The 144,179-nt window shown below is 46.7% G+C and overlaps 4 protein-coding genes across 7 annotated transcripts; 3 read left to right on the top strand and 1 right to left on the bottom strand.

Moving 5' to 3' along the window:
* Positions 1–2,142: 2,142 nt before the first annotated feature.
* Positions 2,143–31,872, bottom strand: CHMP7 (charged multivesicular body protein 7). Of its 2 annotated transcripts, none has more exons than XM_040346182.1 (13): positions 31,742–31,872; positions 27,195–27,310; positions 23,973–24,248; positions 22,576–22,744; positions 20,602–20,787; positions 20,381–20,514; positions 16,032–16,080; positions 13,230–13,349; positions 13,042–13,140; positions 8,012–8,072; positions 6,968–7,108; positions 4,895–4,951; positions 2,143–3,182 (listed from the first exon to the last, which is right to left on the bottom strand). In XM_040346182.1, the coding sequence occupies exons 3-13, from the start codon at positions 24,224–24,226 to the stop codon at positions 3,145–3,147; spliced, it is 1,308 nt and encodes a 435-aa protein (XP_040202116.1). In that variant the 5' UTR covers positions 24,227–24,248; positions 27,195–27,310; positions 31,742–31,872; the 3' UTR covers positions 2,143–3,144. The 2 variants fall into 2 exon arrangements, with proteins under 2 accessions (XP_040202116.1, XP_040202115.1); XM_040346181.1 differs by having other exon boundaries at positions 4,895–4,987; positions 31,742–31,870.
* A 98-nt stretch (positions 31,873–31,970) lies between these two features.
* Positions 31,971–59,892, top strand: GINS4 (GINS complex subunit 4). Of its 3 annotated transcripts, none has more exons than XM_040346185.1 (8): positions 31,971–32,098; positions 41,834–41,941; positions 44,370–44,456; positions 44,532–44,645; positions 46,026–46,123; positions 54,200–54,288; positions 57,328–57,418; positions 58,982–59,892. In XM_040346185.1, the coding sequence occupies exons 2-8, from the start codon at positions 41,846–41,848 to the stop codon at positions 59,076–59,078; spliced, it is 672 nt and encodes a 223-aa protein (XP_040202119.1). In that variant the 5' UTR covers positions 31,971–32,098; positions 41,834–41,845; the 3' UTR covers positions 59,079–59,892. The 3 variants fall into 3 exon arrangements, with proteins under 3 accessions (XP_040202119.1, XP_040202118.1, XP_040202117.1); XM_040346184.1 differs by having other exon boundaries at positions 31,971–32,080; XM_040346183.1 differs by having other exon boundaries at positions 31,972–32,087.
* On the top strand, positions 35,634–38,814 carry LOC120933152. Its single transcript, XM_040346180.1, has 2 exons — positions 35,634–38,518; positions 38,688–38,814. The coding sequence occupies exon 1, from the start codon at positions 35,660–35,662 to the stop codon at positions 38,513–38,515; it is 2,856 nt and encodes a 951-aa protein (XP_040202114.1). The 5' UTR covers positions 35,634–35,659; the 3' UTR covers positions 38,516–38,518; positions 38,688–38,814.
* Positions 59,893–129,371: 69,479 nt separating the features above from the next.
* On the top strand, positions 129,372–138,693 carry LOC120933155 (protein phosphatase 1 regulatory subunit 3C-like). The gene is made up of 2 exons (XM_040346186.1): positions 129,372–129,597; positions 137,223–138,693. The coding sequence occupies exon 2, from the start codon at positions 137,247–137,249 to the stop codon at positions 137,919–137,921; it is 675 nt and encodes a 224-aa protein (XP_040202120.1). The 5' UTR covers positions 129,372–129,597; positions 137,223–137,246; the 3' UTR covers positions 137,922–138,693.
* Positions 138,694–144,179: the final 5,486 nt, after the last annotated feature.

The raw sequence follows: 144,179 nt of genomic DNA on the forward strand, positions 1-144,179 counted from the left end.
CATGTTTGGGTTTTGTTAATGGTTTTAGAAAATATGGACAGCCGCACTCCAAAAAAACCTTGATGGCTGTATTTAAAAAAGGAAAAATGCACTACAAGTCACAGCACACCACACAGGAGTAAAACAGCTGACGCGTTTCACACTATAAATTAGTGCTTAATCATAGCTGTTGATTAAGCTATGTACAGCTATGATTAAGCACCAATTTATAGTGAGAAACGCATCAGTTTTTTTATTCCCGCGTGGTGTGCTGTGACTTGTAGTGCATTTTTCCTTTTTTAAATAAAGACAACTACCAAGGTTTTGTGGAGTGCGGCTGTCCATATTTTCTTTTTCCATTTGTTGCCTTGTGCATTGCCAGCATCCTTGATCTCCTGAGACTACACTGATCATCCTAACACAATCCACCTGGAGCCGTATTTTTTTTTTTTTTTAATGGTTTGAATGAAATTAAATACTCTAATCCACAATCTCTGGACTTTAAGGCATTCCCCCAGATGTGGTACATTCCTGGAACCTTACACCCATCAAAGCAGAATGACAAAGCTGAGGGTGTAAATTTGGCTGTCCGCTCCCGGGGTCATATACCAGCAGAACAGTACTTCAATGGGAACCACAAAGAATATTTTGTGGCTTGGATTGTTGTGTGGGGAGGTTAAAGTGGTGTATAAAAAGGAAAATATATTTTGTTTTTTACCTAAAATTGTCAATAATATATTCCTAACACGCAATGTGGGCATACTTAGTATAATACCCCAAATCACATTCCGCTACTCTTCCTTAGTATGGGAATGCCACATATAAGACTTTTAGATCTTGGCCCGATTATCTACTGGACCTTGTGCATCACAAACATCAACCAATCTTATCAATAACAGTGAACTGTAATGCTCGCCTCTGTAGGAGTGGTCAGGGAATATAGCTTAAACCGGCCAGAAGTGGATCAAATCTCAACCGGTTCAGCAGGGACCGGCTGAGATCCGATTTATGGGCAGGCTACTATGGGCGGCTATTTGACTGTTGATGGGATAATCTATGGCCTGCCCTATTGTAGCATAATTTATAGCAGTCTCTGTTCCTATAAGCCAAGCAAGCCTAACCTACTGGTATGTGGCTGCCCCCAAGCATGCTATGTTCACTCCCCAGGAAGTACAGGAACCTAAAAAAGTTCCTGTTGTTTCAGGAGTGCAGGTGTCAGCATGGCATGGCGGAGACTGGCGTCCTGCAGGAAAGTAGTCAGTGTATTGTGTCAATTCAGGCAGCAGGAAGAGACTTGGTAAGCCAACAAGCAAAGGATCGGTCCAGCCAGCAGGTAGGAACAGAATCGGTTAGAATAGGCAAAGGCAACACTGCACTTGGCAGGGTGATAATCAGCAACACTGTTGCTGGCTGCACAGGCTCTGGTGACACTGTATTGATGTGGCTACTATCAGGAACACTTGCTGGCTGCACTAGTTTAGGTCATTGGGACTGGTGTGGTAGTGATCACGACTACTGCTGCTGGCTGCACTGATCTGGTTGCACTAGGACTGGTGTGGTTGAGATCAGGAACACTGTTGCTGGCTGCATTGGTCTGATGTGGCGGCAATCAGGAATGCTGTTGCTATCTGCAGTGGTCTAGCGACATTGTGACTGGTGTGGCAGTAAATCAGGGACACTGTGGCTGATTGCTCTGGTATGGTGAAACTGTACGGATGTGAAAATCATCAGGGACACTGTAGTTGTCTGTACTTGTATGGTGACACTGTACTGATGTGGAAGTCATCAGGGACACTGTAGTTGGCGGTTCTTGTATGGTGACACTGTACTGATGTGGAAGTCATCAGGGACACTGTAGTTGGCTGTACTTGTATGGTGACACTGTACTGATGTGGAAGTCATCAGGGACACTGTAGTTGGCTGTACTTGTATGGTGACACTGTACTGATGTGGAAGTCATCAGGGACACTGTAGTTGTCTGTACTTGTATGGTGACACTGTACTGATGTGGAAGTCATCAGGGACACTGTAGTTGGCGGTTCTTGTATGGTGACACTGTACTGATGTGAAAGTCATCAGGGACACTGTAGTTGGCTGTACTTGTATGGTGACACTGTACTGATGTGGAAGTCATCAGGGACACTGTAGTTGGCTGTACTTGTATGGTGACACTGTACTGATGTGGAAATCATCAGGGACACTGTAGTTGGCGGTACTTGTATGGCGACACTGTACGGACGTGGAAGTCATCAGGGACACTGTAGTTGGCTGTACTTGTATCTTGACACTGTACTGACGTGGAAGTCATCAGGGACATGCAGTGTCACCAGCACAGCCAGCGTCGCTAATCACTAGCCACCACAGTGATACTCTACTGGTGTGGCTAGTGATCTGGGACTTTGGCTGGCTGCTTTAGTGACACGATATACTAACAAAAGATCACAGAATATTTCTTACAGTGCAAATCATTGTAAGAAACAGAAAACACTGGCTGCAACATGACACTTGTTAACATACGTAATCACTGGGGGTGCTATACTAGCCGAGCGGCAAGTGGTCAAAAGTTATTTTCAATCCTTTTAAATCTACAGAATTATTTAAAATATTAGGCATTGATCCTGCTATGAAGGTATTTGTTCAGACACTTCTTGTTATGCGATAACGACATTTTCTACCCATGTCCCAGTTGGACTCTTGCATTGTCATTCTGTCACTTGAGCTTTAGGTTAAGACTATGAGCGGCTGTGCAGATGCTCAATGTACAGACAGACATAGGTTTTCTGATGGCAACAAAAGTGGACTATCCTGAGAAAATTCCTGCAGCCATCGTTGAGGAGCACATAGACAGGAAGTGACTGCAAAGAGGTTGCAGTAAGTCAGCAGTACTGAGATGCAAAATAAAAATAAATAGGTCAAAAACAGTGTTTTCGAAGAGGCAGAAAAAAAAATCTTTATGATTCACACTGCAACAGCAAAAATTGTCATGTAGTTTGGGCTTACATCAACTTTAAAGTTATAGTGCAAGGAAGGATAGCTTAAAGATTACTTGGTGGGCAGAGAACAGAACGGAATGACAGCGCCTGCATACAAATAAACCGCCAAGCTACTTCCTGTACAGGAACAGTCTACTTCATTATTGGGTGGATCATCAGGACTCTGAGGTGATCACTGGGGCAATAAATACGGTGTCCGGGGTGGAGCATCTGCAATCAAGAACAAGGCAAAAATAAGATAGTCTTCCTTTACATCGAGAAATCTTTAGGATTACATAGACCTGTCCTGATAAGAATGATCAACAATTGCTTTCCTGTATACAGCACTCTGTGAAACAGATTTCCTCTGTTAAAGCAGAACTAAAAACCCATCGATTTATCGATTCCCAAAATAGGCAACATTAAAGGCATGACAACTGTCACAGTTACTTGGGCTCTCAGCTGAACTGTCAGCCTAACAAAAAGCTGGTGTCAGAACCGATACATAACTGCATGTGCAACACCATAGACACTGCGGATCAAATAGAAGACAAGATGGCAGCTTCCCTGTAAAGGACAGACGGGTTCAGTTCTGCTTTAAAACAGAATGTAAAATAGTTTTCTACACATTTAACGATCCGGACTAAAATAAAGATTCCTTTAAAATATATATCATATTCAGATTATTATGAAATATTGCACATTTGGTGTATTTTGGCTGCAATTTCTGACCTCTCCCTATGACAGGGCTTGACAAATTTGCTTTGAACCTAGGAGCCAGCTAAATAAGTTTGGAGCCAGTTTTTTTTTTTTTTTTAAACCCCCACCTCGGTGCAGACACCCCCAGTAGTACAGACACCCCCCTCAGTGCAGACACCCCCAGCAGTACAGACACCCCCCCCCCTCAGTGCAGACACCCCCCTCGGTGCAGACACCACCAGCAGTACAGACCCCCCCCCCCCCTGCTGTACAGACACCCCCCCCCATCGGTGCTGAACCCCCAGCAGTGCATGCCCCCCCTTTACAGACCTGTGTGTCCCTAGAGCCCCTCCTCCTCTGTTGATGTAAACAGAGAGGAGGGGAGGCGGCTTCATTCCGCTCCGCTGAGGGACACAGCCGCGGCGTGAGGCACAGGGCAGTGAGCGGAGTTCGTGGTGCCGCTACCCACGGGTGTCACTCGTGTGCGGCCCGCACCCGCCTTGCAACACCACTGCTGACAGCCCGCTACACCCCGCACTGCCCAACTGACACAGAGCCGCCCAGCTCCACACAGGGCTTGCCCCAGACATCGGATCCGCCCCCCCTGGACAGGGGACCCACCAATCCCGCCCAATCAGCTACCCAGCTAGGCTCAGCACATGCCCCAGAGGATGGAAGGCCCAGCCCCTTTAGGACAAGAATCTCCACCGAGACCCGCTCAGCTTGGAGCGTGCGACCTGGTGTTAGCAGTAAATGGGCTGACAAAAGCTCAGGCGCCAGGATGCAATTTCTAGTCGCAATGGCGACCTGGCGCCTGGTATTTGTCGAGCCCTGCCCTATGAAAAGGTTAGTTGCCTGGCTGTCCTACGCAAAGTCTCTGACTCAATAGTTTTGCCGATCCCAAGTTCTGACATCACAATGACTTCACCTAGCATGTTCACTCATAGGAAGTATGGATGCCAGAAAACAGCCAGGCAACAAGCATTTTCTGCAGAAAGTTTAACAATGACATGACCCACAGGAAACAGGTACAAATGCTACTTATTACAGTCACAAACTTTATACAGAGATTATATATATATATATATATATATATATATATATATATATATATATATATATATATATATATATATTATATATATATATATATAGCGCCATTCGTCTTTGCAATAAGTGAAAGAATTACAATATAGATGTGTCTTGTATGCAACAACCTGTTGGTTACATGAAAAGAGACTCACCTCTATTTCTCTCAGGTGAGACAGCGATTGGAACCTTGGGAGCTGTGATGGGGACATCTGGAAGATTTACATCCAATTGACTCATGTCAAAAGCTGAAGTTAACAGAGAATTAATTGTATGAAAAAAAAAAAAAAAAAAAAAAAACAGACCTCCAATCTACAAAAGAGATTTACATATTTACATTAGAAAGTAGAAGGTGGGTTAGAACCCATGCCAGTTCTTTTTTGGTTTTCCCCATTTGTCCCACAGTCACAACAGGAAGTGAGAGGAAATCTCTCCAAAGTGATGGAAATCCCTGGTATACTCAGATACAGGTCAACTCTATGGACCCTGAGGTCACACCCGCACAATGCAGCATGGATACTGGGTATGACAAAAGTGAACCTGCGTTTTATATATATATAATCAGAGACTATAGGGAATAAAATTGTGGTCAATGCAACTTTTATGCCACAGTATTTGTGCAGCAATTTTTCAAACGTGTTTTTTTTTTTGGAAATAAAAACTTTCATGAAGAATAATAATAATAAAATACAAATAAAAAAACACTAACAAAAAACCCCCACTAAAGTCAGCTCAATTTTTTTGGTATAGTGTGAAAGATGATGTTATGCGGAGTAAATAGATACCCAAGATGTCACGCTTTAAAATTGCGCACACTCGTGGAATGGCACCAAAGTTCGTTACTTAAAAATCTCCATAGGCAACACTTAAATTTTTTTTGGTTTTACAGGTTACCTGTTTAGAGAGTTACAGAGGAGGTCTTGGGATATAATTGTAGCTTTCGCTCTAACATTCCTAACAATAACTCACATGTGTGGTTTGAATGGCGTTACATATGGGGGCACGATGTATGTATACGTATATAAAAAAGGTGCTAAACCAGTGAAAAAATTGGATATAAAATAGGATGAATGCGCTAAATCAACCCTTGCTATTGTACAGTACACATCGAGTGAGAATATATATATATATATATATATATATATATATATATATATTGTTTGTAAACACTCAGATGTTCAAACAAAATAGAAAAACAAAAAAAACAAAAAAATATATAAAGTGCACTTGTGCATCAGTGCAAACACTGTGAAGTGAAAAACACCAGGAAAAAGCAGCAAGAAACGATCCATTCACAGATCCAGCATGTAGACCGACTCAATGATATGGAGCACCTGCGATATGCTCAGCACTTCACCATACCTCCCATCCACAGTCCAATACTGCCATTTGCTGATTCAAAAAGCCAGCTCACAGAGAGGGGAGAGAAAAAAAACAACAAAGGAAAATGCTCATAGTGTAGTATGGCCGAGAAAAAAAACAGAGATTGTGGACTGATTAGAGAAAACACACTCACAAATCCTCTGCACATAGACAGCCTGTAGATACAAGCTCAGTGCGGCAATCTCCTCATGCGGATGTATTTTCGTAGATCGCATCACTTAGGCCGCGTACACGCGACCGGTCAAAACCGACGAGAATGGACCGTGGTTCAGTTTCATCGGTCCAAACCGACCGTGTGTACGGCCCATCGGTCTTTTGTCCTTCGGACCAAAATTTTAAAACTTGCTTTAAAATCGAACCGATGGACCGCTGACCAATCGGGCCAAGCCGATGGTTAATACACAAAAGCATCGGTTCAAAACCCCCACATGCTGAGAATCAAGTCGACGCTTGGAAGCATTGAACTTCGTTTTTTTCAGCACGTCGTGTGTTTTACGTCACCCCGTTCTGACCCGATCGGTTTTTGAACTGACGGTGTGTACACACATCAGACCACTTCAGCGGTGGACCAATGAAAACGGTCCGTCAGACCATTCTCATCGGATGAACCGGTCGTGTGTACAGGGCCTTAGGCTTCTCCCCCACTAGTATCGTCACTGGTCACCCATGAATAAGTCACGTGACCAGTGACGATACTAGTGGGGAGAAGCCCAAGTGACGCAAATGTGTGAATGGAAACCTAGAAAACGGGTGCAACATTTGCCATGTAATTTTATGTTTTCTTTTTAAACCAAGCTCAGAACAAAAATAAACAAAAAGTGTGTATGTATAAAGTGCATAGTCACCTCTATTATTCTGCAGAGTAGGAAGCCTTTGTGGGGAGATGCCCCCCACTCTGAGTGGTCCAGTAGGGACATCAGGAAGGTCTGCATGAACTTCTTGGAGAATCTCGTTCAGCTCTTTCTCCAGCTCGTCTGCATCCACATCTGCAGCAAGATAATAAGTCAAACATGAGAAGTGATAAAATGTTTACTTTCATATTGATTTTTTGCTAGCTACATGGACTTAACTCAAAGTGAACATTTAATTTAAAGCTTCAAACAGATTGCAAGCAGGCAGGCTATTGTCGTAGAAGAGACATGCAATATAATACACTGCCTGGATGCATAGCTCGGCTTACCTTGCTGGCATTGTCCCTGCACATGTGCAGAAGTTAGATCATCATGCGCCAGACAATAGAGCTGCCAGAATACCCACACCAGGGAAGAAGGTGCCTATGCCAGCAGGGACCCAGACTGTTAAGCAGGACATAGAGCAGGGGGTAGGCAACCTTGGCCCTCCAGTTGTGGGGAAAACTACAAATCCCAGCATGCCTCTGCCTCATGCCTGTGATTGTCAGGGTCTTGCAATGTCTCATGGTTTCACTACAGCTGGAGGGCCAAGGTTGTCTACCCCTGACAGAGTATGCAATCTTCTTTCCTGCAACCATGCGTTGCAGGAAAGAAAAAAATCGCTTGATTCCCCCCATCAATACAATAGATGGGGGAATATCACCTGCGGAGCTATTGTGTTCTCCTAGCAGGAAGGGGGGCATAGGGGTTGTCCCTGTCAGAACACTGTGGTTACTGCTAGCGGCTATACCAGCTAGTAATAATCGCATGCTAAAAATCTGACATGCTGGTTGTAAAATGTGGTCGATGGATTGACTTGGGTACGATCAGCCTGCTCATAGATGGATCGAACCCCAGTTGGTCCCTGCTGAACCGGCTGAGATTCAATCCATATATAGCTAGCTTTAGCAAGGAGGCAAGTCTATTGCCTTTAGTTCTGCTTTAAGTGTCACACTTGATTACAGTTCTCAAGTTGCACAAAAGGAGAACTCTACTTACCAATATCCCCAGGCACTGCTCCAGCCAAGGTCTCGCTAACATCATCCTGAAGGTCACAGAACTGCAAGAAACAGCAAAAGGCAGTCAAAGTGTTCTCAGTGATGCGCTGCATCCATAAAGAGCAAAACAAACATGGCAATCGTCTTCATCAGCCCTCCACCCCTTTTCTCATTACCATTTAGCAAATTTTAAAAACAAGATAAAACATAAAAAAAAGATAAAGAAAAATCTTCATAAGACCAAAAAGTCTCAAAGGGGGCTTTTACTACTTATAAGTGGTGTGAATCCTAAAAGGTTATATGTGGTGACCTAGGCCAGCGTTTCTCAACCTTTTTCCAGTCGGGGCGCCCTTAAAAAGTATTTTCAGTCTTGAGGCACCCCTGTCCAAGACTTGGTTCACGTCGCTGTGTGTTGCGGAACACGCGCAAAATCACGCTCGTCCTTGACACACAGACAAATGTTCTGCTCTTTAGGGGTGCCATTAATTCTTAATGGTGCCCCATCCATTGGCAAACATGGGTTGCTTTTGTTGTGGCACAATTAAAAAAAAAAAAAAGGGTACTGCGGGTAGGGAAATGAATGGGCTGCCCTACACGCAGCACGCATCCACACAGAACCAAGAGCTTGTTCACATGTCTGGCTGGAGGGGCAGTAAAACCACATGGTTGAGCTGTTTTTACCACCCCCAACTTTTGCCCCTTTAGCTGCAGAGGCAACAGCTGGGGGTGTAAACATGCTGTGGCTGCAGCTGGAGGTATACCCAGGGTGAATGGGGCTGCACTGCAACTACCCCGCAACTGTGTGCATTGCATTTTCGGGCTTAAAACAGGTGGTGAGGCGGCAAGATATGCCTCTTTACTGGCTGACAAATGCCCCTGAAAAGCGATATGAACACAAATTGCTTTTCAGAGGAGCAGCAGTCCTTGCTGCTATCTCGAACAAGCCCTACAAAAGTAGTTCTGATGGTACAGGAATGGGGGGTCAGAATTAAAAGTAACATACATACAGATGCGCACGCACACAAACAGACACATGTACAAACACACACAGTGTGTGTGTTTGTATGTGTGTCTGTGTGCATGCGCATCTGTCTGTATGTATGTTACTTTTAATCCTGACCCCCCTCAGCACTGCGGGCAATAATACCGGTGGTGGGAATGCGTAACACATTCTGAACTGCCAGCTCTGGGACAGTGCGTCCACCCCCAGTGCTCCCTCTCCTCTGTTTAGAGAGAAAAAAAAAAAAAAAAAAGAGGGCCTTTGCATTTTCTTTTGACGCGAAGAGGTCCACCTCTGGAGATCCCCATCTCTTGGCCAAGAGACTGAAGACCTCCTGATTGAGGACCTACTCGCTCTCTCTCAGTTGCTTTCGACTGAAAAAGTCTGCCAATACATTCTTCTCGCCTCTCAGAAAGACTGCTGAGAGTGAGAGAGTGTTGATCTCGGCCCAGCCCAGGATGTCTGTTGCTAGGGCCAACAGAACTCCGCTTCTCGTGCTGCCCTGCTTGTTTAGGTAGGCTACGGCAGAGGAAGTGTCCGACCTCACCTGAGTGTGGTGTCCCCGGAGTTCCTCTTGGAAAAACCTGAGGGCCAGCCCCACTTCCCACAGTTCCTTCCAATTGGATGATCTCTTTAGATCTTCGAACCCGATTACAAGAAAGTGGAAAGATCCCGATCCGCCTTCCCCTGATGACGCTATTGACCTCTTGGATTTGCATAATTCCTATGAAAGGATTTTAGCGTCATCCTTGGGCTCTCTTCATAAATACTCAATCCAATGGGACCTCTGGAACGTCTGGTTCAAAAACAGGACATAATTCTGTTTACCTTATTTCCTCCGACACGTTGTTTACTATTCAGATAGGAAATATGAGAGGAGATAGCTCTCGAACACTATGATTCCCATATGGGGTGTTCGGGAAAGCTACCGTATTTATTCGAGTATAACGCGCACCCGTGTATAACGCGCACCCCTAATTTTCAATTAAAAATCGGTATAAAATCATTGTAATTGCCAAAAATCATTTATGTCCAGCCGTGCCCCCTGTATGTGTCCAGCCGTGCCCCCTGTATGTGTCCAGCCGTGCCCCCTGTATGTGTCCAGCCGTGCCCCCTGTATGTGTCCAGCCGTGCCCCCTGTATGTGTCCAGCCGTGCCCCCTGTATGTGTCCAGCCGTGCCCCCTGTATGTGTCCAGCCGTGCCCCCTGTATGTGTCCAGCCGTGCCCCCTGTATGTGTCCAGCCGTGCCCCCTGTATGTGTCCAGCCGTGCCCCCTGTATGTGTCCAGCCGTGCCCCCTGTATGTGTCCAGCCGTGCCCCCTGTATGTGTCCAGCCGTGCCCCCTGTATGTGTCCAGCCGTGCCCCCTTACCTTTAATCACGCGGCGCGCGGGAACATTACAGACAGCGTTCGTTTGAACAGCTGTTTTCCCTGCCACGCATAGTCACTCCCCCTCGTTCGCGATTGGACAGATCCGTCCAAGGGGGAGTGTCTACGCGCGGCAGGGAAAACAGCTATTCAAACGAAAGCTGTCTAATGTTCCCCCGCGCCGCGTGATTAACGTTGTAGCGGCGTTTGTGGCTGCGGCGGCGGTAGCAGCGGCGTGTGCGGCGGCGGTAGCAGCGGCATGTGCGGCGGGGGGGAAAAAGTCCTCGAGTATAACGCGCACCCAAACTTTGAACTTTTTTTTGGGTATAAAATTTTGCGCGTTATACTCGAATAAATACGGTAGTTCCTTTATTTTATTTGTTTGCTAATGTATTTCTTTCTTTTTCCTTTGATATTGTGATTTGATCTCTTATTGACTTGATACTATTGAGAAAATATTCTACAGAAAATACTCTACAATTTTTCTTATGATGATTGGTAGTATTATATTGCTTAGCCAACACATATCTGTATGTTAGATAATGAGTATTACTTTGTCTCCTACTGTTACGATGCATTGTGTACTATATGCTATTGTAATGCATTATTTTGTTTGATTAAAAAATATCAATAAAAAACGATTGAAATAGATCTTCGAACCCCCAGGTGCCCTGAACTGGAAGGGACCCCAGGTGAGCACCCCAGCCCTTGCCACTTGCGTCTGTGGTTATTACACTTTTCAGATATTGATTTGTAAAAAAAATAAAAAAATAAAAATTTAAAACCATTTACAATTTTCCTTCCACTTCACAATTATGTGCCACTTTGTGTTGGTCTATCACAAAAAATCCCAATAAAATACGTTTAGGTTTTAGGTTGCAACATGACAAAATGTGGAAAATTTCGAGGGGTGTGAATACTTTTAAGGCACTGCATTAGAAAAGATGAGACCATTTGCAGGGGTGTTTATTAGTAAACAAAAAAAAAGGCTGCAACTCTCTCTCTGCTTTACCCACTTGCCGTCCAGGGCAATTTTGATTTTCTTCATATACATGTTAAAAAGCTGCATTTTTTTTTTCTAGCAAATTATTTACAACCCCCGAACATATTTTCTGAAAGCAGAGGGCCCAGAGAATAAAATGGTGGAGAATAAGATAGCGCTGCCTCAAGTAAATAGATACCAAACATACCAAGTTTTAAAATGCACGCATTTGTCTCTCGTGGAACCTACTTTCTTTACCCTATAAGTATAGGAAATTTGGTTAAATAAGGTAAAGAAAGTTCCAAGAGAGAGATAAACAAGTTCGAGAAGAGACGTCACTGGATTACAGATAGGAGCAGTTTAACATTATGGAAGGGTCTCTTGCATTTTGTTTTTTATGAGCAAATGGGAACCACACTTACGTATGTAGGGTGCTAGGCATTGGATGTGGCCCATTTACCTTGCTAAAGCGCTGTTAGACCTATCTGTCTTGCACAGGGGTCATTGCAATCTGGCAAGCAGCTGCAGTATACATTTTCACACTAGGTGTTTCTTATTGGTTGGAATCCTTAACCTCTTATCCACCGCCCGCCGTCAAATGACGGCGGGAGGCAGACACTATTGTTCTGGGTGGACATCATATGACGTCGCGCCTTTTTAATCCGCCGCGTCACTGGGGACCAGGTGCGTGTGCCCGGCGGCCGTCGGGCACCCGCGATTGCCCAGTAACCGAGCAGGACCGTAGATCTGTGTGTGTAAACACACAGATCCACATCCTGTCAGGGAGAGGGGACCGATGGTGTGTCCCTTGTACATAGGGAGAACCATCGGTCACCTCCCCCAGTCACTTCCCTCCCCCCACAGTAAGAATCACATTAACCCCTTAGTTGCCCCCTAGTGTTAACCCCTTCCCTGCCAGTCACATTTATACAGTAATTAATGCATTTTTATAGCAGGGATCGCTGTATAAGTGTGAATGGTCCCAAAAATGTGTCAAAAGTGTCCGATGCAATATCACAGTCACGAAAAAAAAAAAAAAAAAAAAAAACCGCTGATCGCCGCCATTACTAGTAAAAAAAATAATAATGAAAATGCTATAAATCTATCCCCTATTTTGTAGACGCTATAACTTTTGCGCAAACCAATCAATATACGCTCATTATGATTTTTTTTTTACCAAAAATATGTAGAAGAATACGTATCGGCCTAAACTGAGAAAAAATTTGTTTAAAAAAAAAAAAAATGGATATTTATTATAGCAAAAAGTAAAAAATATTGTGTTTTTTTCAAACTTGTCCCTTTTCTTTTGTTTATAGCGCAAGAAAATAAAACCGCAGAGGTGATCAAATATTACCAAAAGAAAGCTCTATTTGTGGAAAAAAATGATAAAAATGTCATTTGAGTACAGTGTTGCATGACCGCGCAATTGTCATTCAAAGTGTGACAGCACTGAAAGCTGAAAAATGGCCTGGGCAGGAAGGGGTTGAAAGTGCCCAGTAGGCAAGTGGTTAATCACATGAATTCTTTAAACACAGGATGGGGCTTTATTTATTGAAATAGGAAGAATTAATTTCTTGGCATGCTATTATTTACTATGGAATCCCGGTTTCCCTACTACGCCGAGCAAGATTAACCTGTTTTGTAAACACACATCGAAGAATCATCATCCTCTTTTGTTACCTCCTGAATCTGATCCACCAAGTTCTCTGTCTTCTCCAGACTGACATCCTTCAGTGAAGTGCGCAGGGCTGTTACCCCCACCTCATAAGCAGATACCACCTGTCATCGATAGAAAGGATGGATTTTAATGTATAACATATACAACAAATGACAGGAGGACAAGGCTCTGGGGTCACGTAAATGTTTACCATGCGGTCAGTTTCTGCTATTGATATTCTCTCCAGGATGCTCTGTATAGTGTCCAGCTTATTCTGCAGCTCTGACAACCGTCGTTCTGACAACTTCCTGCGTCTCATACATCGCAGAGCCTAGAAAATAAAGACGAAGAATCAGTAGAAGAGATAGAAGGTATATAGCTCAAAGCATGATTGGGTTTCCATCATATATTGAAGAGTCCTTACTTCATTATTAAGGTCTCTAACAATAGGCAATTTAGAAGGAACATTTATTTTTACAAGCTAGTTTCTCACTGCAGCACCAGTCGTTTTTGCAGTATTTTAGCTGTGCTTTTCGGGCGGATTTTTTAAAGTCATCTGACAACTTGACCTAAAAAAAAAAAAAGTCCAGTTTTTCAGCGCCGTAAAAGCACTTTTAAGGTGCTTTGGAAGCGCTGCCAATTCATTTTATTGGGCAGCAGTGTTTTGGGAGTGCCATTTATAGCGCTCCCAAGCCACCCCAAAGATGTTGCTTGAAGGACTTTCCCAACGTCCCAAAAGTGCACCGCCCGAATGTAAAAGCACTCATTACAAAGAATGGGAGGCAGTTTTCAGAGGCTATTTCTAGCGCTAAAACGCCTGAAAACTGCCTGTGTGTGAAAAGGGTCTTTTAGTCAGCCTAGTAAAGATGTGCAAAGGAATCCCTGAAAATTCACAATAATATTTCATGCATGTGATCCAAAATAAATAAATAAATTACTTGACCCCAAACTATTATAGTTTAATCCAATAACTGATCCGAAGGAATGAGATTCAATCACCAACAACATATACAGTACATACATTTGTTTATAACAAATAAACTGAACATATACTCCATTATAAGTGGTTCTAAATCCTGCCTAAGTAGAGACCATGATGCCTGCTACTGCCTTAATACTGGATGTCACTTTAAACAAGCTACTAGCAGGCTTCAGTAAGCTTGCAGTAGCACAGTAATCACGGCTTGAAACATATTCAAAGCCTTCTGAATCCCGCTAGCATCTTGTTCACAGTGACAGTCAGCACCTTTAGGCCCCTTTCACATTACAGTGGGAGCCGCGGTGGCGGTATATCGCCGCTAAAAATAGCGGCGCTATACCGCCGGGATTGCCGCTGGAATTAGCCGCTAGCGGTGCGGTATTAACCCCCGCTAGCGGCCGATAAAGGGTTAATACCGCCCGCAATGTGCCTCTATAGAGACGCATTGCGGGCGGTATTGCCGCGGTTTCCCATTGTTTTCAATGGGAAGGAGCGGTATACATGCCGCTCCTCTCACCGCTCCAAAGATGCTGCTGACAGGAGATTTTTTTTGTCTCCCGCCAGCGCATCGCCTCAGTGTGAAAGCCCTCTGGCATTCACATTGAGTCTGCAGTGAAGGAGTTTTTCAGGCGGGATAGCAGCGCTATTTTTAGCGCTGTACCGCCTGAAAAACTCCTCAATGTGAAAGGGGCCTAAGATCGGTCCATAACATTGTTAAAGTACAGTTCCACTATTGCAGCCAAATTTGAATCACACCTACTTTATATATATTGTACATGTTCTCATTCACATAGCATAACTTAAAATAAAAATTGCTGCTTACAAATTTACTTTTATAAAAACTGCTATGCAGAAGGGGGCTGGGAAGTTAGTGTTTACCATATTGAACTATGTCTGTTCTATGTTGGCAGATCTCAATATCATTTGTAAACTAGACTTGAACACGGTCTGTCCTAACAAAAGATTAATGATCTAGATCACATATAAGGCCTGCTGGCCAAATGTGGCCCTCCAGGCCTTGTCGTCATGTGGCCCTCAAACCCAGTTTTGCTCCATTCTGCCACCTCCGACTCTTACCCTCCATTTCCCACTGTCACGTGTAAACACACAAAGCTTCTGTGTTCACAATGGACAGCTTTGCCCTCAGCGGCTAACAGATTCCTGCAAGCACTCACGGTGGGGCACGGTGGGGACAGCTCTCCCGAATCAGAGAAAGATCTCCCTACAAATACATGGCACCTACACAGAGACATACTAAAGTCGGGCCAGGTAGGTGATAGAGATGCAAGGAAGCTTTGTGGGAGGGAGTTGGGGTTGAAAACTGCATAGCGCACCCCTAAACCCTGCACTTCGTACACGGCACAGCCCTGAACCCTGCATTCTGCACGTAATGCACTCCTAAACTCTGCATGTAGCGCACTCCTGAACTCTGCACGTAGCTCACCCCAGATACAACAGACTCTTTGAGGGCAACCATACTGCTAAATCCTGTGAAGAAATTGAGTTTGACACCCCTGATCTAGATGCTGGGCTTCTTCATTGTATGGTAATGAGGGGGGAAACTCAGTGTGTCCCTCTTTGTCAGTGGGGACAGGCTGAGCTTCCTCTCATTCCAAATTGTTCTGCCTGAGGCCTGCTTCTTCAAACACCTAAAAAGAAAATAAATTATATATACACACACACACACATTTTTTTTTATTATTATTTATTTAGGTATGCTGTGTTTATGGGAAAACAGAACAAGCACATAATGGGGTTTTCTCAAATTTGACTGCAATATTGGAAATATGGTTTACTTTGAATGCTTCAACAAAGCTGCTTTGCAAAGTCGTTGTAAAAGCTTGCTACTCACAGAGCTCTTATACAAGCTAAAGCCTTTGACAATGAGCCCAAAAGAGGGACATGAGAATTTTCTGGGATAAACTTGGGCTTCTTGTGGTGTCTGTTCTTTGATGGAACACATTTTTAAAGTTTAAAACAGAGTACAGGTTCACAATTAAGCCTGGAAAGTATGCATAAAAAGATGATCCATACCTGCTGCTTATTTCCAGCTCTTTTAAAGCTTATTGCTTCTTCCTTCAGCCTGTGAATAATGAACAAAAAGCCCATCCATTAGGAGAACAGTTCGATGTCTGCACAGTCAGAGGTTTTTTTATCATATTTTTTTTTTCTAATACAGGCACAAGGTAGCAGTCCACCTTCATTGTTGACAAAGCCGGTCATAGACAGATCAAAATTTCCTGCAATCCGTGGTCGCAGGATAGAAAATTGCTTAAAGCAGAAGCAAACCCATTCATTTAACAGTTTAAAAAAAACAGTTACCGTATTTATCGGCGTATAACACACACCCTAACTTTAATAGGGAAGTTTCAGGGAAAAAAAAACTTTCCACAGCCTCCTGCGTATAACACGCAGGCACAGTTTAACCTCTATTTTCAGGGTAAAAAAAGTGAGTGTTATACGCCAATAAATACAGTACATTTCCGTCACATGCCGGGAATGTAACACTCCCATTGGTTGCGCTCTCAACCAAACTGTTAAATCATCCAATGACTGGTGTCATAACTGATCACATGTGCAGCATCATGGCAGTTGTAGATCAAACCGAGGCCAAGATGGCCGCTTCCTTGGCTGTAAATTATGGGTGGGTTTACTTCCACTTTAATGTATAGTCTGCTTAGGAGCAGAAAGAGTACAGATCAGAATACTCTGCAGTCTCAGGTCATTGCTTTACAACACTACCCATCGGGAATTGAGCAATTCTTATAGAACACTCCAAGTAAAATGCCAAATACACAGTTGAAAAGGTTTTCGGTTTTACCTGCCAAAGGATTTATAATTCAGTACAGACAATCTGGGGATTTACATACAAATTTTTCTATACCAAACACCAGACAGCCGACAAATGATTTATCGATTCATCTATAATGGGTCAGGTAAACAAAATCATTGTTGTTGTCCTTACTGAGGCAAATTATATAAATCGACAGCACACCATCTTTGAAAAATATGTCCAAACGTTTATTCAGGTGATCACATCACAGTGGTAAAGTTCACTGTTTTGGGACCACGTAGGACCCCTTTGTCAGGCATATAATAAATGCATTATACAATGCAAGGAACAGTTATAGTCCCATCCACCAATTGAAAACCAGTAGACTTCTGACTTCATAAAACATAGCTACATAGTTAGTCAGGTTGAGAAAAGACACAAGTTCATCTAGTTTAACAAAAAAAAAAAAAAAAAAAAAAAATTATATATATATATATATATATATATATATATATATATATATATATATATATATATATATATATATATATATATATATATATATATATATATATATATATATATATATATATATATATATATATATATATATATATATATATATATATATAAAATATTATAATGAAAGCTAAAAATTAAATCTCATTAGAAGCCCAAATGAGGAAGATGTCATCAATGTAACACATGCAGATTTAACAATGCCTTATAATGTGATGGATGGGTGGATAGATGTCATGTTCCTCAAGGTGTTTTGCTTTTATCTTTTCGGTTGCTTTGCGGTAAAGCAAATAAATTAATATGCTATAGGGTTTTTAATGTGATTTTACTAAGCAAGAATGCTGCATATACAACGACTTTCAATTGCAGGAAAACAATACAAGACCTACAATATGCATAAAACACCCATGCACTCATTATCTAACCTTTCTAGCAAATGAGTATTGACAATCTGCATGCTAGAGGGATACACTAAAAAGTCACTTAGCTTGAGTTATAGCTGCTTCACCATAGACATCCTGGACTACAGGCTACTCATGCGATTACATGAAACCAGGTTCTCTTATAGTGTAGATGTATCACCCCAAGATGAGATCCCCTCTGGCTCAATCTTCTTTGGCCTTATAAAGTCCCTCTTGCGCACACCTTCATTAAAATCATGCAGTCCCTCTTTGAACTCATGCCGCTGACCTTTATTTAATTTTTTTTTTTTTTTTTAGAAAATATGGTTAGCCATTCCCACATGGGTGCGTCCCTTTTACTTTTTCCTTTCTACATCAATTTAGATGAGAAGCATAATTCCAAACTTTAGATGGCACTTCAGTATCACTCATGTCTTAGGTCAAATAATGTGGGGATTATTTACAAAACTGGAGAGTGCAAAATTTGCTTCCAGGTTTTATTGCTAAAGCTTAAAGGGTCACTAAAGGAAATTTTTTTTTTTTGCTAAAATGACTGTTTACAGGGTATAGAGACATAATAGTTAACGGATTCCTTTTAAAAATGATTAAAAATAGATAAAAACCAATCATATAATGTACCTACAGTTTAGTTTCGTTTTTGCTGTTGTTTCCTGGTTCTCTGATGTACAGAGTCAGAGAGCCAATAGAGGGCAGCGATGCTTTGTCTAAAACTCCTCAGCACCAATCCAGTTTCGTTTTACAAACAGTAATCACACCTCCTTGATTAGTCACCACAGTGAGAAATCTCCCAGTACTGTGGTGATCAGGAAACAGACAACCAGGAAGTGTCCAGAACAGAGAGGAATTACAGCAACATCAAAGCAAAAACAAACAATGAGGACATGAAACCAGGACTGCAGTAAGGTAAATGAAGCTATTTAGCTAAAAAAAAAAAAAAAAAAAAAAAAAATTCCTTTAGTGACCCTTTAACTGAATAAGCTGAAGTTAGAAGTGGCTTGGCTACAATGCACAGCTGTGCCAATTTCTCAGTGCACTAATTTTAGTAAAACATTCACTGTATGTCAAAAGGTCACACTATTGTTGACTTTTATTGATGTAGCCTGAGTGCAGAGTTTGACCCAAACTCATTTAAAACAAAATTGAGCAGCTAAAAATGTATACGTTCCCATTAAACTATTTACATTGTCCAATAGTATCTATTTTCCCATTGTGTTAAATGGACAGCATGTGCAAACATTGTTCCAATGGTACTTGTTCTTGTCTACAGTCTCCTGTTTTATTGACACACTGCACACTTCTCAGTGCATTTTATTACCCCCCCCCCCCTCTCTGCTACCATGCCCTGACAGCACTGTGTTGCGTTTGATAAACAATACGATTTTTTTTTATTAATCAGACATAACATTACATGGGACAGTCCGTTTAGTAGTTGGTTATAGAAACAGAAATCAGGCTACTGTTGAGTTTATTTGAAGATGCTTCTCAAACTAATGCCTTGGTAACAAGTACACAAGATGTCCTCAAACAAAGAACTGTTGACAGTTGGAACAGTCAGTTGTTATGGTAAACAACCTGACATATAAAAGGGTTGACAGGCATAAACTGGACAGGACTCTTGACCAAAGAGGAAAAAAAAGTCTGTACCAGCCAAGAAGAAGATACCCGATTTCCAGCAACTGCTTATAGAACCTTTGGGTCCTCGTTGCCAATGGAGAACAAAAACACACAGTAACCGGAGTCAAGTAACTTTTAAGCGTATTTCTACTGTTACAGACCATAGTTTCTGCTTATTTGCTAGATCTGCCAGCCTTGTACTGCATTCCCAATATTGTAATAGTTTTGTAAAATATAGCATTTTTGTTCAGTAAAAACACATTTATACACTGCAGAGGTCTAAACTTCCTTGCTTATACCGCAAAGTAACCTTGCTAGACAAACGCAAGCATACCAAACACACATTATACCTTTAGTTTTGACTGCTGTTGGTGCCTGGATACTTTGACATCATGTGTTTGTCAGCTAGCATCTCCAGTTGCTATGGTGCAGGCAGCATAGGCTGCATTCAGCTGCCGTGCACTGAACGGTCAATGACTGTCCGGTTGCCTGGCAATTGAGACACTGAAGCTAAAGTAGGATTTTGCATCTTCTTGATCGGGTGCATCTGACATATGTAATGTATTGTGAGGCAGGGCTATGTATACTGTTGTTTACATTACTACATTGTTTTATTTACGTCATGTGATGTTAGAGGTCAGGGAGTGGCTCTTCCTATACTGGTTTTAGATTGCTGGATGACACTTTAAATGTTCTTTGCTGTGCATTATGCACTTTGCATATGTCTGAAAACGGTGATGTAATCACCTGAAGATTTGTGGTGTGCTGGCGATATATACTTTGGCGTATGCTACTGGTAAATGGCTTTTTGCTGTCTCCTAGGCCTAAACAAGCATTAACCTTTTCAGTGGGGGAGCAGCCCCACTGCAAAGAAGCATTTTTCTTTCCCAGGAGTTATGCTTTAATCTCTGTTCAAGTCATTACAAAAAAAAATAAGAATGGCTTTCTTTCTGAAAGTGGAAAGCACTAGAGAAAATTTGATCTGAAGCTGCTGTGGGTTATTGCTCTCTCCACCTCTTGATGAAAGCACCAGGTAGACAGAGATCAGTACTTACCGGTCAGACTCCGCACTCGTCTTCTGCACTCTCAGTGAAAGCAGCTTCTGACTTTTTTGCAACTCATAAATGCCCAAATCAGATTCTCCTATTGGGGTCACCTGAGTCTTTCCACCCTGTACAAACTTCACAAGCTACAAGAGAACAAAACCATAAATGGGAAGGTAGAAGGGTACAATCACCTAGGCAAGATTTTACTGAATTGGGTACGCTGTTTTTACCTTCTCCCCATGTCTTTGCAAAACACAGATCTTCTTATCTCTCTGCAGCTGTAATAAAACAAGATTAAAGGCAGACCTTTCCGGAAACTGATCCTTGTAGAGGGTGTATACTTCATCATCTAACAACAAGGAAGTAGAACTCAGTGGGGAGGACTGGTATTTCTTTACCACCAGCTCTGCCTGCTCCTGTGAAGAGGAGAAGACAAAAAAAAAAAGTCTATTAAAAGCAAAAATGTTCACCCTTACACGCACATTTTATTAAAAGTACAACCATGGTTCCTGCAAGATCGTTTACACAAGTGCCAATTCCAGGCACTATAGGATGCATAAGATTGTAAGCGCTCGCTTAAATTGTAAGCTCTAAGGAGCAGGGCCCTCCGATTACCTACTGTATTAAAGTGTATTGTATTTGTACCGTCTACCCTCAATTTGTAGAGCGCTGCGTAAACTGTTGGCGCCATATAAATCCTGTAGAACATGAAAAAAAAATAAAAAAAAAAAATAAAAAAAAAAAAATCACTTTCTTCACCATCCCTAAGCCAAATACTCCATCATTTGTATCTCCCACACGCCCCCTCCCAGACACTGCAGCTGACAGCAGGAGGGCTTCAAAAGCACAATCAGTTCTGCCAATCCAGAAAACACTGGATAGGACTAGGTGTGGTCAGGTTGTGAAGAACAATCTACAGTCTTGTGAACCAGCAGTGACAATGCTGATAGCCTTGCCCCCACCCCCCTGCAACATTTTGTGCAATCAGGCACATGCTTCTGAGTGTGGCAACTCTGCTCTGAATCCAGGAGCAGTGCAGCATCATTGCCACACCATCACAGCAAGCTATAGGTGGACTTCAATGGAAGGATCAACAGGTATTTGTGGGACATTGCAGAGGCACTTTCTGCAGCACATTTTTTTTCAAATGGGAGGTCGTACTTCTACTTTAACTTAATCAAGTTATATTGTATGCTTGGGACAATCAATCAAAAACATCCCCAAAAAAAAAAAACACACGGCAAACTTAATAGGAAATGGATTCTCTGTACACAGCCTGGACCTGGGGTCTGGTGTTCTTTTCAGGCACACAGGGACCAATATTGAGAGTACTTAGTCACCTTGTGTTGAATGCACCAAGCAGTACTCATAGCTCACGCATTTGCTAAAAAGTGGCAGGTTTATGTAAACCTAAATCCTACCTACTGGCATCTTTGTCTTTAGACTTTAATTGATAAAGCGATTTAAAGCCCATTCACACAGGGGCGACTTGGGATCCGACTTGTAGTCGCCCCAAGTCGCGCTGTTGAGAAAATCAATTGAAGTGAATGGGAGCCGTCTTAATGTACACTACTGAAGTCGCTCCGACTTCAGAAAAGGTTCCTGTACTACTTCAATCCGACTTCTATCCATTGGTGGGACTTTAAATGAGGCTCATGATGCTTTTGGCTGCGATTTTGCTTCCTTCTTCAATTGACAGGGTTGGAGGCACTCGTCACTAGCCGGGCTTGGCCTCATTTAAAGTCCCAATTCCTCCCCCCCCCCCGGTATTATATTATTCTATCCATTGGTTTCAATGGAAGTCGCCTCAGAAGTCAGCGACTTTTCAGGAAGTGAAAATAGTTTTTAGGGCAAACCCCTCTCTCCCACAGAGCTGATTTTAGTTTGATTGATTTAGTTTGATTGGCCACTGGAAAGTCGCCTGTCCTGGAGGAGACTTGAACTCGCCTTCGAAGTTGCCCCATGTCATGCTGTGATGCGCGCTCGGGACGTGTCGCCCCTGTGTGAATGGGCTCTTATTGTGATTGTTTTGGTTTTCTTTTTTGTTTCCCCCCCCCTTTTGAAAACATGTAAAACTTTGAATAATAGAGAAAAAAAATAAAAAGAGAAACTAGGCAAAGTGGTAGAATAGAAAACTCATCGACTTTACAACAATGAAGCATGGAATGCTATATCACACAACAGAAGTCAATATAGCCATGTACCTTTAAGGCATCAAGAATGACGAATGGCTCATCTGGGTTTATCGGACTACCTAGAATTGTACTCAGGGTCCACTGTAGGGGTTTGATTACGATTTGCCTCATGCCCCATGAGATCCAGCCGCTGGAGATTCTAGACACAAAATCTGACTCTTGGTACAGGCAACCACGTCTACCACATGAGAGCAGGGAAAAAAACAAAACAAAAAAAAAAAAAAATACACCACATTAGAATTTTTTTTTATGTATAAAATACACACACACACACACACACTTGAAATTTTGACTGTCAACTAGATACTGTATTTGATGTCAACGTTTGAAAGCAAGCTGGAAATTAAAAGCTAAACTTTGCCTGTTAGCTATGGCCAATTTGTCATCCTGCTCCCCAGACCAGTCTCCATGGCAGGTCATGTTTTCCATCTCTTGCAGAGTATCAGGATGGAAAGTTGGCAGTTGGGGGATAAGCAAATGATGTGAACTGCTCTGCCTGCTATGCTTGAATAGGAAAAATCTTTGGTGCACTGGTAACAAAAATGAAGACAAACTTTTTGATAACCCTGTGAGTCGAGTTAATGCCAAAGAGCTCAATTTTGGACTCCTTTGACCACAGTACTTTCTCCCAATCCTTCTGTGAATCATTTACATGACTGTACATGTGCCTTCTTGAGGAGGGGGACTCTGTCTCTATCATTTAAAATACACCCATGATAACAATTATAGACCCTTTATTTCTTTGTAAGTGGGCAATCTTACAAAATCTGAAGGGAATCAATTCATTATTTTCCCCACTGTAGATTTTAAGTTTCTCATTATACACATTAGTTCATACATTGTGGATTGGTTCCACACAGAGGCAGTGCAAAAGGTATTCTCTCTTATTTACTGTTTCTTGAGATGAATGTTCCTAAAAATATACTGTAGGTATGCTAGGTACATTGAGGACTTTACATTTTTGTGGTGTGTTAATGCATGTTATGTTAATTTTTTAACGTTCACTGTGTTAAGGCAGCCCATTTAAAATGATAGGTCTGGTAACGCACCTCAACAGGCCTAAAATTGTACATGACACTTTTTTCATAACACACACTATGGTGTGTTGCTACGTGATAAAATGCAGGGGTCTCCAAACTTTCTAAACAAAAAGGTTCACTTTACTGTCCTGCAGACTGAAGGGGCCAGTAAGAGTAAACAATGCCCCACCAGTGGAGTCAGTGGGAGCAACAGCGCCCCACCATTGGAGTCAGTGGGAGCAACAGCGCCCCACCAGTGGAGTCAGTGGGAGCAACAGCGCCCTGAGGGCCAGATTGATAAAGTGCAACCCCCACACATAGCTGAAATGTCAAAAGGAAACTCCTGTAATCTTTAGCCCTAAATACAAACGACTAGGCAATCTTCACCTGAGCATCTCTTGGATCACCGTTGCCAAACCCAATGGAGTGCTGCCCTTGCGGGTGAAGTGCGATTGTAGTTGGCGCAGTGTGACACTGACCATTCCTTGAGCCTTGGCATGCTGCAAAATCAGTGGCATCCAAAATGTCATTTTACTGTCCCAGTCCGCACTGTTCACATCTCGTGTCCCTTTGAAGGCAGAGAATAAAAATGACATCCGTTCATCATCATCCCAGTCTGCAGGGTAAGGCTGGGCCATCATCACTGTGGCTTAAGGGGCAGACCTAACAAGAACGGGCAATAGAAGATTGAAATATGTAATCAAACACTGAACCTAATAAAAAAAACTGAAGAGGGAAAAAAAAAAACATTACCGAATCAAAAAAAACAAAAACCAAACACACACACACACACACACAAAACTTTGAACATTTGCCCCTAGACCCTATGTATACAGACACAAACAATGTAGGTTATGAATACTACTATCTACAAAGATGATGATTTTGTTTACTTTACAGCATTAAAAACAGTCAGAATGGGTTTGATTCTAAAGGGCCAGTTTACCCAAAGTGGATTCCTTAAAGCGGTGGTTCACCCTAAATTGTCACTTTTGCTCAATCAAACTGCTAGTAATAGACAGTAAATAATCCGTTGTGTTTTTTTTTTTATCTCGATCCTTACCTTTTTAATGCCGTCGTCTCTGTGCTGTCAATCAAAATCCCCCGCGGGAGTGGGCGTGTATGTTCCTTTTCCCGGACCAGCGCTGTGTCTCATGACAATCCCAGGAGACGCGCTGTTGCTTTAATCCCGTGATATCTCGCCGGTCATGTGACTCGGCAAGCGGGCGGCAACGAAATCTCCACTGCACACTGGGGAGCAATCTCTCATAGTTTAATATGAGAGCAGCAGGAGGGAGGAGGGGGGTTGCGGGCACTGACACAGGGGCAGACTGCACACTGCACATGTGCGGGATAGAGCCCCAGCATTCACCGCATCCCGGAAATAAACAGTGGTGGGCTTCAGGAGTGCCCACAAACAAGATGGAAACGTCCATCGATCGGTTTTATAAAGTATCCTTTTTTGGGAAATCGGAATGATCGCGGCTGTATATACAGGACTGGTGAGTACAACATTAGTTATATTAACAGCAGAAGAATAATATTTAAAAAAAAAAAATCGTATTCCCGCAGAACCACCGCTTTAAAGTGTTACTAAACCCAGAACCCAGCATTCCCTATATCCAGTCTCCCACAGTACACAAGAAAATGCAATTATTTTAGTAAATACCCAGAAAGCAAGGATAACTTGCCACAAATTGTACTTGCAGAGCACTTACAGCATAAGTTCTAGTTGACACTTTTCCAATTTGTAGCAAATTTGCGTGGCAAGTCTCTTGCAAGAGCAAAGTTTCAGTGATGAATCTACAGCAAGAGATCTGCAAGTCTACAGCAGGGAGCAAAGATGAAAACGCAGCCACAGTGCCCCCCTGCGGTGGGATGACTATCGCACAATACAACTGAACCAGAACTTGCAGAATGTTTGCAAAGAAAGTTTATCTGGAATCATGCATTGCAAACTTGCTGCAATTGTGCAACAAACTTATGAAGCAAGACAAGTCTAGCATCAGCTTACCAAGTAATTTTCAGACTTGCAGCTCAATTGCTTGCTATCTTTGGAGGGTGCATGTGATCATCACAGAGCCAATCAGCTCTGTCCAGAGGGTCCTGCAGCCTCAAAATAGTCAGAGTAGAATGAAAACTCTGCCTACAAGCTTTAGACACGGACAGAAGTCACAAGACTGCTATATACTGCTGATGAGAAAAGGTATTTAGCAGTTTCTAGAAAGTTTTTTTATTTAACCACTTAATGCCCGCCGCACGACTATTTACGTCCGCACAATGGCACGGACAGGCAGAAGGGACGTATATATACATCCTTGCCTTTGCGCGGGTCAGGGGGGTCCGATCGGGACCCCCTCCGCTGCGTGCGGATTCCCTCGGGTAGCGATCCGGGACGACGGCGCGGCTATTCGTTTATAGCCGCTCCGACGCGATCGCTCCCCGGAGCTGAAGAACGGGGAGAGCCGTATGTAAACACGGCCTCCCCGTGCTTCACTGTGGCGGCGCATTGATCGTGTCATCCCCTTTATAGGGGAGACACAATCGATGACATCAGACCTACAGCCACACCCCCCTACTGTTGTAAACACACACACTAGGTGAACCCTAACTCCTACAGCGCCACCTGTGGTTAACTCCCAAACTGCAACTGTCATTTTCACAATAAACAATGCAATTTAAATGCATTTTTTGCTGTGAAAATGACAATGGTCCCAAAAATGTGTCAAAATTGTCCGAAGTGTCCGCCATAATGTCGCAGTCACGAAAAAAATCGCTCATCGCCGCCATTAGTAGTAAAAAAAAAAAAAAATTTATAAAAATGCAATAAAAACATCCCCTATTTTGTAAACGCTACAAATTTTGCGCAAACCAATCGATAAACGCTTATTGCGATTTTTTTTACCAAAAATAGGTAGAAGAATACGTATCGGCCTAAACTCAGGAACTGAGTGTCGCACGACCGCGCAATTGTCTGTTAAAGCGACGCAGTGCCGAATCGCAAAACCTGGCCTGGGCATTTAGCTGCCTAAAGGTCCGGGGCTTAAGTGGATAAAAAAAAAAAAAAACAGAACAAAACCAAAAAGGGTACAAACAGTACGCAGTGCATACATTTACAGCATAAATGCATCAAAGTTGGTGATACATAGCCATTGATACTCCTTTCAACCAATAAGGGAGAAAAAAAAAAAGGGGGGGGGGGCAGAAGATGAGTACTAGCAGTTTACATTTACTAAAATAATTGCATTTCCATGTTCTGTGTACTGTGGGAGACCAGATATAGTGAATGGTCCTGGGTTTAGTAACACATAAAAAGGTTAAGTACACGAAAACACCTCACCTAGTAAATGAGTGCAGTTATAAGATAATACCCCACTTACACACATACAAGACAGCTGCAGACTGAAATCTGAATATCAGGTATGCATTGAATTAACCGTCAGCTTACAACGTCAAGGAAACGTTTAAAGTAATTTAATATTTTTTATCCTTTTTATTACAATGATGAAGGCTTAAAATCTCATGTCAGGTTTAAAGTGACTGTTGCTTGGTGTAAAAGATGTAGCAAAGCAAGAACTGCAAAACAGGCAAAACAGGCTTTATACTTACCTATTCCACTGCTATGGTCTGTAGAATCCTCACAGGGGTCACACTTCCAGGAGTGTGGAATGCCTGCATCCCCTGCCGCCTGCTGTGGTTCCTTATGCTGAATGACACACCATGTCCTGTAGTGAGACAGAGAACACACACCCATAATTCAATGATGCACATTATATATCAGAGCATTTATGTACATGTATACTTATACAGTGGGTATAGAAAAGAATCACCCCCTTTAAAATAATCCCATTTTGTTGGTTTGCAGCCTAGAATTAAGGCGCACACAGTTTTTGTTTTATCCAGCTGTATTTACTCAGTGCAACTTATAACATCCAAGTGAAAGATAGAACATCAACATGTCAGAATGTATTTATTTATTTTTTAATTCAAAAACAGAATCGCTGAGTTGGGAAAAGGATCACCCCCTTGTGTCAGTACTTTGTTGAACCACCTTTTGCTTTAATTACAGCCTTTAGTCTGTTGGGAAATGTCTCTACCAACTGTGCAATATTTGCCCACTATTTGCACAACTGATCAAGTTCAGTTAAAGTGGTTGTTAAGCCACTATATTTATATACCATCCTCCGTGACCCTATGTCTGTTCCTAATAAAAATAAGCCGTTCCAAACCTGATCTCAGAGGACGCTCTGCGCTCAGGTGACCGGCCACCTCTCTGCTCTCCTTGTCTGACAGCTACAGGGGATGGGGCCGAGAAACCACCGCTGAAATCAGTTGGGAGGGGAGGAGGAGAAATGCGGCCGGTCACGTGAGCGGCGCTCTGAAATTTGGTAAAAAAAAAATGCTTCTTTTTCTAAGGCACAGACACAGGGGCATACAGGATTATTAAAACAGAGGATGGTATGAAACTTATGATTAAACTTCAGCAGCAGGAGGGGCGGGCACTGACACAGAGCTTACAGGCAGGAAGGGGGAGGGGGCGGGGAGAACAGTAGAGCTACGGATGACGGAGGAACATAATCTGACCCCAGTGTCAAGGCTCAGAAGCCATGATAAGCCGTGGTAAGTTTACAGAGGTGGAGGGCAGAACCAGGCAGGATCAATCAGGTATTTCAGGTGAAAGAAAGGGCCAAATGACACAACACAAGCACTGTGTTGTATAATATGCTTTAAAGGAACAGGATGATTTTTTTTTTTTTTAGGGTAACAAACACTTTAACTTTGATGGTGATCATTTGTGGACTGCAGGCTTCGAGTCATTTCACAGATTTTCAATGGGGTTTAAGTCTGGGCTCTGACTAGGCCATGCAAGCACATTCACCTTTTTCTCCTTCAATCACTGTGTGGTCATTATTTCTGTGTGTTTTGGGTCATTGTCATGTTGGAAGGTAAACCATCTTCCCATTGACAACTTTCTGGCAGAGGTCAACAGGTTTTCCACAAGAATTGTATGGTATTTTTGCACCATTAATTTTTACTTCTATCTGGAAAGGTGCTCCAGTCCCTGCTACACCCCCATAACAGGATATTACCACCTCCCTGCTTTACTGTAGAAATGGTGGTATTTGGATGGTGAGCTGGATTGGATTTCCGCCAGACATATCATTTGGTGTTGAGGCCAAATAATTCAATTTTAGTCTCATCTGACCAGAACACCTTTTTCCATGTGGCATCAGAATCTTCAAGGATCATGTTGGCAAAGCTCAGTCGTGGCTGCATGTGGCATTTCTTGAGGAGTGGCTTTTTTCTTGCAGCCCTCCCATAGAAGTCACATTTGTGGAGAATTTGTGATATTGTTGTCACATGCACACAATGACCATGCTTTGTCATAAATTCCTGCAACTGCTTCAGAGTTGCTGTAGGCCTCTTGGTAGCCTCTTTGACCAGTTTCCTCCTAGCTCTTTCATCCAGCTTGGAGGGAATTCCTGATCCAGGGAGAGCCTATGTTGTACCAAATATATTCCACTTCTTAATAACATACTTCACTATGCTTCTAGCTATTATTGAAGCCTGTGATTTTTTTATATCCATCTCCTGACTTATGCCTGTCCACAATTTTATCCAGGAGACCTTTTGACGGTGCCTTGCCACCCATAGTTGATTGCTTTCTTGTTTCAGTTGCACTACCAGAGACTGAAATGCTCCAGGAAAGCTTGTTTCATGCTAAGCTAATCAAAATGACCACAGCTAATCACAGATGAAAGTCAAATGGCTTTGTGTGCCATATAGAAGGTGATTAGCTCCACCCTATTTTATTTTAATTTTTAGGATGCTTTTTACAGCTCAGTAATTCTTTTTATGACATGTTGGTGTTCTATCTTTCACTTGGATGTTATAAGTTGCACGGAGTAGATACAGCTGGATAAAACAAAAACAGTGTCTGTCTTATTTTCAGGCTGCAAAGCAACAAAATGTGATTATTAAAATAAAAAAAATAGGGGGGCGATTCTTTTCTATACCCACTGTATGTGCTTATACAAGTATACATGTAGAAACTTCCATTGTATATAAAAACCATATTGCAGGGTGGGGACATCAGAAGAAAGAGTGATGCAATGCCAAAGGTGGTTTGGGTAGTGGGATATAGGAGGAGAGGACATCAGGGGGGGGCGGTGGAGGAGCAAGCGAGCGGTGAGGGGGCGGTGGAGGAGAAAGCGAGCGGTGAGGGCGGTGGAGGAGCAAGCGAGCGAGCAGTGGGGGACAGTGAAAGGGGAACGAGCGAGCGAGCAGTGGGGGACAGTGAAAGGGGAAACAAGCGAGTGGTGGGGCGGAAGGGGGGGGGGTGGAGGAGCAGGCAAACGGCGGGGGGACGCCGGAACTGAAGAAGGGATATTGGAGGAGCAAGCGAGTGACCGGTGCAACAAGTGAGTATGTGATGAGATGTTGGAGGAGCAAGCGAGCAGTGGTACATTGGAGGTGCAACCAAGCAAAGGAAAACTGGAGGAGCGAGGAGTGGGACGTCGGAGGAGAAAGCAAGTGAGCGAGCAATGGAATGTTGGAGGAGCAAGCAAGTGGTGGGACGTGGGGGAAACTGGAGGTGGGATGTCAAAGGAGCAAGCGAGCGAGCCGTGGGACCCTGGAGGAGTAAGCGAACGAGCCGTGGGACCCTGGAGGAGCAAGCGAACGAGCCGTGGGACCCTGGAGGAGCAAGCGAACGAGCCCGTTGGTGGAACTGGAGGTGGGATGTTGAAGGAGCAAGCAAGTTGGTGGGACCCTGGAGGAGCAAGCGAGCAAGTGGGTAGAGGTGGAATTTCGAAAGTGCAAGCAATTGAGCTGTGATACGTTGGAGGATCAAGTGAGTGAAGGATTGTTGAAGGAGTGAGCTAGGGATGGAATGTTGGAGGCGTGAGCAATCAGTGGGACATCAGAGGAGCAAGCGAGTTAGTGAGCAACGGAACACTGGAGGAGCAACCAAATGGTGGGACATTGGTGGAACTGGAGCTGGGATGTTGGAGGAGCAAATCGATGGAAAGTTGGAGGAACAGGCAAGCGGTGGGACATCAGAAAAGTGAGTGGTGGGACATTAAAGAGGTGTGAGTGGAGGGATATTGGAGGTGGGAGGAGTGGGTGGTGGGACATTGGGAGGAATTAGATGCGAGAGGAGTGGGTGGCACTGGTGGGATATTGGGAGGAGTGGGTGGAGGGATGTTGGAGGAACTGAAAGTGAGAGTGAGTGGTGAGACATTGGGAGGAGTGGGTCGATGGATGTTTGAGGTGGGAGGGAGTGGTGGGACATTGGGAGGATTTAGATGCGAGAGGAGTGGTTGGTGGGACATTGGGAAGTGGGAGGAACTGGAGGTGGGAGTGGGTGGTGGGACATTGGGATGAATTAGATGCGAGAGGAGTGGTTAGTGGGACATTGGGAGGAATTAGATGCGAGAGGAGTGGTTGGTGGGACATTGGGAGGAACTGGAGGTGGGAGTGAGTGGTGAGACATTGGGAGGTGGGAGGAGTGAGTGGTGAGACATTGGGAGGAGTGGGTCGATGGATGTTTGAGGTGGGAGTGAATGGTGGGACATTGGGAGGAACTGGAGGTGGGAGTGAGTGGTGAGACATTGGGAGGTGGGAGGAGTGAGTGGTGAGACATTGGGAGGAGTGGGTCGATGGATGTTTGAGGTGGGAGTGAATGGTGGGACATTGGGAGGAACTGGAGGTGGGAGTGAGTGGTAGAACAGATGACAATGAAGTCTCTTCTTTTGCATATCTTGCTGTTCTGTTTAGTGAGTGGTTTCCCCTCACTTCCGGTTTCCCCTGACTTCTGACAATCAGACAGGAAGTGAGGGGAAATCTTCCCAATGCAACACAGGCAGCCATAATAAATAAAAAAGTGGAGTTGGGCATGAAAGAACTTTTGTATAATGAAGTGTGGAATATACTGTACAACCAGCACCGGATATCACTCAGGACACCAATAATGAGGACTGAACACAGAACTGTCCTCACAGGTGACAACAAAAAGGGACAGAGCAACACCAAAGTGAAAGTGAGGAGTATATAGGACGTATGTAGAGGAGAAGACAATGCAGAGTGTATGACAGGCAGGAGAAGGCCTGACAGGATAGAAAGACAATACAGAGGACAGAGTCCAGCACACTCACCCCAGGCACTCGTCCCCTCTAGTGTTGTGCGGTGTTGATCCCTCTCAGCTTCCGTACACATAGACAGCCCACACTCCACATGATTCATAGTCCATGCTGCACGGGCGCCATCTTCCGACCTCTTGTCAGCATTGCATCCTGGGTGCATGACATCGACATTGGGCGGGGCCATGTTTGGGTTGTTCACTTCAACACATTGTGGGAGGCGCTCAGCACTGTAGCGGCCCGCTGTATCCTCTGATATTCATGAAGAGGCGGGGTTCTGCGGGGAATCCCTCCTCGGAGTGACGTCAGTATACGTGCTGGCGGGAAAAAGGAAGAGTCCGGAGAAGAGTGGAGGTGATCGGTGTGTGTGGGGTCGGTCTGAGGTGATAGGGAGGAGGGAGGATAAAGCGGAGCTGTGCAGTCTCACTGGAGGGGCAGTGTTATGGCGGCTTTACCAGCTGTGCAGAGGGTGGAGGACATAATCTCCTGAGTTACTCCTCATTGTCATGCTATTCTGTACACCAACCCTGCAACTTGTCCCCGGTGTGCGCGACCCAAGGACATGTCCTCCCTCCCCCGGTCTGTGGGACCCGACGACATGAAGTCCCCCCCCCCCGTCTGCGTGACCCGACAACATGAAGTCCCCCCCCCCCCCGGTCTGCGCGGCCCGACGACATGAAGTCCCCCCCCCCCCCCGGTCTGCGCGGCCCGACGACATGAAGTCCCCCCCCCCCCCCCGGTCTGCGCGGCCCGACGACATGAAGCCCCCCCCCCCCGGTCTGCGCGGCCCGACGACATGAAGTCCCCCCCCCCCCCCGGTCTGCGCGGCCCGACGACATGAAGTCCCCCCCCCCCGGTCTGCGCGGCCCGACGACATGAAGTCCCCCCCCCCCCGGTCTGCGCGGCCCGACGACATGAAGTCCCCCCCCCCCCCCCCCCGGTCTGCGCGGCCCGACGACATGAAGTCCCCCCCCCCCCCCGGTCTGCGCGGCCCGACGACATGAAGTCCCCCCCCCCCCGGTCTGCGCGGCCCGACGACATGAAGTCCCCCCCCCCCGGTCTGCGCGGCCCGACGACATGAAGTCCCCCCCCCCCCCCGGTCTGCGCGGCCCGACGACATGAAGTCCCCCCCCCCCGCGATCTGCGCGGCCCGACGACATGAAGTCGTCCCCCCCGGTCTGCGCGACCCGACGACATGAAGTCGTCCCCCCCCTGGTCTGCGCGACCCGAGGACATGAAGTCGTCCCCCCCTGGTCTGCGCGACCCGAGGACATGAAGTCGTCCCCCCCTGGTCTGCGCGACCCGACGACATGAAGTCGTCCCCCCCTGGTCTGCGCGACCCGACGACATGAAGTCGTCCCCCCCTGGTCTGCGCGACCCGACGACATGAAGTCGTCCCCCCCTGGTCTGTGCGACCCGACGACATGAAGTCCCCCCCCCCCCCCCGGTCTGCGCGACCCGACGACATGAAGTCCCCCCCCCCCGGTCTGCGCGACCCGACGACATGAAGTCCCCCCCCCCCCCCCCGGTCTGCGCGACCCGACGACATGAAGTCCCCCCCCCCCCGGTCTGCGAGACCCGACGACATGAAGTCGTCCCCCCCCCCTGGTCTGCGCGACCCGACGACATGAAGTCGTCGTCCCCCCCCTGGTCTGCGCGACCCGACGACATGAAGTCGTCGTCCCCCCCCCTGGTCTGCGCGACCCGACGACATGAAGTCGTCCCCCCCCCTGGTCTGCGCGACCCGACGACATGAAGTCGTCCCCCCCCTGGTCTGCGCGACCCGAGGACATGCCCCTCCCCCCAGGTCTGCGCGACCCGACGACATGCCCCTCCCCCCCGGGTATGCACATGACCCAACGACATGCCCCTCCCCCGGGTGTCTGCGCGACCCAACGACATGCCCCTCCCCCCCCCCGGGTGTCTGCGCGACTCAACGACATGCCCCTCCCCCCCCGGGTGTCTGCGCGACCCAACGACATGCCCCTCCCCCCCGGGTGTCTGCGCGACCCAACGACATGCCCCTCCCCCCCGGGTGTCTGCGCGACCCAACGACATGCCCCTCCCCCCCGGGTGTCTGCGCGACCCAACGACATGCCCCTCCCCCCCGGGTGTCTGCGCGACCCAACGACATGCCCCTCCCCCCCGGGTGTCTGCGCGACCCAACGACATGCCCCTCCTCCCGGGTGTCTGCGCGACCCAACGACATGCCCCTCCCCACCGGTCTGCACGACCCAACGACATGCCCCTCCCCACCGGTCTGCACGACCCAACGACATGCCCCTCCCCCTGGTCTGCACGACCCAATGAAATGCCCCTCCCCCGGTCTGCGCGATCCAACGACATGCCCTCTCTCTGAGATCAAATGAGCTCTATTTACCCTTTCGTCTTCCAGGACAGCCATGAGATATAGCTCCTCCCTCCGGGACAGGAAACACATTAACCCAATTATAAAAGGCGGTCCTCCAGGCCTCTTCCTCAGTTTTTTGTGTTTCCTGCCGGATGGGAAGGAGCACATTAGGAACGTTTTTTGTATAATTAGGTCTATTTTTGTCTGCTTTCTTTAAACAGGTTAAGGTCCATGACAAATCTCAGAACCAGCCTCCTAGAAAGAAATGTGCCGTGTGTGGGACTAAGCTAAGTTCTAATTGGGAAAAGCCGTTATGTCCCGAGTGTGTCAATAGTTTGGTTAAAGATAATGCAGTAACCACTTGTCACCAGATTTTGTCATCTGTGAAGGATGAGATTTCATCTACCTTTCAGTCCTTTAAAGGTCTGATTGACAAGATGCAGGGTCCTCCCTCGTCCCTACCTAGAACCTCTAGTGCTTCTTCTGTTCCTCAGGTTCAGGAGGAAGAAGAATGTAGGGAGAGGACTCCTAGATCAGTTGCTTCCTCCCAGGCAGGTTCAGCATCTGATTCAGAAGGGGAAGAGGATTCCTCCAGGGTGTCTAGATACAAGTTATCATTGGACGATGTTGGGGATCTTCTAAATGCTATTTATGAGACGTTAGAGATCCCAGAAGAACAGGTTCAGCTCTCAAAGCATGACCTTATGTATCAAGGAAATGCTAATAGAACCAGGGTTTTTCCGGTTCATAAATCTTTAATTGATACGATTCTGCGTGAATGGGAACAACCTGAGAAAAGACCTTTCTTTTCTGGTAGCCTTAAAAGGAGATTCCCGTTTGAAGCGGATGTATCACATCCCTGGAACAAAGTTCCTAAGCTGGATGCCCCTTTAGCCAAAGTATCAAGAAAGACTGATCTGGCCTTTGACGATCTGGGTTCCCTTAGGGATCCAATGGACAAGAGGGGAGATTTGTTGTTAAAGAGAGCGTGGGATGCCTCCTCTATAGGTTTAAAGCCAGCCCTCGCGGCTACTTGTGTAGCTAGAAATTTGGAGTGTTGGCTCGCTCAGCTACAAGCACACATTTTAGCTGGTACCTCCAGACAGGAGCTTCTAAAATCCTTTCCGCTCTTAATTAAAGCAGTAGGATTCCTAGCAGATGCCTCAGAGGAATCAGTGAGGTTAGCGGCCAGGTCAGCAGCTCTGGTTAATGCAGCCAGAAGATCTGTATGGCTAAAGACTTGGGCTGGCGATGCCGCCTCAAAATTAAAATTATGCGGATTACCGTTTTCAGGAGACCACTTGTTCGGGGCCGGCCTCCAGGAGGCATTGGAGCGAACTCAAGACAGAAAAAAGGCCTTTCCTGAAAAGAAGAAGAAGACAGAAGGAAAGGTTTTTTTTCGAGGCTTCAAGGGATCAGGCTTTTGGCAGAACCAAAAGAAAGAGGGTCAGCCCAAAAAGCATTGGACAGGTCAGAAGGGTCGTGGAAGAGGAGGAATCTTGTTCAATCCTCCTCAATCCACCCCAAAGGCCCAGTGACGCCTGGGTCCCGGTGGGGGGAAGGTTGGGGCAGTTCCTCCCACAATGGACCAAGGCAACCTCAAGCCCGTTCATATTAGATCTGATAAAGTTCGGGTACAAACTGGAGTTAACGTCACTGCCTCACCTAAACTTTATGGTTACTCAGCCGCCCAGGGACAGGGCAAAGGCAGAAGCCTTGTTCCTGTCTCTGGGAGAGTTAGTGGATCAAAGAGTCCTAATTCAGGTCCCCCAGGAGGAGCAGGGACAAGGGGTATACTCCCATGTCTTTATAGTAAAAAAACCATCGGGAAAATTCAGGATGATCCTGAACCTCCGACCTCTGAACAAATTTGTGAAGTACAAAAGGTTCAGGATGGAGTCGATCTTTACGGTAACAAGATGTCTGTTCCCAGGGTGTTACATGGCAACCCTGGATCTCAGGGACGCTTACCTGCATATTCCCATACACCCAGATTACCAAAGATTTCTCAGGGTGGCTGTAAGGGTGGATGCAAGGATTCAACATTTCCAGTTCCAAGCTCTCCCCTTTGGGCTATCCTCATCTCCGAGAATCTTTACGAAGGTTCTAGCAGAGGCCCTTGCCCCTCTAAGAGACAAAGCGATCACGGTGATCCCATATCTGGACGATCTGCTGTTCGTTGCAGGATCAGTTCAACAGCTAGAGAAAGATCTGCAGATAGCACAGGATTTTCTCTCCTCACTCGGATGGATTATCAACCGAGACAAGTCACAGTTGATCCCATCCCAGGAGGTCGTGTACCTAGGGTACAGGATCTCTTCGGTAGAGAAAAAGATTTATCTCCCCGAAGAGAAGATTGCCAAAGTGAATCAAGCAGTAGCCCTGTTACAGTCCAATCAGCCGACTTCGGTCAGGGAAGTGATGAGGGTGCTGGGATTCATGACATCATGTTTTCCAGCAGTTCCTTGGGCAAGGTTTCACCAACGTCCTTTACAGGAACTTATGCTTCGTCTCTGGAGTGGTCAAAGCCAGGACTTAGAAGTACCGATCCTAATCTCAGACAGAGTAAAAAAGACACTGTGGTGGTGGCGAACACACCACAATCTGAGCAAAGGTCTAGATTGGACCTTCCCTGTGGAAAGAATAGTAACTACAGACGCCAGTGCCTGGGGGTGGGGAGCCCACTTGGAAGAGGAAGTAGCTCAGGGAGCTTGGTCTCCCTCAGAAGCAGGCCGCTCTTCAAACCAAAGGGAGCTCTTGGCGATCCTAAGGACGATCGAGTCATTTCAGAGAAGCATAGTAGGAAGGCACCTGCAAGTTCGCACAGACAACGCAGCGGCTGTCGCGTACTTGAACAAGCAGGGAGGGACAAGAAGTCCTGCTCTTCAGGAGATATCCAGCAGGATCCTCTCCTGGGCAGAAGTCAACTTGTCTTCGCTAACAGCTGTCCACCTAAAGGGCACTCAGAATTTTCTGGCAGATTACTTAAGTCGCCAGCCATTAAGGCAGGACGAGTGGTCCCTGAACGAGGAGGTGTTCTCTCAGATAATACAGAGATGGGGTCTTCCAGAGGTAGATCTGTTTGCTTCCGAACAGAACAGGAAAGTAACACAGTTCTTTTCAATTCACCCAAGAGACCAGGCCTTAAGGATAGATGCCTTTTCCGGTCCTTGGAGGTTCAACATCTGCTACGCTTTCCCTCCAGTGAGGATGATTGCAGCAGTACTTCAAAAATTCCGGACGGAAGAAACAGATCTAATTTTAATCACGCCTTTTTGGCCAAAGAGACCCTGGTTTGCAATTTTGAAGAAACTGAGTGTTCTCCCCCCATTTCACCTTCCAGTCCGGAAGGATTTGATTTCACAGGGTCCAATTCTGCACCCACAGGTAGACAGACTAAACCTAACTGCGTGGTTTCTGAGGAACAGTTATTAAGAGCGCAGGGTTTCTCTGAAAGGGTCATAAAGACCTTGTTGCAGTGCAGGAAGCCAGTAACAAGGGCAATTTATGCAAAATACTGGAAGAGATTTTGCTCGTGGTTAAAAGAACAGGGTTTGGACCAACCTGGGATTCCAGCTATCTTAGACTTCTTGCAAGCTGGCGTGGAATTAGGGCTCTCCCCTAGCACCTTAAAAGTACAGGTGGCAGCTCTTAGTATCTTTCTACAGGATTCCCTACAGCAGAACCCATTTGTTAAAAGTTTTTTCAAAGCATTGTCAAGATCAAAGCCAGCAAGAGTAACAGCCTGTCCTTCTTGGGATCTTTCTTTGGTGCTTAAGGCACTGTCAGAGAGTCCATTCGAACCTCTGGAGGAATCCGTCCTTAAATGGGTTACACTTAAGACAGTACTTTTGGTAGCAGTCACTTCAGCCAGACGGGTGAGTGAGCTTCAGGCTCTTTCCATTAAGGAACCATTTTTATTGATTTTTGAGGATAGAATTATTTTGAAAACAGATCCCAGTTTTCTCCCAAAGGTAGTATCCAAATTTCACAGGACACAGGACATTGTCCTACCTTCTTTTTGTTCCACCTCAAGCTCTGAGGTAGCATCCCCAAATTCACTAGATGTCAGGAGATGCCTCTTAATTTATTTAGAAGCTTCCAAGATTTTTAGGAAGTCTGATTCTCTTTTTGTGAATTTTTCGGGAAGTAAAAAAGGACAAAAAGCGTCTAAATCTTCCATTGCTAGATGGATCAGGATGGCAATAGGAAAGGCTTATGAGTTACAGGGCAAACAGGCCCCGTTTGTTAAGGCACACTCAACTAGAGCTGTTTCGAGTTCATGGGCAGAGAGGGCCGGAGCTTCTCCAGAAGAGATTTGCAAGGCGGCAACGTGGTCAAGTTATACTACTTTCGCCAAGCACTATCGCCTGGATTTGATGTCTGAGAAGGATCAGGCATTTGGCAGAAGGGTCCTCCAAGCAGTAGCCCCACCCTGATAAGTAAGTTTCTTGCCAATCATCTCATGGCTGTCCTGGAAGACGAAAGGGTAAAACCGGAGTTAGGCTTACCGGTAACTCTTTTTCCAGGAGTCTTCCAGGACAGCCTGGCTTCCCACCCGGTGTTTATATTATTAACTGGAAGTGGATGTATGTACTGACGGTGTGTTAGTAATTTTATGTCTTTCAGAGCCTTCAGGAATTCTTGGTAATACTGAGGAAGAGGCCTGGAGGACCGCCTTTTATAATTGGGTTAATGTGTTTCCTGTCCCGGAGGGAGGAGCTATATCTCATGGCTGTCCTGGAAGACTCCTGGAAAAAGAGTTACCGGTAAGCCTAACTCCGGTTTTCTCCTCGTGTCTGTGCAGAGAGATGGGGATGCGAGCGCGTGTGTGCGCTGAGACTGAGCTATGTGTGAGACGAGACATAGCTCAGCTCTGCAGCCATCTACCTCGGAGCTGACACAGGCACGGCTGCACAGGGGGAGGTGAGCAGCGGCCGTGACCTGTGTTAACAGAGCTCCGGCAGGCATATTCCTGCTCTGCACTGACAGCGGGGACCAGTGAGGACGCGCAGCGCGACTCGCACATGCGCAATAGTGAACCAGGAAGTGAAGCCGCAATGCTTCACTTCCTGATTCCCTCACCGAGGATAGCGGCGGGGGCAGCCGAGAGCCAAGCAATTGCTCGGCTTCGGCTACCAACATCACGGGCACACTGGACAGGTAAGTGTCCATTTATTAAAAGTCAGCAGCTGCAGTATTTGTAGCTGCTGGCTTTTAATATTTAATTTTAGGTGGAACTCCGCTTTAAATCAAGTTGATTTAAGCCTTTTTACTAGTGATTTAAATCATGATTTATTTCCCATCTTTTAATTATTATTATTATTATTATTTTTTTATTTCTCTTCTTCCTCTCCTTTTATATATGAACAATGGAACTGTATTTGATGGATTATTTTTACACTTGCCACAGTCTTTTATGCTGTATTGTTTATCAGCAGGAGTCAAGCTTTGGGCAATAGCCGTTGGGCAGACTTGCTGTCCTATTTGATGTCATGCTTTTGTATTTTGAATGTTGTTCTTAAAGCAGAGCTCTGCCCATATTAGAGCTGGGCGATTTAATTTTTTTTTTTCCTAAAAACATCTGCGCTTTTTTTTATTTTTTATAAAAAACTTGATTTAGGATTCAAATCTATTTATTTTTTTGATGGACACCGCGCCGGTCCTGAGGAGCTGTGGGCAGGATTTTTTAGCCTAGTCCGCGACGGCCCTTTCCCGGGATCGCGGATGGCTGACTTCTCCCCTGCACACCCCAGAGAGGCTATCAAGACAGGAGGGTCGGTTGTGAGGGTCTGCACCCGGTAGTAGGAGGATTCTTAGTGCCGGTCCTGGGGAAAAAAAAACGATTTATTGAAAATATGAATCGATTTTTAAATCAGATCGATTTTTTTCCAGCCCACCCCATATATCATTTTTTATATTTTTTTCCAAAGGCAACTGTTTTTATATTTTTTTCAGGTTTTAATCGCTATTTTTTGTAAAATCGCTGCTGTATTTCTTATTTTAATAAAACAAACCTTTGTTTTGGCTGTGTTGCGTGCTTCCATCTTGATTGTGGGCATGTGAAGCCCACTAGAATACTTTTCCAGGATATGGTGCTGCTGGCTACCCAGCATGCACCTCCCGATCTCGCGAAAGCACATTAACCACTTAACCCCCGGACCTTTAGGCAGCTAAATGCCCAGGCCAGGTTTTGCGATTCGGCACTGCGTCGCTTTAACAGACAATTGCGCGGTCGTGCGACGTGGCTCCCAAACAAAATTGGCGTCCTTTTTTCCCCACAAATAGAGCTTTCTTTTGGTGGTATTTGATCACCTCTGCGGTTTTTATTTTTTGCGCTATAAACAAAAATAGAGCGACAATTTTGAAAAAAAATCAATATTTTTTACTTTTTGCTATAATAAATATCCCCCAAAAACATATATATAAAAAAAAAAATTCCTCAGTTTAGGCCGATACGTATTCTTCTACCTATTTTTGGTAAAAAAAATCGCAATAAGTGTTTATCGATTGGTTTGCGCAAAATTTATAGCGTTTACAAAATAGGGGATAGTTTTATTGCATTTTTATAATTTTTTTTTTTTTACTACTATTGGCGGCGATCAGCGATTTTTTTCGTGACTGCGACATTATGGCGGACACTTCGGACAATTTTGACACATTTTTGGGACCATTGTCATTTTCACAGCAAAAAATGCATTTAAATTGCATTCTTTATTGTGAAAATGACAGTTGCAGTTTGGGAGTTAACCACAGGGGGGCACTGTAGGAGTTAGGGTTCACCTAGTGTGTGTTTACAACTGTAGGGGGGTGTGGCTGTAGGACTGACGTCATCGATCGAGTCTCCCTATAAAAAGGATCACTCGATCGATGCAGCCGCCACAGTGAAGCACGGGGAAGCCGTGTTTACATACGGCTCTCCCCGTTCTTCAGCTCCGGGGATCGATCGTCCCGGATCGCTCCCCGAGGTAAGCCGCCCGCCGCACGCAGCGGGGGGGGGGGGGGGGGCAGATCGGACCCCCCACCCGCTAGAAGGCAAGGACGTATATATACGCCCATCTGCCTGTCCGTGCCATTTTGCGGACGCAAATAGTCGTGCGGCGGGCGTTAAGTGGTTAAACACAGTTTCACTGCAGGATAAGTCTCTGGTTGCCATCACAATCGCAATTAAATCTCGCCATGCTGAGAGGTGGCGATGCCCACTGACTCCTGGGAATCATTAAACATTTCCCGGGAGCCAGTGCGCGGCAGGAAACTACGTACATTGCCATGGAGGGGAGAAACAGGAAGAGAGAGAGCCTTGGAATCAAGGTAAACAAAGAGAAAATGAAATAAAAAGGCCCAATGTAGTCATTACGGTCAGTTTAGAAGTGAATGATGAGAAGATTAAAAAGTGGGTGGAACTCCGCTTTAATGAAAACATTCTCAGCCCTAAATCATGATTTAAATTAAATCCATCCCGCCAGCAAAAGACTGGAAGTGACAAAGTCCTCGTCACTCCCAGTTTCTGATCTCAGAGAAGGAGGAACATCATCCATTCCTTTCTCTCTCTGTCCGGTGTACAGGATACTGCTGGTTGGAGCAGTCCTGGGCTCCCCGATAAGGCGGGAGGAGGGGGGACCTCCTTCTGCCGCCTGTAGAAGTGAATCCCTTCTACTTTACAGGGAATCTGCTGCTGAAAATGTTGATACCGGGATGATGTCTGCAGATGCGGGTAGTTTGATGTAGCAACTTACAAATCTGTTTCTTCATTCCAGTCTTCACTGTCCATGATGGAAGAGGATCTGGCCCTGTCTGATGAGGCCTCCGATGCTGGAAGTGAAGAAGTCCTGACGCCTGCAGAACTCATTAACAAGCTGGAGGAGGTGAGAAGTTTATTGTAGTAATGGAATAGAAGACGCTACTGTGGAGCCCAGCCACCTGTGTAGTGCAGATGTACCCGTCACTCATACTGGGTACTGATATGGCCAATCCCCAATCGCTCTTCTTCTTCCCTTTTTTTTTATATTTATTTTTTATAAATTAACCAACATACATATTTCAGGAGGAGCAGTTCCCCATACGTTTTTCTCCACCAATTAATCATTTATGGTTGGTGGAGAAAAAGTGCTGTAGTGTGTAGGCGGGAAAAATGTGCAACCCGCGTCACTTCCTGTGACGTGCAATCAGCACGCGCAGCGCGTCATACATCCCTTCAGTGGCTGACGTCGTGCACTGAGGAATCTGCCCTGATAAAATGCTTGACGACTACTGCGCATGGCAGAAATCAATTAACACTTACGACATTTACGTTGCTAAGAATCTAGTCATCTACTCTGCCAAACAAAGAAAGTAACTGCGCATGCGTGCACTGTACGGAATGATTGTCTGCATATCAATTTCACAAACAACAATGATTTTATATATATATATTTCACAAATTTTCATTTTGTGAAATATATATATATATATATAATTTCACAAAATGAAAATTTGTGAAATATATATAAAATTATTGTTGTTTGTGAAATTGATATGCAGACAATCATTCCGTACAGTGCACGCATGCGCAGTTACTTTCTTTGCTTGGCAGAGAAGATGACTAGATTCTTAGCAACGTAAATGTTAGTTGATTTCTGCCGTGCGCCGTAGTTGGTTGAACATTTTGTCAGGCAAATTCTTCTGTGCACCGACGTCAGCCACTGAAGGGATGTATGACGCGTTGCACGTGCGCCGTGAGCTCGGTTTGGAGATACAGCTGATTCCATGTCGCAGGAAGTGACGTAGGTTGCACATTCTGCCAGGTTGGTAATTTTGTCACAACAGGGGCAGCCATCATATCTCCAAGTATGCATCTTTGTAGAGGGTGGGTCAGGTTAGATCAGGGCAAAGGGGGAAAAAGGACAATTGCACTTCTCTTTTTTGAGTTGGATTTCTGTATAGTAGATTATTCCTGGATTCTGATACAAGTTCCTCAAATTTTCACCCGAAAATTCAGTTCACCCGAAAAAAAATTTTTAACATTAGATTGATGCTCATTTTGTCAAGGGGAATCGGGTAGTTTTTTTTAAAAACAAAGCAGTACTTACCGTTTTAGAGAGCGATCTTCTCCGCCGCTTCTAGGTATGGTCTTCGGGACTGGGCGTTCCTATTTGATTCACAGGCTTCCGACGGTCGCATACATCGCGTCACGAGTAGCTGAAAGAAGCCGAACGTCGGTGCGGCTCTATAAGGCGCCTGCGCACCGACGTTCGGCTACTTTCAGAAAATCGTGACGCGATAGATGCAACCGTCGGAAGCCTGTCAATCAAATAGGAACGCCCAGTCCCGCAGCCCATACCCTGAAGCGGCGGAGAAGATCGATCTCTAAAACGGTAAGTACTGCTTCGTTTTTTAAAAAACTAACCGATTCACCTTGACAACATGAGCATGAATCTAATGTTAAAAATTAACATTTCCGGGTGAACCTCCACTTTAAGTAGACCTGTTCTGTTGACAACTGAGAAGGAATTTTCCCTCACTTCCTGTTGTGCCACTGGGGCAGGAAGTAAAAGAAATTCTTCGTATGAAACAAAAAAAAAAACAAGGCCCTGATATTCACAGAACACTTTTAAAGTTATTTTTGAAATAACAAACATGTCATACTTACCTGCTCTGTACACCCCCCAATCCTCCTCTTCTTAGGTCCCCTGCCGGTGCTCCTGGCCCCTCCCTCATGCCGAATGCCCCCATAGCAAACAGCTTGCTATGGGGGGACCTGAGTAGCCTGCTTTGTGTGCCTATTACCACATGAAGCCTGGCTCAGGCCCTGCACTCGCTCTCTCCTCATTGGCTTACTCGCTGTGATTCACAGTATTGGCTTCTGCTCCTGTCTCCACCAATGAGGGGGAAGAGATTCATGAGAGCTGCTGCTCTCCTGCAGATCGCTGGACTGATATGGGGCTCGGGTAAGTATATGGGGGGGCTGCTGCACACAGAAGGCTTTTTACCTTACTGCATAGAATGCATGAAGGTAAAACATCTTGAGCCTTTTCAACCACTTTAAGCTGAAAGAGGTGAGATGTTTATTGCTTTAATAGAATATAATAATGGAGATCTGGGCAGGAATTGCATGTGTGTATATATTCCTGTACACTATACTATTCATTCAGATGACGCTGTAGCTCTCTCTTAATGCTGTGTGTATGGTGGGGGGGGGGGGGCTTGCACTATAAGACAGCAGGAGAGCCAAAAATGACCTCTATCTGATCCACGCGTACGTGTATTTCTGGTAGGTACACAGTATATTAATGAAGCGCCATGTTATCTCCCCAGGCTTGGCTCAATGAGAAGTTTGCACCTGAACTACTGGAGAGTAAATCTGAGATAGTGGAGTGTGTGATGGAGCAGCTGAACCATATGGTATTGGATTTGATGATTATTTCTTCTTGCTGATGGCGGTGTGTATGAGAACTAAACACCTTTTTTCTATTCTAGGAGCAAAATTTGCAACGAGCGCAGCAGGGAGACCTCAAGATCAGCTTCCATCACATGGAGATAGAAAGAATCCGATTCATGCTCAGCAGTTATCTACGCAGTCGATTACTCAAAGTATTGCATTTCTATTAATTTATTGGATGATATGTAATAGATGAGATCCCCCAAAAAATAATAGGTGATTCAACCTGGCAGTGTGCACACTATCCAAGCTTAGATTTTTAAATATTGCATTGGACTTCCTTGTGTGGCACCCTGCAGTTTCCTTGTGTGGCACCCTGCAGTTTCCTTGTGTGGCACCCTGCAGTTTCCTTGTGTGGCACCCTTCAGTTTCCTTGTGTGGCTGCAGTGTTACTGACAGCATGTGGGAATATTCATACACCATTAATAAAGACTTTTAGGAACTCCAGACAGATCCTGCTTCTTTACTGTCCAGTCACAGGTTACCGTATAACCAATTATTACCTAACTTCAGGGAGGTCAAGGACCCAGTTGTGCTACACAAGGGCAGGATTACAAATTGTTTGGAAAGCTATATTTGTATTAAGCTGTTTGTCTGGAGTTCAGCATTAATATATAACCAGCTATTGCATAATCTAGGTCTGCACAAAGCGCAGAATAAACAAAGTATGTAGTTTGAGAATATTGGCCATCATCTTATTTATTCTGCTGGTGTGTCTGTCACATGTTAGAAAAAAAATAGTGCTGAGCTTCTTTCTCTATACTTCATCTGTTACTCTTCATCACTGATGCTGCCGTCTAAAGCCCCCATACATACTACCTGACAGCTCAGGTCGGATGTGCTGTACTAACAATCCGATGTTAATGCAGTGATAATCCGATGTTAGTACTGCGATATCCCCTGCTGTTCTATTATGTTCTGACAGGGGGTGCCCTGCCCTTTACCCTGACCTAAGCAATTCCATATTTGCCTTGATTTGACAGCTATGGCCTCTAGTGACTGTTTACATCCTGGCTACACCTCCTGTATTCTATAGATCTCTATGGGACTGTCCCCTGAGGACCGAGGCAAGGGGCCTATGGGGCAGTAATACACAGATATAGTAGAGACGACATGATTTGCAGCTCTGGATGTAAGCACAAGCCATACTCTGTGGCCGCTGATTTAATGGAGAAGTAGGGCCAAAGCTCTTTGGACCCTCTGGGCTCTGAAGGAACGGCATACCCGTGCTGTTCCAGAGCTCTGCTGTGCGCGGCTGTGCGTGCAGGAGTGACGTCATCGCGGCTTGGCCATTTAAGTGGCCGTGGCCTGCGACCCTGGAAGGAAGACTTGGAAGGAAGGAAGACTGATGGAGGCATCTGCAGCAGTGACAGCATGCCGCTGGGGGGCTTAGTTTCAGGGTAAGTCTTTCATAATGTGCTAGTATGCAATGCATGATTTACTGAAGGCAAATCCACTCTGCACTACACATGTTCTAGTTGATGTACTATTAAAATAAGATTTTTAACCACTATTTTATGTTCTGTTATCAGATAGAGAAGTTTTTCCCGCATGTTCTGGAAAAGGAGAAGGCTCGTGGGGAAGGAGAGCCTCCACATCTGTCCCCGGAGGAGTTTGCTTTTGCAAAAGAGTGAGTATTCTTTCTGGAATTGGTTACCTGACAGTAATGTATCTGAGAGGAGATAGACTGGTACGTACCATAAGGCTGAAGATAGAAGAGCCATGTTTGGCAACCAAAATGACTTTGAAACAGCTTTCATGATTGTGAGCTCCAAGGTCCACCATATCAGATGAATAAATGCTGTTGCATTCTGTGTGACTTCCAATGGATCTGTGAAGAGCCTATAGCAAGTGTCTGTTTCACTGTAAAGTCCATCTGCATGCCTAAAGCGTAACACCTTGTTAAAGTGGTTGTAAACCCACTTTTTGTACTTTTACCTACAGGTAAGCCTATAACAAGGCTTACCTGTAGGTAAGGAGAATATCTCCTAAACCTGCACGGTTTAGGAGATATTCCCCTCGCAATGCGCCGCTGCGCAGGGGGATCTATGGCGAAAGGACCGGCAGCCGCCGGACCTTGCCGAGTTTTAAATCTCCCGCGCGCGGGAGTGACGTCATCGCCGCTCCAGCCAATCACAGCACTGGAGCGGCGATACCCGGAAGACACGCCGAGGCGAGATGAAATCTCGCTCGGCGTGAACCAGGTAAGTGCTACGCACCTCGTTCCAAGGTAAGTATTTCATAATGAGCTAATATGCGGTGCATATTCGCTCCTTATGACTTTTCCCTTACAGGAGGGCAAAAAAAAAATTTCATGCGGGTTTACAACCGCTTTAAAAAAAGAAAAAAAAAAAAAACCCATTCAGTTGAAATATTTGTGTATAGATATAAAAAAAAAAATTGTAAACACGCATTTCGTCTGTTCTCGTCTGCATAGGAGCTGGGGGAGGAGAAACAGCAGTACACCGAGCTTCCCAGTGATTGTGTAGGGGTTGCGGTGTATGTGGAATACAAAGAGCTCATACAGAGGCACCATCCCCTAAGAGTATGCAACTATGTTTCAAGAAAAAGGGTTAAGAAGGGTGGGACTTTGAATGTGCCTCGGAGGAGTAAATAAATGTATAAATACTCAAATTATAGAAAAATAAACAACCTTTATTTCTTTATCGTACATCACGGGACACAGAGCGGCATATTCATTACTATATGGGTTATATGGAGTACCTTCAGGTGATGGACACTGGCAATCTCAAAAACAGGAAGTGCCCCTCCCTATATAACCCCCTCCCATAGGAGGAGTACCTCAGTTTTTACGCCAGTGTCTTAGGTGTTGGTCATGGTTTAGCTTGCCTCCAAATCCTTGGGATTAAGGTGGGCTAACCGGTTCTGTCCAAAGGCCTCAGCGCTAAAGTGGTCAGTAACCGGACCCCAAACCAATGGGGTATAGCCCATAATGCTTTCTTTTTAGAGAGCTGGACCCTGGGCCCAGAACTTAGAAACCTTTGGGGGCCTAATGTTTCTGTTGCCAGAGTGCTATATGGGCCCAGGACAGTGGATCCTTCATAGGAACCCAGGGCCTGAAGGTCAATGCCCTACGGAGATGGGGGAAGATTGGGCCTCTTGCTGTGCAAAGTCCTGCGGCATGGAGCAGGTAAGTGAGGGGAAACTTGCGGAACTTGGTTCGCAGCAGGTTTTCTGGGGGGGGGGGGGTCACAGTGGGACATGCCTAAAGTTATGCGCTGCATCTGGCAAAGTGAGTCACATGTCTTAAGGATAGGATGGCTCTATGTGTATTTCCCCATAAAAGGTGACCTCCCTGGTAGTATTGTAAAGCATTGAGAAAGCTGTGTGTGTGTGTGTAAAGAGAGCTGTGCCTACCTGCAAAGCCTCCAGGCGATTGCTGCCAAGGTTTCTTCCTCCTAGCCTGGATGACAGGCAAACGCTGGCCTCCTCGTGTGGCCCCCTTCCCCCCACCCCCCCCCCGCCGGCGGGCGCGCGCGCGTCCCCGTGATATGGGCGCAATTTCGCGCCATTAGCTGAGGGGGGAAGGGCGGGCCAGTATGTTTAAGGAAGGGGCGGCCCTTCCATTGGTTCCCAGCTCAGTGTATGCTGGAACTGAGAGAGGAAGAGACCAGAGCGGCAGCGTGGGGCGCCGAGGACACACAGTGGCCAAAAAAGAATATTACAGTCTTGAAAGACTGTCCTGGAGCCTAGAGATAGGCTGTTCTTTTTTTTTTTTTTCTTTCTCAGCAGTTTTTTGGCAATACTACTAAGGGGGACAGAATGTTTTTTCTCTCTTTGGTTTAAAAAAAAAAAAGAACCATTAAAAGGAGAGAAGGCATTTTTTATCCCCCAAAGGGTTTTTGGGTAATAACTATTTATAATTCCAAACACCGTTAAGTTAGCGGGCGTACCTCGGTATTGTACCATGGCATCTGGTTCAGAGGGTACAAGAGGTGGGGATTCCCCCAGAGAGTCTGAGGTCTCGGACAAAGTTATGCCGCTGCTTTCCCGAGAGGGAGCCTTGGTGGGACCATCGGGATCTGGGGCTGGGGCTGGCACGGGTCAGTCCAACCCTAGGGTGGTCACGGACGAGGTACTGTCCACCTCTTTAAAAGAGATGGAAAAAAGAATGGAAAAGATGATAGCCAAGGCTATGCGGGGCAGAAAACGGAATAGATCTCTGTCGCCCGAGCGTGGACCCTCAGAGGAGGAGGTCCTTTCCGCAGGGGAATTGGACGACCTCTTGGACGAGGACCAAGCAGGTTCGGGGATCGAGGACCCGGATACGGAGGAGTCTGGGGTAGCCTCCCAAGGGGAGAGCTGGTGGGTTCAAGCCTTAACGGACTTGGTCCATAGAGCATTCAACTTGCCAGTACCAGATCTCCAAGTATCGACGGTTTCAGCTTTGGGCTCACTAAGAACGCCTCAAAACAACGCAGTTTTTCCGATCCATCCTCTGCTAGAGGAAGTTATGTTCCAAGATTGGACCAAGCCAGATAGAATCTTTTTACCACCTAAAAGATTCTCTGCCTTATATCCTATGGAAAATAAATTTTCCAAGAGATGGGCAACCACGGCGGTGGACGCAGCCATCTCATGTGTTAACAAATCTTTAACATGCCCTGTAGAAAACATACAGGTGTTCAAGGATCCGGTTGATAAACGATTGGAAACGCTACTTAAAAACTCCTTCACCACTGCAGGGGCAGTAGTGCAGCCAGCTGTGGCTGCGATTGGGGTTGCACAAGCATTATCGGATCAAACTAAGCAGATGCTTAAACTTATTCCTGCCCAGCAGGCAGAAGAATTTTCGGATGTCCCTAGGGCCATACGCTTTACGGTAGACGCGATTAAGGATTCTATCCAGCAAGCGTCACGTTTATCGTTATCCCTTATCCATATGAGAAGACTCTTATGGTTAAAGAGCTGGGAGGCAGAGCCCCCATGCAAGAAGCTCCTGGTAGGGTTCCCCTTCCATGGAGAACGACTCTTCGGAGAAGACCTGGATAAATATATTCAGACCATTTCAAGCGGCAAAAGTACTCTTTTGCCAACCAAGAAAAAGTTTCGAGGGCCTGCGTTTAAACGACAGTACTCCCCTGGGCAGGGGCCCTCTAATACTAAACAGTATCGACGGCCTCCTGCAAGATCAAACTTTAACTTTAACAACAAATCGCAGGGACAGGCCGCTGGAGGCAAGAAGCAGTGGTTTCGCAAACCAGCAAAACCAGCCCCCAAGCCGGCCTTATGAAGGGGCGCCCCCAACCACGAGGGTGGGGGGAAGGCTGCGTCTCTTTTCAGAGGTTTGGGAGGCCAGCATTCCCGACAAATGGGTACGGTCTTCCGTGGCTACGGGCTACAAACTAGACTTCCTAAGGTTTCCTCCTCCTCATTTCCAGGAGTCAAGGGTACCAAACGATCCGGGGAAGGGAGCCGCATTAATGGCGGCATTGAATCATCTACTCTCCCAGGAGGTAATAGTAGAGGTACCAGTCCAAGAACAAGGGCTGGGTTTCTACTCCAACCTATTTATCATCCCAAAGCCCAACGGCGATGTCAGGCCAATTTTGGACTTAAAAATGGTAAATGCATACCTAAAGGTCCGCTCATTTCGGATGGAATCTGTGCGGTCAGCAGCTGCCACACTCCAGAAGGACGACTTCATGGCATCCATAGACATAAAGGATGCCTACCTTCATGTTCCAATTTATCAGCCACATCAAAGATTTCTACGCTTTATGGTGGCTTTGCGTCATTACCAATTCGTGGCGCTTCCTTTTGGGTTGGCTACGGCCCCCCGGGTGTTCACGAAGGTCCTAGCTCCAATCCTAGCCAAGCTAAGGATCCAAGGGGTCACGATCCTAGCGTACCTGGACGACCTCCTAGTCATAGATCACTCGTCTCCTGGCCTGGAACGAGCAGTGGCCCTCACGGTCCAGTACCTCGAGAGGTTTGGCTGGGTCCTAAATCGAGAAAAGTCAGCATTCCAGCCCACAAGGCAGTTGGAATATCTCGGCATGAGGTTAGACACAGAACAACAAAGGGTGTTTCTACCTCTGATAAAGGTCAAAGCCATCAAGGAGTTAATCCTATTGGTTCTAAGCAAGAGAGAACCAATTGTTCGCCTATGTATGCGGTTACTAGGCAAGATGGTGGCCACATTCGAGGCGGTACCGTACGCCCAGAGCCACACTCGCATCCTGCAGGCAGCCATCCTGTCAGCATGGAGCAGGAGGCCACAGGCCTTGGATATCCCTTTGCCGCTCTCATCAAGAGTCCGACAAAGTCTGTGTTGGTGGTTAGACCCTCAGAATCTACTGAAGGGGAAGTCTTTCAGCCCAGTGGCTTGGAAGATAGTAACCACAGACGCCAGCCTGACGGGCTGGGGAGCAATTTTGGATGGTTGCACTCGCCAGGGTACTTGGGCAAAGCCAGAGAAGCAGTTGCCCATCAACATCTTGGAGCTCAGAGCTGCTCGACTAGCCCTCAGGGCTTGGACATCCAAATTGCAGGGGTTCCTGGTGAGAATTCAATCAGACAATGCCACGGCCGTGGCATACATAAATCACCAAGGGGGAACCAAGAGTCAAGCCGCTCAGAGAGAGGTGAGCTTGATTCTCCTGTGGGCAGAGGCTCATGTGCCCTGCATATCGGCAATATTCATTCCAGGAGTGGACAACCTTCAGGTGGATTTCTTAAGTCGCCAGACTCTGTTGCCGGGGGAATGGTCTCTACATCCACAGGTCTTTCAGACACTCTGCCAAAGATGAGGAGTGCCGGACGTGGATGTCATGGCATCGAGACTCAACAAGAAGCTAGACAGGTTCATATCCCGCTCAAGGGATCCGATGGCCTGCGGAACCGATGCGCTGGTTTGCCCTTGGTATCAGTTCAAACTTCTTTATGCATTTCCCCCGCTCCAGTTACTACCCCGCCTGCTGCGCAGGATCAGGGTGGAGCACATACCAGTTATCCTGGTAGCTCCAGCATGGCCCAGAAGGGCATGGTATTCACTAATCCTGAAGATGGTAGTGGGAGACCCTTGGACTCTTCCTCTACGGTCAGACCTGCTTTCACAAGGTCCGATCCTCCACCCTGCCTTACGGCATCTAAATTCGACGGCCTGGAAGCTGAATCCCTGATTCTCAAGGGTAGAGGTCTGTCTCAGAAAGTAATCTCTACCCTAATCAGAGCCAGGAAACCGGTCTCTAGGGTGATTTATTACAGGGTCTGGAAGGCCTATGTAGGCTGGTGTGAGTCCAAGCGATGGCTTTCTCGCAAATTTACCATCGATAGAGTATTAAGTTTTCTCCAGCTAGGAGTGGATAAAGGACTGGCATTAAGCACAATCAAGGGACAGATTTCAGCTTTGTCAGTGTGGTTTCAGCGGCCGCTGGCCACCCACTCGCTAGTTAAGACCTTCATTCAGGGGGTCTTACGTATTAATCCTCCAGTTAAATCCCCACTTTGTCCGTGGGATTTAAATCTTGTTCTGTCAAGTTTACAGAAACAACCTTTTGAGCCGTTGGCTGAAATTCCTTTGGTTTTACTGACAAGGAAGTTAGTATTTTTGGTTGCCATGGTTTCCGCCAGAAGAGTATCGGAACTGGCAGCCTTATCCTGTAAGGAACCATATCTTATTTTACATAAGGACAAGGTCGTTCTCCGCCCTCATCCTTCCTTCCTACCAAAGGTTATATCCAGTTTTCATCTAAACCAGAATTTGGTATTACCATCCTTCTTTCCTAAACCTACTTCCAGAAAGGAAGGGTTGCTGCATACCTTGGATATTGTCAGGGCCATGAAGGCCTATCTTAAAGCTACAGAGAAGATCCGGAAAACAGATGTGTTGTTCATTTTACCGGATGGGCCCAAGAAGGGGCAGGCAGCTGCAAAGTCCACTATCTCGAGGTGGATTAAACAGTTAATCACTCAGGCCTACGGCTTGAAAGGGTTGCCTCCTCCGTTATCATTAAAGGCTCATTCTACTAGGGCCATGGGCGCCTCCTGGGCAGCACACCACCAGATCTCTATGGCTCAAGTTTGCAAGGCGGCAACCTGGTCTTCTGTCCACACGTTTACAAAATTCTACCAGTTGGACGTAAGAAGGAATACTGATACAGCCTTTGGGCAGGCAGTGCTGCAGGCTGCAGTTTGAGACCCTCGGATTCCGGGGGGCTCCCTTTTGAGTTAAATTTAAAAATTATTTTTCTCAACCAAGTTGGATTTATTATGATTTGAGTATATCTCTAAATTAAATCCTTTTGTCTTGGGAAGATGTTCTCCCTCCCCTCATTGTAAGCATTGCTTTGGGACATCCCATATAGTAATGAATATGCCGCTCTGTGTCCCGTGATGTACGATAAAGAAAGAGATTTTTAATACAGCTTACCTGTAAAATCTTTTTCTTGGAGTACATCACGGGACACAGAGCTCCCACCCCTCTTTTGGGGACCATTTTGGGAGGCATACTGCTTGCTACAAAACTGAGGTACTCCTCCTATGGGAGGGGGTTATATAGGGAGGGCACTTCCTGTTTTTGAGATTGCCAGTGTCCATCACCTGAAGGTACTCCATAGAACCCATATAGTAATGAATATGCCGCTCTGTGTCCCGTGATGTACTCCAAGAAAAAGATTTTACAGGTAAGCTGTATTAAAAATCTCTTTTTTTCTGCCACAAGGCAGTAATACTAGCAAATCAAAACAAGAGATAAAAACAACTTACAGTTTTTGAGGTTAAAAATCAGGGTGTGCAATTCCCAAGCATTGAAAAACTTTTTGCCTGCGCGTTTCGCCGATTTCCACTTCATCAGGGCCTTTGTTTATTTTTTCTCTTTGTTTCTTCTCATCTGCATTTTTAAATCATACTAAATATGGTATTTATATATTCTATTTTTAGAGTTTATACGATATCTTACTGTGCCACTTTCAAAGGCCCTGAAATTTTCCGACAACAAATGTGTGATGTTGGATTATCTGATCGTGTGTACACAAGTCCTTTGGGAAAACACGCATGCTCGGAAGCAATGCTAACCATAAGACAACATTAGCAGAAAGGGTGGGGCTAAAGAGCTGAAAAACCACTTGGTTTCATGTTTGTTGGCTGACAATTCTTCGCCATTTGTATGCAAGACAAGTTCCTTCGGACAAAAGTCCTACGCTCTGTCCGGAAAATCCGATCGTATGTACCAGGATTTATATTGTAAGAGGAGCATCAACATTTTGCCTTTTTTATAAACTTTGTATTTGTAATTAAAGTCAAAGTCCACCTTTTCAATACCAATATTGATATAAAAAAATGTAATTTACTAAATTGTTGCAGAGCATTGCAGCCACGTTTGTGCGCCCCGGGTGCAATGCACAGACTATCGGTGTTTACCTTCAGCCTCGGGTCTATACAGAGAGGTACCGCCCTGGCTAAACCACAGAGCAACACTGGAGGCGGAATTTCCAGTGTGCTCTTGCAAGTCCTGTCTCCCAAGGTGGCAGATGGGACTAACATGGACTATGCCAATGAAATTCTCACTCCAGTCAAAGCTTGGGCTCATTTTGAATGACGACCTATGTTAACCATAATTGCTCTCTCTGTTCTTGTTGGCAATATTTCCCTTTCCATTTTTTTTTCTCATCAAAACAGGGATTTTATCAGGTTTTTCATTCCACTATCCGCCATGGAATAAATCTCTGTCCTGTCCCTGCAGGTATATGGCGAACACTGAGACTCTACTGAAAAGCGTGGCTCTGCGCCACATGCCCCCAAACCTACAAACACTGGACTTGTTGAAATGTGGTAAGTAACTGGAAATATGGGGGAGAGGTCAACGGAAAGCATCTTGATTTGTGTACATTCTGTCATACTGCTTGTGTTAGAGACCGCGCTGGAAGAACTGGATTGGTCCCTTGCCCTGAGTGGTTATTCATGTGGGCTAAAAGGAAGGAATGCCTTCCGGTTGATCGTGCCCAGTGATGGATGGTGGCGATGGGCCCTCTCAGCAATTGGGCTGCTGCCTTTTCTGTGCGACCTTAAAGTGGACCTCCACCCAAAAGAGGGAAGCTCAACTTGTTCGCACACTCCACTGTCACGTTTGACAATTTTTTTTGGGGGGTACCTGATTTTGACAGGTACCCGCTCCCACTACCGGTTAAGATTGCCATCAGCGATCCATGAAATCTTCGGCCCCTCCTCCTTCCTCCCCGCTGCCTTCTGGGACACACACAGGTTTTAGAAGATGGCGGGACCATTCAGAACACGCATGCACAGTAAGAAACAAAGGCTTCACTGACGGTTTTCCTTACTTACTTTTCCTTACTTATAATGTCGGCGACTGCACCCGAAGCCGATTGACGAATCAGCTCAGGGTGCAGACATCGTGGGATGCCTGGACAGGCAAGTGTCCTTCTGTTAGAATTCAGCAGCTACAGTATTTGTAAGGTCGTTTCAGTTTGTAGACTTGGATAAAAAAGAAAGGAGTGGCTCCTTCGATATCTCAGTTGGTAGAGCGGAGGACTGTAGAGGAAAAAAAAAGAAAGGAGTGCCTGGTGTCCAGAGAAATGTGACTTCTAAAATTTGGTTCGAGGACATCTATGAAAAATTGGCAACATGCACATCAATCCAACGCGGTTTAGGTGGGTAATAGACCCCCCTCCCTTCTTCAGGGCTGTTGTACATACTGTTTGGTGGGAACAATGCTGCCTATACAACTAAGGACAGGGTTCCGCCAATCAAACACCTTGATCCAACATAACCACTCATGGGAATTGTTCCCACCCAATAGTACACAGCAACAGCCCTGAAGAAGGGGGAGTCTATTCCCTTGAAACGCGTTGGCTTGATGTACATGCTGCAAATTTTAAATAAACGCCCACGAACCATATTTTAGAAGTCACATTTCTATGGAAGAGCCCTGGGGCCATCATAAAAAAAAAAAATACTAAATTCTGAGTTTCAAAGTCAGAATTCTGAGATTAAAAAGACAGAATTCTGTGTTTCAAAGTCAGAATTCTGAGATTAAATCTCAGAATTCTGTGTTTCAAAGTCAGAATTCTGAGATTAAATGTCAGAATTCTGAGATTAAATGTCAGAATTCTGAGATTAAATGTCAGAATTCTGAGTTTCAAAGTCAGAATTCTGAGATTAAATGTCAGAATTCTGAGATTAAATGTCAGAATTCTGAGATTAAATGTCAGAATTCTGAGATTAAATGTCAGAATTCTGAGTTTCAAAGTCAGAATTCTGAGATTAAATGTCAGAATTCTGAGTTTCAAAGTCAGAATTCTGAGTTTCAAAGTCAGAATTCTGAGATTAAATCTCAGAATTCTGAGATTAAATGTCAGAATTCTGAGATTTAAAGTCAGAATTCTGAGATTAAATGTCATAATTCTGAGTTTCAAAGTCAGAATTCTATTTTAGTTACAGCATACAGTATGGGGAAGCAGGCAGTGCTGGGCTCTCTGGTTCCTCTACTGTATTAATAGTTCCTCAGTTTGCTGTCATCTGCTCTAACATAAAGAGGGATGCTGAAAACGAGTGTATTGTCTGTCTGTGTGTGTGTGTGTATGTGTGGGGGGGGGGGGGGGGGTGATGACACAGCTTCCATAGATAACAGAACACAATGCACCCCAACTTTGTGGAAACATTGCACTGTTGCCCCAACAAGAGGGAATTGTGAGCACAATGTGTGTCTTTGTTCAGAACGGCTTGATCATAGCAATTACATGTCTGGACTAATTCTTACAGAAAATGGACCCCATATTACACATAAAAATCAACACAGGTATATAACTTGAGAATTAGCTCAATGCATAGAGTGACAGACTTGTGATTGATATTTTGTGGGTTCGAATCCAGGAAAGAGCACAATTTGTTTTTAAGTTATATGTATATATACATATTATTTTATACATTGCTCTTAGATTAAAATAGAGATGTCCCAATACCAATATTAGTAAATCAATATATTGAAAATGTATATGTCTTCAAAAAATTAAGCTCTGAGTTGGATTCGAACCCAAAACTTAGAAACACAGAAACACAGAAGTCTATTACTCTAACCACTGAGCTATAACCCAAGTCATAAATCTCTACTGTTTTTATAGGTTTAATATGGGGTTCATTCTCTGTAAGAATTAGTCCAGACATGTAATTGCTATGATTAAGCCGTTCTGACCATAGACACACATTGTCCTTCTGCCTTCTAGCCGTTCACAATTCCCTCATGTTGGGGCCACATTGCAATGTTTTCCACAAAGTTGGGGTGCATTGTGTTCTGTTATCTATGGAAGCTGTGTCACCAACCCCACCCACTCACACACAGAATACACTCGTTTTCAGCATCCCTCTTTATGTTAGAGCAGATGACAGCAAATGGAGGAACCAGAGAGCCCAGCACTGCCTGCTTCCCCATACTGTATGCTGTAACTAAGATAGATTTACAGATCAATATCTAGAGCACAAAACTTGTATGTCTGCAGAATCATGGTCTATGGGTGTTAATACATTATTGCTAAATGCTCCTAAAATCCTCCTAATAGAGACTACTATATTTAGAAACTCAGAATTCTGAGATTTAAAGTCAGAATTCTGAGATTAAATGTCAGAATTCTGACTTTGAAACTCAGAATTCTGACTTTTAATCTCAGAATTCTGACTTTTAATCTCAGAATTCTGACTTTGAAACACAGAATTCTGTCTTTTTAATCTCAGAATTCTGACTTTGAAACTCAGAATTTAGTATTTTTTTTTTTATGATGGCCCCAGGGCTCTTCCATACATTTCTCTGAACACTGGGCGCTAATTTATTTTTTATCTAATTCTATCATCTTTTTGTAGTGCCCAAACCAAACCTGGACTCATTTGTGTTTCTGCGGGTGAAAGAAGAACAACAGAGCATCCTGGTGGAGCCAGAGACAGATGAGCAAAGGTGGGGACAGAAATGTGTTGCCTTTCCCTTTATTTATTTTTTCCAAATTTCTTTATTTTAATTGTCATACATACAGAGATATAAACAATTTCATTAATCCATCATATGAGCTCCAACCAATCTATTCAAAATCCAATTAACAACGTTACTCATATCCTAAATACATCTACAGAAGAAACAGTAACTAGTTATTTGGGATAGTCCCCATTCTGTCTTCCGTTGGACTTGCTTCTCTTGTATGCCCTGACAACATACTTTACTAAGAAGAAAGACCTCTACATATCTGAGGAGAAGAAGGAATAAAGTAAAGAACCCCATGATTATGTGAGCAGACTGCAGTTCCTCTTTAACCACTTGGGATCCGCTCTATAGTCAAATGACGGCTACAGCGCGGATCCGAAAATCCAAGTGGACGTCAATTGACGTCCACCCCTTTGCGCGTTCCCCGCGTGCGCTCCAGAGCGTGCAGCGGGGAAACTCTGTATTGGCCGTGTCCCTTGGACACAGCCAATTACAGATCGCCACGAACGGCCAATCAGAGTGGCCGTTTGCGATGCGATCTGTGCGGCCAATGAGAGATGATCTCATATGTAAACATATGAGATCATCTCTCATTGCCGTTTTACACAGACAGCGTCCTGTCTCTGAAGAGGAGACCGATCTATGTCCCTTGTACATAGGGACATAGATCGGTCACCCCCCCCCCCCCCCCAGTCACCCCCCTTCACCTACAGTTAGAACACAATGCAGGGATACATTTAACCCCTTCCTCACCCCCTAGTGTTAACCCCTTCAATGCCAGTCACATTTATACTGTAATTAGTGCATATTTATAGCACTGATCGCAGTATAAATGTGAATGCCACCAAAAGTGTTCGATGTGTCCGCCATAACGTCGCAGTCCCAATAAAAATCGCAGATCGCCGCCATTTCTAGTAAAAAAAACAATAATAAAAAATAATAATTCTGTCCCCTATTTTGTAGGCGCTATAACTTTTGCGCAAACCAGTCGCTTATTGCGATTTTTTTTTTATTTTTTTTTACCAAAAATATGTAGAAGAATACGTATCGGCCTAAACAGAAAAAAAAGTGTTTTTTTTTTTTTTAAATTGGGATATTTATTATAGCAACAAGAAAAAAATATTGTATTTTTTTCAAAATTGTCGCTCTTTTTTGTTTATAGCGCAAAAAATAAAAACCGCACAGGCGATCAAATACCACCAAAAGAAAGCTCTATTTGTGGGGAAAAAAGGACGTCAATTTTGTTTGGGAGCCACGTCGCACGACCGCGCAATTGTTAGTTAAAGCGACGCAGTGCCGAAAGCTGAAATTTCACCTGGGCAGGAGGGGGGTATATGTGCCCAGTAAGCAAGTGGTTAATGCAGCTCCTGGTCTGCATTTTCATTCTTTTAGTTGGCAAGAAAACTGAAAATAGAGGATCAGCACAACATGCAACTAACAATACCAGCATTTTTTTTAATAATGAAATGATTTCCACTGAAGGGTAGTTGTTCATTTATTACCAATATGACTTGTTTAACTTAAAATTCTCTGTTTCCACAGGGAATACGCTATAGACATGGAGGTCGGATCTCAGCATCTTATCCGATATCGTACAATAGCGCCCCTTGTGGCCACAGGAGCCGTGAAACTCATCTAAAATCGCAGAAAGAACATCTGATATGGTCTGAGCTGCATGGTGCAATGCCTGTTCTGACCAGAGGATGGCAGCAGAGGTGTATTGAAATGACTGAGCCTAAGAATCTGAACTTTTCTACATTCTCATCAGTTCATGACTTCGAGTAATGAGTGTTATTGGATTAGCAGTGGACATTTTTCCAGAACTGATGAGCATTGAATTTATGTGTATGCTGGAAATGGCTGTGGATTATACAGAGAATTATTTTTGTCTTGTGAAGTTTATAAGATGTTGTGTTCATGTGCAAGTCTACAGCCATGCGTATCGGTGTCTATGCAGACAAGTCTACAGCCATGCGTATCGGTGTCTATGCAGACAAGTCTACAGCCATGCGTATCGGTGTCTATGCAGACAAGTCTACAGCCATGCGTATCGGTGTGTATACAGACAAGTCTACAGCCATGCGTATCGGTGTGTATACAGACAAGTCTACAGCCATGCGTATCGGTGTCTATGCAGACAAGTCTACAGACATGCGTATCGGTGTCTATGCAGACAAGTCTACAGACATGCGTATTGGTGTCTATGCAGACCATGGAGCCATGTGATGGTGCATACAGTAGAGTTTATCTATGTAATGCAATCTTCCATCATGCAATGCACTGCTAGGAGGATGTCATGTCACCAGGCACAAAAATACCAACATGTAGCATATATGTATTCTTATTGTTTGCTCAGCACTCTTTGCAAATGTGTACTTGGAGAATTGGGAGGTTTGATAAACTTTAATGCAAGTTTTAAAGTATCAACAGAGAATAAAGATTTTGTTACAATTTGTCATTGGTTTGTTTAAAGCAAAACTATAAAAAACATTTAATCTATAATATACACTATATTGTCAAAAGTATTGGAACGCCAGCCTTTACACGCACATGAACTTTAATGGCATCCTAGTCTTAGTCTGTAGGGTTCAATGTTGAGTTGGCCCACCCTTTGCAGCTATAACGGCTTTAACTCTTCTGGAAAGGCTGTCCACAAGGTCCATAAAGACATGAATGAGTGAGTGAGTTTGGGGTGAAGGAACTTGACTGGCCTGCACAGAGTTCTGACCTCACCTTTGGGATAAATTGGAGCGCAGACTGCGAGCCAGGCCTTCTCATCCAACAACAGTGCCTGACCTCACAAATGCACTTCTGGAAGAATGGTCAAACATTCCCATAGACACACTCCTAAACCTTGTGGACAGCCTTCCCAGAAGAGTTGAAGCTGCAAAGGGTGGGCCAACTCAATATTCAACCCTACAGACTAAGACTGGGATGCCAATAAAGTTCATGTGCGTGTAAAGGCAGACGTCCCATTATTTTTGACAATATAGGGTAATGTGTGTGTGTGTGTGTGTATATATATATATATATATATATATATATATATATATATATATATATATATATATATATATATATACACATACACACTTTTCAAAAAAATTAAAGGAACACTTTTGAATCAGAACTATTGATCTGGTCAGTTAAGTAGCAGAGGGGGAGGGGTGTATACAGAGGGGAGGGGGGGGTGTATACAGAGGGGGTTGTTAGCAGAGGGGGAGGGGTGTATACAGAGGGGTTTGTTAATCAGTTTCAGCTGCTTTGCTGTTAATTGAAATCAATTAACAGGTGCACTAGATGGGCAACAATGAGACGACCTCCAAAACAGAAATGTTTTTTTCAGGTGGAGGTGTCTGACATTTTTTTCCCAACTGATCTTCTCTGACTGTTTTTCACTAGTTTTGCATTTGGCTAGGGTCAGTGTCACTACTGGTAGAATGAGGCGATACTTGGACCCTATAAAGGTTGCACAGGCAGTCCAACTCCTCCAGGATGGCACATCAATATGTGTCATTTCCAGAAGGTTTGCCGTGTCTCCCAGCACAGTCTCAAGAGCATGGAAGAGATTCCAGGAGACAGGCAGTTACTCTAGGAGATCTGGACAGAGCCGTAGAAGGTCCTTAACCCATCAGAAGGACCAGTATCTGCTCCTTTGTGGATGAAGGAACAGGATGAGCACTGCCAGAGCCCTACAAAATGACCTCCAGCAGGCCACTGGTGTGAGTGTCTCTGACCAAACAATCAGAAACAGACTTCATGGGGGTGGCTTGAGGGTCCGACGTCCTTTAGTGTGCCCTGTGCTCACTGCCGGACACTGTGGAGCTTGATTGGCATTTTCCATTGAGCACCAGAATTGGCAGGTCCGCCACTGGTGCCCCATGCTTTTCACAGATGAGAGCAGTTTCACCCTGAGCATATGTGACAGACGTGAAAGGGTCTGGAGAAGCCGCAGAGAACTTTATGCTGCCTGTAGAGTGGACAGAATCATTTACACAAGCCCCTGCCCCAAATGAGCTTACTGCCTTATTAATTCATATTATGACCCGTGTTGCTGGACATTTTTGTGAAGCAGTTTGATACACTTCTAATTCGTTAAGATTTTACGTGGTTCCAAAATCCTAAATGTTTTTGACCTTAATGCATTCCCTGCTTTAAGCTTAAAAAAAATGCTTAGCTACTTTTTTTTTTTTTTTTACCACACTGCCCTAAATACTTACCTGTCTTCTCTGATTCAGCGCTTTCCTGACTGCAACTCTTCTCTCTTCACTTCCTGGTCCCACAGGAGATCCTGAGAGAAGCGGCGGCAGCCATAGGTTCTTGCTGTTATCAGCTTAATCCTGAAAGGAGGGAGCAGGAGCATGGCCAAGTCACATTGTGTGTGTGTGTGTCTATGGACACACACAGCCCGCCTCAGGAGCATGTCTGCATGGGTGCTCCCTCAGTGCAAGGCTTGCTATGGAGGCCCTCACAGGGAGGAGAGGACAGCGCCAGCAGGGAACTGCTAAAGAAGACGTAAGTGATCGCTCTGTGCAATATCGTTGCACAGAGCAGGTAGGTATAGTGCCTCATGCACACTGGATGTTTGGCCATCTCTTCTAGACACATTTCCTCCTGGAATCAGCGTTTTGGCAAAAAACAAAAACAAATGCTTGATACGCAAGTAAAACGTTTAGTTGCATCAAGCACTTGGGTGTTAATTCATTTAATTGGCCAGAATAATAATTTAGTCTGGCCATATGAAATGAATTACTTCTCAAGTGCTAAACACGCCTAGTGTTTCAGTGTAAGTAAACCCCCTCCCCCCCTATCGTTTTGATCTTTGCCTCTGTTTAATCTACAACTGCCATAATGCTGCACATGTGATCAGTTATGACACCAGCCATTGGATGGTTTGACAGTTTGGTTGAGAGCACAACCCTTGAGAGTGTTACATTTTCAGCACGTGTGTTTTATGGATGGGTTTACCTCCACTTTAAGTGATTATAAAGCTTTGATTATTTGCCTGTGTGTGCCCCAGAAGACAAGCTGGCCAATCACAAAGCGCTGCACAGTGGGAAACTGGCAGTGAAGCCGCAAGGCTCCACTGCCGGTTTCCCTTAGTTGGAATGGCGGCGTGGGCACCCGATCTAATGGACGGATCAGGGGGGGGGGGGGCGACATAGCGGGCTGCCTGGACAGGTAAGTGTCCTTATTAAAAGTCAGCAGCTACAGTGTTTGTAGATGCTGACTTTTAAGAAAAATTTTTTTTGGCTGGAACACTACTTTAATAAACCTTTTGGTAGTTTGGGGCGTGATATTGGACTGCTGGTCGGCTGCCATTGGTCCCATTCCCCGTCTGAAGGCTGCGTTTGCAAACACAAAGACCAACTAGTGTGATCAATTCCTAGCTGATATGACCCCTCGTCTTCGATAAGGATGTCCCCTGGTCATGCAGTTCCTCTTCGGAGGATGTACGTTTTTGTTATTAAGAATTATAGTCATAGCCCCAAATTGCGTTATACCGGTTCCCTAGTGACCAATGGTGTATGTCACTAATGTTCTCATGTATCGGTATTTTTTTTTATAGTGTTTTGTATGGTTTTATAACCTTAATGATTGGAATAGAAAATCACATTGTTTCAATTATATATCATAATCACCTTTATTTTGTCTAGGGGTCTGAAGGAGGTCTTTGCAGAAACCAATCCAAATCTTCCTTTTACCTTCAGACTAGCACTGGTAAATGGCAGTGGCCAATATGGAGCCGCACACAACCAATAAATGAGCTCCTTGGAAGGCATGAGTTACATAAGCCCTGGGGTATCATATAATAAAGAACTTTCTCAACTGGCTCAGCAAGTCAGACACTTACCTGAAATCAGCGGACCAGGTAATTAAAGTTCAGTAGTCAGCAAATTGTTTTACTTTTTTTTTTTTTTAAAGCAGGAACATTTCTTACAGCAAGAAATGAATCAATGTGTCACTGGGCCGTACTGGTCAAGGTCAGGAAGAATGAGGCTATGACAATGCTTATTTGAAGTTTAAGCCTCCAGGGGTATTTGTATATGACAGCTGGTTTGACTGAAAGCCTGTCATTATAGAAATAGTCTGGTCATTGCTCTTTGTGATAATGCTAGTTCTCTGCTGTCCCTGGCTCCAGTACTTGGGTTAGTCCTTGTGGTTGACTGAATAGACATTTCCAACATATGAAACAAGCATGCGTGAAGGGAAATCTTGATCTGCATAATTCCTGAGCGTCACAACGTAATGAAGCTACTGGATCAGCTCGGTATTTACCCTTTGACAGATGGCACATGGCCTGCCACCGGGGCTGGGTTTAGGTGGTGACGAAAGGAGCCTGACATTGCTAACGTGTAGGTATTACCCAGCTTTTTCTTATCAGGTCAGATTATAGGACGGCATGCTGGGTAAAGCTATCCACAGACAGCTCTTATTTCTGCCGATTCCTGCTGATTCAACCAAAATTTGAGCTGTAGGAATCCCTACAAGCACCATCAAAAATCAACCAAGCCAGGTGGAAAATGATTGGCTGAAGTGTGACTGCACCCTATTGCATTCAGCCTAAATACAGTGGCACTGCCTATGGCCTCGTACACACCACCGGATCTACCCGCTGGAATTGATCCGCGGATCAGTTCCAGCGGATAGATCCGGTGGTGTGTACGTCCGAGCGGACATTTATCGGCGGAAAAAATTCCAGCCGACGAATTTCTAGCGGATAAAAATTTCTTAGCATGCTAAGAAATCTATCCGCTGGAATCCTATCCAGCGGATTAATCCGGTGGTCTGTACAGACTCACCGGATCAATCCGTCCGCTCCTCTCCCTCGCATGCGTCGTAATGATTCCACGCATGCGTGGAAGTCTTTATCTTCCAGCGTCGTGCACGTCATCGCGTCATCATCCCGGCGACGGCGCGACACGTCACCGCCGATGGATTCCGCGCGGATTTCGATCTGATGGTTAGTACAACCATCAGATCAAAATCAGCCAGAGGATTTATCCGCTGGAACGGTCCGGAGGACCGTTTCCAGCGGATAATCCTTTCGTGTGTACGGGGCCTAAGAGTGACTGCATCTGATCGGTCGCAGCTAATGTGCATCCCATCGTTTTCTACCCAGCTCAGTTGATTTTTTTATTTACTTTTTGTTGAACCAGGTGGTTGCATAAGGCCCCTTTCACATTGGACCTGTAGCCGCGGTGGTGGTATATCGCCGCTAAAAATAGCGGCTCTATACCGCCGAGAATGCCGCAGGAATCGGCCGCTAGCGGTGCGGTATTTACCCCCGCTAGTGGCCGATAAATGGTTAATACCGCCCGCAATGCGCCTCTATAGAGGTGCATTGCGGCCGGTATTGCCGTGGTTTCCCATTGTTTTCAATAAGTCACTGGTCACGTGACATAAGTCACTGGTCACGTGACTTATTCATGGGTCTGATAGACCCATGAATAAGTCACGTGACCAGTGACGCAACGCGTGGGGGAGGAGCTTGAGTGACGGGATGCACGGATGTGCCGAATGAGGAATCTGAGGAACTGAGCTGCATACACGCCGTTTTAAATCCTAGGATTCGTGAGTGATATCACTGCAAATTGCCTGGTTTACTTTGCATATGCAGTATTATGCTATGTCGTTTTTTCCTCTCTTTTATTACATATGCCTTGTGAACATCTGAATGTTGGTGGAGTGGTCGCACTGGTCTGATCTCTGACAGTTTATATCAGCACACTAAGTGATTATCAGCACAATCACCCAAGACACAGTGACTGTGTGGTGGAGGAGAGTATCGCTGTTTGGATCTCTGATAGCAGTGTATTTAGGACTGGCGATCATTAACATGAACTGTTAACCCTTTGATTTACCATCAGGATTTCCATCCCCACATAATACTGATGCAATTTATCACATAGTTAGTTGATTTTAGCGCAACATATATTTATTTAAAGTCAGATTTTAGGCATCCCCTGCAACAAAAATGTCATTTATGGTGAGATACTCCCAATAGGAAATCACATCTAAAAGGATGCAGGCCCAGCAGTTTTCTCCATTAGAGCCCTGCAGCTGCTGCAGCTGATTAATAATATGAAACCATTCACATTAGATTCACTTTCCCACGTGGATACAGACAAACACACAGGGCATCAATACTTAAAGAGGAGCTCCAGTCTGTGAAAAACATTTTTTTAAAGTCAGCAGCTACAAATACTGCAGCTGCTGACTTTTAATATAAGGACACTTACCTGTCCCGCAATGTCGTCACCCCAAGCCGATTCATCAATCAGTCGGCTGGTGTTTTTTATTTGGGGGGGGGTGGTTACCAATCTACCCATCGCCACCCCCCCCTCCCCCAGGTCAGTCACCGGCCCCGCACTTACCCCATTAAGGTCACGTGCAGCGCTTCCTCCGGGCGGCCGCTTTACCCTCCTCCTCAGCAGCTTCCCCAACGTCTCCTCCTCGATTGGCCAATCGAGTGACGGGTCTCAGGAGGAATTTCCTGATTGGCCACGAGGAGAATCATGAAGACAATAGCGGATATTAATTTGCTATTGTCACACAACTGGGGGGGCTCTGGGCGCAATGCTTTGCACCACAAGCCTACCCCTTTTTTAAGCCAATTAAAGGCTCAAGCTCTAATTACGTGCTTCTAAAAAAAAATAAAAAACATTGGAATTCATGCGTCTGGCGTCCTGCATGTAAATTAGGGGACCGGGTACATGGATTAGGGGGACGGGTTTGTAATGGAAGTGACGTTCTGTCGCCGCCATCTTGGTACATCCTGCACTCCTCCCATAGTAAGGATACAGTCAGAAGGCGACAAGAAGACATCTTGTTACACCCACCGGAGTTTTGCATTTCACACTTATTTTCAACAGTAAACTGAGCTTATATAGTGAAGTTCAGTATTTTGAAATTCGTCAGACTGTTTAGATGTTGATTTTTTAAAGCAGCGGTGTTCTGTCAGATTTGCGAACCTGTGAGATCAGCAGGCTTGCCACTGCTTTTAAACTTCAACATCTAAACAGTCAGGCCCCGTACACACGACCGAGTTTCTCGGCAGAATTCAGCCAGAAACTCGATCGGAGCTGGATTCTACCGAGAAACTCGGTCGTGTGTACACTTTTCAGTGAGGAAGCCGACAAGGAACTCGTCGGGCCGAATAGAGAACGTGTTCTCTATTTCCTCGTTGTTCAATGAGGAAAGTCGGCCCGCCGAGATCCTCGGCGGCTTCAACACTGAACTCGACGAGGAACTCGATGTGTTTGGCACGTCGAGTTCCTCGGACGTGTGTACGGGGCCTCAGACTTCCCCAGGGATCGGCCAGGTATGATACATGCATACTTACATTGGTACAAGTGGGACGCATACCCAAACTTCAGCTTTAAAGAACACAAACTAGTCATACGCTGATTACAATTGGGCCAGATCCTGATGAACCGGCTAAAATTCTCTTGATGGGTGGCCATGTCAACCCCCTCCAGCCTGACATTGGGTAGAAAATTGTCAACCAAACTTCAACTGCATCCATTCAGATGAAGTATTCTGACAGCCAGAGGCTACCAGAAAACAATAGCCCAGCAGGAGTGGTTCATCTATCGGCACTGTTAGTGTGGAAGGAGGAATCTGTTGGTGTAACAAGATGCCCGGTCGCCACCTTCTCACTGTATCCTTACTGTGGAGGAGTGCAGGGTGTAGCAAGATGGCGGCGAAGAAACTTCACTACTATTACAAAATCTGGTTTCCTACTGCGCAAGCGTGAGTCGTGCTGCACTTTCTGAATGGTCCTGCCGTCTTCTGGGACCTGTGGGCCCCAGAAGGCAACAGAGGAATAAGGAGGGGCTGGAAATTTGGTAGATCGGCGATCTTACCTTTCAAAACCAGTAACCTGCTCCCCCTTAAAAAGTGCAGTGGAGGGGGGGGGGTACTTGTGCGAACAAGCGTAGCGTCCCCTTTTGGGTGGAGCTCCGCTTTAGAGTTACTGACCCCCCCCAACCAAACCAGCAGATTAGAATATCAGTGAAAATTCTGATGTGCATACTTCTGGGTGAGGATTTGGAAATTGTTAAAGCTGTGGGATCAGTGTGACAACAAGGCAATTAGCATTTTCAAAAGTTCGACAATGGAAGCCCCCCAATTTTCTGATATGAAAGTTCTATATTAAGATAAAACTATAGTCGCAGTGAAAGCGGTATGTTGTACTGAGAGGGTTAATGCGATTGCTGTGTTATCTGAGCAGAGTTATGTGGAAAGTCTCCTGCAAGCTCTGCAATCAGGTCAGTGAGTGCACAGTCATGCAATCTGTACTGAAGCCTTACATCAGTCTGACCCCTGCCCTGCAGATCTGCACATATCTGTCTCCTGCATACCTTCCATTACACCCCTGGCCTAATACAGACAGCGAGATAGAGTGCACTGCCGTCCATGCTCCTACAGCTATACCCTTATTAATACCAGTTAAAGCATTTATTTATTCTTAAAAAAATGTAATGTATTTTTATTGCAGCTAAAATAAGTTTCTGCATCTTACTGGTAAAGAGGGAGGGATTTTCCGTGCCAAAAATTGATTGCTGAGTTAATTTGTGTAGTGAAAAAGACTTGTGATTATACTTAAATAAAAATAAATATCAAATTAAGTGTATTTACTTTTTACGCTGCCCCCCTGGGAAAATGGAGTGTATACCTCCTATTTAGTGAATGATTAAGTGATAGGGGGCGCTGTGGAAGATATACCGTATTTATCGGCGTATATCGCACACTATTTTCCCCTTAAAATAAGAGAAAAATCGTGGGTGCGCGATATACGCCGATAGCCGCTTCCCGCGCTCAGTTTGAAATCCTGCGCCGACATATACCGAGTGCAGTACACTCGGGTACATTCGGGCAGGCTCGGCTTCGCTCGTGCTCACGCATAAACGTCACAGAGCGTGAGCGCGAGCGACGCCGAGCCTTGCCGAATGTACCCGAGTGTACTGCACTCGGTATATGTCGGCGGAGGCGTTCGAACTGAGCGTGGGAAGCGGGGACTCGACTTGAGGCGCGCGCTGGAGAAGCCGGGAGGACACCATCGAGGCCGCAGACGGACACCGGACCGGACGATGGACGCTGGGAAGACACCAAAACTGTAAGTAATGAAATCATATAACATTTTTTTTTACAGGAATTTCGGGGGCAACTTTAGGGGTGCGCGGTATACGCGGGAGCGCGTTATACCACGATAAATACGGTAAGTCACTAAGAACAAAAAGTGACTTTAAAGTGGTAAGTGTAACATATGTTTGCTGGTTCTCAAACAAATATATGGCAAAAACAATATGTGAATTAAAATGATAACAATAATAAAAATAAATAATATTAATAAGGTAAATGCACAATCACTATGCAGACAAAAACTATGGGCCAGATCCACAAAGAACTTACAGCGGTGTATCTATTGATACGCCGCGTAAGTTCTACGATGCGCCGTCGTATCTTTGTTTTGTATCCACAAAACAAGATACGACTGAATGTGGGCTAGATCCGACTGACGTACGTCTTAGTACGCCGTCGGATCTTAGGTGCATATTTACGCTGGCCGCTAGGTGGCACTTCCGTTGATTTCCGCGTAGAGTATGCAAATTAGCTAGATACGCCGATTCTCAAACATACGTCCGCCCAGCGCATTTTTTACGTCGTTTACGTAAGGCTTTTTCGGTGTAACGTTACCCCTGCCTCTATGAGGTGTAAGCAATGTTAGGTATGGACGTCGGGACAGCGTCAAATTTTCTGTCGTTTACGTTGTTTGCGTAAATCGTTCGCGAATAGGGCTTTGCGTAAGTTACGTTCACGTCGAAAGCATTGACTATTTGCGACGTGATTTTGCGCATGCGCACTGGGATACGTCCACGGACGGCGCATGCACCGTTCATAAAAAGCGTCAATTACGTGGGGGTCATACAAGATTACCATACAACACGCCCACTCCAAGCCTACTTTGAATTACGCCGGCCGCATATGGGAGCAAGTTCTTTGTGGATAACCTAGGAGCCACTCTGATTTACGGCGGTGTAGCGCATATGAGATGCGCTACGCCTGCCTAAATATACGCACGTTTTTGTGGATCTGGCCCTATGTCTACAAAGAAAAGTCCAAAAGAAAAGTGATGAAACAACATAAAGGTATGATATCACAATTCTATTAGTTGAATGCCACTGTGCATAGTCCAAGATAATGCAGACAAAATCGTCTCATTCAATATGTGCCTCTGAGTGCTCCTTCACCATAGACAATGATCAACACCCAAAACGTGCTCATTAGTGGTAATGCGCTTACCAGAAATGGTGGACCTCTTTACTGAAAAAGATGGTCAAATTCGCTTATGCAGGATAATGCCTGCATTCATATCATGCGTCACAAATTAGTAGGCAAACACCTTGTCCTCCAGAAGTTTACAGATGAAACATGGAACAGAAAAAAACTTCCATAGTGCAACCAGTTTTTATTTTAAAAGAAAAGTAAAGCATGGGCCAAGTGGCCACTTACATTAAAAAGTGCCCATCCCGGCACTGGGTCTGCAGGCCTGTCAGTACAGCACGGACTTCTTCACCTCCGCGCGTGACCACACCGACACGGAGGTGAAGAAGTCCGTGCTATACTGACAGGTTTTTGTCTGCATAGTGATTGTGCATTTGTCAACGATTCACTTTATTAATATTATTTATTTTTATAATTGTTATCATTTTAATTCACATATTTTTTTTGCCATATATTTGTTTGAGAACCAGCAAACATATGTTACACTTACCACTTCAAAGTCACTTTTTGTTCTTAGTGACCCATTTATTTCAGTGACTAGAATAAATGATTATTCTGGCCAATGAAATGAAGCTTGCACACCTAAACGTGTTACATAAGCGTCAAGAGTTTTTTTCTATCAAAACGCCACTGCCAGGAAGAAAGGCGTCTAGGAGTGATAGCAAAACGTCCCGTTAGTATGAGGCCTTGGTATCATCCTCTTATGGACCCAGGGTTGCCACCTGTCCATTATTTAGGATTTGAATCATGTGTCTGGGTTTCAGTCCACCTGAAACCCAGACATATTATTCAGTTAGGGATGTGGCTCAGAACAGAGCCTGACAGGAGGGTGAGGGGGCACTGTGCACTAGACAAGTGCAATTCGCTTCGCTACAAATTTGTTTTTCAACGAAATTCGAGAAATCCGTTAGTTCGGAAATATTTGAATTAACGAAAACCTGTTTAACAATTTATTTTTTCGAAAAATTTGTATATTCAGAATTCCGAGAATTCGAAAATCCGAACATTTGAATAAAAATCCGAAAATTCGAAAATCTGAAATAATAACTAACTAACTAATAATAATAACTATTACTAACTATTACATTAAAAGTATTGGAATTTCCTTTCAAATCTGGCTGTTTACGAACGTAACGAATACAAATTTATCCGAAGTTACGAATTATCCGAAATAACGAATGGCGCATCTAAATGAATGGAACGTAACAAATTAATAATAATAAATAATAATAATAAAAACGTATTATTATTACTTATTGTTATTAATTACTTTCCATTAATTTAGATGCGCCTTTCATTATTTCGAATAATTTGTAACGTTGGAAAAATTAAATCGTATTCTTTACGTACATAAACAGCCAAATTTGAAAGGAAATTCCAATACCTATAATGTAATAGTTATTATTAGTTAACGTAGTTATTATTTCGGATTTTCCAATTTCCAAACTTCCAAATTTTTGAATGGAACATAACGATCCAAATTTTTCCCGAAGTTATGAATATATTCGAAATAACGAATTTTGATCATTCCGAATGTCCCAAAAAAAAAAAAAAAAAGTTTTCGGCAGTGCACATGTCTACTATGCACACCACAATACAATTCTCTTTGGAGTGCCCAAAGGTGTCCCAGGTCTGTTACAATCCTATATTGTATACTAAAAAAAAAAAAAATTTGCTGTGCTAAAGTGTTCAGGTTTGGCTTGAAGAAAAAGTGGCAACCCTATATGGTCCCTTGTACAGCTGCACTCACTCTGGGGGAGGAGCAACCGGCCAATCAGGCTGTGCAGTATGCACATGTGCAGATAAAAAAAAAACATACCAATATATATAAGTGGAAGGCGAACCCTGACGGTGGATGAGGGGACTGTGCTTTTTCTGTGGTAGGGAACCCTCTTGAAGTAAGTGGATCTTTTCTAGTTAATTTCCCTGAACCTTTCAGTTAAGTTCTGGTTTTTGTTTTGCTTTCTCTTTCAATACCATTTGCACAGGAGGTTTTCCCTGCAGACAGGCTGATGCCCTGTTTGTATTTCTATACAGTAGTTTGTATTTGGCCAAAAACTAAAATAAAGAATAAAAAAAATGACTATATAGAAAATGGCAGACAACAGGAGCCAACACAATGGAGGCAGCCAGCGTTGGAGGAAGACCGTGTTTTTTATTTTCACCGGGCAGCGGCTGCAGCGATGGACGAAGAAGACATCACCGGAGAGAGAAAAGACAGAAGAAACACTGGAGGGAGAAGACAGTGGAGGGAAAAGACAGTGGAGAGAGAAGACAGTGGAGGGAGAAGACAGTAGAGGGAGTAGACAGTAGTGGGAGTAGTAGACAGTGGAGGGAGTAGACAGTGGAGGTAGAAGACAGTGGAGGGAGAAGACAGTAGAGGGAAAAGACAGTGGAGGGAGAAGACAGTGGAGGGAGAAGACAGTAGAGGGAGTAGACAGTAGAGGGAGTAGACAGTAGAGGGAGAAGACAGTGGAGGGAGAAGACAGTGGAGGGAGAAGACAGTGGAGGGAGAAGACAGTGGAGGGAGTAGACAGTGGAGGTAGAAGACAGTGGAGGTAGAAGACAGTGGAGGGAGAAGACAGTGGAGGGAGAAGACAGTAGAGGGAAAAGACAGTGGAGGTAGAAGACAGTGGAGGGAGAAGACAGTGGAGGGAGTAGACAGTAGAGGGAGAAGACAGTGGAGGGAGAAGACAGTGGAGGGAGAAGACAGTGGAGGGAGAAGACAGTGGAGGGATTAGACAGTGGAGGTAGAAGACAGTGGAGGGAGAAGACAGTGGAGGGAGAAGACAGTAGAGGGAAAAGACAGTGGAGGTAGAAGACAGTGGAGGGAGAAGACAGTGGAGGGAGTAGACAGTAGAGGGAGAAGACAGTAGAGGGAGTAGACAGTAGAGGGAGAAGACAGTAGAGGGAGAAGACAGTAGAGCAGTAGAGGGAAAAGACAGTGGAGGGAGAAGACAGTGGAGGGAGTAGACAGTAGAGGGAGAAGACAGTAGAGGGAGTAGACAGAAGAGGGAGAAGACAGTAGAGGGAGAAGACAGAAGAGGGAGAAGACAGTAGAGGGAGAAGACAGTAGAGGGAGTAGACAGTAGAGGGAGAAGACAGTAGAGGGAGAAGACAGAAGAGGGAGAAGACAGTAGAGGGAGAAGACAGTAGAGGGAGTAGACAGTAGAGGGAGAAGACAGAAGAGGGAGAAGACAGTAGAGGGAGAAGACAGAAGAGGGAGAAGACAGTAGAGGGAGAAGACAGTAGAGGGAGTAGACAGTAGAGGGAGAAGACAGTAGAGGGAGTAGACAGTAGAGGGAGAAGACAGTAGAGGGAGTAGACAGTAGAGGGAGAAGACAGTAGAGGGAGTAGACAGTAGAGGGAGTAGACAGTAGATGGAGTAGACAGTAGAGGGAGTAGACAGGGGAGGTAGAAGAAACCACAGGAGAGAAAATAGGGAAAAAAACACCAGAGGAAGATAACACAATTTTTAAAAAACAACTTGTCAAAAACTCTTCTTTTTCATTTTGGTAAATGGGTAGGGGTACAATGTTAAATGGGGTTTCCAGTTTCTGATAAGCCCCCTGCCCGCAGACCCCATAACCACCGCCCAGGGTTGTTGGGAAGAGGCCCTTGTCCCCATCAACATGGGGACAAGGTGCTGTGGGGTGGGAGGGCCCCCTGACCAAAAGCACCCACCCCCCCCCCATGTTGAGGGCATGCTGCCTGTAATGGTTCAGGAGGGGGACCAAGCTACATGCTCAGGTAAGGGTTTGGTATGGATTTTGGGGGGGACACCACACCGTTTTTCTTTTAATATTCATATTCGTTCGTTCATATTTTTTAATTGCTGGCTTTTTCTTTCAATCAGCTGTGAGCGGGGAAGCCAGCTGACAGCTGATGAGTAGTCGGTTAAGGACGCCGCGGCCGGCTTTGTGGCCGACTTTTTAGCAACCACTTCAATGCGGTATTTACCGCTAAATTGAACAAATACTGCATGGAGTATTTAACTACAAATTCTTAGTGAATTGAATACTTACACAATTGTTTCTGCATGCAGTATTTTACCGAATAGAATTAGCCATTATTTAACTCTTAGTGAATTGACCCCCATGTTGCTCATTAGCCACCTGCCTCTCCCTTTGTCCATTCACAAAATGTCTTGCATTCTTTTCAGGAAGGATATTCTGTGAAATGAACAGAATACATTTTGTGAATGGATGAGGGGAGAGAAACTTGGAGAGCAAGCAACCCACTATCCTTTACTGTCAGGGCCTCTATTAAAAATCATGGGGCCCCATATGGCTTGCCTAAGGAGGGGCCCCAACTCTACACAGAGAAGGGACTTTAAATACCTTGCTGTGCACGTATAGTATATCTATCAGTTCCAGCTGCCAGCAACTAAATAAAAGTACCCTGGGCCTTATCAGTTCAGCAGCAGGGGTCTATTTACTTATTTTCAGGATAAAGCGGAGTAATCATCTGTGCTGCAGCTGCAATTAAACTAAATGCCCGGCCTGCCCTGGCAGATTATTAACAAAGAAGAGGCCAGGACGTTAATTGTCAGGAGCCGTGTGAAAGGTGATAACTCCACCTGATCCTAAAAATTAGTAAATAGACCCCTCTCTGTCCCTGGCCTAGGGTTGCCACCTGTTCAGGATTCACCCGGACAGTTTGAGTTTTGAATCATGTGTCCGGGTTTCAGTCCACCTCCCCAAGTAACCGAGATAGTCATACACAAATATGTTGCCGTCCGGGAACTGCGGGCAGCTGTTTGGGAGCAGGGTGATAATGTCAGCAGAAGCAAATTTGGCCACACCCACTGTGCGCTACATTACTACTCTCCTTGGGGCACCCAAATAATCCTATAGGGCCAGATTCACGTAGAATCGCCCTACGCTGCAGCGGCGCAACGTATTACATTTACGTTACACCGCCGCAAGTTTTCAGCGTAAGTGCTTGATTTACAAAGCCTGTAAACTTGCGGCGGTGTAGCGTAAATCCGCCCGGCGCAAGCCCGCCTAATTCAAATGGGGCGGGGACCATTTAAATTAGGTGCGTTCCCGCGCCGAACGTACTGCGCATGCTCCGTCCCTAAAATTTCCCGACGTGCATTGCGCTAAATGACGTCACAAGGACGTCATTGGTTTCGACGTTAACGTAAATGGCGTCCAGCGCCATTCACGGACGACTTACGCAAACGACGTGAAATTTTTAATTTCGACGCGGGAGCGACGGCCATACTTAACATTGGCTAGACCACCTAGAGGGCAGGTTTAGTTTTACGCCGTGTATCTCTACGGAAACAACGTAAATTTACAGCGACGGGCAAAGCGTACGTTCGTGAATCGGCGTAACTAGTCATTTGCATATTCTACGCCGACCGCAATGGAATCGCCACCTAGCGGCCGGCCTAGAATTGCAGCCTAAGATCCGACGGTGTAAGTCACTTACACCTGTCGGATCTTAGGGCTATCTATGCGTTACTGATTCTATGAATCAGGCGCATAGATACGACAATCGTATCTCAGAGATACGCCGTCGTATCCCTTTTATGAATCTGGCCCATAGTGTTTACTGCAAAAAAAAATATATAATAATTGCCCTGTGCTGCAAAAGTGTTCGGGTTTGGCTTGAAGAAAAGGTGGCAACCCTACCCTGGCCCTTACTACTAAACTAAGGGGGCCCAGCAAACTTTTATTTCATCGTTGGGAGCCATCGCTTGTGAGATTACTGTTCATGTGCCCAAAGGTTTAAAAAATCCCTGCTCTGTACAACCCCTGCTGAACTGATGGACCCAGGGCCCGATAGACGAGTGCCAGCTCTACCCCCCTATTGGTGGCCCTATTCATATAGAGCTGGAAGAGTCTGTTTTGAAAGTTTGGCACTTATAGTATTGCCTAGGATGAATAAAACAAATAGTTTTAATTAACACAGCACCATCCACACTAGGGACCAATTATGCCCCGTACACACGATCGGAAATTCCTAAAGCAAAAGTCCGATGTGAGCTTTTGAACGGAAATTCCGACCGTGTGTATGGTCCATCAGACTTTTGCTGGCAGAATATCCACCAGCAAAAGATTAAGAGCAGGTTCTTAATTTTTCAGACGGAGAAAAATCCTATCGGAAAATCCGTTCGTCTGTATGGAATTCCAACTGGAAATAAAACACGCATGTTTGGAAACAATTCCACGCATGCTCGGAAGCATTGAACTTAATTTTCTCGACACGTCGTAGTGATGTACGTCACCACGTTCTTGACAGTCGAAAGTTCAGAGAACTTTTGTGTGACCGTGTGTATGCAAGCCAAGCTTGAGCGGAATTCCGTCGGAAAAACCATCCAACTTTTTTCCGACGGAAATTCCGCTCGTGTGTATAGGGCATTAGAGGTAGAAGACTGTTTTTTCCCCGGAGTTCAGCTTTAAGGTAACCTATGACCCCCCTGACACATGCTGGTGTCATATTAAGCATACATAAAGCCCCATGCACATATAAAAATGTGTAAATCCGTCTCTTTCCATGACTCCAGCTGTACCCATAAATGAACAGCTGCAGCTCTGTTACTACATTCCATCCATGATCCACCCAGCTTCAGAATGAGATGTTGCGTCAGTTGAGTCTCTACTACCTCATTCTTCTCATTCACCTCCCGGCTATATACAGCGGTCTGGTCTTACCTGTCGCACTCATTGCCCTCCACGCACCTGCGGCTGTCTGTCTGACATTTCCTTTCTTTCATAAGTCCCCTGCCATTATACAGAGGCCATATATCAGCACTTTATATACATACATCTGTAGATGTCTATCTCCACCACACTGATTTCATCAGTAGCCTTAGATTAGACAGAGGTCTTGTATTACCTGCTTTATCCAGGGCCTGCTATATTCAGAGCAGCTGCCTAATTCTTTCCATTCCCCTCCAGAATTTACAGAGATGCCTTGTCTGGCGCGTACCCAGTGCCCTCTACACACCAACCAACAGGGCCGGACTGGGAGTAAAAACCAGCCCTGGAAAAAATGTCATACCAGCCCCATAGCATTTTTATACCAGCCCAACAGCATAACGTCATTATTTTCTTGTTCATAATAGGGAAAATCATGCATTTTAAAGCACAGTTGAAGAGTGTATTATATATAGAGAAGACAGATATGAAAGCACATAGTGCTAGGGATATATAACAGCAAATTACAGTTAGAAGTGGTAAAAGTGGAGCAATCATCAAGGGGGACACCTTACATCAACTCCCCGTTACAGAAATGACCCCCCCCCCCCTCAGACTGGCCTGGTGGCACCAGTGGCGGCCCGTCCATAGGGGACGCATGGGCGCCGCCCCCCCTCCCCCAAAGCCAGTAACAAAAAAAAATCTATCTCTGTGTGTATCTATTTATATCTATCTCTGTATCTATCTCTGTGTGTATCTATCTATCTATCTGTGTATCTATCTATCTCTGTATCTATCTCTGTGTGTATCTATCTGTGTATCTATCTATCTCTGTATCTATCTCTGTGTGTATCTATCTGTGTATCTATCTATCTCTGTATCTATCTCTGTATCTATCTATATCTATCTATCTATCTCTGTATCTATCTCTGTGTGTATCTATCTATGTATCTATCTGCATAGAAGCTGCAGCAAGTCAGATAGAGTCCTTTACAATCACTAACTACCGTATATACTTGAGTATAAGCCGACCCGAATATAAGCCGTGGTACCTACTTTTATCACAAAAAAATGGGAAAACGTATTGACTCGAATATAAGCCTAGGGTGAGAATGCAGCAGGGGAAAAGGGAATAGTCGCTCCAGGTGGGAACCCAGATGAATATCCTTCGTTGCAGACAACTCGGGTGCAGGCAATGCAAAAGAGGGTCAACAATGCCCATTTGCACGCCTCACTGTGCCCATTGCAGCCAGACCTCACTATGCCCATTACAGCCAGACCTCACTGTGCCCATTACAGCCAGACCTCACTGTGCCCATTACAGCCAGACCTCACTGTGCCCATTACAGACAGACCTCACGGTGCCCATTGCAGCCAGACCTCACGGTGCCCATTGCAGCCAGACCTCACGGTGCCCATTACAGCCAGACCTCACTGTGCCCATTACAGACAGACCTCACGGTGCCCATTGCAGCCAGACCTCACGGTGCCCATTGCAGCCACACCTCACAGTGCTCATTGCAGCCACACCTCACAGTGCTCATTGCAGCCACACCTCACATTGCCCATTGCAGCCACACCTCACATTGCCCATTGCAACCAGACCTCACAGTGCCCATTGCAGAATCACTTTGCCGTGTACCCGAGTCCTATTCTGTGATAGTTTGTGACATACAGATTCAGACAGCGGCCGGGTAGCTCGCAGAATGGCGACAAACTTTTACCCTTAAAAATCTCCATAAGTGACGATTAAAAAATTCTACAGGTTGCATGTTTTGAGTTACAGAGGAAATCTAGAGCTAAAATTATTGCTCTCGCTCTAACGATCGCGGCCATATCTCACATGTGTGGTTTGAACACCGTTTTCATATGCGGGCGGTGCTCACGTATGCGTTCGCTTCTGCACGTGAGCTCGACGGGACGGGGCGCCTTTACATTTTTTTTTACTATTTTTATTATTTATTTAAACTTTTATTTCATTTTTTTTACACTGTTCTTAAAAAAAAATAATAATAATTGTGTCACTTTTATTCCTATTACAAGGAATGTAAACATCCTTTGTAATAGAAAAAAAGCATGACAGGTCCTCTTAAATATGAAATCTGGGGTCAAAAAGAACTCAGATCTCATATTTACATTAAAATGCAATAAAAAAATAAAAATGAAGTGTCATTTAAAAAAAAAAAAAAGTCTCTTTAAGAGCATTGGGCAGAAGTGATGTTTGATATGGTGACAGGTGGGGGGTCATCTTCCCCTTACTCATCTCCCTACCAAGCCAGCAGGAGGATGTGATCGCCTCCGCCACTACCGACAGCATCTGGTAAGCAGTGGAGGGCACTGGTAAGCGACAGGAGGGGGGGCACTCTCCCGCCACCTATAAAAGTTTTCTTGTGGCGAATCCGTCGCAAAGAGCACTACTATCTTTTGAAAGAAAGAGGACCGCTCGCTGAAGAAAAGGATACCAGGGTTATGGCAGCTAGCTGCTACCATAACAATGGAATTCCTCTTCAAAGTACCGACATAAAATGACAGCGGGTGGTCTGCAAGTGGTTAAGGGTTGAAACAAATGAACAATATAGTTTGGCAGTGAAAGAGTTAAATCTCATTCACAATAACTGTCACTTTCCGGAAAAAACATTGTTATTACAGGAGATAAATCCCTATTACATCTGTAGACTAAGCCTACAGTCTCAATTCACAAAGCTCACAAAAAAAGGACGAGGCTCCTTTAAGAAATATCGTCAGTTATTTTTTTTTGCTGAGACATGAAGAGCCCACTGTGATGTCATCGCCTGACCCAATATAAGGCTGAGCGGAGGTGAGGGATCAGTAGCTGAGTTATTTCCTGTACAGTGAAGACGTGTTCTTCTCTTTGTCCAGTTTTCTCTTGCTATTTGATTGGATTCGGTTTTAATCGATTCAGTTTTATTGCGATTTCTCAGATTTAAAGCGTTTCTTATTATATCTTCATAATGAGACAACTTAAAAGTAAACAGATTGTTTCTCAAGATAACAACATTGAGAAACCAACCAGAGGAAGCCCCGCTATGGAAGGAGCTATCAACCAACAACAGCTTGTACATCCTACAAGCAAGAAGCCCACCAAAATGCGCAGGGCACAGCGATTTGTAAGTCGCTGCTTCAGATCCGTTATCAGATGTTTTGATGCCGGCAGTAAAGCCGATGGAACACGCCGGAACAAAGAACACAGCGCTGGTAAGATTTATGGATATTGATAAATACAAAATACTTCCATTGGATTCTTTTTCCCCTCATCGATGACAATCCCCCCCCCCCCCCATATGTACACATGTATAGGGATGGCCATAGACATTGCTGACTTTTGTCTTGTAAACAACATTCTGAGCAAGCAGCTATTTTTAGATCTGATTACCCTGAGCCAAGTCCCCCCTCCCCCCCCCCTCTTTTTCCAACTGCCACCTGCTAACTGCCTTTTTTTTTTTTTTAACAAATCTTTCATGCCACTTATTACAGGCTGGACTGATGACCTCAGTGCCACCCAGTAAGATGGCAGAGATTTACAATATGAAAAGAAAAGAACCCCACATACACGTTTAACCCCTTGTTACCCACATATGAATAGTTACCAAAATTTCAAAAACAAATATTCCAGGGAGACTGTTTTTTAGCTGCACATGTAGCAAGCCATTGTAGGCGGAGAATGTCTTTCCACTTACAATAGGAGTCGTTCTACAAGACACAGATCATTAAACCAATGCCATACATTAGAGTGATGGTAAAGCTTGTTCTTTTATTTTTTACCTGCTCTGTGCAATGCTGAGAAAAAAATATAACAAGCTGCCTCGTGCACACTGGACGTTATAATAACGTTATAAAAACGCCAGTAGCTTTGCAGTGAGTTTTTCAACGTTTTTGCAATAGCATTTTTTTTTAGAGCATTTGCATTTTTTAGCGTTTCTTTTTTGAGCCAGCGAGGAGCAAGAGAGCCTTGGCTCTTGTGCACATTGCTGGATCATGATCAGGTTTAGGTATGTATTTAGGGGGGCTGTATACAGAAGTACATTTTTTTAGAAATGCAGCAAGATAAAATGCTCAGCCACTATTTACTTTTAGCCTATGTTTGGTAGATGCTGTTTTATATACTGCTAAAAATACTTGTTGCTGGCCTCCAATCATGGAATATTAGTGGGTCAGCATAACCTCCAGGCAACCAGCATTTTTTTTACAAAGGCCAACAACAGTTTTTCCTGTGTCACTGTCATGTCGGGTTTACTTTTTGTCCCCGGCAGTGGAGCTTTGATCTTTTTTCTTCATAATTTTATGTTGTATAAAGAAAAATATATGAAATGTAGGTAAAGATGCTAAATCCAATTCCTCTTTGTTTATTGCAGATGAAGGCGAGATTTACTGCAGACACAGCTCACATGGCAGGCCTGCCACAGTGAGCAGGATTGAAAAGGACGTTCAGACTCCACAAGAGTGCGTGGCCCACGTTCAGACTCCAGAAAAGTGTGTCGTTCAGACTCCAGAAGAGTGTGTCGCCCACGTTCAGACTCCAGAAAAGTGTGTCGTTCAGACTCCAGAAGAGTGTGTCGCCCACGTTCAGACTCCAGAAGAGTGTGTCGCCCACGTTCAGACTCCAGAAGAGTGTGTCGCCCACGTTCAGACTCCAGAAGAGTGTGTCGCCTACATTCAGACTTCAGAAGAGTGTGTTGCCCACATTCAGACTTCAGAAGAGTGTGTCGTCCACACTCAGACTCCAGAAGAGTATGTCGCCAATGTTCAGACTCCAGAAGAGTGTGTCGCCCGCCTTCAGACTCCAGAAGAGTGTGTCGCCCGCCTTCAGACTCCAGAAGAGTGTGTCGCCCGCGTTCAGACTCCAGAAGAGTGTGTCGCCCGCGTTCAGACTCCAGAAGAGTGTGTCGCCCGCGTTCAGACTCCAGAAGAGTGTGTCGCCCGCGTTCAGACTCCAGAAGAGTGTGTCGCCCACACTCAGACTCCAGAAGAGTGTGTCGCTCACATTCAGACTCCAGAAGAGTGTGTCGCTCACATTCAGACTTCAGAAGAGTGTGTCGCCCACATTCAGACTTCAGAAGAGAGTGTCGCCCACACTCAGACTCCAGAAGAGTGTGTCGCTCACACTCAGACTCCAGAAGAGTGTGTCGCCCGCGTTCAGACTCCAGAAGAGTGTGTCGCCCGCGTTCAGACTCCAGAAGAGTGTGTCGCCCGCGTTCAGACTCCAGAAGAGTGTGTCGCCCGCGTTCAGACTCCAGAAGAGTGTGTCGCCCGCGTTCAGACTCCAGAAGAGTGTGTCGCCCACACTCAGACTCCAGAAGAGTGTGTCGCTCACATTCAGACTCCAGAAGAGTGTGTCGCTCACATTCAGACTTCAGAAGAGTGTGTCGCCCACATTCAGACTTCAGAAGAGTGTGTCGCTCACACTCAGACTCCAGAAGAGTGTGTCGCCCGCGTTCAGACTCCAGAAGAGTGTGTCGCCCGCGTTCAGACTCCAGAAGAGTGTGTCGCCCACACTCAGACTCCAGAAGAGTGTGTCGCTCACATTCAGACTCCAGAAGAGTGTGTCGCTCACATTCAGACTTCAGAAGAGTGTGTCGCCCACATTCAGACTTCAGAAGAGTGTGTCGCCCACACTCAGACTCCAGAAGAGTGTGTCGCTCACACTCAGACTCCAGAAGAGTGTGTCGCCCGCGTTCAGACTCCAGAAGAGTGTGTCGCCCGCGTTCAGACTCCAGAAGAGTGTGTCGCCCGCGTTCAGACTCCAGAAGAGTGTGTCGCCCGCGTTCAGACTCCAGAAGAGTGTGTCGCCCGCGTTCAGACTCCAGAAGAGTGTGTCGCCCGCGTTCAGACTCCAGAAGAGTGTGTCGCCCGCGTTCAGACTCCAGAAGAGTGCGTCGCCCGCGTTCAGACTCCAGAAGAGTGCGTCGCCCGCGTTCAGACTCCAGAAGAGTGCGTCGCCCGCGTTCAGACTCCAGAAGAGTGCGTCGCCCGCGTTCAGACTCCAGAAGAGTGCGTCGCCCGCGTTCAGACTCCAGAAGAGTGCGTCGCCCACGTTCAGACTCCAGAAGAGTGCGTCGCCCACGTTCAGACTCCAGAAGAGTGCGTCGCCCACGTTCAGACTCCAGAAGAGTGTGTCGCTCACATTCAGACTCCAGAAGAGTGCGTCGCCCACGTTCAGACTCCAGAAGAGTGCGTCGCCCACGTTCAGACTCCAGAAGAGTGCGTCGCCCAGGTTCAGACTCCAGAAGAGTGTGTCGTCCACACTCAGACTCCAGAAGAGTGTGTCGCCCACGTTCAGACTCCAGAAGAGTGTGTCGCCCACGTTCAGACTCCAGAAGAGTGTGTCGCCCACGTTCAGACTCCAGAAGAGTGTATCGCCAAGGTTCAGACTTTAGAAGAGTGTATCGCCAACGTTCAGACTTTAGAAGAGTGTATCGCCAACGTTCAGACTTTAGAAGAGTGTATCGCCAACATTCAGACTTTAGAAGAGTGTATCGCCAACATTCAGATTTTAGAAGAGTGTATCGCCAACATTCAGACTTCAGAAGAGTGTATCGCCAACACTCAGACTTCAGAAGAGTGTGTCACCCACGTTCAGACTCCAGAAGAGTGCGTGGCCCACATTCAGACTTCAGAAGAGTGCGTCGCCCACATTCAGACTTCAGAAGAGTGCGTCGCCCACGTTCAGACTCCAGAAGAGTGCGTCGCCCACGTTCAGACTCCAGAAGAGTGCGTCGCCCACGTTCAGACTCCAGAAGAGTGCGTCGCCCACGTTCAGACTCCAGAAGAGTGCGTCGCCCACGTTCAGACTCCAGAAGAGTGCGTCGCCCACGTTCAGACTCCAGAAGAGTGCGTCGCCCACGTTCAGACTCCAGAAGAGTGTGTCGCCCACGCTCAGACTTCAGAAGAGTGTGTCACCCACATTCAGACTCTAGAAGAGTGTGACGCTCACGTACAGAATCCAGAAGAGTGTGACATTCACATTCAGTCTCCAGAAGAGTGTGACGCTAATGTTGAGACTCCAGCAGAGTATGATGCTTATGTGCAAACTCCAGTAGAGTGTGATGTGCACATTGGGGCTGTACCAGACATTGCGACTCTAACAAAATGCCAGGTGGACCCTGGAAATATCTCTCCCGGTAAAGATAGGAGCAAGGTTACAAGAAAGGATAAGCAGATACTGGTGGTAGGGGATTCAACTATTAGAGGGACAGAGAGGGAAATCTGTCACAAAGACTGTAAACTCCAAAAAGTATGTTGTTTTCCAGGCGCTCGGGTTCGAGACATTGCAGATCGCATGGACAGATTGTTACGTGGGGCTGGGGAGGACCCAGCTGTCTTGGTACATATTGGTACCCATGACAAAGTTAGAGGAAGATTGAGCATTCTACAAAATGATTTCAGGGACATAGGGACTATGTTGAAAAAAAGGACCTCCAAGGCAGTATTTTCAGAAATACTGCCTGCACCTCAAGCCACACCACAAAGGCAGCAGGAGCTTAGAGAGCTTAACAAGTGGCTGAGGATCTGGTGCAGAGAAGAGAAGTTTGGATTCATGGAGAACTGGTCTGACTTTGCGGTTGGTTACCGGCTCTATAGAAGAGATGGACTGCACTTAAATAGGAGGGGTGCAGCTTTTTTGGGAGTGAAGATTGCCAAAAAGTTGGAAGAAATTGTTAAGACTTCAGAAGAGTGTGACACTCACGTTCAGACTCCAGAAGAGTGTGTCGCCAATGTTCAGACTCCAGAAGAGTGTGTAGCCCGCGTTCAGACTCCAGAAGAGTGTTTCGCCCACATTCAGACTCCAGAAGAGTGTGTCGCCCACGTTCAGACTCCAGAAGAGTGTGTCGCCCACGTTCAGACTCCAGAAGAGTGTGTCGCCCACATTCAGACTCCAGAAGAGTGTGTCGCCCACATTCAGACTCCAGAAGAGTGTGTCGCCCACATTCAGACTCCAGAAGAGTGTGTCGCCCACATTCAGACTCCAGAAGAGTGTGTCGCCCACATTCAGACTCCAGAAGAGTGTGTCGCCCACATTCAGACTCCAGAAGAGTGTGTCGTCAATATTCAGACTTCAGAAGAGTATGTCGCCCCTGTTCAGACTCCAGAAGAGTGTGTCGCCCACGTTCAGACTCCAGAAGAGTGTGTCGCACAGGTTCAGGCTCCAGCAGAGTGTGACACTCCCGTTCAAGCTCCAGCAGAGTGCAACACCCCTGTTCAGGCTCCAGAAGAGTGCGATACTCCCGTTCAGGTTCAAGCAGAGTGCGACACTCCCATTCAGGCTCCAGAAGAGTGGGCCATTCAGGCTCCAGGAGATTGGGGCGATCAGGCTCCAGCAGAGTGGACCGATCAGGCACTACCAGAGTGGGCCTTTCAGGCTCCAGTGTGGGCCGACCACGTCCAGGCTCCAGCAGAGTGGACTGTTCAGGCTCCAGTAGAGTGCAACACCCCTGTTCAGGCTCCAGAAGAGTGCGATACTCCCATTCAGGTTCAAGCAGAGTGCGACACTCCCATTCAGGCTCCAGAAGAGTGGGCCATTCAGGCTCCAGGAGATTGGGGCGATCAGGCTCCAGCAGAGTGGACCGATCAGGCACTACCAGAGTGGGCCTTTCAGGCTCCAGTGTGGGCCGACCACGTCCAGGCTCCAGCAGAGTGGACTGTTCAGGCTCCAGTAGAGTGCAACACCCCTGTTCAGGCTCCAGAAGAGTGCGATACTCCCGTTCAGGTTCAAGCAGAGTGCGACACTCCCATTCAGGCTCCAGAAGAGTGGACCATTCAGGCTCCAGGAGATTGGGGCGATCAGGCTCCAGCAGAGTGGACCGATCAGGCACTACCAGAGTGGGCCTTTCAGGCTCCAGTGTGGGCCAACCACGTCCAGGCTCCAGCAGAGTGGACTGTTCAGGCTCCAGTAGAGTGCAACACCCCTGTTCAGGCTCCAGAAGAGTGCGATATTCCCGTTCAGGTTCAAGCAGAGTGCGACACTCCCATTCAGGCTCCAGAAGAGTGGGCCATTCAGGCTCCAGGAGATTGGGGCGATCAGGCTCCAGCAGAGTGGACCGATCAGGCACTACCAGAGTGGGCCTTTCATGCTCCAGTGTGGGCCGACCACGTCCAGGCTCCAGCAGAGTGGACTGTTCAGGCTCCAGTAGAGGGCAACACCCCTGTTCAGGCTCCAGAAGAGTGCGATACTCCTGTTCAAGTTCAAGCAGAGTGCGACACTCCCATTCAGGCTCCAGAAGAGTGGGCCATTCAGGCTCCAGGAGATTGGGGCGATCAGGCTCCAGCAGAGTGGACCGATCAGGCACTACCAGAGTGGGCCTTTCAGGCTCCAGTGTGGGCCGACCACGTCCAGGCTCCAGCAGAGTGGACTGTTCAGGCTCCAGTAGAGTGCAACACCCCTGTTCAGGCTCCAGAAGAGTGCGATACTCCCGTTCAGGTTCAAGCAGAGTGCGACACTCCCATTCAGGCTCCAGAAGAGTGGGCCATTCAGGCTCCAGGAGATTGGGGCGATCAGGCTCCAGCAGAGTGGACCGATCAGGCACTACCACAGTGGGCCCGACCACGTCCAGGCTCCAGAAGGGTGGGCCGTTCAGGCTCCAGAAGGGTGGGCCGTTCAGGCTCCAGAAGGGTGGGCCGTTCAGGCTCCAGAAGGTGGGCCGTTCAGGCTCCAGAAGGGTGGGCCGTTCAGGCTCCAGAAGGTAGGTCGTTTAGGCAGTGGCGTCACTAGGGTTGGTGTCACCCGGTGCGGTGAAACATGGTGTCACCCCCCCCCCCAGCAGGATAGGCAGTAGAGCATTACGTGCCTCTCATGCCGTCGTCCCCCAGCCTGCCGCAGTGCTAATTGATAGTGTCACCCAGGGCATTCTTCTCAGGGAAAAGGTGCAGGAATTCAACCTTGCACCACACCTTCCCCTAAAGTAGGGGGGGGGGTGAGCGTGCCACAGCAACTGGGTGTGGGAGGGTCCTAAAGGGTTGTTAAATACCATGAGTATGCTACATACAGAGTGCAGAGTTCAGGTGGGTGCAAGGTACAGAGTGCAGGTAGGTGCAGGTGGGTACAGAGGGCAGGGGGCAGGTTGCAGGTGTGGTACAGAGGGCAGGGTTCAGGTGAGTGCAGAGTGCAGGTGGGTACAGAGTGCAGGTAGGTGGGTGCAGGTGGGTAGAGAGTGCAGGGTGCAGGGTGAAGAATGCAGGTAGGTGCAGAGGGGTACAGAGGGATACAGAGGGATGGGTGCACAGTGCAGGTGGGTGGTAGATTCAGGTGGGTGGTGGGTGCATGAGGGTACAGAGGGATGGGTGCACATTGCAGGTGGGTGGTAGATGCAGGGGGGTACAGAGGGATGGGTGCAGGTGGGTGGTAGATGCAGGTGGGTGGTGGGTGCAGGGGGGTGTAGGTGGGTACAGAGTGCAGGTGGGTGGTGGGTTCGGGGTGCAGGTGGGTACAGGGTGAAGAATGCAGGTGGGTGCAGAGGGGTACAGAGGGATGGGTGCACAGTGCAGGTGGGTGGTAGATGCAGGTGGTGGTGGGTGCAGGGGGGTACAGAGGGATGGGTGCACAGTGCAGGTGGGTGGTAGATGCAGGTGGGTACAGAGTGCAGATGGGTACAGAGTGCAGGTGGGTGCAGGTGGGTAGAGGGTGCAGGGTGAAGAATGCAGGTGGGTGCAGGGGGTACAGAGAGATGGGTGCACAGTGCAGGTGGGTGGTGGGTGTAGGTGGGTACAGAGTGCAGGTGGGTGGTGGGTTCAGGGTGCAAGTGGGTACAGAGTGCAGGTGGGTTCAGGGTGCAGGTGGGTACAGGGTGAAGAATGCAGGGGGTACAGAGGGATGGGTGCACAGTGCAGGTGGGTGGTAGATGCAGGTGGGTGCAGGGGGTACAGAGGGATGGGTGCACAGTGCAGGTGGGTGGTAGATGCAGGTGGGTGGTGGGTACAGAGTGCAGATGGGTACAGAGTGCAGGTGGGTGGTGGGTGCAGGTGGGTACAGAGTGCAGGGTGAAGAATGCAGGTGGGTGCAGGGGGTACAGAGGGATGGGTGCACAGTGCATGTGGGCAGTAGATGCAGGTGGGTGGTGGGTACAGAGTGCAGGTGGGTGGTGGGTTCAGGGTGCAGGTGGGTACAGAGTGCAGGTGGGTTCAGGGTGCATGTGGGTGCAGGGTGAAGAATGCAGGTGGGTGCAGGGGGGTACAGAGGGATGGGTGCACAGTGCAGGTGGGTGGTAGATGCAGGGGGGTACAGAGGGATAGGTGCACAGTGCAGGTGGGTGGTGGGTGCAGGTGGGTACAGAGTGCAGATGGTTACAGAGTGCAGATGGGTTCAGGGTGCAGGTGGGTACAGGGTGCAGGTGGGTACAGGGTGCAGGAGGGTACAGAGGGATGGGTGCACAGTGCAGGTGGGTGGTAGATGCAGGTGGGTACAGAGTGCAGGTGGGTGAAGAGTGCAGGTGGGTGGTGGGTTCAGGGTCCAGGTGGGTACAGAGTGCAGGGTGAAGAATGCAGGAGGGTGCAGGGGGGTACAGAGGGATGGGTGCAGGTGGGTGGTAGATGCAGGTGGGTGCAGGGGGGTACAGAGGGATGGGTGCACATGTCAGGTGGGTGAAGGGGGTACAGAGGGATGGGTGCACAGTGCAGGTGGGTACAGAGTGCAGGTGAGGGGGTGGGGTGAGATAGAGATGGAGGGGGTGAGACAGAGATGGAGGGGGTGGGGTGAGACAGAGAGGGGGTGACGGTGGGGGTGTGACAGAGAGGGAGGGGGTGGGGGTAAGACAGAGATGGAGGGGGTGGGGGTAAGACAGAGATGGATGGGGTGGGGGTGTGACAGAGATGGAGGGGGTGGGGTGGAACAGAGAGGGGGGTGACAGAGAGGGAGGGGGTAAGACAGAGATGGAGGGGGTGGGGTTCTGACAGAGATGGAGGGGGTGGGGTGAGATAGAGAGGGGGGTGACAGAAAGGGAGGGGGTGGGGTAAGACAGAGATGGAGGGGATGGGGGTGTGACAGAGAGGGGGGTGACAGAAAGGGAGGGGGTGAGGGTGAGACAGAGAGGGGGGTGACAGAAAGGGAGGGGGTGGGGGTAAGAAAGAGATGGAGGGGGTGGGGGTGTGACAGAGAGGGGGGTGACAGAAAGGGAGTGGGTGAGGGTGTGACAGAGAGGGGGGTGACAGAGAGGGGGGTGACAGAAAGGGAGGGGGTGAGGGTGTGACAGAGAGGGGGTGACAGAAAGGGAGGGGATGAGACAGAGATGGAGGGAAGGGGGGTGACAGAAAGGGAGGGGGTGAGGGTGTGACAGAGAGGGTGTGACAGAGGAAGGGGGTGAGACAGAGATGGAGGGGGTGGGGGTCTGACAGAGATGGAGGGGGTGGGGTGAGACAGAGAGGGGGTGACAGAAAGGGAGGGGGTGGGGGTAAGACAGAGATGGAGGGGGTGGGGGTGTGACAGAGAGGGGGGTGACAGAAAGGGAGGGGGTGAGACAGAGAGGGGGGTGACAGAAAGGGAGGGGGTGGGGGTAAGACAGAGATGGAGGGGGTGGGGGTGTGACAGAGAGGGGGGTGACAGAAAGGGAGGGGGTGAGGGTGTGACAGAGAGGGGGGTGACAGAAAGGGAGGGGGTGAGGGGGTGACAGAGAGGGGGTGACAGAAAGGGAGGGGATGAGGGGGTGAGACAGAGATGGAGGGAAGGGGGGGTGACAGAAAGGGAGGGGGTGAGGGTGTGACAGAGAGGGTGTGACAGAGGAAGGCGGTGAGACAGAGATGGAGAGGGTGGGGGTGTGACAGAGAGGGGGGTGATAGAAAGGGAGGGGGTGAGGGTGTGACAGAGAGGGGGGTGATAGAGGAAGGGGGTGAGACAGAGATGGAGGGGGAGTGTGTGACAGAAGGGGGGGTGACAGAGAGGGAGGGGGTGAGACAGAGAGAGAGGGGGTGGGGGGTGAGACATTCTTCTCACTGGTGGCACATAGTGGATACCCCCCGCACCTGTTCCTATTATGCCTGCCGCGGCCGGCGATGGACACCCCCCTCGCACCTGTTGTTACTATTATGCCGCGGTGGACACGCACCTGTTTCTATGCCGCACCCGATTCTGGAGACAGAGCGAGGACTGATGTGGGCATTAAGGCAGCAGGTCACAGGTGCAGAAGTTGAGCCGCGCCGCCCGCGCGGAGAAACTGAAAGTACTGTGTGTGACGTGACTGACGTCACATCATCACACAGTGCAGTGTCACAGGCACAGGCTGAGCTCTGCTGAGGCTCGCCGATCGCAGGTGGCTGGCTCAGTAGGGGAGCGGAGGAAGACACACACGCGGCGGCGCTGGACATGTCAGCAAAAAAAAAAAAAATTTGTAACCACTTGCCGACCACTGCATGTACATATACGTCGGCAGAATGACACGGACAGGCACATCAACGTACCTGTACGTGCCTGCCTAGACGTGGGTCGGGGGTCCGATCGGGTACATGCGGCGGTTCCGTTGGCTGCAGAAGCGATCCGGGATGAGAGGGCGGCTGTTCGTTTTCAGCCACCCCCTTGCGATCGCTCTCAGCCAATGCCAGCGCCCCCCGCCTCTTCCTGTGTTTAGTGTAAACACAGGAAGGAGGAAGTGTGTGATCTCTCCTCGTGGTGGTCATATCGACCACCGCTGCGTAGAGAAGACATCACACAAGTAAGTTGCACCAACAGGACACTTACACCAGCACACATAGGCACATTTAACCCCCCCCCCAGTCACCGCCGATCACCCCCCCCAGTCTCCTGTAACAGTGTCACTGAATGCAGTGATCATTTATTTTCTGATTACTGCATTTAGTGTCAGTGTGACAGAAAAAAGTGTTAGGGCAGTTAGTTCTAGCCCCCTTTAGGTCCAGGGTAGCCCCCTACCCCCCCTAATAAAGGTTTAACCCCTTAATCACCGCCCTAGTTAACCCTTTCACCCCCTATTGCCAGTGTCACTAAGCGATCGTTTTTCTGGTCGCTGTATTAGCGTCACTGTTGCCGCTAGGCAGTTAGTTTTTTTTTAGGTTCGCCGCCACGTTCTATAGCGTTAAGTACCCCCATAAATAACGTTTTTAACCCCTGATTGCCCCCTAGTTAACCCCTTCACCAGTGATCACCGTATAAGTGTTACGGTTGACGCTGGTTAGTTTGCTGTTTATAGCATCAGGGCACCCGCCGTATATAACCCAATAAAGGTTTAACCCCCTGATCGCCCGGCGGGTGATATAAATTTAATTTTAGCATCAGTCAGGGTCTGCGTCGCCCCAGGCAGCGTTAGGTTAGTGCCAGTACCGCTTACACCCACTCGCAAAGCATTCCACCTCCCTTAGTGGTATAGTATCTGAACAGATCGATACCTGATCTGATCAGATCTATACTAGCGTACCCAGCAGTTTAGGGTACCCAAAAACGCATTGTTAGCGGAATCAGCCCAGATACCCGCTAGCACCTGCGTTTTCCCCCTCTGCCCAGCCCAGCCCAACCCACCCAAGTGCAGTATCGATCGATCACTGTCACTTCAAAAACACAAGACACATAACTGCAGCGTTCGCAGAGACAGGCCTGATCCCTGCGATCGCTAACAGTTTTTTTCGAAGCGTTTTCTACATTTTCCTTTCTATAGTCAGGTGCTTTTTTTACCTGTGAATCATCACCAGTGTACCACTAAATTTAGAGCCCAAAATGGCAAAGCGAATGTACACTGGTGAAGAGGCTCTTAGGATCCTGAGCATGACAGATAGTGAAGAAGAGGAGGTCACGCATCTGACAGAATCTGGCTCAGAATACGATCCTATTTACGACAGCGGCTCCATGTCAGATAGCTCTGACGACGGATTTGTGGTCCCTGCTAAGGCCAGGCGTACCCGACCCCATTCTGGTGTTGTTGAGCAACAAGAACCGCAGGTCCCTCGTATGGAGCAGAGAGCCAGTATTAGCGCCGCTATTCCTTCTGGTGGATTGGCAAGCACCAGCGGCCTAGTACACCCTGGTCGTTCATCCAGCACTGCAGTAAGACGTGGCGACGTGGCGAGTCCCATAAGTGCAGTTCAAGCTGGCGAGGTGGCAAGCACAAGTAGTGTCCCGCTGCCACCAAGAAGAAGACAAAGACAGGCCCGTCGTGCCCATAGTGCCCTTCCTGCAGAATTCGCCTATCCTGATTGGGTCCCCACTACTTCTGCAGCACCCGTACTTCCCCTATTCACTGGCCAACCCGGTATTCAGGTGGATACAGCTAATTTTATGGCACTTGATTTTTATTCGCTGTATTTCACGGAAGATCTCTATAGATCTATTGTGGACCAGAGTAATTTATATGCTGGTACCTACATCGCCGCTAATCCCCAGACCCTCCTTGCCAAAGAATGGAAACCTATTGAGGTTTCCGAATTTAATACCTTTTTGGGCCTTACCCTCAACGTGTCCACGAATATAACCAAAATATGGGAGGGGTGGACCTCAACGACCAGTTGATGGCGCCGTATCATATTGCCCGTAAGACGAGACGCTGGTACAAAAAAGTGTCTCTACATTTATTTCAATTGGCTCTACTGAATGCTTTTGTCTTGTACAGAGCTTCAGGACAGAACGGATCCTTCCTTCAATTCCAGAAGGATATCATCACAGAACTCCTGTATCCAGGCGGTGCTGTACCTCACCATCCCCTACCAAATGCAGTAAGCCGACTGCATGAGAGGCATTTTTCATATGCCCTCGAGAGTACCCTTACCCAACGAGCCCCCCAAAGAAGATGTCGTGTCTGTAGCAAGCGCGGATTTAGGCGTGACACCCGTTATTTTTGTCCCCAATGTCCTGCCGATCCTGGTCTTTGGTGAATGTTTTGAACGCTTCCACACACAAGTTAATTATTAGTGTAGGGTAAAACATTTCACAGGCTAGGCTCACTTACACAGGGTCTCCCAAGATGCCATCGCATTTTGAGAGACCCAAACCGAAAAGTTTTACAGTTACAGCGTGACAGCAACAGCGTTTGCTCCCACGATATATAAAGCCGCGACTCCAGTGCTGTAGGAGGTGATTTCACCACCACAGTTAAAAAAAAGAGCATATATGCCGAAGCATGGGGGCATTAGGGGCGGAGGAGCGATTTTGCTCCTAATGCCGCGTACATACGGTTGACATTCCTACGGAGGCTTTCCCGTGGAAAAGTCTGACCATGTGTACACGGCATAGAAAAGTCCGACCGTGTGTACGCGGCATAGAAAAGTCCGACCGTGTGTACGCGGCATAACTTTTTTGCGGGAGGATGCCCCCATGCTTCGGCATATATATATATATTTTTTAGGCACAGGTTGCGTTAAAAAATGTTTTATTTTTTACTATGTTTTTTTTATTGGTATTTGCTTTGCAGGTATGGTATGATCTTACTGTTATACTGGAATGTTACTTTGTTTTAATGTTAACCATCATTTGCTTAGCAGGTACGCCATTCAGTTGCAGCGCAAATTTATTTAGCGTGACAGCAACAGCGTTTGCTCCCACGATATATATAAAGCCGCGACTCCAATGCTGTAGGAGGTGATTTCACCACCACAGTTCAAAAAAGAGCATATATACCGAAGCATGGGGGCATTAGGGGCGGAGGAGCGATTTTGCTCCTAATGCCGCGTACATACGGTTGACATTCCTACGGAGGCTTTCCCGTGGAAAAGTCTGACCATGTGTACACGGCATAGAAAAGTCCGACCGTGTGTACGCGGCATAGAAAAGTCCGACCGTGTGTACGCGGCATAACTTTTTTGCGGGAGGATGCCCCCATGCTTCGGCATATATAAATGGTGCATGTATGCCCATCATTAGAAGTGGGTGGATGAAGGGAGGTATTCTAATGGTGGGCATACCCACCGATCAATCTTTTTTTCGTTCAGCCAACAGGCTGCATGAAAAAAAAAGGTTACAATACATGTCCAACAAGAACCATCAACGTACTGGTATGTTGCTGGACTTTGAATGGTTATACCAGAATGATGCCTGCGGGTTTAGGCATCATCTTGGTATCATTCTTTTCAGCCAGTGGTCGGCTTTCATGTAAAAGCAGTCCTAGCAGCTAATTAGCCTCTAGACTGCTTTTACATTCAGTGGGAGGGAATGTCGTCGTCCCCGGATATAAACAGCGCCATTGGGAATATGGGAAAGCATTTTATCACACCGATCTTGGTGTGGTCAGATGCTTTGAGGGCAGAGGAAAGATCTAGGGTCTAATAGACCCCATTTAAAAAAAAAAAGAGTACCTGTCACCAGGCCCGGACTGGGACAAAAAATAGGCCCGGGCATTTTTGATTGAGCAGCCAATGACATGCTAACCGGCACCTCTGGCTGAGAACATGCAGGGAGGTGGAGAGCACTGGTGGGTGGTTGAGAGCACTGGGGGGTGGCAGAGAGCATGGAGGGAGTTAGAGAGCACGGGGGGGTGGCAGAGAGCATGGGGGAGGTGGAGAGCACTAGGGGTTGACAGGGAGCACTAGGGGGTGGCAGAGAGCCCTGGGGGGTGGCAGAGAGCACTGGGGGGGGGGGTGGCAGAGAGCACTGGTGGGGAGGTTGAAAGCACTGGGGGTGTGGCAGAGAGCCCTGGGGGGTGGCAGAGAGCACTGGGGGTGGCGTGGCAGAGAGCACTGGGGGAGGCGGAGATCACTGGGGGGAAGGTTGAGAGCACTGGAGGGGAGGTTGAGAGCACTGGGGGGTGGCAAAGAGCACTGGGGGGTGGCAAAGAGCACTGGGGGTGGCAGAGAGCACTGGGGGGGGTGGAAGAGAGCACGGGGGTGGCAGAGAGCACTGGGGGTGGTGGAAAAGAGCCCTAGGGGTGGCGGAGAGCCCTGGGGGGAGGTTGAGAGCCCTGGGGGGTGGCAGAGAGCAATGGGGTGTGGCGGAGAGCCCTAGGGGGTGGCGGAGAGCCCTGGGGGGAGGTTGAGAGCCCTGGGGGTGGAAGAGAGCACTGGGGGGTGGCAAAGAGAACTGGAGGGTAGCAGAGAGCACTGGGGGGGTAGAAGAGAGCACGGGGGGGAAGTTGAGAGCACTGGAGGGGAGGTTGAGAGCACTGGAGGGGAGGTTGAGAGCACTGGAGGATGGCAGAGAGCCCTGGGGGGTGGCAGAGAGCACTGCAGGGGGTGGCAGAGAGCACTGGGGGGTGGCAGAGAGCACTGGGGTGGTAACGGAGAGCATGGAGGAAGGTGTAGAGCACTGGGGGGGTGGCAGAGAGCACTGGGGGGGTGGCAGAGAGCACTGGGGGGGTGGCAGAGAGCACTGGGGGGTGGTGGAGAGCACTGGGGTGGTAGCAGAGAGCATGGAGGGAGGTGTAGAGCACTGGGGAGTGGCAGAGAGCCCTGGAGGGTGGCAGAGAGCCCTGGGGGGAGGTTGAGAGCACTGGGGGAGGTGGAGAACCCTGGGGGGGGTAGCAGAGAGCCGAGAGGGGGGGTTGTCAGAGAGCACTGGGGGAGTCGGAGAGCCCTGGGGGGAGGTTGAGAACCCTGGGGGGGGTGGCAGAGAGCACTGGGAGGGGGTGGCAGAGAGCACTGCGGGGGGTGGCGGAGAGCCCTGGGGGGAGGTTGAGAGCACTGAGGGATGGCAGAGAGCACTGGGGGGTGGCAAAGAGCACTGGGGGGGTGGCAAAGAGCACTGGGGGGTGGTGGAGAGCACTGGGGTGGTAGCAGAGAGCATGGAGGGAGGTGTAGAGCACTGGGGAGTGGCAGAGAGCCCTGGAGGGTGGCAGAGAGCCCTGGGGGGAGGTTGAGAGCACTGGGGGAGGTGGAGAACCCTGGGGGGGGTAGCAGAGAGCCGAGAGGGGGGGTTGTCAGAGAGCACTGGGGGAGTCGGAGAGCCCTGGGGGGAGGTTGAGAACCCTGGGGGGGGTGGCAGAGAGCACTGGGAGGGGGTGGCAGAGAGCACTGCGGGGGGTGGCGGAGAGCCCTGGGGGGAGGTTGAGAGCACTGAGGGATGGCAGAGAGCACTGGGGGGTGGCAAAGAGCACTGGGGGTGGCAGAGAGCACTGGGGGTGGCAGAGAGCACTGGGGGGGGTGGAAGAGAGCACGGGGTGGCAGAGAGCACTGGGGGTGGTGGAAAAGAGCCCTAGGGGGTGGCGGAGAGCCCTGGGGGGAGGTTGAGAGCCCTGGGGGGTGGCAGAGAGCAATGGGGGTGGCGGAGAGCCCTAGGGGGTGGCGGAGAGCCCTGGGGGGAGGTTGAGAGCCCTGGGGGGTGGAAGAGAGCACTGGGGGGTGGCAAAGAGAACTGGAGGGTAGCAGAGAGCACTGGGGGGGTAGAAGAGAGCACGGGGGGGGAAGTTGAGAGCACTGGAGGGGAGGTTGAGAGCACTGGAGGATGGCAGAGAGCCCTGGGGGGTGGCAGAGAGCAATGCAGGGGGTGGCAGAGAGCACTGGGGGGTGGCAGAGAGCACTGGGGTGGTAACGGAGAGCATGGAGGAAGGTGTAGAGCACTGGGGGGGGGTGGCAGAGAGCACTGGGGGGGTGGCAGAGAGCACTGGGGGGTGGCGGAAAGCACTGGGGGGGTGGTGGAGAGCACTGGGGTGGTAGCAGAGAGCATGGAGGGAGGTGTAGAGCACTGGGGGGTGGCAGAGAGCCCTGGAGGGTGGCAGAGAGCCCTGGGGGGAGGTTGAGAGCACTGGGGGGAGGTGGAGAACCCTGGGGGGGTAGCAGAGAGCCGAGAGGGGGGGTTGTCAGAGAGCACTGGGGGAGTCGGAGAGCCCTGGGGGGAGGTTGAGAACCCTGGGGGGGGTGGCAGAGAGCACTGGGGGGGGGTGGCAGAGAGCACTGCGGGGGGTGGCGGAGAGCCCTGGGGGGAGGTTGAGAGCACTGAGGGGTGGCAAAGAGCACTGGGGGGGGGGGTAGCAGAGAGCATGGAGGGAGGTGGAGAGCACTGGGGGGAGGTTGAGAGCCATGGGGGGTGGCAGAGAACACTGGGGGGTGTCAAAGAGCACTGGGGGGTGGCAGAGAGCACTGGGGGAGGGTGAGAGCACTGGGGGTGGCAGAGAGTCCTGGGGGGAGGTGGAGAGCCCTGGGGGGGGGGTCTTGGAGAGCCCTGGGGGGGGTGGCAGAGAGCACTGGGGGGGGTAGCAGAGAGCATGGAGGGAGGTGGAGAGCACTGGGGGAGGTTGAGAGCACTGGGGGGAGGTTGAGAGCCATGGGGGGTGGCAAAGAGCACTGGGGGGTGGCAGAGAGCCCTGGGGGTGGCAGAGAGCACTGGGGGAGGGTAAGAGCACTGGGGGTGGCAGAGAGCCCTTGGGGGGGTCTTGGAGAGCCCTGAGGGGGGGTCTTGGAGAGCCCTCAGGGGGGGTCTTGGAGAGCCCTGGGGGGGGGGGTGGCAGAGAGCACTGGGGGGAGGTGGAGATCACAAGGAGGCAAAGTGTATGGAAGGTGGAGGAGGAGCAGTGGGGGCGTCTGCATATAAAAATATTTTTCTCCATCGTCTCCCTTCTGCAGTATTGGAATGCCTGCTGCTTTTACTGTACCTCTCGCAGCCTCAGGCATTCCAATACAGCAGAAGGGAGATTGAGAAAAAGATTTTTTATATGCAGCCGCCCCCACTGCTCCTCCTATCCAGGTTACAGGAGCGGAGCGGGGGGGGGGGGTGGCTTGCACTCACGTTTTCTTGAATCCGGTCCGGTGTTGTAGCAGCAGCCAGCAGGTGTCGGCTCTGGCTCCTCCCCCTCGCAGTCACCGTGGAGAGGCCGAAGGCTTCTCATCTAGCTCCTCCCCCTCGGTGTTTACTTCCACCCGGGCGGCCGCGGAGAGGCTAGATGAGCGGCGTGGCTTGTGCCCCGTGGCTTGCAGCCTGGCGGCATCTCGGTGGCCGCGGCCCACCGGGCGTATGCCCGGTTTGCCCGATGGCCAGTCCGGGCCTGCCTGTCACTAACTATTGCTATCATAAGGGATATTTACTTTCCCTGAGATAACAATAAAAATGGTAAAAAATAAAAAAAATGGAAGGAACAGTTAACAAATAAAATAAAAAAAGCGAAATAAATATATATAAAAAAAAAAAAAGCATCCCTGTCCCCCCCTGCTCTTGCGCAAAGGCGAACGCAAGCGTCGGTCTGGAGTCATATGTAAACAGCAATTGCACCATGCATGTGAGGTATCACCGCGAAGGGCAGATCGAGGGCAGTCATTTTAGCAGTAGACCTCCTCTGTAAATCTAATGTGGTAACCTGTAAACACTTTTAAAGGCTTTTAAAAATGTATGTAGTTTGTCGCCACTGCGCGTTTGTGCGTAATTTTAAAGTATGTCGTGTTTGGTATCCATGTACTCGGCCTAAGATCATCATTTTTATTTCATCAATAATTTGGGCAATCCCTTTCAGCAAATAGCTTGGGGTGTCTACTTTCCAAAATGGGGTCATTTGGGTGGGTTTTGTGCTATTTTGGCATTTTATGGCCTTCGAAACTGTGATAGGTAGTGAGGAGTGAAATCAAAAATTCGCGCCCTTAGAAATGCTGAAGGTGGTGCTTGGTTTTCGGGGCCCCGTACGCGGCTAGGCTCCCAAAAAGTCCCACACATGTGGTATCCCCGTAATCAGGAGAAGCAGCAGAATGTATTTTGGGGTGCAATTCCACATATAACCATGGCATGTGTGAGCAATATATCATTTAGTGACAACTTTTTGTAAATTTTTTTTTTTTTTTTTGTCATTATTCAATCACTTGGGACCAAAAAAAAAAATATTCAATGGACTCAACATGACTCTCAGCAGTTTCCTTGGGGTGTCTACTTTCCAAAATGGGGTCATTTGGGGGGGTTTTGTACTGCCCTGCCATTTTAGCACCTCAAGAAATGAGATAGGCAGTCATAAAATAAAAGCTGTGTAAATTCCAGAAAATGTACCCTAGTTTGTAGACGCTATAATTTTTGCGAAAACCAATAAATATACGCTTATTGCGATTTTTTTTACTAAAGACATGTGGCTGAATACATTTTGACCTAAATGTTTGACTAAAATGTAGTTTATTCGATATTTTTTACTTTTTGTTATAAGAAAAATCATTTTTTTTCAACATTTTCGGTCTTTTTCCGTTTATATCGCTAAAAATCGCAGAGGCAATCAAATACCATCAAAAGAAAGCTCTATTTGTAGGAAGAAAAGGATGCAAATTTCGTTTCGGTACAACATTGCATGACCGCGCAATTACCAGTTAAAGCAGCACAGTGCCAAATTGTAAAAACACCTTGGGTCTTTAGGCAGCATATTGGTCCGGTCCTTAAGTGGTTAAAAAAAAAAATCCTCAATGTCGGGATGGTGTCACCCCTTTAGCGGGTGTCACCCGGGTGTGGACCGCACCCCCCTAGCAACGCCTCTGCGTTTAGGCTCCAGAAGGGTGGGCCGTTCAGGTTCCAGCAGAATGGGCCATTAAGGCTCCAGAAGGGTAAGCCATTCATGCCCCAGAAGGGTGGGCTGTTCAGGCTCCACAGAAGAGTGGGCCGCTCAGCCTCCAGAAGGGTGGCCGTTCAGGCCCCAGAAGGGTGGGCTGTTCAGGCTCCAGAAGGGTGGGCCATTAAGGCCAGGGCCGGACTGGGAGTAAAAACCAGCCCTGGAAAACATTTCATACCAGCCCCATAGCATTATTATACCAGCCCAACATCATAACGTCATAATTTTTTTGTTCATAAAAGAGAAAACCATACATTTTAAAGAAACATTTAAAGAGCGTATTATATAAAGATAAGACAGATATGAAAGCACACAGGGCTAGGGAGATTATATATATATATATATATATATATATATATATATATATATATATATATATATATATATATATATATATATATATATAATGTTACACAGTTGAACCTCAGATTACGAGCATAATCCGTTCCAGGAGAATGCTCGTAATCCAAAGTACTCACATATCAAAGTGAGTTTCCCCATTGAAGTTAATGGAAACGAAAATAATTTGTTCCGCATTGACTTCAATTGCATGCAATACCGCATGTGGCCAGAGGTGGGTGGCGCCGGAGAGCATCGGAGACACTCGGAAATGTCACTTGCCAATTGTCACCAGATTCAGCATGTCACTTGCCACCCATCCCGTCACCAGATTCTGCGTGTCATTTGTCACTTGGACTGGGCTACAGCAAGGGGACTGGGTTACAGAGGACTGGGTGACAGCAGGCTGGGTGACAGCAGGGGACTGGGTGACAGCAGGGGACTGGGTGACAGCAGAGGCTGGGTGGTGACAGAGGCTGGGTGGTGACAGAGGCTGGGTGGTGACAGAGGCTGGGCGGTGACAGAGGCTGGGTGACAGCAGAGGCTGGGTGGTGACAGAGGCTGGGTGGTGACAGAGGCTGGGTGGTGACAGAGGCTGGGCGGTGACAGAGGCTGGGCGGTGACAGAGGCTGGGTGGTGACAGAGGCTGGGCGGTGACAGAGGCTGGGTGGTGACAGAGGCTGGGCGGTGACAGAGGCTGGGTGACAGAGGCTGGGTGGTGAAAGAGGCTGGGCGGTGAAAGAGGCTGGGCGGTGACAGAGGCTGGGCGGTGACAGAGGCTGGGCGGTGACAGAGGCTGGGTGACAGAGGCTGGGTGACAGAGGCTGGGCGGTGACAGAGGCTGGGCGGTGACAGAGGCTGGGCGGTGACAGAGGCTGGGTGGTGACAGAGGCTGGGTGGTGACAGAGGCTGGGTGGTGACAGAGGCTGGGCGGTGACAGAGGCTGGGTGGTGACAGAGGCTGGGCGGTGACAGAGGCTGGGCGGTGACAGAGGCTGGGCGGTGACAGAGGCTGGGTGACAGAGGCTGGGTGGTGACAGAGGCTGGGTGGTGACAGAGGCTGGGCGGTGACAGAGGCTGGGTGACAGAGGCTGGGTGGTGACAGAGGCTGGGTGACAGAGGCTGGGTGGTGACAGAGGCTGGGTGACAGAGGCTGGGTGGTGACAGAGGCTGGGTGGTGACAGAGGCTGGGTGGTGACAGAGGCTGGGTGGTGACAGAGGCTGGGTGATAGAGGCTGGGTGGTGACAGAGGCTGGGTGGTGACAGAGGCTGGGTGACAGAGGCTGGGTGGTGACAGAGGCTGGGCGGTGACAGAGGCTGGGTGGTGACAGAGGCTGGGCGGTGACAGAGGCTGGGCGGTGACAGAGGCTGGGTGGTGACAGAGGCTGGGTGACAGAGGCTGGGTGGTGACAGAGGCTGGGTGGTGACAGAGGCTGGGTGGTGACAGAGGCTGGGTGGTGACAGAGGCTGGGTGATAGAGGCTGGGTGGTGACAGAGGCTGGGTGGTGACAGAGGCTGGGTGACAGAGGCTGGGTGGTGACAGAGGCTGGGCGGTGACAGAGGCTGGGTGGTGACAGAGGCTGGGCGGTGACAGAGGCTGGGTGGTGACAGAGGCTGGGTGGTGACAGAGGCTGGGCGGTGACAGAGGCTGGGTGGTGACAGAGGCTGGGTGGTGACAGAGGCTGGGTGGTGACAGAGGCTGGGTGGTGACAGAGGCTGGGCGGTGACAGAGGCTGGGTGGTGACAGAGGCTGGGCGGTGACAGAGGCTGGGCGGTGAAAGAGGCTGGGCGGTGAAAGAGGCTGGGCGGTGAAAGAGGCTGGGCGGTGACAGAGGCTGGGCGGTGACAGAGGCTGGGCGGTGACAGAGGCTGGGTGACAGAGGCTGGGTGACAGAGGCTGGGTGGTGACAGAGGCTGGGCGGTGACAGAGGCTGGGTGACTGAGGCTGGGTGGTGACAGAGGCTGGGCGGTGACAGAGGCTGGGCGGTGACAGAGGCTGGGCGGTGACAGAGGCTGGGTGACTGAGGCTGGGTGGTGACAGAGGCTGGGCGGTGACAGAGGCTGGGCGGTGACAGAGGCTGGGCGGTGACAGAGGCTGGGTGGTGACAGAGGCTGGGTGGTGACAGAGGCTGGGCGGTGACAGAGGCTGGGTGACAGAGGGTGGGTGGTGACAGAGGCTGGGTGGTGACAGAGGCTGGGTGGTGACAGAGGCTGGGCGGTGACAGAGGCTGGGTGGTGACAGAGGCTGGGTGATAGAGGCTGGGTGGTGACAGAGGCTGGGTGACAGAGGCTGGGTGGTGGCAGAGGCTGGGTGGTGACAGAGGCTGGGTGGTGACAGAGGCTGGGTGGTGACAGAGGCTGGGTGGTGGCAGAGGCTGGGCGGTGACAGAGGCTGGGTGGTGACAGAGGCTGGGCGGTGACAGAGGCTGGGTGGTGACAGAGGCTGGGTGGTGACAGAGGCTGGGTGACAGAGGCTGGGTGGTGACAGAGGCTGGGTGACAGAGGCTGGGTGGTGACAGAGGCTGGGTGGTGACAGAGGCTGGGTGACAGAGGCTGGGTGGTGACAGAGGCTGGGTGGTGACAGAGGCTGGGTGGTGACAGAGGCTGGGTGGTGACAGAGGCTGGGTGACAGAGGCTGGGTGGTGACAGAGGCTGGGTGGTGACAGAGGCTGGGTGGTGACAGAGGCTGGGTGGTGACAGAGGCTGGGTAGAGAGAGATTATACAGTCCAGATTACAATTTGCAGGGGCTGCAAAGGTGACAGAGAAAGGGGGGGGGGGTGCACCATGCAACCCCCTCTCTCTCTGTCACCTTTGCAGCCCCTGCAAATTGTAATCTGGACTGTATAATCTCTCTCAACATTGCATGGACTCCCCCTCCCCCCTCTGCACCTACCTTTTCTGCCTTCTGCTCCAAGGGTGGCCGGCGCCGTACACTTCTCCTCTGCGGCTCTGCCTTCCCACGTGGAGAAACATAGTGGGCGGTGCTGGCGCCGCACGGGACGATGGGACGTTCGGTTCTCCTGCTCGGCTCCTCCCCTCCCTCAAACAGCATGATCGCTCGCAGACTAGTCCACACTTCACACAGCGGCGCGGGAAGTAAAGTGTCAGTGAAGCGGCCAGCATGGCGGCCGCAACCCGCCGGCGGCCGGCCCGCCGCTGCTTATAGACATAGATATCACGGTGGAGTGGCTAAGCAGCTAATCATATCGCACGCAGCCGCAGGGGTACAATTATAAAAGTGCGGCCGCGATGGCGGCCGCGACCCAGAGCTGACCTGATAAATTTCACTGACAGCAGGCGGCCTACCGGGAATTTTCCCGGTAGGCCAGTCCGGCCCTGCCAACCAACTTGAGCTTTTTTTTTTTTTTAAAGCTGGCTACACATTATGCAATTTTCTTGTTCAATTTCTTCTAGATTTACCTTTAACTTTGTAGTGTAATGCCGCGTACACACGACCGTTTTTGATGACGAGAAAAATGCAATTTTTTTTAATTGGTCATTAAAAACGATCGTGTGTAGGCTCCAGAGCATTTTTCTCGACGAGAAAAATGGGCATTCAAAATTTAGAATCTGCTCTATTATAGCTCGACGTTTTTCTCGTCGTGAAAAATGGTCGGGTGTACGCTTTAACGACGGGGGAAAAACGTGCATGCTCAGAAGCAAGTTATGATAAGGGAAATTTGCATAATCAAGCCCAAAGGGTGGCGCCATTCGAATGGAACTTCCCCTTTATAGTGCCGTCGTACGTGTTGTACGTCACCGCGCTTTGCTCAAGCATTTTTTATCACGATCGTGTGTGCAAGGCAGGCTTGAGAGGAATCACGTCGAGAAAAACTTTGTTTTTTTCCATGACATGAAAAACGGTCGTGTGTACGCGGCATAAGGGCCTGCCTGATTGCATACAAATTGGAAGTGTTTAGGTCTGATCTCATATATGGTTTTGGTAAAACTGTACAAGAAAATTGTATAATGTATAGCCAGCCGTGTACAGACCGGGAATGGAAACGGCGCCCAGAGGCGATTCAGTTTGCATGTGTTGCGCTTTACAAGTTTTTCACTCACTCACTCACTCAGACGATCAGAAATTCCGACAACAAAACCGTGTTTTTTTTCCTGACGGATGTTGCCTCAAACTTGTCTTGCATACACACAGTCGCACAAATGTTGTCGGAAATTCCGAGCCCCAGGAACGCGGTGATATACAAGACGTACAACGGCACTATTAAAGGGAAGTTCAATACCGTGTTAGTAGAAGTTTGGTGAGAGATGATTCGCGCTTTTCAGCCTCGTGCTTTTCAGTCCGTAACAGCATGACGAATGTGCTATCTCCATTACGAACGCTAGTTTTACCAGCTTCCGTCTCATACTTTCAGAGCATGCGTGGTGTTTTGTGCGTCGGAATTGTCCACACACGATCGGAATTTACAAGAATGGATTTTGTTGTCTGAAAACGTGAGAACAAATTTTTGTTGTCGGAAATTCCGACAGCAAATGTCCGCCTACACGCTGTTTGAATTTCCGACAAAATGAACAGGCAAATCGAGGACCTGGACAATAGAGGAAGAAGGCACAACATTAGGGTGAGGGGGGTCCCAGAATCTGTCACCCCTGAGCAAATTAAGCCGGCCCTCTCCTCCATCTTTAATGGCCTCCTGGATAGGCCTGAAGCATCCCCCATAGAATACGACCACGGGCTCCTGATAACAACCCCCCCAGGGATATCATATGCTGTCTCCCGAATTTTAATCTTAAAGAGGAGATCCTGCAAAAAACTAGAGCGAACGAACAGGTTATGTTCAATGGAGCAGAAGTTCAGCTCTTCCAGGATCTATCCCCCATAACACTGAATTTCCGACAAAAAGCTCACATCGAACATTTGTTGTCAGAAATTCCGACCGTGTGTACGCGGCATAAGAATAAATATTTTGTGGCATATCAGCAAAAATGCACAACCAGCATCAACAACTGTTTCAAGGATAGAGCATGAGACAATAAAAAAATTGAAAAATAAATAAATAAAAAGGTGGGGGGTCTAGCGGGTGGGTTGACCATAAGTCCCAGGATTTTGTGAAGCTTTCATTAGCATTGGCCAGTGGCTCTCCCATCCATATGATATAACTTGAAGTATACTTTACTGGGCTTAATCTGGAGTCAGTCTTCTCCAATGTATGCTTTATAAATACATTTGGCTATAGGGTGGAAAATTCATCGGTCATATTACCACATCTGTCAGTATTTGCAGTTGTCGTCTAGCTACCTCCACGGTCCAAAAGTTTGGTACAGAAAACTTACCCTCACATATTTCAGATTTCTCATCAATATTCTATAAAAAAGATTGATTAAAGTGGAATTCCAGGTAGATATAAAAGATGCACACTAATGCGACTCTGTAATCTTGAATACATCATTAAAGCTGAGGTCTGGGCCCTTTCATTGGAGTTCCACCACAACACAATGGCTGCATGCACTGACCGGTGTGTTCTGGTGGGGGGGCCAGTCCCCCTGTCGGAACCCAATTGCTCAGCAGGGAGATCGCTGTACTAACATTGTATAGTTAATACAGCAAGCTCCTTTTTTTTTTATTTATTCAGCCTACTGGGTTGAACGAAAAAAAAAAAAAAGTGTCAGTGTGTACCGGCATTACTCACATTCATATACTAGGAGCAATTAGCCTACCAGCATGTCTTTGGAATGTGGAAGGAAACAGGAGTACCCAGAGGAAATTCACTCAGTATCAGGGAGAATATAGATGCTCTAGACAGGTAGTGCAGTGGTTGGGATTTGAACCAACAACCCTAGTGCTGCTAGTCGGAAGTGCTTACCACTTAGCCACTTTGTGGTCATGTGAGTGTGCATTGTGTTAGGACAGCCCATTTATGTTTTTAAGGGTTGCCCAACACACCACAATGGACCAGATATAATTTATGCTGCAGTGCACACCTGTCGACAAGATCTGTTGGGCGGCTATTCAGAATTAATGGGACCGTGTCGCACTACAGCATGTTACCACAAGGTTATAGTGTGAATAGGACTTCAGTCCTAAACAGCTGTTTTTTGTGTAGGAAGTTCTAAGCAAATTGGCCCCAGTGGACTTTACTGTCAGATTACTATTGTTCCCCAAAAGAACCATGGGCATTCATGCTCATGGTTGGCCACCTATGTAATGTCTACGGCACATGTCCATCCAGTCTATTTAGTGTCTCTGTTGGATAGCTTTACTCTACACTGTGTAGCACAGTGGACGCTGACCTCAGAATAAGCATGCACAATATGACAGCTGGCCTGAGTGGGAAGGAGGGCTATTGACCAAATGTCAGCCTGTGTTGACCTATTCCAAAAGCGGATTCCCAGGAAAAATAGAAGCCAACAGAGGAAACAGCACAGAGAAAAGTGACGTACACCCATGAAAATACAGTTTATATGGACTTCTTACAGAACACTGCAAACAAAAATGGAAGGAGCTACATCCATGGGCTGCACATTGACGCATCAAATACATGAACCATGTGCACCAAGTAGAGCAATAGGCAAAACCTTTTTTTCATTGGATAGAGTGAGGGAGTGTTATAACCCCTGTCAGTTTTTTTTTGTTGCCATCTGGGTCCCTTTGTAGAGATTTCCCTTCACTTCCTGTCCCATAGCCAAACAAGAAGTAAGAGGAAGTCCCTGCAAATTCAGGGAATGCTTTGGGGACCCCCAGGTCCCCACTGGAAGGTTTCCCCTCTATTACTTTTCTGGGGACAACCCAGAGGCGCGATGTCATCTGGGACTTCGCCCAGATGATTGACGTCCTTGAGAAAAAGTCCCCCCCCCCTTGCGCCCCCCTATTGCGTAGGCACGTCACGAGAGTCACAGAGTTTCCGAAAGTAGCCGAACTGCGAGTCAGCTCTACACGGCGTATAGAGCTGACTCCCAGTTCGACTACTTTCGACTCTCGTGACCCGCCTACGCAATAGGGGGGCGCGGGGGGGGGAACTTTTTCTCAAGGACGTCAATCATCTGGGCGGAGTCCCAGATGACATTACGCCTCTGCATAGAAACGCCTAGTCCCGCGGGAGTGAGTACCCGGAAGCCGGGTGGAAAATAGCCATAATAAGGTATGTACAGCCCCAAGGGGATACTGTACATGTTGGAAGTATAAAGAATATGATCTTATATACATGTTATTTGGGTTAACCTCAGCTTTAAAAAAAAAAAAGAGTTTTGCCTTTAGTTGTACTTTAACATTACACTTTGTTTAGTAAATTTACCTATTTGGGACCCATTTGGTATAGCCAAGATGGTGTTATAGTGAATATAGTCCATTGTTATAAAATGCTTCTGTTATTGTACCTGTTCCTATGGACTTGCAATGGTCTTCAATGAGCCCTGTATGTAGACAGAGGTAGGAACTACCCCTATAGCATTCAGTGAGGCCTACCACCAGCTATGCCTGTCCTGTATACAATGGCTCCAGTCCTAGAAAAGAGGTGTAAGGGATGTCAAAATCAGGTATCCCATAAAAAAGGATTATAGTTTTGTCATGCAGAAGGTAAAACTCATGGCATTTCTATTAAATCGCCAGTAGATGGCAGCATAGAGTAAAAAGTCTGAATGACAGAAAGCACATTCTAATGGAACCATTGCTAATAGCAGGGGAACCAAAAAAATGACCTTCACTCTAGCCATACACTAGTGGAATTTAGTTTGACATTTTTCATTTTAACAACATTTATTTCATTTTATAACTCTAAGTGGGTTCAACTCGATGTCCATTTTTTTTAAATACTTTTATTAAGTTTTCGTGTGGAAAAAGGGACATAATAAAGCCTCTGGGCATACCCGGCTAAAATAACATTGTAACAGTATTATGAGTTCTAATATATTCTATTGAAACAACTACAAAAACTTAAACTACTCGTGTCGTCAAGATAGAGATAAAAGGGGAAGGATAATGGATCATAAACTTCAGGTGACCACTTCAGAGAGAGAGATGCTGAGGATAATGCATCTAGGAGAACCTTCAAATAACAGCAAAATTAGATTTTTACCGCTACAAGACTTTTAGTTAAAGTCAGGGATTTTTTTCTCAAACAATAGGTACTGGAACTCAAACACAACCCGTCAAAACCCCTCCCCCACACCCTCCAAATCAAATTTTCACGAACAGTATGAGGGTCTTAAAGGGGCATTAAATACCAAGATTGCATTAAATATAGAGTGCAGAGTCCACCAAGTTCCCACTGAAAAAAAGCCCTGGTTAAAGTAAACATTCAAAGGGATCCAGAACCTATTGTGCTGCGTTTGTGATGTCTGATTCTAACCATACGTGCCAAATTTTGTCAAACTTGGCTGGGTAGCATCTGGCGAGATAGTCGATGTCCATTTTTGATCGAAGTGACGAGAAAATTCAAAGGAGCTGGTGTCTTGTCGAGCTGGTACCCCTATTAATCTGGTTCCGGCGCATGCGCAGTAGGAGGCCACGTAAATCTCCGAGATTCAACAGCTGATCGTCAGCAGTAGAGACGCTCGCTCCGACTCATGTGATCTTGACACGCCGCAAGGGGCAGAAAAAGGGGGCGGGGCCTCATCTGATATTGAGCAGTGCTTTTTTGGGGGATGGTTTTAACAATAAAATACACATCTGCGGGGCGTGTTTAAACAAATCAAGGGCACAATTCAATTTAATGTCGCTGATCCGCCCCTTGCTGTTACAGAGCAGCCTGAAGAATAAAGCGGCGTGTATAACTAAGCATCGGGAGCGAGTGCCTCTACAGCTGCCGAACAGCAGGTCGGAGATTTCCGCCAGCTCGTCAAGCGTTAACCATATCGATAGGAGGAACCAGCTCGGCAGAACACCGGATGGAAAATTTTCTTGGTCGAATTTTTAACTGTGGATGTGTTTTTCCTTCAGTAAAGTAAATTTTTTCCAAAATCGAGTACTTCTGAATGACATTCATGAATATACAGAATGTACTGATGAATTTTCATACATGGGTTGGTATAAACGTTTGTTTGAAAAAAGCTTAAGAATTCAATTGCGTAAACTTCTTTTGCTTTCCGCATCGTCTCTTGTCATCTGTGAATTAAAGAAAATCAGGAGAAAAACAAATCTGTATGACACACATGGAAATCAAAGCTTGGATTGGGTTCATTAAAATCAAACCACCTCCAATGCATAGGCACATTGATACTGAGACCTACTTTGTATGGCATTTTTGTCTTCTGCTCTTCTCTCTTCTGTCTCTTCCTCCCTTCTGGTCAAATTCACAGATTCCTGGATCTGACTACACAATGGAGGGCAATTAATGGCATTTCCCAGCATACACTGGGAGGGGGTATAGATGATAGGAATCCAGCTTGCCATCTTGTCACTCCCTGCCCTTCAGTAAAAGTCTTTTTTTCTCACTCCTGTCATTATGTAGAGCCCTCTCTTCCCCAGGTGACAATGGCTGGAATGTGTTGACACAGCTGTGTTGAGAGCAGGGGGTGCACAGGATTTAACAGGCGTATAACACTGCGGCTTCTCCCCCTGGGCCCAAATGTACTAACATTATCTAAAGTATAAAGCTATAGTGTGTCCCCAATATGCTTACATTGATTTTCTCCATGTATGAAAGGGTGTATGTGGGCAAAGATAAAACATTGGGATTTTAAACAATAAGATTTTTTACACTTTACAGATTATGGGCCAGATCCACGTAGCGGATCGTATTTTTATGCAGGCGCAGCGTATCCTAGTAACGCTACGCCGCTGCAACTTTGAGAGGCAAATGCTGTATTCACAAAGCATTTGCTTCTAAAGTTACGGCGGCGTAGCGTAATTCTCCCGGCGTAAGGGCGGGCAATTCAAATCTATGTGATGGGGGCGTGTTTTATGTTAATACGTCGTGACCCAATGTAAATTACATTTTTTGAATGGCGAATGCGCCGTCTGTGGGGGTATCCCAGTGCGCATGCTCGAAATTAAACATACTGCGCCTGCGCACCGACGTTCGGCTTCTTTCGGAAAATCGTGACGCGATGGATGCGACCGTCGGAAGCCTCTCGGAAGACTGTCAATCAAAATAGGAACGCCCAGTCCCGCAGCCCATACCCGGAAGCGACGGAGAGGATGCATCTCGTAAACCGTAAGTACAGCTCATATTTTAAAACAACTAGCCGATTCCCCTAGACAAAACGAGCATCCATCTAAGGGGAAAATGTATATTGTACGGGTGAACCTCCGCTTTAACATAGGATACGCCTCATATAGCAGGGGTAACTATACGCCGGAAAAATCCGAACGCAAACGACGTAAAAAAATGCGCCGGCCGGACGTACATTCGTGGATCGCCGTATCTAGCTAATTTGCATACTCAACGTGGAATTCGACGGAAACGCCACCTAGCAGCCAGCGTAAATATGCACCTACGATCCGATGGCGTACTAAGACGTACGCCTGTCGGATCGAGCCCAGATTCCGTCGTATCTTGTTTTGTGGATACAAAACAGAGATACGACGCGGGAACTTTGAAATTACGCAGCGTATCCATAGATACGCCGGCGTAATTCATTTGAGGATCTGGCCCTATAACAGTGGACCGCTAGGGCAAATTTGGCAATATTTGGGGATTTTTTATTTATTTTTTAGTAGGTAAAATATTAATAATAATTTCACCAAAATTTATATAGGAGCATTTTCCACTTTCAGTTAGATAAGATATATATATATATATATATATATATATATATATATATATATAAAGGTGGTCATAATAGGGATCACAGAAGAAAGTAGGTAAAATATTAATAATAAATTTCACCAAAATTTATATAGGAGCATTTTCCACTTTCAGTTAGATAAGATATATATATATATATATATATATATATATATATATATATATATATATATATATATATATATACTGTATATATAAAGGTGGTCATAATAGGGATCACAGAAGAAACATTTCAGCTGCAGATGTGAAGATTGTGGCAGGCCGAAACTGTTGGTTTCAGGTAAGTATATATATCTAAAATGGGGGAAGGGAGGAGGTTACTGTTGTTCCTTAACTTAGCAGCATGTAACCCAGTAGCAGTAGTAAAAAGGTTTAATGAGCTTATCTCAGGGGTCGTTAAGCAGAGATCTTAATGACATGCTGCAATCTACAAATGACCACTAGAGGGAGAATTTACAATTTTTTTTAATATAAAGTATAATAATCAAAATATGCAACAGCAAGTTAAAAAAAAAAAAATCAAGTCTCACCAAAAATTACTTTTTAAGTCCACGCTATAATAATAATTCAAAGCGTTTTTATCTTGTAAAGATGCACTGAAGTTTTCATTTTAGATTTGCCAAGCATAGGTTATATCCATTATTTAGGTTTAGACGTAAAGTATCTACAATAAAAGCAAAATGTTTTCGCCTCTATTCAGAATGGCTGAAGACAGTCTCCATTTTAGGTTGTTTTTATTAGGATCCTTCAGCGAGAGGTGAAAGCACGTCACCCTTGACCATTAGTCCCCATTGTTTGTGGGCTGTGTAAACGTCTTCTTAAAGCGACAGCATTTTGGGGATTGTTTTGTGGAGGGACAGCTGGCGCCAGGCCATTTCATTGTTCACACAGAGATTTGCACTTGAATGATAGCTGTAGATTTGTTGTAATTGCATTCAGACCACTCTCCTTAAACTGAATGAGAAAAACAGACACATTTTGGCATTGGCACCAAAAAAAAAAAATGTGTGGCTTGAAATATGGCTGCTGCTCCTTGGACCTATTGTGTCACTTAATGAATCTATATGCATGAAATTAAATCAAGCCTGACTTATTAAAACCTGCAATATTAAACCTTTCCTAAGAGAAATATAGAGGGATTCCATTGCTCACCACCTTCTAAAAGTGCCAGTTGCCTGGCTGTTATTCTTCAATTTATAAGTCAATAACCCAGAACATGTGTGAAAAATAGGAAAGTTAGGGTAAAGTCAGATGGCCTTACCTGCATAAATTATACTTGCAGCTGGGGGGGCATAAAAAATGTTTTTGCGATTCGGCACTGCGTCGCTTTAACTGACAATTGTGCGGTCGTGCGACGTTGTACCCAAACAAAATTGTACCCAAACAAAATTCTTCCCACAAATAGAGCTTCCTTTTGGTGGTATTTGATCACATCTGCAGTTTTTATTTTTTGCGCAATAAACAAAAAAAGAGCGTCAACTTTGAAAAAATTCAATATTTTTTACTTTTTGCTGCAATAAATATCCCCAAAAAATATATAAAAAACTAATGTTTTCCTTAGTTTAAGCCAATATGTATTCTTCTACATATTTTTGGTAAAAAATCACAATAAACGTATATTGATTGGTTTGCGCAAAAGTTATAGGCCCAGATTCTCAAAGGGCTTACGACAGCACAACGCCATTTGCGCCGTCGTAAGTCCTAATCTGGGCCGTCGTATCTATGCGACCGATTCTTAGAATCAGTTACGCATAGATATCCATTAGATCTGACAGGCGTAAGGCTCTTACGCTGTCAGATCTTAAATGCATTTTTTTTTGTCGCCTCGTCGTTTTCCCCGTCATCTATGCAAATTAGCTATTTACGCGAGATTCCCGAACGTACGAGCGGTCGACGCAGTGAATTTACGACGTTTCCGTAAGCGTAAACTTACCCCTGCTATATGAGGGGTAAGTTTACGAAGGTCCGTCGTATGCCATGTTAAGTATGGCGTCGGGACAGCGTCGTCTTTTTCCGTCGGTTACGTCGTTTTACTAAGTCGTCCGCGAATACGACTTTACGCTCACGTCGGCGTCATTGACGTTTTCCGTCGTGAGCTGCAGCATGCGCACTGGGCTATTTTTCCGCCCGGCGTATGCGCAGTTCGATCAGCGCGGGGGCGCGCTTAATTTGAATACAAGCCGCCCCCTTTGAATTTACACTACGCCGCCGCAAATTACGGAGCAGGTGCTTGGAGAATACGGCACTTGCTCCAGTAAGTTGCGGTGGCGTGGTGTAAATGGCTTACACTACGCCGCCGCCGATTCTATGAGAATCTGGCCCATAGCGTCTACAAAATAGAGTATAGTTTTATGGCATTTTTTTTTTTTTTTACTAGTAATGTCGGCGATCTGCGATTTTATCGCAACTGCAATATTGCGGCGGACACATCGGACACTTTTGACACTATTTTGGGACCATTGTCATTTATACAGCGATCATTGCTATAAAACTGCACTGATTACTGTGTAAAGGACACTGGCAGGGAAGGGGGCGAGGAAGTTGTTAAGTATGTCCTAGGGAGTGATTTAAACTGTGAGGGGGCTGGGCTACCAGTGACACGACACTGATTACTGCTCCCGATGACAGGTCGCAAGGCAGAACAGTGAAATGCCTTGTTTACATAGGCATCTCCCCAGGGCCGGATTACAAACAAGGCCAGGCCTCGGGGCGGCAGTGGGTGCAGGGGCGGCACTGTGGCTGAGAGGAGAGGACATTTTCAACACTTTCACTCTCATTTCAGGAGCTCCCCCCTGTCATGTCATGGATGGTGAGAGGAGAAAAAACTGAGGGAAGAGGAGGTGAGCACCCCCCTGCCTTTTCAATGCAATTTTCAGGAGCAGCAACCCCCCTTTCTTTCAATGTCAGCACCCCCCCCCCCCTTCTCACTTCTCAGTGTCCTGCCAAAAAAAAGTCCCCCGGCGGATAATGTCCCCACTGTACTGTACGGGGTGGCAAAGGGAGTAAATCCGGGCCTGCATCTCCCCGTTCTGCCGCTCCGTGACATGATCGCGAGGCACCGGCGGACATTGAGTCCGCAGGCACGGTCGCAGAGCTCACGGCGGGCCCGTGCTTGGTGGCAGATTTAAAGCAACGTACCTGTACGTTGCTTTGCCTGCCCATGCCATTCTGCCGACGTATATGTACATAAGCAGTCGGCAGGTGGTTAAGCTGCAAGGACAGCTGTATGGGGGGAATACACATGCCGCAGCGGCAATATTTTTACATCGCAGTGCGGCAAAAATGACCCCTGTCACATTTGGTGGGCAGTACCACCTGACGAATGCGACCCATTCATGTGAATTAGGGTGTGTCACAACTGCCACACAAACAAATGCAAAGCACACAGTTGCAGCGCAGGCTTTTAGGGGTTCAAACAAAATGTGAGGAGGTGATGACTTCTTTTTCCCTCCATTTCTGTATAGCGTTTTGGATATATTAGCGTTTCAATACAGCAGGAGGTAGGGTCTGAAAACTGAACACAGTCAAACCTGTTGGTTCACTTTTGTGTTGATAATGGGGGTTTAATTCCCTGGCTTCTCATCTTTCTTTGTGGTTTCAGCTAGCCATAGATATCAGATGTCAATCAGAACATCCAACCATCAAATGCCCATCATGAGTAAAATTTGTGACATAAAAAAAGTCTTGCATACACACTGTCAGACTAAATTCCGACTGTCCAAACGCGGTGATGTAAAACACTACGACGAGCCGAGAAAAATTAATTTAAATGCTTCCGAGCATGTGTCGACTTGATTCTGAGCATGCGTGGGTTTTTTCTCCATCGGAGTTGCACACAGACGATAGGAATTTCCTATCGTTTTTTTTGTCATCGTAAACATTTCTGACCCCATCTATCTGACCATTATAGACCATCAACCTTGACCATCTATTGGACCATTATAGACCATCAACCTTGACCATCTATTGGACCATTAGAGACCATCTACTCCAACCATTTATCTCAGCATTATAGATCATCTACTATGACCATCTATCCGAATATTATAGACCATCTACTCTGACCATTTATCTGACCATTATAGACCATCTATGTCGACCATCTATCTGACCAATATAGACCATTTACTTTGACCATTATAGGCCATCTACTCTGACCAACTATCTGACCATTATAGACCATCTATGTCGACCATCTATCTGACCAATATAGACCATTTACTTTGACCATTATAGACCATCTACTCTGACCAACTATCTGACCATTATAGATCATGGGTCTTTAAACTACGGCCCTCTAGTTGTTCAGGAACTACAATTCCCATCATGCCTAGTCATGTCTGTGAATATCAGTGTGTTACAATGCCTCATGGGATGTGTAGTTCTACAACAGCTGGAGGGCCATAGTTTGAGGATCCCTGATTATAGATCATCTACTCCGACCATCTATATGACCATTATAGTTTAAGGCTCCATTCACACCTTGGCGACAAAATGCCCGACGCCCGATACGCTGGAGGGGCGAATTTCCATTGCTGTCTATGAGATGGTTCACATCTCACGCCGAATGCTGAAACGCCGTACGCCTGAAAACAAGTCCCGGACCCTTTTTTTCAGGCGGCATTGGCGTTCGGCCATAGACAGCAATGGAAATGATTTGTTTAAAAAAAAAAAAAAAGTTAAACGAATCGCGGCAAAATACGCCGCGTACGCGGCGTTACTTGTCGCCTAGGTGTGAATGCAGCCTGAGGATCCCTGATTATAGATCATCTACTCCGACCATCTATATGACCATTATAGACCATCTACTCTGACCCATCTATCTGACCAATATAGACCATCTACTCTGACCACCTACTAACCTAAGCTTGATCAGGTGATGTCCATGTCTCATGTCTATGGTTTGCTTTCCAGTCTATAACTAAGACCCATACTGCATTCATTGTAAAGCCAAGTAAGGTTCTTCCTCTAAGCTTGGATAGCAGAAAACTTGACGAATCCAGCAGTTAGGGGTCACACTGATGCTTTGCCTTCTGCAGTCTCCATAACTCTGTTGCACTACAGAGGATATTGGAAGTACAAGTTAGACTAAAAAAAAGTAGGGGGCTGAAGGTGTCAATGCTGAATCCTGCTATTCATTCACTGACATCCTGGAGAGGGAGGAAGGAAGTCACACCATCCATATCTACTGAGGGAATGCAGTACAGTCCTATCTCATTCTTTTACCTAGAAAGTAGAATCTTCACAAAACAAATGTTATCTACATGATTTCCATTTCCATCACAAATCCATACCTCCCAACCGTCCCTGATTTCAAGGGACTTTCCCTGATTTGGAGCAATATCCCTCTGTCCCTCATTCCTCCTCATTTGTCCCTCATTTTGGTCTGATCTATATAAATGTATATAAAATGCACTATTTATCTATCAAAAAGTGTTTTTCAGCACTAAACCTTTCACCTGATTTCTAAATTGCTGCATTTGTAAATTCCAAAAGCCAATATAAAGGAATAGTAGTGGTAAAAAAAGCCCTTGTGGGTTTAACCAATCTTATTTTTTGTACAATTCTCCTTTAACCACTTCTGGCGGCCGTACGACAATATACGGCCGCAGGGTGGCTCTACTTCTCTGGGACGCCGTCTTTTTACGGCTGCCCCTTTCCTCGTTCCCCGCGCGCGCTCCTGAGCGCGCAGCGGGGAACTTCTGTGCTGCCCGTGTCCCTTGGACACAGCAAATCACAGATCGCCGTGAAAGGCTAATCGGAGTGGCCGTTTGGTAGGCGATCTGTGCGGCCAATGAGAGATGATCTCATATGTAAACATATGAGATCATTTCTCATTGCCGGCTCTCACAATGACAGCGTCCTGTCAGGCCTCGTACACACGACCAGACATGTCCGATAAAAAAAGGTCCGCGGACCGTTTTCATCGGACATGTCTGCTGGCAGAATTTGTTCCAAATTCCCCGCGGACAGAATACGCGGTGATGACACGGTGATGTGGCGGCGACGATGACGTGGCGACGTGCGCGAACCCGGAAGTTCAATGCTTCCACGCATGCGTCGAATCACTTCGAGGCCATGTGCGGGTTCTCGGGCCAGCGGACATGTCCGATGAGTCGTACTGACCATCGGACATGTCCGATGGACAGGCTTCCAGCGGACAAGTTTCTTAGCATGCTAAGAAACTTTTGTCCGCTGGAAACCTGTCCGCTCGGCCAGGAATCCGGTCCAGTAGGCCCTACACATGGTCGGACATGTCCGCGGAAACTGGTCCGCGGACCAGTTTCAGCAGACATGTTCGGTCGTGTGTACGAGGCCTCAGGGAGAGAGGAGACCGATTTGTGTCTCTTGTACATAAGGACACAGATCGGTCACCTCCCCCAGTCACCCCCCTTCCCCCACAGTTAGAACACTATATAGGATACACATTTAACCCCTTCCTCCCCCCCTAGTGTTAACCCCTTCAATGCCAGTCACATTTATACAGTAATTAGTGCATATTTATAGCACTGAACGCAGCATAAATGTGAATGGTGCCAAAAATGTGTCAAAAGTGTCCGATGTGTCCGCCATAATGTCGCAGTCCCAATAAAAATCGCAGATCGCCGCCATTACTAGTAAAAAAAAAAATAATAAAAAAAATTATTCTGTCCCCTATTTTGTAGGCGTTATAACTTTTGTGCAAACCAGTCGCTTATTGCGATTTTTTTTTTTTACCAAAAATATGTAGAAGAATACGTATCGGCCTAGACTGAAATTTCTTTTTTTTTTTTTTTAATTTGGTTATTTATTATAGCAACAAGTAAAAAATATTGTATTTTTTTTCAAAATTGTCGTTCTTTTTTGTTTATAGCGCCAAAAATAAAAACCGCAGAGGTGATCAAATACCACCAAAAGAAAGCTCTACTTGTGGGGAAAAAAGGACGCCAATTTTGTTTGGGAGCCACGTCGCACGACCGCGCAATTGTCAGTTAAAGCGACGCAGTGCCGGAAGCTGAAATTTCACCTGGGCAGGAGGGGGGTTTATGGGCCCAGTAAGCAAGTGGTTAAGGGGGCGTGGCAAAGGGCATGTCCTATGCTGCATACTCTTGCTGATAGGTGTCCCTCATTCCCAACTCACAAAGTTGGGAGGTATGCAAATCCAAAAAAATAAGTGGTTTTTACCTCATTTTCATTTTAAAGGCAATGATTACTTATTTGCCCCTGAGCCAAATGCACATCCTGAAACGCTGGTTTACAGTACAGACACAGAATTTCATCCCAAACTCCATACTGTTGTTTCAGGCTTATTGGCCATCATCGGTGTAGTGCATGGAAACCATGGCTTTTCTGGAGTTGAGCTTTTGGACTGACACACTAGTAGAGTGGTCAGGGCCGCTGTTAGGAATCATGGGGTCCTGTACAACCTACCTGACGGGGCCCCCCCCCACACACACACCTGACGGTATTCTATACAATATTTTCACAAAAAAATACATGAAAATCAATATTAATGGACACAAATGCAACACCAATTCCCCCTCTTAGTACAAAACTCCCCTGCCTGCAGAATTCCCCCAAACCCTCCTGTTAGCCCAGAATTCCCTCATCGGTTCCTGGTGCACAATCAGCCGCATCTCCCCTCCCAGCACAAATCTTCTTTCTTCAATCCCTCTCCTAGGACACATTCCCACAAATGCCTCCTCCTAGCACAACCCCCTCTCGGGGCAGAGGGAAGGAGCTTAGCGGTGGCTGGCCAGGTTCATTATGCCTCCATGTCTCTCACCCAGCAGCTAAAACCCGGCGGGAGGGAGAGGGGAAGAAACCTGGGTGAGAGACACAGAGGGCATTGTTCTCCACCAACCCTCCTGCTGTCTGGGCCCCTCTTAGTGCTGGGGGCCCCCTACAAGAGGGCTGGTGGTCCCCCCCCTATCAGCAGCCCTGAGAGTGGTTAATGTCAAGGGCTTTTTGGTTCCATATAGCCCACCTCACGACAATGTGTGTGGTTGTGCCATTGTTTCTTTTATCTACAAAAAAGAAGGCAAGAGGAAGCTTAAAGTTTAGCTGTAATGGCTTATGAAAGGGGTACCTGGGATTGTAGTCATAAAAAAACATAGGGGGACATGTGAGTGTTGTTTTTAAGGCTCATTTACACGGGTGGCAATAAAAGCAGGCAGTTGAGCCGCTAACTGCCACCTAAACACAGAAATGCAGGTGATCAGGGCTCTACCCATACCAAATCTGTAATGCTTTGTTTTAGTGCCAAATTGGCCAAAAAATAAATAAACAGAATGTCACATTTGGCAGAAAAAACTGCCTGGTAAATGCGACCCATTCAAGTAAATTGGCTTGTGCAGCAACCACCTCGTGGCACAGTGGGTCATCATTTTGAGGGTTAAAGCAGGTGGTGAGGATCCCTAAAATATATAGGAAGGTATGTAGGTGCACATTCCGCTGACGTAAATCAGCACAGAATGGTATTGAGGGAACCTGATGCCCTCACATAGCAAACTTTGTCAGGGTTAAGTGACTTTTCCAGCTTAGTGACGGTGCAGATAATCCGGGAAGAGTCAAGTCACCTTCAGTGATCAGATTGCAAAATCCAAACAAACAGAAATGGCCTTAATAGCCGGCCTTCTGGCGGAGATCTTCCCTCTGGTGGGGTTGTCCAGCTCTGAATGACTCAATCAGACACACAACACAACTTGCTTATTTGCTCTGTCAGTGTCTGGAAAGTCCTGAACCCCCAGAATTACCATGACAGCCAGGGAACCAGCATATTCAGAAGGTGGGGGCAGCGATGGCAGCCTACATATATCCTCCCTTTACATTTCCCATTTTTTTTTATTATCAAAATGTATTATTAAAGTGGAGGTTCACCCGGAAATGACAATTTTTAAGATTACATTCATGCTCATTTTGTCTAGGGGAATCATGTAGTTTTTTTTAAATCAAAGCCGTACTTACCACTTTAGAGATACATCTTCTCCGCCGCTTCCGGGTATGGGCTGCGGGACTGGGCGTTCCTTCTTCATTGACAGTCTTCCGACAGGCTTCCGACGGTCGCATCCATCGCGTCACGATTTTCCGAAAGTAGCCGAACGTCGGTGCGCAAGCGCCGTACAGAGCCGCACCGACGTTCGGCTTCTTTCGGCTACTCGTGACGCGATAGATGCGACCGTCGGAAGCCTGTCGGAAGACTGTCAATCAAGAAGGAATACCCAAAGACCATAACCGGAAGCGGCGGAGAAGATCGCTCTCTAAAACGGTACTGCTTCGTTTTTAAAAAAACTAGCCGATTCCCCTTGACAAAATGAGCATGAATCTAATCTTAAATTTTTTTTTTAGGGTGAACACCCGCTTTAAGTCACAACCTCATTACATAGCCTTCTATTGTAAGGTGACCACATTTTTTAAATGAAATCCGGGGACATATTTTTTTTTTACTAGTGTAGCACTACCCCCTCAGGAGCCGCTTGTTAGATTTGGGATCGGCGTAATTATGTTACCTCCATGATGTGTCTAGGGATGAGGATGATGAGAGTAGTGATGGAATGTCCAGACAACAGGGTGACGTTTTCAATGCTTTTATTTCTGGCCCAACACGACCAACAATCAACTTGAGGTAGATAGGATAGGTTGGTGAAAGGAGAGAACTTTGTAAATTTAGGCCTATGGATAGATTGAAGCAGTCCTGCTTCTAGTAGCAACTTTTACTTTGTCGCCACTTCAGCCGGAGTGGGTATAGTGCCCCCGGACAGGTCCCCCTCACAGGCCCGGCAGCCAGAGCGCCACTAGAACCTCTGGGAAGGAACACCGACTTGGCTCTGGTAGAACTAGGATTAGTAGAGAGACCTCTGCCACAGGCCCAGTACTCTGGAACATTAACGTTAGAGCGAATCCTCCCAGTAACACAATCTTGCCTGAATCTTCCCCAGGTAGACTTGATAGTTTGGGGTCACCGACTGACAGTTTGCAGCATACAACCTGTCAGTGTCCAGTCACCCAGATCCCAGATGGTTCGCCCAAGCCCCGCTGGATCACCCGCCTCCGGGTTCACCTCAGACCGACTCCCCACCAAACAGCACAACTGAACTCGCCTGGGATCTTCCTCACAGAATGTGGAACCCAGTAAGTGACTGGGGTCCCTTTGTAGCCTCAGTTGCTCCGGGCCATGAGGGCCCAAAGTCGGGAACTCCGCGTGGCACGCGCGTCCCGACCTGGTAGGCCAGGCCGGGGCCCGTGATGTGCGCACACCCCAAAGGTGGGTGCCGCACCTGGAACCAGGAACGGGCGAAGAACCCCAAAAAATGGCGTCTGTCACAGAAATACCCTCCCCCAGCATGCCCTGCAAGGGAAACACTCCTCCAATTGGCTGCTGGGGAAAAGCGGCTCCTCCCGGAACCCCCCTGGTGCCACCTGCCATCCAGAGATGGAACTATATCTCTGGAGCACAGAATGACCCACAGGACAGTTCAGAACCGACAGAAACCCAATTTAGTAAAACAGCACGGATGAGAGCAAGGTAACTCTCTCATCCCCCAACTAAATTTATCATAGCACCTGTACTGAAAAGTACACAGGCGCTACACTAGTAATGGCGGCAATCAGCGATTCTCTGCCCTTCTCAGCCGCCCGCCTCACAGCCTGTCAATTCTCACACTCCGGGCCCTGGCTACTACTGGGTGGGGTGCGGAGGAAGATCCCTCCACCAGGGAAGGCAAGGAGATAGGCAGGCAGGTGGCTGGCCGGGACTTGAACCAAGGCAGAAGAACAGAAGTAGAGCTGAATGGGCATGCACCCGAAACCATAGTTGCCAACATTTGAAAAAAATTTCCAGGGACACTTTGCAGCACAGCTATGAACATGCCGCCGCGCTCGCGACCAATGGCTCTGCATCTTAATGGGGACATACCTGGACGCCCATGTGCGCAGCCGTGCCATTCTGTCGCCGTACATCGTCGTGCGGCGGTTGGAAACGGTTAATCCTTATCAACTGTCATTGCATGCATTTTGTAAACTAAACTTGCGGGCACGGTCGATGGAGTGGCGCAGGGTGACCTACGCGAGTGTGTGTGTTAGTACACACACACACTGACATAACCTGCATACACTAACATGACCTGCCCTGCATACACTGACTTGACTACACTGACCTGACCACACTGACCTGACCTGTCCTGCATACACTGACCTGACTAGACTGAGCTGACTACACTGACCTGACCACACTGACCTGACTACACTGACCTGACCTGACCTGCATACACTGACCTGACCTGCATACACTGACCTGACCTGACTACACTGACCTGACCTGACTACACTGACCTGACCTGACTACACTGACCTGACCTGACTACACTGACCTGACCTGACTACACTGACCTGTCCTACATACACTGACCTGACTACACTGACCTGACCACACTGACATGACCTGTCCTGCATACACTGACCTGACTACACTGACCTGACTACACTGACCTGACTACACTGACCTGACTACACTGACCTGACCACACTGACCTGACCACACTGACCTGACCTGCATACACTGACCTGACCTGACTACACTGACCTGACCTGACCTGCATACACTGACCTGACTACACTGACCTGACCTGACCTGCATACACTGACCTGACCTGACTACACTGACCTGACTACACTGACCTGACCTGACTACACTGACCTGACCTACATACACTGACCTGACCTGACCTGACTACACTGACCTGACCACACTGACATGACCTGTCCTGCATACACTGACCTGACCTGACTACATTGACCTGAGCTGACCTGCATACACTGACCTGACTACACTGACCTGACTACACTGACCTCACCTGAATACAATGACCTGACCTGCATACACTGACCTGATCTGACTACACTGACCTGTCCTGCATACACTGACCTGACTACACTGACCTGACTACACTGACCTGACCACACTGACCTCACCTGAATACAATGACCTGACCTGCATACACTGACCTGATCTGACTACACTGACCTGTCCTGCATACACTGACCTGATTGCATACACTGACCTGACCTGACTACACTGACCTGACCTGTCAGTAGGTGGCATATGCTGGATGGCATGTATTGGTAATTAACCCCTTTGTGCTGCATTAGTGGTACCGGTATCAGAGTTTATGAACCCTTTGATGCTGCACCACATAGGGGCTAATTAACTCTGATACCGGTACCACTAATGCAGCACAAAGGGGTTAATTATCTGCCAGTGGTCACTAATGTATAGTAATGCAATAACCCCCTCCATGCTGCATATTACAAATACCAATGTAACCCCCCCCCCCCCCCCCCCCCAAACAGTTAAACACTTCAGGCAGGTTGACACAGTTAAAGTGGAGGTTCACCCTATAAAAAATGTCTAACACTGCATCCAGCCCAGTTCTGCATATAAAATGACACTGACCTTTTTTTTCCCGTAGATAGCGTTTAGCCGTGGAATTCACCGCGGCTTCCGGGTAGGGAATCCCGCTGGAATGGGCGTTCCTATTGACATGCCAATTGATTGACATGCTAAACGACGGCGCACACAGCGCGTCACGACTTCCTGAAGGAAGCTCGGGTCGGCTCGGCTCTATTCGGCGCCTGTGCACCGGCGTCGAATAGAGCCGACCCGAGCTTCCTTCGGGAAGTCGTGACGCGCTGTGTGCGCCGTCGTTTAGCATGTCAATAAATTGGCATGTCAATAGGAACGCCCATTCCCGCGGGATTCCCTACCCGGAAGCCGCTGTGAATTCCACGGCTAAACGCTATCTACGGGAAAAAAAAGGTCAGTGTAATTTTATATGCACAACTGGGCTGGATGCAGTGTTAGACATTTTTTATAGGGTGAACCTCCACTTTAAACCACTGTGACAGTGACTTAGGTTAAGTTTTTAGCTTCTCAAACTTACTTGCACTTTGGCACAGGGCTTCACTGGCTCCTCGCAGGTCTTCACAGCTGCACTCTCCTCAGCTCTTTCTTCCCGCCTCCCGGTCTGTGAATGACATCACGCCGGGCGGGACTAGGAAGCTCCTGTCGGGCGGAGATTAATCTGCCTGACAGGGAAGTGAAGGCATCGGCCTGTTCAGTCACAGCACACTCGCACCGCTCTGCTGCAGTGTACCCGCGGCCGGCGGGTGTCACGGCTGTCTTTAGCGGTGCGGAGCAACTTGGCAAGTGGCATTTTTAGCCTCCCCCCGCTCAGTCCGCCCCGCCCCCCACCTCCTGGCTGGTTCAGCAGCGGCCGGGCCGGCAGCTCCGCCTCCACCTCCTCTACACCGCAGCGCAATAAGGGGCTCAAAGAGAGGGGGATGGGCTGACAGAGGGGGTGGCTTTCAGCGAGGTGTGGGCTGACAGAGAGCGGCAGGCTGGTGGAAGGGCAGATGACAAAGAGACCTCAGGAGGAGAAGACACACAACGCGCGCCAAGGCATTGGAGGCGGGACTCCGGGCGGCCGCGATCACCCATAGTCCTGTCCCGCCCCACGTCCACATGTGACCAGTCACCTGCTCCACCGGGCCAATCACAGAGCCATATGTCCACTGCACTGCCTGCACGTAACCCATTCAGCTAATCACAGGGCGCCCGCTGCTCGACTCGCACAGGCTATATGTGACAGTGTAACGCTGATGGCGGCGGGCACCTGCCTTCCCCACTAGCCGGGACAAGTCCCGGCAGGCTAAATTAGCCGGGACTAGGTCCTATTTAACGGGACTGTCCCGTTAAAAACGGGACAGTTGGCAAGTATGCCGAAACTGAAGAAATATTCCCTCCACTCCGACCAGCACATGATCATCAGAAAGGGGCACAGATAATGGAAAAAATACACCCCCCCCCCCCAAGCCAGTAGGAGCCGCGGAGTGGAGGTGTGTAATTCAGATTTTTTTTTTTTATTATTCTTCACTAACTGTCTTTGAAATTGCCCCAGCCCCTGTTCAAATCCAATCCGGGAACAAAACCGGGGACAGACTTGGTCCGGGGACAGTGTCCTCAATCCGGGGACTGTCCCCTGAAAATGGGAATGTCTGGACACCCTATTCTATTGTATTCTGTAGTTTCACAATAAGAAATACATAAACATTTCAATATTTTACTAAAAAAAAAAAAAACTAACACAAAAATCCCCCCACCTAAAACACAAACAGAAAAAAAAAAGAAGGGTATATAGGATTGTTTCATCTCCCAGCTGGCACTGCAATCCAGGAAGTAGATGGTGACCCTGGATGATGCCTGAACAAATACACTTCCTTCCTTCTGGAGAGAAAAGCGGATGAAGACAAGCAGAGTACTGTGACCTGAGAGGTGATACATGCCTGGAAGGGTGACACTGTCATATTACTAAGCATGCTGCACTCAACAAAAAAGTATATTTGAACAAAGGTCAACTTTGAGGTTGAATCAGGGGGAACTATGTTCTTAGGCCCCTCTATGGGTCTATACATCCTATCCCGGGCCATGGTTGGGAAAAGTCATTTGGCTGGAATGAAAACATGATGGTTTATACAGTTCTTCCGCAGCTTGCAATGAATAGTAGTCAGAGGGTTTGGAACACTATGTCAGAAGAAATGGCTGTATATAATATAGCTCTATATACCATGACACTATATACCATAGCTCTATATACCATGACGCTATATACCATAGCTCTATATACCATGACGCTATATACCAAAGCTCTATATACCATGACGATATATACCATAGCTCTATATACCATGACGCTATATACCATAGCTCTGTATACCATAGCTCTGTATACTATAGCTCTATATACCATAGCTCTGTATACTATAGCTCTATATACCATAGCTCTTTATACCATGACGCTATATACCATAGCTCTATATACCATGACGCTATATACCATAGCTCTGTATACCATAGCTCTGTATACTATAGCTCTATATACCATAGCTCTGTATACTATAGCTCTATATACCATAGCTCTATATACCATAGCTCTGTATACCATAGCTCTATATACCATAGCTCTGTATACTATAGCTCTGTATACCATAGCTCTATATACCATAGCTCTGTATACCATAGCTCTATATACCATAGCTCTATATACCATAGCTCTGTATACCATAGCTCTATATACCATAGCTCTATATACCATAGCTCTATATACCATAGCTCTGTATACCATAGCTCTATATACCATAGCTCTGTATACCATAGCTCTGTATACCATAGCTCTATATACCATAGCTCTGTATACCATAGCTCTGTATACCATAGCTCTATATACCATAGCTCTGTATACCATAGCTCTATATACCATAGCTCTGTATACCATAGCTCTGTATACCATAGCTCTATATACCATAGCTCTATATACCATAGCTCTATATACCATAGCTCTATATACCATAGCTCTGTATACCATAGCTCTATATACCATAGCTCTATATACCATAGCTTTGTATACCATAGCTCTATATACCATAGCTCTATATACCATAGCTCTATATACCATAGCTCTATATACCATAGTTCCAGGGGTGGACTGACAACTTATGGGGCCCCCGGGCAATAGAAGCTTATGGGGCCCCCGGGCTTACAGATGGCCACCACGCCAGGAGGCAGTGCAGAGAAGGGGCAGATAAAATCTCAGGATTTTCACATCAAAAGCATGTCGGTTTCGGACATATCAGGGACAGATGTAAAAAAACACAGATTTTTACATACTGTCCCTGGTTTTATTGAGCCTGGCAACCCTGATGGGGCCCCCTAGTGGCATGGGGCCCTCGGGCAGTGCCCGAGTGTCCCAATGGTCAGTCCGCCCCTGCACAGCTCTATATACCATAGCTCTATATACCATAGCTCTGTATACCATAGCTCTATATACCATAGCTCTGTATACCATAGTTCTATATACCATGACGCTATATACCATAGCTCTATATACCATGACGCTATATATCATAGCTCTATATACCATAGCTCTGTATACTATAGCTCTATATACCATAGCTCTATATACCATAGCTCTGTATACCATAGCTCTGTATACCATAGCTCTGTATACCATAGCGCTGTATACCATAGCTCTATATACCATGATGCTATATACCATAGCTCTGTATACCATAGCTCTGTATACCATAGCTCTGTATACCATAGCTCTATATACCATAGCTCTGTATACCATAGCTCTGTATACCATGGCTCTGTATACCATAGCTCTATATACCATAGCTCTGTATACCATAGCCCTGTATACCATAGCTCTATATACCGTAGCCCTGTATACCATAGCTCTATATACCATAGCTCTATATACCATAGCTCTGTATACCATAGCTCTGTATACCATAGCTCTATATACCATAGCTCTGTATACCATAGCTCTGTATACCATAGCTCTGTATACCATAGCTCTATATACCATAGCTCTGTATACCATAGCTCTATATACCATAGCTCTATATACCGTAGCTCTGTATACCATAGCTGTATATACCATAGCTCTATATATCATAGCTCTGTATACCAAAAAGATATCCAAGGAACATCAGTGTTCAAACTCTAATCAAGAAGTGGAAAATTAGGGGTTCTGTTAAAAACCAAACCAAACTAAAATTTCAGCCACAACTGCCAGGAAAATTGTTTGGCATGCAAAGAAAAACCCACAAATAACTTCAGATAAAATACAGGACTCTCTGAAGACATGCGGTGTGGCTGTTTCAAGATGCCCAATAAGGAGGCACTTGAAGAAAGATGGGCTGCATGGTCGAGTCGCCAGAAGAAAGTCATTTTTACGCAAATGCCACAAAGTATCCCACTTACAATACGCCAAACAGCATAGAGACAAGCCTCAAACCTTCTGGCACAAAGTCATAAGGAGTGATGAGACCAAAATTGAGATTTTTGGCCACAACCATAAACACTACATTTGGAGAGGAGTCAACAAGGCCTATGATGAAATGTACACCATTCCTACTTTGAAACACGGAGGTGGATCGCTGATGTTTTAGGGATGTGTGAGCTACAAAAGCACAGGGCATTTGGTCAAAATTGATGGCAAGATGAATGCAGTATGTTATCAAAAAATACTGGAGGAACATTTGCATTCATCAGCCAGGAAGCTGCGCATGGGATGTACTTGGACATTCCAACGTTACAATGATCACTCAAGGCCGAGTCGACCTGTCATTGGCTACAGCAGAATAAAGTGAAGGTTCTGGAGCGGCCATCTCAGTCTCCTGACCTCAATATTATTGAGCCACTCTGGGGAGATCTCAAACATGCAGTTCATGTAATACCACCCAAGAATTTACAGGAACTGGAGGCTTTTTGCCAAGAGGAATGGGCAGCTTTACCATCTGAGAAGATAAAGCGCCTCATCCACAAATACCACAAAACACTTCAAGCTGTCATTCCTCCCAACTTTTTGAGATGGGAATGAGGGACACCTATCAGCAAAAGTATGCTGGCATAGGACACCCCCCCTGCCACACCCTTTTAACCTCTTCCTTACCGGGCCATTGTAAAATGACGCCGGCAGGAACCCTCCCTCGATCCGGGTGGACGTCATATGACGGCCTTTCGTCCCGGCAATCTAGGGCGCGCGCCTGCGGCACCGCCTGCGACCCGGCGGGCGCGATGTCCGCCGGGCACCCGCGATTGCCGGTGATCATGGCAGGAGTGTGGATCTGTGTGTGTAAACAGAACAGAGGAACACACATCGGTCTCCTGCGCTTGTGAGTCCCCTCCCCCCTACAGTTAGAACACACTTTAGGGAACATATTAACCCCTTCATTGCCCCCTAGTGTTAAACCCTTAACTGCCAGTCACATTTACACAGTAATCAGTGCAGTTTTATAGCACTAATCGCTGTATAAATGTGAATTGTCCCAAAAACGTGTCAAAAGTGTCCGATGTGTCCGCCGCAATGTCACGGTCACAATAAAAATTGCAGATCGCCGCCATTACTAGTAAAAATATAATAATAAATAAAAATGCCAGAAATCTATCCCCTATTTTGTAGACGCTAGAACTTTTGCGTAAATCAATCAATATACGCTTATTGAGATTTTTTTTACCAAAAATATGTAGAAGAATACCTATCGGCCTAAACTGAGGAAAAATGTTTTATTTATTTTTTTAAAAATGTGGTATTTATTAAATCAAAAATGAAAAAATATTGGGGCAGATTCACGTACATCAGCGCATATTTCCGCCGGGCGTAGCGTATCTAAGATACACTACGCCGCCGTAACTTATTTTTTTCGAATCCTCAAAGAATGCGCGCCGTAAGTTACGGCGGCGTAGTGTATCTTTGGCAGCTTAAGGGCGCACAATTCAAATCGATGTGATGGGGGCGTGTTTTATGTAAAAATACGTTGTGACCCGACGTAAACAACGTTTTTTTAACAGGGCATGCGTCGTCCGTGGGGGTATCCCAGTGCGCATGCTCGAAATTTAACCGGAACAAGCCAATGCTTACGACGGTGACGTCATTCTATGCAAATCCCTATTCGCGAACGACTTACGCAAACGACGTAAAAAATTCTAATTTCGACGCGGGAACGACGGCCATACTTAACATTGAGTACGCCACCATATAGCAGGGGTAACTATACGCCGGAAAAAGCCGAACGCAAACGACGTAAAAAAATGCGCCGGCCAGACGTACGTTTGTGGATCGCGGTATCTAGCTAATTTGCATACTCAACGCGGAATTCGACGGAAATGCCACCTAGCGGGCGGCGGAAAAATGCACCTACGACCTGACGGCGTACTAAGACGCACGCCTGTCGGATCGATCCCAGATGCAGTCGTATCTAGTTTTGTAGAAACAAGAATACAACGCGGGAACTTTGAAATTACGCAGCTTATCAATAGATACGCCGGCGTAATTCTTCTGTGGATCTGGCCCATTGTGTTTTTTTTTTAAATTGTTGCTATTCTTTTGTTTATTGCACAAAAAATAAAAACCGCAGAGATGATCAAATACCACCAAACGAAAGCACTATTTGTGGGGGGACATAAAGATTTCATTTGGGTACAGTGTTGCATGACCGCGCAATTCTCATTCAAAGTGCAACAGCGCTGAAAACTAAAAACTGGTCTGGGCAGGAAGGGGGTGAAAATGCCCTGTATGGAAGGGGTTAAAGGAGAATTGTACAAAAACTTTTTTTTTACCACGAATATTCCTTTATTTTGGCTTTCGGAATTTACAAATGCAGCAATTTAGAAACCAGATGAAAGGTTTAGGGCTGGAAAACACTTTTCGATAGATAAAAAGTGCATTTTATATACATCTCTATAGATCAGACCACAGCGAGGGACAAATGAGGAGGGCAGAGGGACCAAATCAGGGACAGTTGGAAGCCATGATGCACTGTAACTCTATTACTGTCGCTCTGTGTATTCCATGGCTCTCTATCTCTGCAGGGCACCCCCCCCCCCCGGAGGACACGTGACTCCCCCTGTGATGACGTCCTCTCGCCGTCTGATCTCTGATTGCACTCAGGTGGACAGTTGCATGGTCTGTAGGAGATCCGTCTGACCCCGCCCCTCCGTAGCTGGTTGGCTCCCCTATAATTAGAGTGCTCTGTGATTGGCTTGTCCCGGTCTGATCACATGATAGTAAGAGAGGCTATAGCGGTGCTCCGGTGTGTTGGCGGTCAGTGGGCGCAGGACGCCGGTGGGGGAACAAAGAGGGCGTGTTTCACTTTCATTGCAGGACCCCCCAAATTACCATCTACATCTCCCCCGGTGTTCCTCACACGCCACTCATTACACCCATCGGGGTCCGAGAACTCCGAGCCTCTTCATTTCGGTGAGTGTTGTCTGTAATTCGGGGAGATGGATCCCATCCATTGTATGATACTGGTATAGATGTGTGTGGGACGCTCAGCCCCCCCCCCCCTGTACAGAGCGACATGACGTCTCCATTTATATTTTGGGGGGTAATATCTGTTTGCAGAGCAAATTCATTCGATAAAGTAGTGGATGATTATTTTATCAACTTTTAATAATAAAAAAATCATCAAAAGTACAAATTCAGCTGTAATATTGGCACCACGCTTCCTGGTGAGAATGAGGTTCCTGAAGCTCCCATCCCCGGGTGGTGTGCAGCACACTGCTGGCTGATCTCAGGCACTCTGTAAGCACATCACTGTATACAATCAGAGGGCTTGAGTTCCCCTGGTAACCTTGGCATAGAGGGTGGGGTATATGGCGGTGGGGTATATGCATGGGGTATATGGCGGTGGCGCAGCAGGTTTTATTGGACGGCGCTGGGTTCTCCGGACATGCGAGTGTTTGAGGACAACCAGTAGTACAGATAAGAGGAGGAAGCAAAATCAAATGTGAAGCTTTTCTTTAAATTGGAGGCAGTCCCAAAGGTTTTTTTTGTTTTTAAAAGCTTTATTTAAAACTTCACATATATACATAGTCACATTTCAAGAAAAAAATATTTACAAAGATTTGTACAATGCCGTTTTACGTACTTTTCCATATCGTTTTGACTTGAATCCTGGATGGTTCTGCAGGGACTGGCTGAGATTCACTCTCTGGGCAGGCTAGTTGTACAAGTTGATCCATTGATCTGCTTCAGTGAACCAGCCTATCAGTTTTTTTGTATTTTTTTTTGCGTGTGATTGGCAGTGATTGTGTTCTGCCGGCAGGAAAGGCTGCCTAGTGGTAGAACATTCTAGTGCTGTGTGAGGAATTTCCCCATCAATACTGACTGATTTGGTGTGGGGGGGAGGGGAACATGTGTCTCTATCCTTCTACCTGTGATGTTAGGAAAGAAAGTTGTATAATCTCTGGCTTGCCTTGGCCAATGGTACGGCTCTCTCCTTGTGACCTGTCTGCAGATTCCTGTAGTGATGATTGGACCGCGCAATATTCTTACTGATTGCATGGAAGCTGAACGCAATGACACTTAAAGGGGTTGTAAACTTGTTTTATCTTCATGTGTCCTGTGCATGAAGGTGAAAACACCTGGCAGTTACGCCCCCCCGTTTTACAAGCCTGAGCCCCAAATTTGCCTCGGCGGGGGCGTGCTATTCCCCTCTCCATGGGGGCCCCCGGCTCTTGATTAAATAGATAGCAGTGCAGACATTGGCTCCTATTAGGGGTGCAATGGATCAAAAAACTCACGAATCTTCGGATCAGGAGTCACGGATCGGATCCGCAAAAAGACAAATCTTGTTACACCCCCCAGAGTTTTAGATTAAAAACGGAGCTTATGTGCTTAAAATACAGTGTTTGGAAATCCGACGGACTGTTTATTGCTAATGTGACAGAACACCTCTGATTTTCACATTAAATTTAACATTTAAACAGTCTGTCGGATTTACAAATGCTGTATTTAAGGGTATAAGCTCAGTTTTGTGATGAAAATAACTGCATCTAAAACTCTTGTTGGGTGTAATGAAAGATGTCCACTTGCCCCCCATGTCCTCCCATTACAGATGCAGCTGTTAGGGGGCCTCTCCACAAATACCTCTGGCCCCTTATCTCCCTCTGTCCTGCCATTTTCAGATTTAACGTTACAATCATGCTTACTAGGGGTGCAACGGATCTCCTACCTGCAGGAGCTCACAGATGCTGTCTCCACTCTCCACATGTCTGCAGTGAGTGTGCTGTGCGGGGAGGTGTGTCACGCTATGCATTGGGCTCTGGCAAGATGGCCGCCGCTCCGGAGCTAGGCCGAAGCCGGGGACTTTTCTTGCGGCCGAGGCTCCGGAGCGCTCTGCGGATCGTGTGGTGTGCCGATCCGAACGGGGTGGCCCGTTCGGATCGGTGATGATCCGTTGCACCCCTAGCTCCTACTGTTGTCAATCAAATCAATGACTCAGGGCTGAGTCATGCATTCGGGGACTGGATGCCGAATTAATGACTCGGGAGAGTGCCAGTAAGGTAGCCCCCCGAGAGAGTGCTTCTCCTAGGGGGTTAACTGATGTGGGGAGGAGCTGCAGAGGGACCCCAGAAGTCAGTGTTCAGGGCCACTCTGTGCAAAACAAACAGCACCGTATGGCATGTTTTAAAAAATAAAATAAAGCCTTACAACCCCTTTTTTAGTGGTTTTAAGGGCACAACCTTTTTACCTTTATGCAATACTTTCCTGTATCCCCCCCCCCCCCCCCCCGATCCAGTGATGTCCACGAGAGCCTTACCTCTCTGAGGACTCGCATTCCTGATTGGCTTTTGGCAGCAGTGGGAGCTATTGGCTCCTGCTGCTGTCAATCAGTCTGTGAGCCCGGGGATGGAGTGGGCAGGACCAAATTGCGGCTCTGTGAATGGATATAGCTGTTTAGGAGGATGGCTGCACAGCAAGCTGCTTGCTGTGGGGGGTGCCCAGCAGGAGGAAGGAGCCAGGAGCGCCAAAGAGGGACCCGAGAAGAAGAGGGCTGCTCTGTACAAAACCACTGCACAGAGCAGGTAAAAGTAACTAACATGTTTAATAAAAAAAAAAGCGAACAGACTTATTCACTTTAAAGTGTCACTAAACCCAGAACCTGCATTTGATATATATGGTCTCCCACAGTACACCAAACATGGAAATGCAATTTTAGTTTATCTCATCAGCAGTATTTTGCCGTCTTGTGACTTTTATCAGTTCCTAGTAAACCTTGTAGGAGGAGTTTTCATACTGCACTGATCCTCTGTCTGGACAGTGCTGATTGGCCCTGTGCTAATCACATGCAACCTCCCAAGAAGAAAAATCTATCAATACATGCCATACTGAGCATGTGCAGCCTGTCCCCAGGCTCTATAAATACCTGGTTAGGTTTTAGAGACAGTGGAAGAGGAAGGTCAGAGACCGAATCAAATGGCCTTTATACACAATGTAAAGGATTAACCTTTTAGGTTCCAACTTATTTTTACTGTTGTGGGTTTAGTAACACTTTAATAAGTTCTTCCTTGTGGTGGGGATGTGCCTAGACTGCAGGGGTTAACTGCTTTTATGTGTAAGAGGAGTAGAAAAATCAGTTTTGCTCATCTGGTTCTCTGATCCTAGACTGTGTGCTGACCGCCTGCTGCTGCCTCCTTTTCCCTGTGTGATCTTTAAGGTTTTCTGACCTCATTAAAGCAGGGGTTCACCCTAGAATAAAAATTTTTTTTTTTTTTTATTTTATTCTATCATAAAATTCGGCATCGTAGCGCGAGCTACAGTATGCCGGTCTTACATTTTTTTTATCCCCGTACTCACTGTTTAATCCGACCTAGACGATTCCGTCTGCCCACGGGGAATGGGCGTTCCAATCCAGACGGAAAGTGATTGACGGCCGGCTCTGGCGCGTCACGCTTCTCCGGAAATAGCCGAAATAGGCTTGGCTCTTCACGGCGCCTGCGCATAGCCTGTGTGCAGGCGCCGTGAAGAGCCGAGACCTACTCCGGCTGTCTTCGGGGAGCGTGACGTGCCAGAGTCGGCCGTCAATCACCCTCCCTCTTGCTAGGAACGCCCATTCCCCGCGGCAGACGGAATCGTCTATGTACGATTAAACAGTGAGTACGGGGTTAAAAAATGTAAGACCGGCATACTGTAGCTCGCGCTACGATGCCGAATTGTATGCTGAAATGTTGTTCAGCAGGGTGAACCACCGCTTTAAGGCCAATGAAAGGTCCTTAGCCTTGCATAGGACGTGAGGATGCCAAGGGATACTACACATCAGGGGGAGCAGAGGATCTGGTGTATAAAACTGATTTTGGCCTATATTTGCACCGATTGCTTTTTAGAAATGTATGCCAGGTGGTTATGTAGCAATATACAGTGGAACCTTGGATTACAAGCATAATCTGTTCCAGGAGAATGCTCATAATTCAAAGCACTCGCATATCAAAGCGAGTTTCCCCATAGAGGTAAACGAAAATAATTTGTTCTGCATGGACTTCAATGGCATGCAATACCGCATGTGGCCAGAGATCAGGGGCGCAGGAAGGCCTCTGAAATACTTGTTCAGCTCTAGTGAACCCGGAAAGGCTAGAGAACAGAGCATTTTCGCACTGCTCCGGGGGCCCCCCCCCCACACCTCTGGCCAAATGCGGTACTGCACACCGCTGTGGCTTGAATCCAGCTCGTATTGCGAGACAACACTCGCAAACAGTCAGGATTTAAAAAAAAATATGCTTGTATTTAGAAGCGCTCGTTAACTATATTACTCGCAATCTGAGGTTTCACTGTATCTCCTCTTCACAGCTTGTTTAATGTAAATGTTGTGTCTATTGCATGAGGTTGTGGTGCAGCCCATTCCAAGGTCAGCGGGTGGTACCACCCACCGAAGGTGACAGGAGGGCATGTGCTGCGGCATGTATACAACGCTGCTTTTTCAGCTTAACCACTTCCTTACTGGGCACTTGAACCCCCTTCCTGCCCAGACCAATTTTCAGCTTTCAGCGCTGACTCATTTTAAATGACAATTGCGCAGTCATACAACGCTGTACCCAAATTTATATTTTTATAATTTTTTATTTTTTCCCCCCACAAATAAAGGATTCTTTTGGTGGTATTTGATCAACTCTGCGGTTTATTTTTTGCGCTTTAAACAAAAAAGGAAAATTTTGAAAACAATTTTTTTTTTTTACTTTTTGTTATAATATATTGGTTTGCACAAGTTATAGTGCCTACCAAGTAGGGGATAGATTTTTTATTTTGTCAGGCCTGCGATATTGCCGCAGACATATCGGACACTATTTTGAGACCATTCACATTTATACAGCGAACCGTGCTATAAATATGCACTGATTACTGTATAAATGTGACTGGCAGGGAAAGGGGTCAACTCTAGGGGCAAGGAAGGGGTTAAATGTATTCCCTGTGAGTGATTATTACTGTGGGGGGAGGTGACCGATCGGTATTCCTATGTACAAGGGACACGGCATCAGTCCCCTCTCTCCCTGACAGGACATAGAGCTCTGTGTTTACACAGAGCTCTGTCACTGCCGATTGCGGACATTGCGGTATTTATTTGTTTTTAAAATAACAAACATACCATACTTGCCTCCACTGTGCAGTTTTTGCACAGTGGCCCTGATCCTCGTCTTCTGGTGTCCCTCGGTGTCTGTCTCTGCTCCTCCCCCACAACAGCTCTCCCAAGGGGGCTGGCTTGCGGGTGTGCTCCCGTGATACAGTTGGCAGCCATAGCAACCAACTGTATCACTCGGTGTCATTGATTTGATTGACAGCAGCGGGAGCCAATGGCTGCACTGCTATCTCCAATAAAGAGCTGCCTCAAGCTGGGGGAAACCATTGTGGGATCGCGCCCAGAGTTTTGTGGTTTAGGCAAGTAAAACGGGGGTGATTTGAGAGTGCAAGGTGTTTTTTCACCTTAATGCGTAGGATGCATTGAGGTGAAAAAACACAAAGCTTTATACATATACGAATGCAGCGCTGCATGGAGCGATCATTAAGTGACTGTTGGGAATATAAAATGTCTGTCTTGTGGAGAAGCTGGTTTCTTTCTCTTCTCTGCCTTAGCCGCTGACCACTCTTTTTTGTTTAAAAAGTGACCCAAGCCTGAAATTTCAGGTGTGCTGATCTCTTGGATCTCCACTGCACTCTGTGGTTCCTTCAGCTGCCCTCTATGTCAGTGTTTCTCAACTCAGTCCTCAAGGCGCCCCAACAGGTCATGTTTTCAGGATTTCCCTCAGATGAAACGGCTGTGGTAAAGCAGTGAAACTGATCAAATCACCTGTGCAAAATAATGGAAAGCCTAAAAACCTGACCGGTTGGGGCGCCTTGAGGACTGGAGTTGAGAAACACTGCTCTACGTCCTTCTGTAGTTATATAGGATCAGCGGAGAGGGATTCATGGAGTGCAGAAAAGATCAGTACACCGGGCTTTGTCAGTTACTGCAGAGACATCAGGGGAGGGAGGATTGCTCAGTCATCGGAGTAGGTTGGTGATGTGGGGTAGTAAGAGATGAGCATTTAGGTCTTTTTAGGGACAACTGTTCTAAGATGGACTTTTACAAGTTTCCCTACAGTGGAAGTAAACCCTCCTATCATTTTCAGCCAAGGAAGCTGCCATCTTCAACTGCCACGATGCTGCACGTGTGATCCGTTATGACACCGGCCTTTGGGTGATTTGAGAGCACAACCAATGTGACAATTGCATTCCTGGCACATTTCTTTTAAGGGCCCTTTCACACGTACAGACCGTATGTCTGCATTTTCATCCGTCCGTTTGCGGATGAAAACGGGACATACATGGGTCCCTATGTGATTACGGGTGTCAGCGGATGAACATCCGCTGACACTCGTAATTTGTCCGCCTCTGCAAAGATCCGCATTTGCAGATGGAAGAAATCCTATTTTTCTGCCGGATCGGATGAACAAGGACATACGGTCCGTGTTCGTCCAATTCCCCCATAGGGGAGAGCGGAGGAAACACAGGGCGGTCCCTGCACAGTGTGCGGCGACCCCCCTATCAGCTGCCAGCTCAGCGGGGATTTTACAGAGGATCCCCGCTGAGCTTTGTGGACACACGGATCATTACTGATCCGTTCCGTGTGAAAGGGCCCTAACTGTTAAATCGATGGGTTTACTTCCACTTTAACCTCCCTGGCTGTATGATTATGTCTGGAATTTTGTACCAAAGGCGGTACAATTATTTTGCATGGAAACTAAGCGTTTTATACTGTAGGCCTGCAATTCTTAAGAATAACTCACTTAAATCTGTCCAAACAAGAGTCTAGTAGACGTAACGGGTATGATAAAGTTTGAAACACCAAATAATAAATTATAATATAATAAACTATTAATAATTATAACAAATAATGTTATTATAATAAAAATATTCAATAATGTAATCAAATCAAACACTGAAATTTGCTCAGCTGCAGAATTGTCGCTGTAATTTTATTTTTTTATGACGAATTTCCCCACAAATCGCTATCGCACAATTCTGCAAGTGATTCTAATTTATTATCGCTGTTTTCTAGCTGCTCTAAAATCACTTTTGACATAAAGGGACACTTTTTGGTTGCTATGGACAATCTACAGTTTGCAGGCAGAAAGAACCGTTTTTATTATATAAAAGTACATGTAGGGCACTGGGCAGACCACTAGGGACAAAGGGGTGTGTATTTTTTACATGCAGTATACTGTGTTTATTTACTTTTTTGAATTTGGCACTGTTCTCCGCCCCTGTGCGTCGTAACGTCGCAGGGAACAGAGATCAAAGGCACTGTGTGAATCGAGCGAGGACGCCGCTCGCTCACATGGCTGGGATGTATCGCAGGATCCAGGGACAGGTAAGTAACTTGTGCCTGTGGATGTTGCGAGGCGATCCCGAGTCTCGGGGATACCGCTTTTGGTATTGAAATCTTACCCCGAGACAGACTCGGTAATACAGCCATGGTGGTTAAACAATGGGAGATGTATTTAGATGTAGCTATGGGGAATGCATTTGACAGTTCAAACTAATGCTTCGTTACTTTGTTTTTCTCTTAGGCCAATTTCACTTCTGTATGCACCATGCCTGGCGATTTCTCCATGTGTCTGTGTCTCAGTCCACCTCCTCCACTACAGTTGCGTCGTCCATCTACAGGAACACTTCGACCATGCCTGGCTTCATTTCCTCGTCCCCCTGACACCCGTAAAAAGGGTGTAGTCTTTGCTGATGCCCTTGGACTAGCTCTTACTACTGTTCGCCATTTCTCACGCTCGTTCTTTGATGAGGATCCCCTGGTACTTGCATTGGCTTCCTTGCGAGTCTTGCGTCCTTTCTCCACCTCATCGTACACACTGGACTTTCAGCCTCCTGCTCATGACTATACTGGCTTCCAAGCTAAGCTCAACAAGCAGCAGGTATGCCTGGAGCAGTGTGCGGTCCAAGGGGCTGCGGTGGCAGGCACTATAAAAGTTCGTAACCTTGGCTATGAGAAACGGGTCACTCTAAGAGTGAGCTATGACCACTGGCAAAGCCACTATGACCTTCTGTGCTCTTATCTCCGTGATCCGTATGGTGGACGGGAGACTGATATGTTTTCTTTCAGGCTTCCGCTGGCACCAGGCGCTCAACATGCGGAGTTCTGTATCTCCTTCTGGTGCCAGGGCAAGGAATACTGGGACAACAATGAAGGTGAAAACTATGCAGTACACAAGGAGACCCAACATGGCAAAAACCTTCTTCAAAGGGTGTATTGGTGAAATGGGCCAGATTGGTATTTAGAACTATGAAGGTGCTGGTCCACTGAACAATAGTAATGCATTATGTGTCCCCCTTTTGTGGATCAAGAGGGGAAACTCCATTCTTTCAGCTGTAAGGATAGACTAGATGGAATGCTTATTTACTGACAGGCAATGTGATTGTCATAGGCTTCTACTCTTAAGACTTGGCCACTTGATGACAAGCCAGTTAACTGAATGAGGGCCTACTCTCCCAAAAGAACAGATTTATTTATAAATGTCTTCACACAAGATTTTTCACAACTTTCACTCAGGATTCACTTTTTTCCCATTTGGGGAAATGTGTGAATAAAAGTTATAAACCTCTAAGTTATATTGTATAAGCTGTTCATTAGCCTATGTGCATCTTACAATGACCATGTGGACCTGTTGCCTTTTCACAGTGAATGTAGATATTTGTGGCTTGGTCACTATTTATTAAAGCCACAGAATGCCTCCTTTCTCTGCATGTGATGGGTTTGGATTCACTCACTTTTATTTTTTTATATATTATTAAATGGGTGTAAAAAACACATGGTTGTCTAACCTGATCAGTAACACAACTTGTGCTAAAGCTCACTTCACCACTCCCTAGTGTTGAATAGTTGCAATTTTCACTCGATAAGCTGTAAATGATCACCTTTTTTCTTCTGTATTTTTAACTATCTACCTTCTGGGTTGGGATTGCATATTGGCACAGTCTATTTTTTATCTCTAGTTTTATGGCATTCAATAAACATTCTCAAATTTTGCACTTTAGTGTCTTATTTGTTTTATTTATATTTTCCCTTTTTAAAACAAAACTGAGGTGTGTTTTGATTTAACTACTTAAGCCCCGGACCATATTGCCGGTCAAAGACCAGAGCACTTTTTGCGATTCGGCACTGCGTCGCTTTAACTGACAATTGTGCGGTCGTGAGACGTGGCTCCCAAACAAAATTGGCTTTTTTTTTCCATAAATAGAGCTTTCCTTTGGTATTTGATCACCTCTGCGTTTTTTAGTTTTTGCGCTATAAACAAATAGAGCGACAATTTTGAAAAAAAATTATATTTTTTACTTATTACAATAATAAATATCCCCCAAAAATATCTAAACATTTTTTTTTCCTCAGTTTAGGCCAGTGTTTCTCAATTCCAGTCCTCAGGCCCCCCCAACAGGTCAGGTTTTCAGGATTTCCATTATTTTGCACAGGTGATTTGATCAGTTTCACTGCCTTAATAATCACCACAGCCTTTTCATCTGAGGGAAATCCTGAAAACCTGACCTGTTGGGGGGGCCTGAGGACTGGAATTGAGAAACACTGGTTTAGGCTGATACGTATTCTACATATTTTTTTGTAAAAAAAAATCGCAATAAGTGTTTATTGATTGGTTTGCACAAAAGTTATAGCGTTTACAAAATAGGGGGTAGTTTTAGGGCATTTTTATTTAATTTTTTATTTTTTTACTAGTAATGGCCGCAATTGTGTGTTTTTTTTTTTTTTATTATTTTTTTTTTTTTTTTCGGTACTGCAACATTATGGCGGACACTTGACACATTTTTGGGACCATTGGCATTTTTATAGCGATCAGTGCTATAAAAATGCATTGATTACTAAAAAAATGCCACTGGCAGGGAAGGGGTTAACACTAGGCGCTGGGGAAGGAGTAAAGTATGTTCCCTGGGTGTGTTCTAACTGTAGGGGGGAGGGTGTGGACTCGCTAGGGGAAACGACTGATCGCTGTTCATACATTGTATGAACAGATGGTCAGGCATTTCTCCCCCTGACAGGACCGGAGGCTGTGTAAACGCACAGCTCCCGGTTCTCGCTCTGTAACGAGCGATCGCTGCCACTGGGCATGCGCGCTCGAGTCGCGAGCGGGGGCGCGCGCCCCTATTGGCTGCTGGGAGAGATGACGTAGATCTACGTGCTCTCGCCCAGCAGAGCCGACCTGCCGCCGTAAAACTGCGGCGGCTGGTCGGCAAGCAGTTTAAAGGACTTGCCTATACATTTACCTGGTTTAGGCAAATGGGGGAGAACCAATGGCCATAGGATTTTCATAGTAAGCTTATCTGCTTCCCCATAGAGAACAATGGGTGGTCTGATTGGGTCCACCTGAAACGTACAGGCAAACCTGTTCGGTCCACTGGTGTGAAAGGAGGGGGGAGGGGCTTACACTTCACCAGTGATCAATTGTAAAACTGAGATCAATATTTGGGTGTTTCCCTCCCTGCTGTGCAGTGCATAGAAAAAAGTTGTGTAGTGCTTAGGCAAATTAATACGTAAAATGGTTGTTCCTCATGGGAACACACATAGCATTAGTAAATACAATAAAGAAATTCACGTGATAAATTCTTAGGTGATTTAAATAAAGTCCAATACATAACAATAAAGTCCATATATTTGTAAACGCCACGTGTAGAAATGGAAGGACTTGATTAAACTCCAATCACAATAAATTCAGTAGTGAGTGATCACCGCCACCAATGATAACAAATGGAGGCTTACCGAAGATGGTGGACCTGAAATGACGTACATCAGTCAAGTCATAACAAGCTTAAAGTACCAGGCAGGGTACATATGGTTGCAATCACCCGAAACACTTGCTAGAAGTTATCAGTCAATGCATATCATGTAATGGATAACCTTGGATCTTATCAGCTCAGCAATGAATTGGTATGGTCTATGGTAAGAGGAGACGACCACTGCCGCCTCTTACCATAGACTATGCGAATTTTATCCAGATACATGTGAGTGCACTTATCTTTTTACAATAAATTACCCAGTTTTATACCGGTTTACACTGTGGCCATTCTCTTTCCATGTTTCTTCCAACCATCCAATTCATTGCTGAGCTGATAAGATCCAAGGTTATCCATTACATGATATGCATTGACTGATAACTTCTAGCAAGTGTTTCGGATGATTGCAACCATATGTACCCTGCCTGGTACTTTAAGCTTGTTATGACTTGACTGACGTACGTCATTTCAGGTCCACCATCTTCGGTAAGCCTCCATTTGTTATCATTGGTGGCGGTGATTACTCACTACTGAATTTATTGTGATTGGAGTTTAATCAAGTCCTTCCATTTCTACACGTGGTGTTTACAAATATATGGACTTTATTGTTATGTATTGGACTTTATTTAAATCACCTAAGAATTGATCACGTGAATTTCTTTATTGTATTTACTAATGCTATGTGTGTTCCCATGAGGAACAACCATTTTACGTATTAATTTGCCTAAGCGCTACACAACTTTTTTTCTTGTTTTTCTCCAGCTAATGCGTCTTTATTAGCCGTGTGCGCAGCCGGTCTTATTAATATTTTGTTTAAGCAGTGCAGTATAATCACCCTTTTGTGTGCAGTGCATAGAGCTTGTGTTCCCTTCTGGCAGTGTTGGCAGGTAACTTGCTACCTCCCTTAGTAGTTGGCATGATCTATTGCTGGACTGTAAGGGAGGGAAACGTGCCACTACAGATTTATGTATTGCATGGCTGGTGACCTTCTGGAGGTCATTTGACGCTGTAGACCACATTTGGACATGAGCAGCCTTTTGTTCTTGGAATGGTAATCGATACTAATTGATCCCTGGCCTGACTGAAATAAAGGTGAAAGGACTGAGGGATGAAAACAGATTAGTAACTTAATATGGCCTTGAGGAAAGGGGAGACTAAATTAAAACTTTTTTTTAAATATGTGAAGGGCAGGATTTCCATTATGAAGCCAAGAGCATGGGACATGGCCTTGGAATAGAATTCTAGCAGAGGTAGTGAGTTGGTAGATTTAAGCATGCTTGGAATAAAGCTGGAGCTATAGAATGGGGCAGATGTAATTGACCACTTGGTCTTCCTGCCTCTCTTCTACGTTTGTATTTGCAGTATGGAAAATGTGGCTTGTATACTAATCTACACTAATGGGCAAACGCCTGATCTTCAAATTGTCCTAGTACCTACTAGGCTTAAGCCAGAGGGCCTTTTTATTACAGGGTGGTACTTCAGTCCAGACAATCAAACTCCTCTGTGCTATGCCTCTTCTGCCACCAAGAATCATACCGTATGACAAGGCAAAGGTTGTCAAGTCATGGGTGTTGGTCATCAGGTCCTAAAACCTGCCTTTCCAGGTCTAGGATTACTTTATTGGGCAGGGTATGAATTGCCCTGAAGGGAAAGTCATAGTTTGTGCTTACTGGTTTGTCTAGATCATTAATGATCTGCCTGTTTAGACCGTTATCTGCCCTAGCTTGCTAACCAAACAAATGAAAAAGCAGATACGGTAAACCACCTGTGTTTTCTATAGCTAAATATAGACATGATGGGGGTGGTTTACTAAAACTGGAGAGTAGCATCTGTGCATGGTAGCCAATCGGCTTCTGACTTCAGCTTCTTCAATTAAAGTGGTCGTATAGTAATTTTTTTGAACTTTTGCCTATAATGAGGCTTACCTGTAGGTAAATCTCCTAAACCAAGGATATGCAATTAGCGGACCTCCAGCTGTTGCAGAACTACAAGTCCCATGAGGCATTGCAAGGCTCTGACAGCCACAAGCATGACACCCAGAGACAGAGGCATGATGGGACTTGTAGTTTTGCAACAGCTGGAGGTCCGCTAATTGCATATCCCTGTCCTAAACCGTAAAGATATTCCCCCTTGCGGGGCATGCGCACAGGGGATTCTCGCGCATGCGCTGTAGGGAAAAGGGCAGTAAAGCCGGAGTGCTTCACTTCCTGGTTCCCTCACTGATGATGGCGGTGGGGGCAGCAGAGTGACGAGCAGTCGCTCGTCCTCTGCTGCCGATGGTGCTGGACTCCAGGACAGGTAAGTGTGCTAATATTAAAAGTCAGCAGCTGCAGTATTTGTAGCTGCTGGCTTTTAATTTTTTTTCGGCGGATGTCCGCTTTTAAGATGAGGATCTGACTTGGATGCGACTTGCATTAAATTCTATGGGCTGAAATTGGACAGACGGTGGACCAAAGTCGTGCAGGGACCGCTTCCAAAGTTGTACCGACACAAGTTGGACCAGTTAAAGCGATTGTAATGTCTTTTATGTTTTATTTTTCTATTAAAAGAACAACATTTGTTCTTGTGTATTAAATTAACAAACCTGTTATACTTGCCTGCTCTGTGCAGTGGTTTTGCACAGAGCAGCCTTATCCTTCTCTACTCAGGTCCCTCTTCGTCTCTCCTGGCCCCTCCCTCATGTTGAGTGTCCCCACAGTAAGCAGCTTGCTCTGGGGGCACCCCAGCCGAGCTGCAGCTCTGTGTGTTAATTCAGACACAAGGCTGTGGTTCGGCCCAGCCCCCCCTCTCTCCTGATTGGCTAAATTATTTTGACAGCAGTGGGAGCCAATGGTGCCGCTGCTATGTCTAAGCCAAGTCCTGATTGTCCAAAACACTCGCACACATTGTCGGATAGAGATGGGGCTCAGGTAAGTATTTGGGGTGGCTGCTACACAGGTTTTTTTTATCTTCATGCATATAAAAAAACCTTGTGACTTTACAATCACTTTAAGATGGCTCTCATAGGAAAACATTGATTTTATGTTCTGCAAAAAAAATAATCCTGGTAAAGACTAGAGGTCGGCCGATTTTTGGCACTTTTTAATTGGCATCGGCCGATTTACTTCCGCACGACTTGCATTGACTTCTATGATACAGAAGTCATTTGCAAGTTGCCTGAAGTTTCCGTGAAGCGACTTGTCTCTGGGCAATCTGCCAAGTGTGAGAGAAGAGATACAATGTTTCTACTTGTCAATGAACTGAACTCTAACACTTGTTGCTTTAAAAAAAATCCTGTATTTTCAGGTAGAAAATCACTTGGAACCTCCAAACATATAATTTTTTATTTTTTTTTAGCAGAGACCCTACGGAATAAAATGGCGGTTGTTGCAATATTTTATTTGCGCAGCGGTTTTTCAAACGCATTTTTTTTGGGGGAAAAATACACTTTAATGAATAAAAAAAAAAACTAAACAGTAAAGTTAGCCTGTGGTGTGTTTTTTTTTTTTGTCAGTTTTAATTACCTGTTTTTGTGCCTGATTCCCTTACCGAAGATGGCCGGGCAGCACCCGAGGGAGAGATCGGCTTCGGGTGCCGACATCGAGGGTGCCCAGGACAGGTAAGTGACCATATATTAAAAGTCAGCAGCTGCAGTATTTGTAGCTGTTGACTTTTAATTTTTTTTTTTTCGGTGGAACTCCGCTGCTTTCACACTGGAGCGGGCAGACGCTATTCGGCTGCTAGCGGGGTGCTTATGA

This window comes from Rana temporaria, chromosome 3, assembly GCF_905171775.1.
Source record: "Rana temporaria chromosome 3, aRanTem1.1, whole genome shotgun sequence".
Classification (NCBI taxonomy): Eukaryota; Metazoa; Chordata; class Amphibia; order Anura; family Ranidae; genus Rana; species Rana temporaria.

Coding starts and splice junctions, on each gene's coding strand:
- CHMP7 (XM_040346181.1), bottom strand. CDS start 24,226: ATGATGGCCCAGCCTTACCCTGCAGACTGGGATGATGATGAACGGATG. Junction 13,141..13,229: donor TAGCAGAAACTGACCGCATG/GTAAACATTTAC, acceptor TATCGATGACAG/GTGGTATCTGCTTATGAGGT. Junction 7,109..8,011: donor AGCAGTGCCTGGGGATATTG/GTAAGTAGAGTT, acceptor ATCTTGCTGCAG/ATGTGGATGCAGACGAGCTG.
- LOC120933152 (XM_040346180.1), top strand. CDS start 35,660: ATGGACCAAGGCAACCTCAAGCCCGTTCATATTAGATCTGATAAAGTT.
- GINS4 (XM_040346185.1), top strand. CDS start 41,846: ATGATGGAAGAGGATCTGGCCCTGTCTGATGAGGCCTCCGATGCTGGA. Junction 46,124..54,199: donor GAGTTTGCTTTTGCAAAAGA/GTGAGTATTCTT, acceptor CTGTCCCTGCAG/GTATATGGCGAACACTGAGA. Junction 54,289..57,327: donor ACTGGACTTGTTGAAATGTG/GTAAGTAACTGG, acceptor ATCTTTTTGTAG/TGCCCAAACCAAACCTGGAC.
- LOC120933155 (XM_040346186.1), top strand. CDS start 137,247: ATGCCTGGCGATTTCTCCATGTGTCTGTGTCTCAGTCCACCTCCTCCA.